Below are 144,179 nucleotides of genomic sequence, written 5' to 3' on the forward strand. Positions count from 1 at the left end.
CTAAATTACCTACGAAACTTCCCTAGATTAGGAAAATTTCCCTTACACTACTAACACTGTTTGTTTGTTTGTAGAAGCGCCACTGTCTTTGAAAAGATTTATCGGCAATTTACAAAGGTAATTTAACGTTTAAAATGTAATGATTTGATTAGTAGAAAAATGATAAAAGTAGTAAGATGAGTACAAAGGTATAGGACATATACAAAGTAATAAGTATGATAAATTAAAAAAAAAAAGTAATGTCACAATCGGGAAAAAGTCAAATCGAGAGAGAAGTACGACACAATAGGGTAAAGGTCAAAATCGGGAGAGAAGTTCGAACAGTTAAAGAGGGCTGAAGGCCAAGATGGACAGGGCAAAAGGTAGAGAAAAGTGGGAGTGTAAAATGAAGGGAAAAAAGTGTTGAAAAAAGAAGGGAATGTATTGTAATGAAACCATGAACTGAGAATTTAAAAAATCATTTTTTCATAAAAATTATAATGGCAATTTGGTAGGTGAAGATGGAACTAAGTTTTCTGTAATATTTTAACTTTTGGATACATGCATCACATTATTTTTAAAACTCACAAGGACAGTACTTGTAATCAAGAAATCGTTGGAAGCAGAAGCAAAATAGTCAAGAATCACCTGTAGTCAAATAACATTGCTTGTCAGTAGTAATTAACAATTCGAATAAAATCACAAAAAAGATGAAAGCAAACCTCAGGGTAAATTAAAATTCAAAAATACTTATTTTTACATCATTAGATAACAACAATATTTTGTCAGGAAATGTAATTAGGACTTTCCTAAGATTTTGTAAATTTTTATATTGGCTTTTGGCGAAGTAAAAAGGAAAAATAATTAAGGCAAACAAGGACAATAGTCCATATAAAATGACCAAGTTTGCAACTAAACATTCATTCTGGATTCTGCATTCTGCATTCTGGGTCCTGTATCCAGAATCGCAATGGAATGGTCTATACGAAATTACAAATGCCGCAAGAAAGACCATTGTCCGTCAAGACCAAGCGAAATATGCAATGAGGTAAAGTATGACCACAGAGAACTTTAACTGCATATTTTGCATGTGACATATTAGGAGGTCTCTGAAAGTGACAGGCAGATTTGAATGTTTAAATATTTAGCTTATTTCCGTTTGGTTAAGCATTGAGAAAAATTATAATGATCTGTTATACAATTAATCTGACATACTATGTCTGGATGTTCACTGTTAAATAATTTATATTGTTACAAAAATATCCACTATACTACCATTGTAAGTCAGTTGTTTCATTAATAAAATATTGTCAATTGTGACAATAAGAGATTGCAACCACTAGTTTAATTTCACTCTTTAATTAAGGTATAAATTTACTATTCCTTTTATAATTGATATAACAAAATTTATGATATAACAATTCAATTTTGATTTTTATTTCTTTAATATTTTAAATTTTTTGACTTACGGTACAGTATGAACGTGTAAATGGAAAAAAGAATGTAAGTGTAGTGTATATGTATAGAAAGGTCCACTCAACTCTCGTCCTCACAGATAGTGCTCTCAACGGGTCGGGTCGGGTCGGGTTGAAGACCGACCCGACCCGACCCGTGACCCGAATTGACTGACCCGACCCGATGACCCGACCCGACCCGACTGACCCGAACCGTGATTCGACCTGATTGACCCGACCCGACAACCCGACCCGATCTGACCCGACTGACCCGACCCGATAACCCGACCCGAGTGACCCGACCCGATAACCCGACCCGAGTTGACCCGATTGACCCGACCCGATAACCCGACCCGAATAACCCGACCCGACAACCCGACCCGATCTGACCCGATTGACCCGACCCGACAACCCGACCCGAATAACCCGACCCGACAACCCGACCCGACCTGACCCGACTGACCCGACCCGATAACCCGACCCGAGTGACCCGACCCGATAACCCGACCCGAGCTGACCCGACTGACCCGACCCGACAACCCGACCCGAGTTGACCTGACCCGACCCGACCCGTAACCCGACCCGAGATGACCCGATCCGAGTCGGGTCGGGTCGGGTCACGGGTCGGGTCGGGTCAACCCGATCCATTTGAGAGCACTATGGTCACAACACTGGGTGAACACCAAAATGCACTCCCATTGGGAATTGAACCCGGACCACGTGTACCGAAGTCTTACACGTTAACCACTAGCTAGATCAAGCGGGGATTTGTATATGCATCTTAATGAATATTTGGCACTTTTGAGGTTTGGTTATTTCTTTTTATAACTGATACCAATGTCCGACGTGGGTAAAATTTATTTTTATTTTTATTTTATTTTATTTATTTATTTTTATTTTATTTTTTTCTTTAGTTCTATGTGACGAAATTTTTCTTCAAGGTCAGTGTTCTCACCTGCTGGGACGGCAGGTCGTCTTCTCGGAAGGCAGTAGCAAGAGTCTATTGGCGGAGACAAAAGGAAATCATTTAACTACAATGATAAGGGTTGAGGAAACAGGAGAACACCTGTGGTTTTTTCCAACCCTTCAACTTTCATTCCAAAATAGGTTCTTATGATTTTGGGACCCGTACCACTTTGATTTTTCTTTCTCGGTAATTAAAACGTATTTTACAGTATATATAGTTGCACGTAAGAAGATACATAATATGAATTTAAAAATACAGGTTGATATTTAATTATAAAGCACTAATTTTATTTCATCACTTTCAGCCCAACAAATGAAATTCAAACAATTCGCTCCCTAGGTCTTGGTCATCAATACTGCGTCTTATTCTTTGTCTTGCAGTCAAGTCTTGGTCTTGCATTTCGTAGTCTTGGTGATCTTTCATGCTATACAAGAGCCAAGAATGCTCACCTCATCGGTACAAATGAAGACCAAGTGTGATTTTGATTATGGTATTTCATACTATACGGAAAGCTAGAAAATACGCTCATCGCTACTTGGTGATCACCAAAACAAGGCCAAGAGCAAGATTACTATGCAATTCGTCTTGCATATCCAATCTTTATCTTGTTCTTGTATCGATGTCCTTGGGCTTGGTGAAATAAAATGAAATATTCACTTTAAGAGGGGTGTAGCCAGCAGGTTCGTGTAGGAAGGGCCCGTCGTTTTTGAAGGGGCCGGCTACAATGTACAAAGCAAAAAATGTGTTGCTGCTAGTGTTTTTCAGGCCTAAAAGAAAGGAAAATTTTGGTTTCCTTCTGGAAAACTAAAAACACTATTTTATCTTATTTATTATTATTATTATTATTATTATTATTATTATTATTATTATTATTATTATTATTATTATTATTATCCATAAATTAGGTCTATATTCAAGATAGTTTTTATTATGCTTAATCAAGAACTACTGCCCGGGACCAAACGCTATACTTTTGTGCATAACTATAAAAATAACCAGAAAGTTCTGTCCCTTTTCGTGGAGGTCTGTGTTCAATTGGACCTCACACCGTGAGTTGAATGCGAGTGGAGATAAGGCGAACGTCAGTTGTTGGTGTGGGTATATCCAACATACTACCTGGTTGTGGCAATTCAGATACACAGTGAACTTGCGTAAAGACAGAGGGAACATGGGACATCCACAGAGCGTCATAAGAGCATGTATGCTGAACGAGTTCAAATGGAGGTCAAACGCCGCTGTAGCGGGACAGAAAATATGCCAGGCCTTTGTTGAGGGTGTCGTGACGACGCGGACAGTGCAGCGATGGTTTAACCAGTTTAAGAACGATGACCAAACACCTGAAAACACCACATGCCAGAAGACCAACACATGCACGTACAAAGAGGAACTGGGACTACAATTCAGTGTGTGAAGAAACCATTCGGCAGCACATCCATCAAGTTGGGAAGCACTACAAGTTGGGTCTCACATGTTTTGACTCCGGGCCAGAAGGCAACGCGGCAGTCCGAAACGTTTATTTACTGTTTCGGAGCCATTTCTGGACAGGGCGTTGACATGTGATAAAAAGTGGGTCCTATACGAAGCTCCACGGCGCCGTCATCATTGGTTAGCGTCCCATGAACCGATTTCAAAACAGCCGAAACCAGCACTGTACCAGAAGAAGGTCCTTCTGTGTGTTTGGTGCATCGTGCATCGGAAACTGCTACCAGCTGGTCAGAGTATCAATGCAACTGTGTAGTGTCAGCAGTTGAGCTGTGCTCAACAAAAACTCAAAACTCTGGAGCCATCACTTCTGAATTGCAAATGGGTCCTTGTTTACGGGACAACGCTAAGTCCCACGTGGCTAGGATGACTCAGGACACCATTCTCCGCCTTGGATGGGAAACAATATTGCAACCACTATATTCCCCGGGTATTGCACCGTCCGATTATTACCTGTTCCATTCTTTGGACAATCACCTTAGAGGCCGCCAATTCAAATCCCTAGTAAAAGTCCAAAATGCACCTGATACCTTCTTCGTTTCACGGCCCACCAACTTCTACCGCGATGAATTCCATGGCCTTCAGGAACGTTTTCAGAAGGTCGTCGATGTTGATGGGGACTATTTTTGATCTTCCAGGTTAGGTGACGTATCGATGTTCGAAGGTGGTGGGTGAAAAAGCAACAAAACTTTTCTTGGTTACCTTTTTATTTAAATTTAAGACCTTGTATACAGAACCTATGTACACAAGATTGATTTTCTTTAAATTTCACTTAATTTCTTTATAGTTTCCTGACAAAAATATTTATTTATTATTCGTGACTAAAAAAAACAATTATTTTATTACACTGAGTAGAAATAAAAGAGAGCGAATGAAATCCAAACTGAATAAAAACATTGTTTCTCACCAAATTTTCCATTCTCTGTCTTTTAAAATACTTGTTAAAGCATATAAAAATATAATGGACTTACAAATCAGTTTAGTACCTTTGTTTTATGGCTGTATTTATAATATCTTGTTAAAATGTTTGTCTTTAAACTGTCAAATATAAATCGCAGTAAATTGTGTAATCTGCTGTCACAAAAATGTATCCTATTTTTCGATCGGTATGGAAAAACAATATTTCTCCATACTATTTTACCGTATATTATTAATTGTCAATAACTTTGTTACTTTTAAATGAAGGAAGCGAGATAATTTTACTATGATGTTTTTAAAGCTGGTCATTTGGGGGGGGGCAGGAAACCATTTGGGGGGCCTGGACCCGATGGCCCCCCCTTAGCTACACCCCTGAGTTTAAGGTCCCTCGATTCTGCTTCGAGGCTAAGGGATATGGTGACCATGAGAAATGAATGAAATGGTGGAATGAAGAAAGTGGGAGGAAACAGGAGAACCCCGAGAAAACCCACTACACGGCGTTTCTCCACCACAAAGCCTACTTAACACAAGCTGGGATCGAACCATGGACACCATGCACCAGAGATGAATTCTCTACCACTGAGCTACCGCGGCCCTGCTTGGGCTTGGTCGTCCATATCCAATCTTTCTTTTGACCTTGCTTAAACAACTTCTAGTTTTGTTCTAAATCCAGACTCCATATTGGCGTAGATATTAATATTACAGTCGATTGGTAAAATCAATCTTCCACATTTAAAAATTAAAGTACATACAACTACAAAAATAAGCATTTACCATAAAAACACTAGCTGCAAGTGTTCAAAATACATTTATGGCTTCTATAAAATCAATTGAAAATTGCTATTTTTAATTACGCAGGTAGTGTAAAACAGCAGTTTTCGACTCCAGCCGAGTTTAAGCTCAACCTAAACTTAGTTGACCAAAGTGAACTGACCCGACTGACCCGACCCGACAACCCGACCCGACTGACCCGACAACCCGACCCGACTGACCCGACCCGATAACCCGACCCGAGTGACCCGACCCGATAACCCGACCCGAGTTGACCCGATTGACCCGACCCGACAACCCGACCCGAATAACCCGACCCGACAACCCGACCCGACCTGACCCGATTGACCCGACCCGACAACCCGACCCGAATAACCCGACCCGACAACCCGACCCGACCTGACCCGACTGACCCGACCCGACAACCCGACCCGAATAACCCGACCCGATAACCCGACCCGAGCTGACCCGACTGACCCGACCCGACAACCCGACCCGAGTGACCCGACCCGATAACCCGACCCGAGCTGACCCGACTGACCCGACCCGACAACCCGACCCGAGTGACCCGACCCGATAACCCGACCCGAGCTGACCCGACTGACCCGACCCGACAACCCGACCCGAGCTGACCTGACCCGACCCGACCCGTAACCCGACCCGAGTTGACCCGACCCGACTCGGGTCGGGTCGGGTCACGGGTCGGGTCGGGTCAACCCGACCCGTTTGAGAGCACTACTCACAGACCACACAAAACACGATGCACTCGCCGTAACGGCCACTGACGAACTCCTACTAACACTGTTTCGAACGCACACTTGAGAAAATGTGAAACAGCAGAAGTGCACTAACAATGTTGCCAAACTTAGAAGACATGGCAAACGAGCAACCCCCCCCCCCAGAAAAAAGAAAGAAAAAGAAAAAACTTAAAGAACTATAACATGAACCCTAACAATTGTTCGAATTAAATGGAATCAATAATAATAGAAAAAATATGAAACAATAACAACAAAATATAAAACAAAAATATAAAACAATAACAACAAAAATTACAAGACAGAGCCGGATTAAGGGGAGGCCTTAAGGAGGACGGATTAAGGGGAGGCGGATGGACAGGGGCCTCCACTCTGATCAAAATCTCAACTGGCAACTTAAAAAGAAACATGAAGATACAATCATTATCGTAAAATAAAATATGACCAAAAATATGAAACATATTCCGTTTACTCTCCTACTATATTTTCACTGAAATGTATTAAGGTGAAGTTAGCATGGGCCACATATTTTTTTCTAGACCCGCGCCTCCAGATGGGTTAATTCATCTCTGCAACAAGAATAAATAAAATGAAACTTAAGCTACAATCGGACAACACTGTGCCCTTAGGAAATGTTCTCACAAGTTCAGTATAGCGCTAGAGACGATACTGGCAAAACTTCATGAGTGAGGGCTGAAGACCGAGACACATCCTCGCGTTCTATTGGATTGTGAAATTGGTAAATATAGGTCAAGCTTCACGAGTCCTGGCAATCACTATATCATCAAATTTGTAGCTTGTGTGTTTCTAATTCCATGTAACTCATGATATATCTATAAATATTTAGAAGATGCACGATAAAAGATATAACTTTGAATGTAGCTTACAAAACTAGGCTATCTAAAATTTGCTTACGTATTTAATTACAGTACAAACCTTCCTCCCTCCCCCCTGCTGGAATCGGATGTTTTCGATATAGTACACTTCTACTTTTTTTTTGTACAAATTGATTAAAGAAAACTAAAATGTCATCTTACATAAAAATAAAACCTGATCAAAACAAACACTTACTACTGTACTACTGGTACTAATCTGAGTTCCAAATTTCGGAAACATATCATTGCCTTCACCAGATAATGTGTCTGATCAAAGCAATAATATGTTGCTGAAACTGTAACTCAGATTAGTAGTAGTAAGTGTTTAATTTTAATTTAAAAAAAGTTATACATGATTCTACAGCCAAAAATTAGCACGGCTCAGATCAATTTGTTTAACCAAGTGTTACATGATGAGAGATATGGTCCCGGAGTCCGTCGTTCGATTCTGGTGGATGTCACTTAGGTATGTTTAGCATTCTTTTAGGTACAGGTGTCCGTAAAGCAGCGCAACACAAAGTTTGATTGCGTATATCTTTTGAACCAAGAATGATAAAGACCTGAGACTTGAAACAAATATAAGCGTGTACTATGTAGATATTTATGAGATCATGACCAATGTTAGAATTTGCTACGTTTTTGTGTAGTAACGAAAGAAAGTACCCAAAGTGTAAGTAAAAAATATGCAAAATGAAGATAAATCAACATTCAGCTGGAGAAAACTGATTTCCTGCGGGTGAATCCCTGTGTATATGTGCAGTATGCATCAATATTAATCTATTGGTGCAAAAATGCGGCAAAATTGATGCCATTTGTCATGTAAAAAGGTTATTTAACGCAAGTCCGTATTTTTTTTTTTTTTGACAGAAACGCGGCCCCTGCCAACACTGTTTTTATCCTATCTTCCAAGTGGGTAATTTTTTATCGCAAATTTTTGCATAAAAACTCAGGTTATCAATTACGTATGTGCGAATTCTCATTGCTTATCATTAATTACCCTAAAACACGCCTGTTGCAATAACAGTGGAGAAGCTGTGTTACTTTGTTATTTTGGTTACTGATATTTGATAGTAGCACATCAATGGAGTCTATTCGAATACACTCTTACGTGAAGGCATGGAAATTCTAGTTACACGTTGGTTATGAATATTGCAGTTTCCCCAACATTACTCATACCCGAAATTTAAAAATAGTTGTTGCATCCGCTTCTGTTTGTGCAGGCTTATTCACATCACCACCTATCTTCATCATCATGATGCCCTTCTGAATTCGCTTTCGAAATCATATTAACAATACTCATCGCGTGACAGAATTATACAGGAAGATATGTACTTCTGTTGTATCCTCTTTTGCGTTGACTTACAATGCAACGAACTATGTAAATTATTAATGCTGTTTCCGATTTCAACACGTAGATGTAACAACGTTCATCAGCGAGACGTGTCTAACACTGAGTTCGTATTACTCTGTACGAATATACAATTGGTTCCTCAGTCTACGATTGTACCGTAAGTATGCACATCTTTTTGCTGAATCAAATAGACTCTCCACAATAGAAAAGATAATGAATATTTCTTTGCTATAGATTTAAATTTACACAGACTAGTATCGATTATATAAATCATGACAGTTTGAGCATATGAACAGAGCCTGTTCTACCATATGTGCAAATGTGTTTGCACGGTGCTGCAAAATCGGTCATAACTATATTATCTAAAATAAATATTTCTTGTTGGAAACAGACTTCATGATTATGATTAAATTTACTAAGCTACCCTCCTATTTGAATACTAGGTTCATAAACCATGTTTATAGATCGCGTTAGTTTAAGGTTACAGAGACAGTACTAAAGCAAATGGTCAAACAAATCCCAGAATGAACAGCTTAATTGTTGTCCAATACAAGAACTCAATTCTAGCAAACACCTCTTCCATTTAGTTATATGAAAATTTTGATGAGACAACTAGTCTTGTGTTTGTCACAAACAAGTTCTTACCATTGAAGGTAGAAACATTTTTTTAATAGAAGTAGAAGAAAAATCAAGAAATTAAGATAAAAGAGTTAGTTATACTGTAATTGAAAACTGATATATTGAGATTGAAGCTCGATATTGAATTCTATAAAAAGGATTACTGTGTTTCTCTGCAGGTGTGTTTCCTTTAGCTTTTACTAACATAATAGATTATTGTTTAAAGAAAGAAGAAAAACAGACACAACGAGATTGTATTTATAGTGATTAAACCTTTCTGAGTGCGAGTTGTCCTTTCCATCCAATTCGTTGTTTTTGATGTTGTAACATGCTTAAAAGCATGGCTTTTATTTCTTTTTTCCGGAGAAGGGGCGGCGGCAAATAATGCCACTGCACGGGGCGGCAAATTGAGTTCGGCCGGCCCTGTATATGAAGTCACAACGGTATAGATTCAGGTAATTCTGTACTCTGAGATGATATAAGCAATGGATATTCAACTGGGAGGAAATTAGGAAATCGTACAACCCCTAAAGAAAATTGAAAGGAAGAAAATGTAATATAGGTTTCAAACTTGAATTGGCAAAACATGTAATTGAGGAAGAAGATTATAACTGTTTAGTGACAATGAAATTTCTAGTTTTATATCGCACGATAATGCTCTTCAGTCTAAAGAAGGCGAATGGTTAATGAGAAATAATGATTAAGAGTCTGACATACTGAAAATAATACAAAATTTACCATTTTTCTTTTGCTTGTTTTTCATAAATGAAAGGTGATAATGAAATGCAACTTACCACAATCATAGATAATGTTATTCTACAACAGAAAATATGTACCTTAAAAATTTTCAGTGTTGCTATTCATAGAAATTAGTGTTGCCTGAATAACAACTTACCCAAAATCTAAGTTAAGGCAGCCACTAGATGAACGAAGTCAACCGCATTTGATTACGTATCATGTTATCTTGAAATTCTGTGAACTACTTTTTAAATAATACTTGTATGTAGTTTGTAATAAACAAAACTATTTTAACATACAGTTATTAAGATTAAATAATAATGTTATTTAAAAAGTAGTTCACAGGATACCAAAACAACTTGGAATGAAAATGTACGAGGAAAACCTATATACACAATGTCGGCTACAACAAAATTACATGGCCGGGGATTGAACCAAGGATCTTGCCACAAGAGATGAACGATTTAAGATTGAGCTACTGTGTTACTGAGAATTGTTTATTGTACCAAAAGGAAAAAAAAAAAGTTCTTACTAATACTCATCAAAAGTTTTCATGAAGTATAATAGTATACGAGGCTGGAAACATATGGTAGATATACCACGAAAAAAAAAATGAAAGACAATTTGAACTTAGTTTGGATATTCACGCGGTACAACGTAAAAACAATGAGAAAATTTTGCAAAGTACTAAAGAAAAGTACAATACTAAGGATATTTACGGTAGGTAAAGAAACAAGTTACGAAACTTCAAGAATACATTATTACCAATAGATGTGTAATAGAGGGTTAAGTTGAAAGGGAGAAATTCACTGCAATTGATGGACTATATTTAAAAGAATAATCTTAATAAAGAATAGATTTTTGTCCTCTCTAAAGATTCTGACTTCCTGGTACTCTATTTATATCGAAAGAATGTTAATACACGTGTAAAAGTAGCAAACAGCCTATGAGATGGCACAATTGTTACATAGTTCTTGTATATAGTATAAGATATCCCTAGAACTTGTTCTCAAACGATATCTCTATTCCAGCGCTTAATTTCCTGTTTGCCATACACTTGTTTGAACTACCGTATTTCCGCTATACTGGTTTCGTGATCCCATCTAATGATGTAAACGATGTGAATAAAAAACGGAAAATTTTAGATAAAATCTGGTTTTACCGTGTTTTCCAGTCAGGAAAAAACTGGATAATGTGAAGAAAAATTTTAAGTTCAATTTTTTTAAAGTTTTTTATTACAGTCGTAAAACTAAATTTGAGTAGTAAATATGATTCAATAACCTGCTCCTGTTTTATTCAGGTGTATATGCCTCCACACATTACTGGCAGGCGCTATACTGAGCCCCCATGTTCCTCCAAACATATATACATGCCACATACATGCAAACATACTCACAGAAAGCCAACTTCTTTTTTGAGTATGTTTGCTTGTATGTGTGTTTGGAGGAAGATGGGGGCTAAGTATACTAAGTCTATGGCCTATGCGCTTTCTAAATGTACTGGTGAGGTTTGAGAAAAACCTTCGGGTCTCATCCTAACAAAGGAAAAATCCCAACCTACACCTCCTCGCGGGATAAAGCGGGCAACGTCTTATATGGGTAACGTAGGTGGTGACCGACCGACCCCGGGGATAAGGAGTCAGCACCTACCACGTGCCAAACGCCTTCTCGGAGGGCTGAAGAGCGGTTGGAAATCAGGGCACCTTCTTGTTCTTAGGAGGGGAAACTATACTAAAAGGAGGATGAACCACTAGGTGGTCAATGGCATGGAGATGTGGAAAGGAAATGAGAATACTACCACACTATCTTTTTCCCAGGAGGGACGAAAGAGGAGAATAAACAAATATGATGGCAACATGATGGTTCATCCTGAAGTGAAACATTCTGGATGAAAAATAGTCCCTCGTTTGGATCTCCGGGTGGGGACTACTCTGGGAACAATCATCAGAGAAGAAAATAATAATAATATTAACTTTCATTTCAGCGTGAGAACCTGGAACGTATGAACTCTACGACGTGCGGGTAAACTTGAAAATTTGAAAGTGGAAATGAATAAATATAAAATGAACATAGTGGGCTCGAGTGAAGTAAGATGGCCAGGAAATGATGAGATAGTATCGGGAAATTACAGAATATACTATTCGAGTGGTAATAAGGCGAGAATGGTGTCAAGATAGCAATGAAGAGTGATGTAGCAAGAAGCGTAATCAAAGTGGAATGCTGCAATGACCGCTTGATGTTTGTAAAACTATGTGCAAAACGAGTGGATATTGTGATAATACAAGTGTATCTGCCAACAACCAACAATGATGACAATGAAGTAGAAGTAATGTATGATGAGATTAGTGACATACTGCTTCAGGAAGAAAGAGGTAATACCCACACCATAGTAATGGGAGACTTCAACAGGGTAGTAGGAGAAGGAGCTGTGAATAAGGTAATGGGACCATTTGGACTAGTTAGAAGAAACGAATGAGGTGAAATGCTTATAGATTTCTGTAGGCAACAAACGCTACCAAATCAATCACATTCTTGTGAAGCAACGTTTCAGAAATAGTGTACGAGACGTGCTACTGACAGGAGCGGACATTGATTCGGATCACAATCTACTGGTGGCGGAAGTGCAAACCTGGTTAAAATCGATCAAGAAAAACAGGAGGAAAAGTCGAAAATGGAACTTAGAGCGACTAAGAAATATAAATGATGATGTGAAAGAAGAGATTAAAGAAAAATTCTGTGCAATGGGCGATATGATCGACAATATAGAAAATAGTTGGGGAAATGTTAAACAGATTCTACTTGACACACTCCACAATAACATTGGCAGGATGGAAAGAGTACCGAGAAAATCATGGATAACTAAAACGATGTTTAAAAAGATGGAAGAACGCACAAGGGCGAAAAACACGGACATCAAGATATACAGAAGGTTGAGTAATAAATTGAGGAGAGAAACGGACAAAATCAAAGAAAAGTACATGGAGCAGACATGTGAAGAAATAATAGAACTTCAACGGCGCGGCAAATATGATTTGCTGTATCAGAAAGCACAAGAATTAGGAGAGAAAGCTAACAAATGTATACGAACGTTTGATATTGAAGATCAACAAGGTAATGTAATCACTGACCTTCAAAGAATCCTTAGAATTTGGGGGGAATACATAAAAGATCTGTATGATCAGAAGAACCACCCCAAAGATATTGCGATCAAAGCAGAGGAAGAGGTGGATGATGATGAAAAAGGACCCAGAATATTGAAAAGTGAAGAAGTGCAAGCAATCAAAGACATGCGAAGGAGAAAGGCCATTGAAGACGACGACATACCAGTAGATTTGCTCAAGGGATTAGGCGACAATTCAATTGAAGTGCTGACTTCACTTATTAATAAGATCTACCTGCGTGGACAAGGGCCCAAGTATTTTCTTGTTACAATGATTACATTGCTCAAGAAAAAAGAAGCAAAGAAGTGCAACAATCACAGAACCATTAGCCTGATTTCCCACACTGGAAAGAATATTGCACGCATACTTAACAGGCGGCTGGTAAGTAAGATAGATAAGAGGTTAGAAAATCAATTTGGATTCCGGAAAGGAGAAAGCACCAGAGATCCAAAGATGCTACTGGATTGATGAGAATTATATCAGAAAGAATTCTTGAAGTAAAGGAAGAGTTGTGTTTCTGCTTCATTGACTGGCGAAAAGTTTTCGAAGGGGTCAGTTGGATGAAACTTCTGAAAATAATTAAAGAAATCGGAGTTAACTGTAGAGATCAACTACTCATTCAAAACCTGTATATAGAACAACGACTAAAGTTGCGATTGAATGAAGTAGAAACCAATAGTGTGGAGATTGGAAGAGGAGTCAGAAACGGATGTCGTATGTCTTCCCAATTATTCAAGATTTATCGTGAATGTTTAATGAAGGGGGCATTAATGGGAATTGGAGATTTCAAGATTGGAGGACAGATCATTTACAAGATCAGGTATGCAGATGAAACGGTTATAATAGCTAAAACCGAAGGAGGACTACAGGAGATGATTGACAAAATAGTTGACACTGGAAAACTGTATGGAATGGAAATTAACATCGAAAAGTCGAAAGTCATGAGAATATCCTGTGGAAACACGCTCGGCTAGATTAGAGTAGAACAAAAAAACTTGAAGAGGTCGATAATTTCAAGTATCTGGGAAGTATTTTGACGAGAGACTCTTACTGCACCAAAGAGATCAAATCAAGAATGGCCATAGCTAAAGAAGCATTCAACAAGAAAAGATCACTTTTAACTAACAGGCTCAATATTGGACTTAAGAAGAAGTTAGTCAAGTGTTATATATGGAGCATTGGACTGTATGGTTTAGAAAGTTGAACATTACGAAAGTAAGAGAAGAAATACTTAGAGAGCTTTGAAATGTGGTATTGGAGGAAGATGGAGAAGACGAAACAGGCAGACAGAGAGTAACAAACGAAGATGTTTTAAAACGGATAGGAGAGAAGAGAACACTTCTAGTCACCATTCTTCATAGGAAGTCCAATCGGATTGGACATATCTTGCGCAGAAACTGCCTTTTTTACACCGCCATAGAAGGAAAGATGGAAGGAAAGCGTGGAAAAGGAACAACACAGCTGATCGAAAATTTAAAAAATTGAAGAAACTATTGGGAGTTGGAAGAGGAAGCTGAAGATCGAGAAACGTGGAAAATACATTTCCAGGCCCAAATCTAAAATTGAAAAAAATCCTCGTTAGTCCCAGGACCTGCCAAAAGGCAGAGCACTATAATAATAATAATAATAATAATAATAATAATAATAATAATAATAATAATAATAATAATAATAATAATAATAACACTGGTCGGCATGAAAATCCTCCCACGAGGGTGAAAGGGTGTACCGGATAGATTTCGAGACGTTGATTACGAATATCTCATCGAGAAAGTTCCAGCATGTAAGGTGTTTTTGGCGGGGTGCAGTTTCCATAATTGACAGAAAAATCGTATTTTTCGTATTTAATATGTGTTTTCCGTGTTTGGAGTGCATAATTCTGAATTTTTATCTTAACGCAAGAACTGTTATTAGGCTATATCCCGGGAACATTCTTTTCTCTAGCTCACAAGCCCCCGGAAACATACCCCCTCCCCTTGGGTTGCAAAGATTTATTGTCGTTCTACACGGCATACACTAAAACCTAGGCGTTATTGACGGAGAAGGTTTCGTAATCAACTTGCGATCATTCGTCGGCTCCCTTTTGTCTAGACGACATAGATTGTTGAAAAAAAGGCGCCAAGACGTACACCACGTTGTCGCGTGAAACAAATATTTGAGTTTCGAGTTGATCTTCGTGTTAGAAGGTGGTGTTACGTTATGTCTGTGTATACCGTAGGTGAAAAATATTTCTGCGTGAAATATTGACGTTTGTGTTAAACGAACATGCCGAGAACTTGCAACAATTCGACAGATTCATTCTACTACATATATGGGGAAGTGATTTTCAAGGGACAAAGTAGCCATTGTCACCGTTCCTGAAGACAGCCTACCATCTGTACTTCGGGTGTAAAATCGGCGACCAGGATCGCGTTTTGGCTCCGAAACAAAGTTGTATCTCGTGTGCGCGTTGGTTGAAAGGTACACATAAATCGATGCCGTTCGCCGTCCTATGGTTTGGCGCGAGCCCCGTGATCATGTTTCAGACTGTTACTTCTGCCTGACTAATATAAAAGTTTTCTCAAAAAACATGAAGCATAAAGTTCAGTATCCTAACTTGAATTCCGCTAGGAGACCTGTGAAACATGATGTTTGTCTGCCTGTACCCGTACCACAAGACTCATACACCCTGTGCAGTGTTTCATCCGATGAAGAACCTGTTGCTTGTGAGGATGTTGCACAATCTTCGAGTACACAGTCAGATCCCAATTACGCTCCAGTGCCTGACACTAATGAACCACATGTGATAAGTCAGGAAGAGCTGAATGATCTGATCAGAGACTTAAAGCTTCCCAAGTCTAAGGCCCTGTTGTTTGCATCACGACTTCAACAATGGAATCTACTAAACCAAGATGTGAATATATCGATGCATAGGAAAAGAGAGGTGAGCCTAGTTCCTAATTTTACAAAGAATGGTGATTTGGTGTATTGCAGTGACATTCCATCGCTTATGGAACAACTGAAGTTGAACTACAACACTGAAGATTGTAGGCTATTCGTAGATTCCTCTAGGATAAGTCTCAAGGCAGTGTTACTACACAATGGCAATGAAAAGCCAGCCATCCCTATTGCTCATGCTGTAGATATGAAAGAAACATACGAGAACATGCGAAACCTGTTGCACAAAATAAAGTACGAACAGTTCAGTGGTCTGTATGCGCTGACCTTAAGGTTATTGCCATCCTGACCGGTTTACAAGGAGATTACACAAAGCACTGCTGCTTCTTGTGTCATAGTCGAGCCAAAGATCAGTACACCATCACAAAATGGCCGCCAAGGAAGCAACTGGTCGCAGGGGAGACGATCGTGGCTAATGAACGTCTTGTGGATCCGGAGAAAATATTCTTACCACCCCTTCATATCATTATCGTACATCTAAATATTTATAGATATAAGTTACATGGAATTAGAAACACACAAGCTACAAATTTGATGATATAGTGATCGCCAGGACTCGTGAAGCTTGCTCTATATTTACCAATTTCACAATCCAATAGAACGCGAGGATGTGTCTCGGTCTTCAACCCCCAGCCATGAAATTTTGACAGTTTCGTCTCTAGCGCTATACTGACCTTGGGAGAACATTTCCTAAGGGCACAGTGTTGTCCGATTGTAGCTTAAGTTTCGTTTTATTTATTCTTGTTGCAGAGATGAATTAACCTATCTGGAGGCCCGGGTCTAGAAAAAATAAACGGTGCGCAGTTCCTGGACGGAGGTAGTTCTGTAATGGATAGACTGGAGAAGCCCGCACCAAAAATTGTGATTTTTGGTTCCACCTTTTCTTGGAAGGACCTTTGAACATAATATAGTAGATTTCTCCGTGATAAAAGCACTGGCAGGCTAATGATGTCAGAGGAAACGGGGAATTTCTGCTGCCTATTTTTACTTCATTGTTGTTTTATGATGAAATAACACGTATATGTAACTCTGTGTGTGTTTGTAAGATTACATGATGGATTTTCCGATATGGAAATGAATATATGTCTTCCTCTCAACCATTTCCTCCTCCTCTTTCTCCTTTCCCATCCTATTTCATTTTCATTCACCATTTTTCTTTACTTCCTCTTTTTGGAAGATGTACTGAAATATATCACAAACGTTTGTGTAGTCCGGGTATGATTTTCAGGGAGTTATGACATCTCAGGTAAAGGGCGAACAAACATGTTGCTTCAATGCGACTCACGTAATTCAAGTGATTGTTTTGTGACGTTTTTACTCTGACAATCAAGTGTTATAAGCAGAATGCGTAAGTGTTATAAGCAGGATGCGTATTTGTGAGGTTTTATAAAGCATTGTTCATTGAACATTTGAGTACTCTCACATAGAGCCAGTCTTGTGGGCACCAAACTTGCAAAGAAGGATTTTTTCAGAGAATTTTCCGTAATTTCATATGTTACCATTATAAAATTTATCTTAGCTTCAAATTTATTTATATAATTTCCATATAAGAAATTGTGATGGTCAGCATAATGTCCGTTCGTTTTCTCTGGGTACCCCCGTTTCCTCCCACTTTCTCATTCCATAAGCTCTTTCATCATCAGTCATTTGTCTTAATTATCTGCCTCCTTTAGCATAAAGAACATAACGTGAGACATTAAACTCAAAGATTTCATTTCATTTCATTTTCCATATAAGAAATAATAGAGACCCAATCCTTATCTATCTTTCATCTATATATATAAAAGAGAACGCACAAAATCCTTTGTCCGCTCATCACGCTAATACGGCTGAACCGATTTCTTTCATTTTTGGGGGGTTGTTAGGATTTGGACCCTAGATGGTTTTTATCATATCACTTTAATTTTCAATTACCAGTGTCTTGAGATAATTGACCAATCAGGTGTTAATACGTACAAAAAATCCTTTGTCCGCTCATCACGGTAATACGGCTGAACCGATTTCTTTCATTTTTGGGGGGTTGTTAGGATGTGGACCCTAGATGGTTTTTATCATATCACTTTAATTTTCAATTACCAGTGTCTTGAGATAATTGACCATTCAGGTGTCCATACGTACAAATCCTTTGTTATTAGTTCATCATAGGTATAAAAATAAACGTATTTATATGCAACCCGCATGACCCTGTGACTCGGCGGGTTAACATAACTGACAGGCGCTATAAATCACTTGAAAGCGAAAAAGTAAAAATTATCTAAGTAACAAAGTTTATTGCGTTCCGGGATGACCGCAGCGAAGCGGGGCGGGTTGGGGTGACCGCAGCGAAGCGGGGCGGGTTAACATAAATGACAGGCGATATAATGTTAACATTAGTGCAATCTTCTATGGTTTTTATCATATCACTTGAAAGCGAAAAAGTAAAAATTATCTAAGTAACAAAGTTTATTGCGTTCCGGGGTGACCGCAGCGAAGCGGGGTGAACGCTGCTAGTTAGTTTTCTAAAATTGAATCACTCATTTGAGCATATCTCATTATGCACTAATAGATATTATTTTAAATTTTGCCAATTCAAAGTATAAGAACCATGATAGTGATTTCTTTTAAAGTCATCCTTTTAAAACTAGATTCTTTCTCGAAGAAGAAAAATGTTCGATTCCCGGCGGGAGCTCATGTGGTTCGGATTCCACGTTAATCAGTAGGTCCACGTCTCATATAGCCTCGCTGCTGAACGGGACGTTAAACTCAAAATCAACTCAACTCAACTCAAGAAAAATGTTTCACATGTTACTGCTTTTTTCATTAACACATAAAATAGAAATTTTATGTATTTTATGTAACGTTCATTTTATACTGCGAATGTCTAGAAGCCTGGAAATAAAGGAAATTGAGTTTTTACTGCTAAAAATACAAAATTGAACGAAAATACAAACGCAAACTATATAACCTTAAGAATGACTTCTAGGTAAGCTCTAATAAGAATCCATTTGTTTCCAAGGTTTCTCCAATATGTTGTTCAATGTACTATTATGTGGTAGGTGTAAGTTCTTCTGGGTTATGTGCATGACAACAAATGTGCACTGATTTTCATAAGAATAATAGGATTGCCTCTCACACAGTGTAACCCTAGCATATTTGTAGAACCATGACTATTTCGATGTCGTTATTCTGTGATTCACACCATACGCAAGAAGCGATCTTAAGTCGACGATCTTAGTATGCTGCACGATATGTTGAAATTGAGGAAGAAGAGCACTGGTGTTCATCGTATCATTCACTTGCACGAATTCCGATAATTCCATTGGAAAAGAAGGCAGAGAGATTTTGCTATTACCTCATGCTCCTTTTGAACCTTGGACATAAACTGAACACATTTGGTATATGATAGCTTTTGTTTCAGAGAACAGAAATATGTCATTCATTTTTCTTCTTATATGTATATATACAGAGTGTTTCAAAACAACACCGAAAATGTTTGGGAGGTGACTCCTGACACCAAGATAAGACGAAAAGTATAGATCAACCTGGGTGCACAAATTCTTCCTTTCGGAGTTATAAACTGCCGAAAACATGGAAAAATGAACTTTAAAGTTCTGTACCTCCAAAACTATGGGATGTACCATAGTCGGTTCAAGACTTCATTGAGGAATTAATATGTGCGCTATCCGAAAATACATGTTTCAGAATCCTGCGTTACTCACGCAACAATTTTTAGAGAGGGAGTTTGGCTTAGGGCATATAATTTGAAGTACTCACCAACTACTTCTGCAAAAAATGTTGCAGAAGTATCGCAGGATTCTGAAACATGAATATTTGGATAGAGCATATGCTAGTTCTTAAGTGAAGTCTTGACCCGACTAGGGTAGGTTCCATAGTATTGGGGCTATGGACCTTTAAACTTAATTTTTTCATGTTTTCGGCAGCCTATAACTCCGAAAGAAAGCATTTGTGCATCCAGGTTGGTCTATACTTTTTGTCTTATCTTGGTGTCAGGAATCACCTCCCAAACGTAGTCGGTGTTGGTTTGAAACATCCTGTATATATGTTGATGAGGGCACTATATATCGTATCAAATATTTTTTTTAAAAAAAGTTCAACCAAATAAGTTGGATCTAGGATAAATCTTCAGCTGCTTTACATGGTTGTGAAACGTATATGTTGTACAAGATTTTGGTTACTGAATTATGGACCATCAAATTTAGGGTTTTGACTTACTCATATTTTCTTTAAAACCAGAAAGAAAGAAACTGAAATCAGAACTCATGTAATCCTGATTAAACTTGACATGGTTTCAAACTTTGAGGTGCTATATACGTTTCTGAAGTATTAAGGTATATAGACTTTTGGTTTAAGAGATACGGGAGATCAAATTTGGGGTTTTACATTTACGAAAAGAAAAGAAAAGAAAAGAAAAATAGAATTCAACCGAACTTTCCAATTTGGGACAATCTTAACGTTCCTGTGCAGTTTGAACTGCTGAACAAGTGTACGAAATATTAATGGTGTGCAGGCTTTTGGTTTCTGATTTATACGCTATCTAATGTGAGGTATGGTCATTTAATGTGAGGAAATGACAACCTTTCCCCGCAATTGTGAATCTTACACTTGTCAATATATTTACTTTCTTCATTAATCCATAAAATATTTAAAAATAATAGTACTTTCTCTTGGAAAAGGTTAATCTGGATGTAACGTTCTTGAGAAACATGTTTTGGATTTTGATTGGTACTTTGATGTCAGTTGCTGTTATAGCAGCATGTCTCCAATACATTGGAATGAAAGGATATCCACCAGGTATGTACTAGCTGAATTACACTGTATGCCTGTAGATTTATCTTACTCTAGATTACAGTCTAAGTTTAAAGTAAATTTAAAATAACTGAATTCCATTATTCTTTTTCCCTGTCTGAAGTCATTCCTGAATGAACTTCATTAAGGTATGACATAGGAAAATTACTCTTTCTTTCATTCGAAAAGATCAATTCATTCCTATTTCATGGGAAGTATTAAGCAATTAAAAGAAAAACTTGGAACAATTATAGTTTATGACACACACGATTAAATTTTTCACAGACAAATCATAGTAATTGGAACATCCTAAAAGAATAGAAAATAAAATATTAACTAGTACAAGTATATACAAGGTGTGACTCAAAAGTCTTGAGTCAATTGTAATAAAACACACATAAATTCTGATATGGACATAATTAAGTTGTACTATTCAAAATACATTCCTCTTTGATCGACACGCTTGTTTACACGTTCCTCCAAATTCTTCATAGCCTGTAGAAAAGTAGTTTCTGGGATGCTGCGAAGTTCATTTTTCACAGCGCTCTAAATGTCTTTCAGTGATTGAACATGGCGTCCTTTAAAGGTAATTTTTTCTTCAGAAGGAGTGAATAGGGTGGGTCATGAAGAGTGGAAACATCGTTCTTCACTAGAAACTTTGTTACGATAACAGTGTTATGAGATGCGGTGTTATCATGAAGAATGAACCACTCATCCGCTTCAAATTTGGCCGCTCTCATTTATCGAATTCCCTTTAGTAGTCGATCCAAAGCACCCAGGGTAAAAATCTACATTCAGTGTCTGACCTGAAAGGATCAACTTTATAAATTACATCATTAACGTCGAAAAATATAAGCAACATCGTCGACACATGCGACTTTTGAAATCGGAGTTTCTTTGGTTAAGTAGTCATTGGACTACGTAGTGCAGATGTTTGGCGCCAGATGGCATGCATAGTATTTTTTAAAAAAACAAGTCGTACAAAGGAATTTTGTAATATTGCAAAATCTGCTTTTCCACAGATCATGAAGAAGTTGGGGAACATGTTCACTAGTGCATTGCTCAAAGAGGAATGCATTTACAAGAATAACAATAAATATGTCCGTAACAGAATTTATTTGTTTTATTACGGCTGTCTCAAGACTTTTTAGTCGCACCTTGTATTCCCCAAATACATATCCTCCTAAAGATAGATTCATTACAAAAGTTTAAACGAGAAACAGAAGTGAAATATACCTAACCTAACAGTAAGTGCAACATTGAAAGAAAATTTACTACAAATCAGTTTACTTCTGCAGGGTGTGTGTACTATACTATACTATGCGTAATCCATCTTAAGAAAAATTTAGGTTCAATAAGAACAAAATTATTTGCTAAGTGAATACACTACTGAACTGACGAGAAAGGAAAAACGACAAATTCATCGTCCCGTGTTTATAATAACATGAAAAAAGAAAATAAATTCTTACATGAATTGTGTCTTTGCTTTTGCATTTTGATAAACATATCATGTTAAGTAATAAACAAAATCCTATCTTTTGCTAACCTTAAATGTATTCAATTCTGAGTTTTATCACAATTATTTTTTTTTAAAGAAGAGTGTTATCGAAAGTGAGATCTAACTCCAAATCTGCATTTGTTAATAGCACTAAAAAGAAGAAAAAAAAAGCATGATTAAGGTCTCCAAATTTGACCAATAAATTTATTCTTACATATGTTGGGTACTTTTATTTAATCCAATATAACTTTTTTATGTTTCAATATAATATCCTTTATAAATAAAGATTTCTTTTGAGAAAGATCAGAAGGTATGAGGGCGTTTTTATTCAACTTCCGTTCAGAGGTAAAAGCGAAGGGGAACGTGAAGGTACGCCGTCCTCCCACCTCCAAAAGTTATGTACGGAGTCCCCCAGTTCCTAAAAAAATTACAATGGGCAAAGATAGGCAGGGGGACGGCGTGACGTCATGCTGCTACCAACGTCCCCCTACTCTTTCGGTTCACTTTTACCCCTCCTTCCGTTAGGCTACCCGAGGAGAACCACATGAAATGGCTACATCAAATATGTCCATTTGAGATCGCACATTCCCAATACCAGAAGACACACTCTGTCATTCAATCATTTTGGAGTAGCGAGTGTCTAAACATCTCAAGATGAATCGAAGCGCCCGCCAAGTGTGAAGTATGCAATGTAATTCAATTTCTCCAGGCAAAAGGCCATAATTCACCATCGAATGATAAACAATTCTAACGGAAACTATTTAAATGAGTGGTATGTGTACAAATGCTACAGAGACAGAGAATTTAAAAAAAAAAAAGACTCCACCAACGTACAGGATGAGAGTATCCAAGGTGGAAATCTGTGGCGGAAGACGACCTTGAATAACGCGTAAATCATGTAGTTTGCGATATGATTTCAGAACTGTCTAATCTAGGGAATTTCAGAGAACTTAGAACCACCTGGAGAAAGGAAATTACATTACGTAGTTTAAACTTGGTGCGCGTTTCGATTCAAGTCATATGCTTAGACGTTCGGTACTCAATAACGATTGAAGGGCATTGTCTGCGTTTTGGTATGTGAGAACAGATTTAGCTTATCCCTGTTTCGCCATGTCACGTTGTTTTACCTTAGGTTGATTAACGCAGGTTGGGAAAACCCTCCCTCTGCCTGGAGTGTACTTAAGGAGTGGAGTGTGTAAATGTACTTTACAAAAATAAATGAATAAAGAATTATTTATTTCAACGAAATATCAACAAAAACTTACAATTAAATATTACTTTAATATAATGTATGCGAATTATTTTGCAATATTTACAGATTAGAAACAGGTGAAGTGATTATTATCGAATTATAAAGGAACATTAGAACCAAAAGAACTTGAAAAGAGCGATAGGAACCATACGTGGAATAACTTATTAATTGAATCAAATACTTAAGTAAAATTACAGAACTCGATTTTTTAAACACATTTCTACACCTTTCGTAGCCTATAATCAACTTGATATATCAGTGAAACTTTTATTATTATTATTATTATTATTATTATTATTATTATTATTATTATTATTATTATTATTATTATTATTATTATTATTATTATTAATTTTATTATTATTACCGTGATTACTCGCGTAATAGTCGCACTTTCTGTACCAAGTTTTAAATGAAAAATCCAACTGCGATTATTACACGAGGAAAGCTGCTATTCAATTATCATTACGATCAAAACAAGTTTGAATTTTGATACATACAGCATTATGTCAACATAAAAAAATAAAATACAGCATACGCAGAATGGAGGGTGGAAGTAGGTTATCTGATCTCTGTTGACAGATGAGTCATGATGTTACGAGTCAGTAAACACGAAAAATTCTTTTGCTCAGACTTGCGCAAGATAAGTAATTTCGAAGAAAGTCTCGTTCACAAACTCTCGTAGATTGCCACTTTTATGCGGGGAAATATTTTTGGCGAATGCTTTTACTTCAAACTTAAGGTGCGACTATCATGTGAGGGCGACTATTACGCAAGTATACCCGGTATTATTTATAATTACAATTTTATTAATTTCATATAAGGTTGCACATAGATGTTATCAAAATGAACTACGTGTAGAAGCATGGCAGTACGCCATTCCCAAGGACCTCTACGAAAACTCGTTCATATGCCCAGCATGAAATTACTGTATTTTAACTGCGATCGGAAATTCCAAATCTGTATTAAATACATACAGCTCATTTAATCTTGAAAAACGTGCATGTCCAACATAAGATGGAACAATTTATGCCTGCTTAATCTAATTACTTAACTAATCAAAACCAAGTAAAACCCAATTACAGCTATCGGTTCTGTTACCGTTAACAACCCTAGTTACGAACAATATATTCAAAAATGTAGTAGAAAATTCTGCTGATAAAATTTCTGAATGTCAGTACTCATGGCAACACAAAATATAACAAAATAATTAGTCTAGAATCCCATCAGGCAGACCATCCCATCAGAATACCATGATCTAGAATTCAATCTAGAATCCCATACTCTTTTACCTAATTTTTTTCGCGTATTGACCATTAGTGGATGTAGAAGGGTTGTTAGGAAGGAGCGTATCATCCCGTGGATAATGACCGTATCTTCGAATTACGACCTTTTTACATCCCAGTAGTTGTGCTATATTACATAACACAGTATCATATTATGTTATAATTTTCCCTTAAATAATATAACAAATAATTTGTGTTGTTAGCTTTTACAAATAATATGTGCGTAAAGAGGTGTATATACAGGGTGTCTCAGAAGTCCCCTAACATAGGGTAACTCTGTTATTATCAGAGTTACCACAAAATATAAGAGCTGTCTTCAAATATTATGTTTTCAATGTAAAGTGAAGGAATTTTTTAAATCAAACGAGCCGACGGCATATAATTATACTTTTTATATGCCCAATGTTAAATGAAAATGCAACGTTGCCATTTACCTGGACCCACAACATAAGTGAATGAAATGATTGTCTTATAATAACGTGTAAATGGGTAGTCCCCATTTCAAACATTCCCCATTCACCATACTCTTACAAAACTTTTCCATCTCCTGTGCAACTGTGCAATCCCCCTGCGATTCAAATTTGATGAAGTTCATTTCTTGAAATCACTCCTCGAACTCCATTTATAACTACGAACACATTTACAACTGCACATAGTACGCGATAGAACATAACCAATTTTTTCTTTGAAGATCAAGATCTAATCGTTTACTTGTCCCTACCATAAATTCTTCTTTCTAACCTGATTCCGGCGTTGCCGCCTCAACTCAAGTAGAACTGTATTCAGCTCTCAGTATGGCTAACCCCATTACGATACCCCATCATAGTAGCATCGTACAACTTTTGTTCCGTCTGGCATCCGTAGCTTTTACACTAATATAGGCTAGTATTAGCGTCATTGAAGAAGTTACATTTCGGTTGTTAGGCTTTGCAATCAGCCCACGTCATTTGACAATATATGAAAGCTATTTTATTCTACTTTGTTCAGCTTAAAACACAAATTACTTTGGTGTAAATTATGATGGGAAATTTGTAAATGTTACCGAGTAGAACAAAACTTCTATACTCCCATTCCAAGCCTTTGCATTATGTTTTCTCCATAAGTGACGTAAAGGCAATGCTCTAAATAGAAAAGGGGAGTATGCGGGGTACACTTTCTTAGATCTTCCACTTCGAGCAATGAGTAAAGGAATAGCAACGAAGTTTTAAAACCGAGATCATCCTATCTTGAATATTTTCAGTGCTTAACTGAAAGTTGTTGTATTGCGTCGTTGGTCAGGCACAGCCCCTCATGGACCGTAGCTCCAGGGAGTCAATTTAGTATTTCTCTACATTTCCTAGCTAATTTCCTCACTATTTCAATATGCATTTATTATTTTATTACTAACGTCCTAGCTACACTGGAATATCACTCCCCGTGAGATCAACGAATTTAAGCAGTGCCGGGTCTCGTCAGAGGATAGATAGATGTGACCATTCGTACTCACCAGATAGTGTTGGCGTTGGATATTTGTTAAGATACTTGAAAGAAAAAGTAGCGAACTGCAATCTAGGAAGCCAGCATTAAAGGCGAGGGTAGCCGATCTGCTGACATCACCCCACAGGAATGAGTGACGTAAGTCAAGGCCTCCTAAGGGCTGTTGCACCAGGAATTTACTTATTATTATTATTATTATTATTATTATTATTATTATTATTGCTAATAATGATAATATTTGCAGTAGGCTTAATAAAGATTCTGCCTGTTTGTTTGCTATGTTCGTAACTACATTATTTCTCACTTTATGATATATTTAGGGAGGTCAATAATTGGTCAGTTTCTTTCTAATGTTATTCATCACGTGTATAAAAACTGGACAAAATACAAATTAGGATACTACACATAAGAAATTATTAATGATAGCTTTATTACTCAGATATTAACCTGCATATATTAATAAATATTAGGATCTTTGTACTTAATAGAATGCTTTTTAACCATTTCTTTTTTTTTTTTTTTTTGAAAAAAGTTTTAAATTGTCATTATAGACCAGGGGTTTTCAAACATTTTGCAGTTGAGGCTTCCCTCAACCACCAAAATCTGAACGCGCCTCTCCTGCCAAAAATGAAATGTGTCACCAACACAAATATTTGTGTCTATATAAAAAGACTATCACTATGATGAACTATGTTTCATTTGTTAATCACTAATGGAAATATTCCATTAATACAGATGATATACGTTGTACCCCCGGAACGTGGGTTCATGTAGGTTAGCTGTGAATATACTGAATAAGGAGTTGCGGACAGACGACAAGGAGTGGTCCTCCGGCTTGGGGGTTTGGGTAAGGCTAACAACTACATCCTGTAAAAAAAAGGCACTTGTTCAGAAATATTCACAGAAGCCTCGGACAAGGACTGACAACTTGGCACGACCTCAGAAAAAAATGGACATGAGATTTGGAACATGGAATATTAGAAGTCTTTATAGGGCAGGCACGTTAAAATCCGTAACGAGTGAGTTAGGAAAACACAGGATGGACCTAGTAGGAGTTCAGGAAGTTAGGTGGGAAGGAAATGGAGCTGTGAATTCCTGAAATTTTACGTTCTTTAACGGGGAAGGAAATAAAACCACCACCAATTAGGAACAGAGTTTTTCGTTCACAAACGAATATCAGCAATTAAGCGAGTTGAATTTGTTACTTACAGACTTTCTTTTATTACTCGTAAGGGTCGGTGGTGTGATATAATTGTTTTAAATGTACTGTACATGGCCCAACAGAAGATAAGGATGACGATATAAAAGACAGTTTTTACGAAGAAGTGGAACAGATATTAGACCAACTCCCGCGATTTCATATGAAAATTCTATTGGGGGATTTCAATGCTAAGGTAGGACGAGAGGATATTTTCAAACTGATTATAGGGAACGAAAGTCTGTACAAGGAAAGTAATGAAAACGGTGTTAGACTCGTGAACTTGGCAACATCCAAAAACCCTATCGTGAAGAGTATAATATTCGCACGTCGCGACGTTCATAAATACACTTGGACCTCACCAAACGGAAAAAATACATAATCAAATTGATCATGTTTTAGTAGATAGAAGACAATCTAGCATAATTGATGTCTGGTCGTTTAGAGGGGCTGACTGTGACACTGATCACTACCTGGTAGCAGCGATAATACGGGAGAGATTATCGTTGAATAAAGGTAATATTCAATGTCTGAAAACGGAGAGATTTAATTTAAAGAAATTACAATAGAGCCAGGTAAAAGAGGAATACCAGATTGAAGTTTCGAATAGCCTTAGAAGATTCGGAGTGTACTAGTGTTGAGGATACTTGCACTGAAATTAGAGATAACATTAAAATTTCAGCAAAAGAAAAATCGGGACAAGCGGAAATACGTAGGAGCAAACCATGGTTTGACCAGGAATGCATTAAACTAGCAGAGAAGAGAAAACAGGCAAAATTACGCTGACTACAAAATCCGAATGAATAACTACACAAAATTTCGTAGACATTAAGCGGGAAACTTCCAAAACTTTTAGAACAAAGAAACGCGATTTTTTGAAACCTAAATTAAGGAACTTGAAGATAATAGTAAAAATAAAAACATTCGGTACATGTATAAGGGGATTAAAGAATTTAAGAAAGGCTATCAACCTAGTGCTTATATATTAAAGAAAAATGACGGAACAGTTCTCACTCATACGGATAGCATCTTAAATAGATGGAAATATTTTTTGACGATTTGCTTAACACTGAGCCAAAAACTAATGTGCGTGGAGAAAGGGAGAACACGAACCCAATCGAATAGAAGTAGAAATCGCTATAAAGAAATTAAAGAAAAATTCTCCGAGTGTAGACGAAATTCCGGTGAGTTAATTTTAGCTGAAGGCGAAAAATTGTGGAAAAAGATACACAAACTCATTCTTCTTATCTGGAACAAGAAAGAATTACCACAAGAGTGGAAAGAATCAATCATTGTTCCAACTCACAAGAAAGGTGACAAAACTGACTGTAGTAATTATCGAGGCATTTCTCTTCTGTCAACATCCTATAAAATCGTTTCAAACTTCTATTAGCAAGATTGACCCCATATGCAGATGAAATTATTGGACATTTTTAGTGCGGATTTAGGCGAAATCGATCAACTATTGACCAAATATTTACCATTCGCCAAATACTCGAAAAAAAAGTGGGAATACAATACCCCGGTACATCAACTATTTATTGATTTTAGAAAGGCTTACGACTCGGATAGGAGAGAAACATTGTATACACAACTCCAAAAGTGCATTACCACCTGCAATTCTCCTTTTCCTGCAATAGCAGGCAACCCAAAATGCTCGGCGCTTCTGTTGGTTGCGAATTCGAAAGGCGTTGGACCAAACCTCAATTTTGTAACAAATATATCAATGTGGCAAACTGCAAATAAGAGAATAAAACAAATTGTTAAGAATGACAACTTTATTATTGTGACTGAGTTGGATGACATCAAAAGTTAGAAAATGATGTTACTTAAGCAGTTCAAACAAGATGAATGGCAAGAAACAGATATCAGAGAAAACCATTTCCATCTTTCCATCCGGAAGAAGAATTTCATAAAAAAGAAAAAATACATAATGTAAAGGTTTAATATAAAAGACAATCCTAAAATTTTCAAAGCTGACACCCGAAAGGCAAGAACAACTGAAACGAAATGAGTGAAATTGTGCACAGATATTGCAGACGTAAAATGAAGGAATACGGGTTTCGTATTTTAATGAAAAAACGGTTGGGTGGGGCATGGGCCCCTCCAAACATTTGATCACGAAACATCAAAAGTACTGGTAACAGGATGTCAGATGTGTGTAAAGAACATAAAGAATTGCAACGAAACTTTACGTATGGACAATACGTAAAAACAAACGAATATTTTTTTATTTTCTGCGGAATAACGGTTTTAGGGGGGAAAAGCCAGAACCCAAAATTTTGAAAGTTGACTCCCAAAAAGGCAAAAAGAAGTGAACCGAAGTAAACGATATTGTGGACAGAAATTGTAGACGTATAATGACAAAAAAGGGTTTTGAATTTTCCTTGAAAAAACGGTTGGGTGGGGAAGGAACCCCTCAAACTTTGATCACAAAATATCAAAAGTGCTAGTAACAGCATGTCAGATATTTGTAAAGGATATGGAGAATTGCAACATAATTTTGTGTATGGACAATACGCAAAAATAAGCGACACGGGTTTTTTATGTTCTGCGGAAAATACATTTTAGGGGGCAAGATCCCCAACACAAAATTTTGAAAGATGACACCCGAAAGGCAAAAACAAGTTAACCAAAGTGAATGAAGTTGTGCACAGATATTGTAGAAGTAAAATGACAAAAAACGGCTTCCGTATACTCCTGCAAAAAAGGGTTGGGTGGGGCAAAGACCCCTCCAAACCTTTGATCACGAAATATCGAAAGTACCAGTAACAGCACGTCAGATGTGTGTGTGTAAAGGACATGAAGAATTGCAACATAATATAGTATATCGACAAGACGCTAAATATAAACGCATACATTTTTTTTATTTTCTGCGGAGAAACGGTTTTTAGGTTGCAAAAAAATCATCCCAAAATTTTCAAATGTGTTGCTGAATGCTAAGAGAAAGTGAACCAAAATGTATGTAACTTTGCACAGACATTGTAGACGTGAAAAGATTATATGGGTTTCGTATTATCCTTCAGAAAACGATTGGGTGGGGCACCGAACCATCCAAACCTTTGATCAGAAAAAATCAAAAGTGCTAGTAACAGTTTTTCAGATGTGTGTTAAGGACATGAAGAATTTCAACATTGTGTATAGACAATACGCAAAAAGGAAACATATACTGTTTTTTATTTTCTGCGGAAAATTTGTTTTAGCGGCAAACCTCCCACGAAAAATTTTCAAAATTTGACACCCGAAAAGCAAAAAGAATGAACCAAAGTAAATGAAGTTGTGCACAGATTTTGTAGACATAAAATGAGGGAATACGGGTTAAGTATATTCGTGGAAAAAAGGGTTGTTTGGGGCACCGACCTCTCCAAACCTTTGATCACGAAATATCGAAAGTGCTAGTAACAGTATGTCAGATGTGTGTAAATGACATGAAGAATTGCAAGATAACTTTGTGTATGGACAATACGCCAAAAATAAACGAATACCGTTGCTTTTATTTTCTGCGGAAAAACGGTTTTAGGGGGCTAAAGAGCCCACCCCAAAATTTTTAAATTTGACTCCCGAAAGGTAAGAAGAAGTGAACCAAAATGAATTAAATTTTGCAGATATTGCAGATATAAACTGAGGGAATACGAGTTTCGTATTTTCCTGTAAGAAACGGTTAGGTGGGGCACGGACCCCTTCAAACCTTTGATCATGAAATATCAAAAGTCCTAGTAACAGTATGTCAGATGTAAAGGACATGAAGGATTTGAACGAAAGATTTTGTATGAACAATACGCAAAAAATAAACGAATACGCGTTTTGTTATTTTCTGTGGATAAATGGTTTTAGGGGGCAAAAGCTCCCACTCAAAAATTTGAAAGTTGACGCAAGAAAGACAAGAAGAAATGGACCGAAATGAATGAAATGTGCACAAGTATTGTAAAGGTAAGATGAGAGAATCTGTGTTTCGTATTCTTCCTGAAAGAAAAACTGTTGAGTGGACCGAGGCTCTGAGGGGCGAGAGGTATGGACCAAACCGAATGAAATTGTATGTAGATATTGGGTGTGTAAACTATGGCCCTTCGTATTTCACATGTGTCGTGTCTCCATCCGATTTCTTTAAATTTTTCAGATCAACTACAAGCCCAAACAGTATAGCGTTTTTAATAAAATTTCAGGAGGAACTTTTACCGTTATAATGTTTTTCTCATTAACAAAAATACGTGTCGATTTATTTCCAGATTGCTCTTGATCTGCCAAATTTGAAGCAAAACGAATAGGGAAACTTGAGAAACACTAAAGGGCCTATTTCACATAGGGTGTATATAATATCTAAACACAATTTCATTTGCTTCGCTCCACTCCTTCCTGCGCTATTACGGAAATATCTACTTTTTTCAGATGGGGCCTAGGCCCCAACAATGTTTTTCCACTGAAGGTGAAACACGTTTCATTTATTGTTTTGGAATATGCGAAGTTTCGTTGCAATTCGAAATATTTTTTAAGAACGTCTGACATATGCTTATTTGCAATTTTGATATTTAGTAATCAACGGTGTAGATGGTCCGTGCCTCACTCAACCGCTTTTTTACAGGTTAATACGAAACCCAATTATCTCATCTTACATCTACAATATCTGTGCGCAATGTAGTTCAATTCGGTGCAGCTTTGCTTGCCTTTTAGGCCTCAGATTTAAAAAATTTTGGGTGTGGCTTTTGCCCCCTTAAAACGGTTTCTCCGCAGAATAAGAAAACATATTCGTTTCTTTTGCGTATTGTCCCTATACAATGTTTTATTTTAATTCTTCATTTTTTTCAAGTACTTGTGACATACTGTTATTAGCACTTTTGATATTTTACGAACAAAGTTTTGGAGGGGTTTGTGTATAATATAAACTGTTTTTTTAGGACATTAAAAAACCTGTATTCCCTAATTTTATGTCTACAGTATCAATGAACAATTTTATTCACTTCAGTTAACTTCCTCTGGCCATTCGACCTCAATTTTCAAAATTTTGGGTGGGAGCTTTTCCCCCTAATACCTTTTAACGCAGAAAATAGAAAACCCGTATTCGTAAATTTTTTCATACTGTCCCTACACAATGTGTTGTTTCAATTTTTTATGTCCTTCAACCACTTCTGACATACTGTGATTAGCACTTTCGATATTTCACGATCAAATATTTGGAGGGGTCGGTGCCCCAAACAACCCTTTTTCCACGAATATACTAAACCCGTATTCCTTCGTTTTATGTCTATAATATCTCTCAACTTCATTCACTTTGGTTCATTTCTTTCTGCCTTTGGGCGTCATCACTCAAAATTTTAGGTAGGGGCTTTTGCTCCCGAAAACAGTTTTTTTTAGAAAATAGAAAGCAGTATATGTTTATTTTTTGCGTATTATCCATACACAAAGTTTCGTTGCAAGTTTTCATGTGCTTGACACAAATCTGACATACTGTTACTAGCTCTTTCGATATTTTGTGATCAAAGGTTTGGAGGGGTCTTTGCCCCACCCAACCCTTTTTTGCAGGAGTATACGAAAGCCGTTTTTTGTCATTTTACTTCTACAATATCTGTGCACAATTTAATTCACTTTGGTTAACTTGTTTTTGCCTTTCGGGTGTCATCTTTCAAAATTTTGTGTTGGGGATCTTTCCCCTAAAATGTTTTTTCCGCAGAACATAAAAAACCCATGTTCGTTTATTTTTGCGTATTATCCATACACAAAATTATGTTGCAATTCTCCATATCCTTTACAAACATATGACATACTGTTACTAGCACATTTGTTATTTTGTGATCAAAGTTTGCAGGGGTTCGTCCCACACCCAACCCTTTTTTCAAGGAAAATTCAAAACCCTTTTTTGTCATTTTATGTCTACAATTTCTGTCAACAATATCGTTTACTTCGGTTCACTTCTTTTTGCCTTTTGGGAGTCAACTTCCAAAATTTTGGGTTGGGGCTTTTCCCCCCTAAAACCGTTATTCCGCAGAAAATAAAAAAAACGTATTCGTTTGATTTTTCGTATTGTCCATACGTAAAGTTTCGCTGCAATTCTTTATGTTCTTTACACACATCTGACATCCTGTTACCAGCACTTTTGAGTTTCGTGATCAAATGTTTGGAGGAGCCCATGCCCCACCCAACCGTTTTTCAATTAAAATACGAAACCCGTATTCCTTCATTTTACGTCTGCAATATCTGTGCACAATTTCACTCATTTCGTTTCAGTTGTCCTGGCCTTTCGGGTGTCAGCTTTGAAAATTTTGGGATTGTCTTTTATATTAAACCTTTACATTATGTATTTTTTTCTTTTTTATGAAATTCTTCTTCCGGATGGAAAGATGGAAATGGTTTTCTCTGATAACTGTTTCTTGCCATTCATCTTGTTTGAACTGCTTAAGTAAGATCATATTCTAACTTTTGATGTCATCCAACTCCGTCACAATAATAAAGTTGTCATTTTTAACAATTTGTTTTATTCTCTTATTTGCAGTTTGCCACATTGATATATTTGTAACAAAATTGAGGTTTGGTCCAACGCCTTTCGAATTCGCAACCAACCGAAGCGCCGAGTATTTTGGGTTGCCTGCTATTGCAGGAAAAGGAGAATTGCAGGTGGTAATGCACTTTTGGAGTCGTGTATACAACGTTCTTACAGAATTTGGAATATCGACAAAGCTAATTAGATAATTAAGGTATGTTTAAATGAACTCCAAAGTAAAGTCCGAGTAGGAAAATTTTTGTTCACGAGCTTTCACGTGGAGAATGGCCTGAAACAAGGAGATGCGTTGTCACCATTATTATTAAACTTTGTCATAAAATACGCTATAAGGAAAATCAAGGATAGGAACCAGGGCCTAGAATTGTATGGTGTGTTCACGAAGTTATGGCATATGCTGATGATGTAAACTTAATAGGGGATGATATGAGAATAATGGAAAGAAATGGGGGGGGGGCGAGGTCTTATTAAACACTTGCAGGGACATGGGTTTAGTAGTAAACGCAGAGAAAACTAAATACATGGAAGTGCGTCGGGACCGTAATACGGCAAATTATGGATGCGATAAAATATTAAATAATATTTTTGATAAAGTGGGTACTTTCAAATATCTAGGATAAATATTAAAATAGGAAAATCATATTCGCGAAGAAATTAAATGTCGACTAAAAGCAGGGAATTCGTGTTATTATTCGGTTCAAAATCTCTTGTCGTTGCGAATTCTGTCGAGGAATTTGAAGCTTAAAATATATAAAACGATAATCATGCGTGTTGTTCTGTATGGTTGCGAAACATGGTCGCTTACTCTGAGGAAGGAACATAGACTGAAATTATTTGGGAACAAGATCCTGAGACGAATATTCGGACCCAAGAGAAACGGGAACGAGGAATGGCGGGAACTTCATAACGAGGAACTATATAATTTATACGGTTTACCGAACATTGTTAGGGTCATCAAGTCTAGGAGGCTTAGGTGGGTTGGTCATATAGCTAGGATGGAAGAAAGTAGAAACACTTTCAAAGTCTGGACTGGAAGACCAATCAAAAACGACCATTAGGAAGATCTAGACACAGATCGGAGTACAATATTAAGATGGATCTTGTAGAAATAGGAATCCAAAGTAAAAATTGGATTCAGTTGGATAAGGATAGAAATCAGTGGAGAGCTTTTGTGAACGCGCCATTGAACCTCCGGGTTCCATAGGCCATAGAGTTAGTTAGATCTACATTGTGTACACACTGGCTACACCTTTTAATGTTATTAGTCGGTGTTAATAATATAAATTGTGGTAAGTCAAAAATTTATGTTAAAATTGAAAAATACGAGCAAAGAAGGAATTTAAATAATAAAAACTGACACTTTTAAATATTGAGCAAAATCAATGGGATGTATGAGCTTGTTCTGAGTCACACGTTTTATTAAATCTTGACACATATTTCGAAATGGCAAGACGCAAGATGGCTTCGACTAATGAAAATAAAAGAAATAAAACTATTTATGAATGGCGGTAGTACTTTAGAAAAGTTTATAACTCAAGAATCGTCCCAAAAATAATAATAGAAAATTAAGAGAAAGAAAGATTCAGTTCTAATGGCGTCGTGCCATATTCCAGAGACATTTAAGAAGACATGCTATTCTAGATCGATAAAGTAAAAGATCGTTAGTGTCCATCTAACAAGCACTATACACGTTTAAGCCAAAGGTGAAAAGGTCGTCCCTGATCGTATGTGGAACAGAGGTCACTCAAAGGCTTAGTCCCAGGGCTGTAGTCGAGGGTACACGGCGGTACACGCCGTATACCCTCTGCTTAATCTTAGTCATGAAAGTGTACCTTCTGCTTCAAAGTGTATAGTTTCGTTTTTATTTATTTATTTAATCGAGCCATGACTCCAACGATAAAGTGACTATATAACCATTTTCCTCTTATATTCTTAGCAAATGTTAAATATATGAGTCACGAAAAAGAAATCGGCTCGATTTTTTCTGTTCCTTCTCGGAGTGAGTTGGTTCCTTCTCCATACCTACATCCATTTATGTTATTAATGCTATGATTTAGGTAAGGAGTGTCATCAAGAAAATAGCATGAAATGCTTTTAGACTATAAAACAGTAATTTATTCTTTATAATATTAATACATACGATTTACACTTGTTCATTGAAAACGGTCTTCATGTCTCTTATGACAATGATAGACAATCATAAATCAGCGTATACCCTCTGAAAATTTTAGGACTGCAGCACTGCTTAGTCCACTATGTATTACTAAAGAAGAAAGGTGCAGACTTAAGTATGTGTGTTGCATTAGAAATATGTTCCTTTGTAGGATCTTTTTTAAAAGTCCTCGCACCTCTCTGACAACCTTCCGCGCCTTCCAAGGGAGGCGCGCCACACAGTTTGACAACCCCTGTTATAGACAGATGGCATGTCTATTAATAATATTAAGTTACCCCAGAATACATAACTGGTATAGGCTAGTTATTAGCTAAACTAATTAAACTAATGTTAAGGTAATTATGAAAGTTTTGTTTTCATGGATATATAATGATCAGATATAATAATCAAGTATTCCAGTTAGAAATTTAACATACTTTTAATATGATGTTTTGAAGAATGGAGTTCGGAATATGCATTTAGTATATGAATTTCCCGCTTCTTCAAAGACTACAGATAAGCACAGATGTCAATTTGGGCATGTCATCTCGTAGGAACATCAGGAACCCCTGAGGCGTGTCCCTACTTTGGTTCTCTAATCTGTGGAACCGTAAGTTCGTTGGTCGGCTTAAAAAATAGTGAATGCAAAGAATTAGTCTTAATTATGATTTTAACCTATAAATTAGTGATTGAATTTTTCGGATAAAGAAGTATCCGTCCGATGCCCGTTGCATTTGGTTTACTCGACGTAAGACCTGATAAACCCGTTTGACCCGTTTGACCCGATAGATTCGTTACGAGTTCGTACATGATGACTAGAACAATTTGTATTACGATAATAAAGTGAAACAACATACCATTTACAATAACGAAAGACTAAGCGTGTTTTCGTAAAAAAGGGGTTATCAGGCGATACCTATTCATAGAATCAAACGGGCCAACTCGATGCATTCAGGTCAATCGGGCCAACCTGATTCATACAGGCCAATCGATCAAACCCGATTTATACGGGTAAAAATACAATATCGGTCCAGGATCGATTCTCTTTTCCGAGCATTACCGAAAATGCACAGTAGCCCGAAACGGCTCGGACGTAAAAACTAGTTATATTATTATTATTATTATTATTATTATTATTATTATTATTATTATTATTATTATTATTATTATTATATTAATAAAAGAGAAGATTACTTCGTTGAATGACCTGTGGTTATTCTTGTTTTATTTATCTGCTTATTGGATTGCAGCTCTGAGTACTATGGTGGGACAGTACTCCGCGTAATTATTTTTTAACACGCTAGGTATCCGACCTTGTAAAGGTTTTGATTGATTGATTGTGAGTTTTACGTCCCGTTCAGCAGCGAGGCTATATGAGACGTGGACCTACTGATTAACGTGGAATCCGAACCACATGAGCTCCCACCGGGAATCGAACCCGGGTCTCCCAGACCTTGTAAAGGTGTGTGGCACAGGAAGAATGGAAAGAATTTATATGCAAACATATGTAAATTCCTTTCCTAACACCTTTACCTTTAGGAATGTATGGTAAAGATGGGGCAAACGGACATGCTAAGCAGTTTTCTGTTGCTTGTATGAATACGAATGACCGAAGAGAACTCAATATATTTCTTACAAACCAGTATGCTTTGTACAAAGTAAAAGTATAACAAAGAAATCAGTTTGTCAATTAGTCAAGGATATATTGAACAATTAGTATACAAGGGTGCAAGATGTCCATATGCCCCATGGGGTGGGGCAGAAGGACAAAAATAGTGGGGCAAACGGACAGTTACAGTTACAGTTTATAAATCACTAACACTGTTACAATGAATGCGTACAAAGTATTCATCACGACCATTTGGATCGCATTTCACATGGAACCAGAAAAAACAACCTGTACACATTACCCAGTCTTCTCCCTCGAGATATCGTTTCCACGAGTTAAACTTCTAGCTGTAGCATAGGAAAATGATTGCGCTACAAGCGCACTAAGTGTCTTGTGACGTTGTATGAAACTATGCTCCGAATCTTTACCATCCATTTTTGCATCATTATTGAATATGTGTTTGTATTTGTTCTCAACAGCAAAGTTGTACGCCAACTTTCGTAATTCGCGTAGAGTTAGCCCAAATCCCATTTCGTCCAAGGCAAGTAGATAGATGCTTTTCTAATTCATTTTCTGCTGTGCTGAGAATGTTGTATGATTTCCAAACTTTCGGATTATGTGCGATGACATAACGCTCGTCGTAGTGTATTACGAGGGACATTGAAAGCTGTCGCTGCAGTTGACAAAGGCATCTTGTCTTCACGTACGGCTCTAACAGCAGCGGCTATGGACTCATTTTCCTATTTGCATCTGTGTGTTGTACGAGATCGATAACGTACCATCTTTGGAAGAAATGGTAGTACTAGTAAGAAACCTCTTAAGTAATATACATACACAGAAATATTGTTTTTCTATTTCATACTAACCATTTAGGTCACTGTCCGTTTGCCCCGCTAATTGCGTATCCGTCTGCCCCGCACACACATTGGTTTCAAATATTTCTGACCCTACTCAATAGATGGCACGCAACATCCATTTACTCTAGTGGTGCGTGTGACTATCCATCTATTGTCTGCTGCTCCTCCCGCGAATGTTTTGCAACTTTCCTTCCTTGTCAAATATTTAATTTCTGAAGTCGAGTTTTTAGAAATCACGTTTTGGGACACTTGCCTCCGTGTAATTGTGCCAATTTCTTTGCAATAGTGCTGTACACATACGATATTCAGTGAATCCTACTCCTGCGATGTGAAGCACGAACTATAACCAAACACCACACACGACTCAACTCACTGTTGCCAGGTTAGCATATTTCCTATTACTATATTTCTTAACTCCTGTCCGTCTGCCCCCACCGTCCATCTGCCCCGTCCTTACCATATATATATATATATATATATATATATATATATATATATATATATATTTAAAATAAATAATATTTACGTTTAAATTTTAAAAAAAACGAAATTTTGAAAATTAGCCGGTAGAGCAAAAAAAAAAAAAAACTTTACTTTTTACATTCCTGGAAGCGTGAGCTCCATGTTTAAAGTTTGGTACCCCTTTTAGACTTTCTTTGACACATGGACTTATGACTTATATTTGTCACCTTTATGTATCAAAGAATATATGCTTTTGTGTGATTACCATAAGATTTTGAAATATTTGGCATCGATGAACCTAGACTCCATCAACCTGAAAAAGAACAGATAAGTAAATTTGATACTCACCAATACTGATGAAACAAATGGCTAAAAGACAACTCCATATCTACTAAAATGATGAGGTATTTATTTTAAAACACTACCACTTGCACACTATCCGATATATATAGAACTGGTCGGCTATATATGAGATATTTATAAAAAAAAGGATTTTTAAAAGTTTTTTTAAAGCGAGATTTATATATATATATATAGTTCAACGCTGTAAGATTTTACCTAGATTTTACTGTAGATTTTGAATACTTATAAGAATGTTACTTTACTTTTTCATTTTGTGATAAACTGCACCAAGTCACTGTTCCTTGTGGTTGCAAATAACGATGATTTTACCGAAGTTTTCATATGAAGATCCTCAATAGTAGCATTCAGGCTAACAAGTCCTTCTTGCCTGTTTTACTTTAATGTTACAATAGTGAACCGAAGCATCTCCAAAGTTCTTACATCGTGTATCTGTTTGGCACTGAGGAGATTGAAGAAACTAAAAAAAAACTTTCTTTTAAAAAAAATTTAAAAACGGAGTTAAAACTTGCTCTTGGATACCAACATCAATATAGATGCACATTTAATGTTTAGTTCGCAGTAATGTTTTTTTTTTTTTTTTTTTTTTTTTGTCTCACATTATTTTATTAGGAAACTAACAAAAATGAAAAACAATTTTTTTCCCTGTAATTCTGAATTGAGCAACCATTATTAGTAAAGACACTGTTTAAGTTAACACACAAAACACTTTTCCTCTAGAGAGCGTCGAAAACGAACTGTGTTGTTTGAAATGCGGAAAATTGACCATCACTTTCCCTTTGCTTTTCGCTGTTACTTGCTTTTTTTTTACCCTCGTTCTCTTCTTTGGAATGTCCAGACTCCCTTTAAGGTTGGTGGCCTTTTAACTCTTCCTTTTTGTCCATTTTTATTTACAAAGTTAAGGGGATCGTTTTGCTGAGGGTTCTCTTGCTTTTTATAACAAGCAAGTGGTTTAAAATTGGAAAGTTCACAATTTTAACTAATATAAGAAAATGTTTTTTAAAATACACAAAATATAAGAAAAAGAAATGAAATATTTAAATTTTACGTCCCATGGACTACACAAAGTATAAATACGAATAGTTATATATACACAATTATTTTCTTGAGATGTGGAGTTGTATTAAAAAAAAATGAGTTGTGTGGCAGTTTCCAGTCATCCGCTCTCAAGCAGGCTGACGGATTAAACCAACCAATACCAGAGATATAGTTTTCGTTAAGCGACTAAAAGAAGTTTTAAAACAAATACGAGGGGCGTGTAGGAAATGGAATAAATATATACCTCGCGGTACTTTCCAAAAACAGAGTTACTTTTATTACTGTATGATCCTTTTATAGACACATATTTTCCAAAAAAATTAAATATTTAAATATCAATATGTTTATTAGAAATTAACATATTGATATGCAAATAATATTAAAACGATATAATTTAAATATAAAATAATTTGCATACGCAGTGCAAAAATGCCTTCCACAGTACGGAGAATAGATCGTCTTCTCTGTTTACCCTGGCGACAGGGAAGAGCGGCTAAGTTTTAATAAAGCCACATTGCCACGTTAAATGAATCTTGTAGCTGTCATAAAAAAGACATTGCAACCCGATCTTTCTACTGACTCTAAACATGTTACAACTTCTTGAAGGCAAGAAAGGTTTCTCCACACATGCAGCACTGCACTCTAGTGGACAAACATTGAACCTCCTCATTAAAAACGTGTATTTAGGTACACTTCCCCTCCCTGTCCAAACGAATCCGTTGTTTCGGAAGCGGCGAAACATTTTTTTCTTTTATGTCAGCGGGAGGGCGATAGCAGCTAGCAAGCAAGACGTTCCAGAAAGTTACGCATCGTTCAACTCTTTGCAAGATGGAGAAAATGTTTTATGACCCTTTCAAGACCATGTGTACACGGTGAAATATGGTAGGGTTTCAAGATTTTTTTTATGACAGCTATAAGTTCTTCTAACGTGGCAATGTGGCTTAATACCGGCAACATCCAACAGATTTACAAACCGAATGTGGCCACTAATAACCTTTTGATAGTTTTATTGCTGATAAGAAAACTTGGCTTAGCTTTGGAAACAACTATACTACTATTTATCATACAGTCACAAAATTTATCCTATCACTTCCCTATTTTCAATTTAGAAGAACTTGTAGCTGTCATAAAATAAATCTTGAAACCCTACTATATTTCACCGTGTACACAGTCTTAAAAGGGTCATAAAACATTTTTTCCATTTTGCAAGGAGTTGAACGATGCGCAACTACCTGGGACGTCTTGCTTGCTACCTGCTATCGCCCTCCCGCTGACATAAAAGAAAAAACAGTTTCGCCGCTTCCGAAACAACGGATTCTTTTGAACAGGGAGGGGAAGTGCGCCTAAATACACGTTTTTAATGAGGAGGTTCACCGTTTGTCCGCTAGAGTGCAGTGCTGCATGTGTGGAGAAATCTTTCTTGCCTTCAAGAAGTTGTAACATGTAAAGAGAGTAAATAGAAAGATTGGGTGAAAGGTTTTTTTTTTTTTTTTTTTTATGACAGCTACAAGATTCATTGAACGTGGCAATGTGGCTTAACACTTTGTTCGACGGAAGGTTGTATAACTAATAGAATACTATCTTTTTCGATTAAAATACCGTATATCGTATTTAATATTTTATTACGTAAATTGACAAGAGCAACGGAAGTGGGTACTATCCCTTTGTACTCTTAAACAATGAAGATGTAAGAAGAGATTTGATTTCTTGCTTATGAACATCTTAAAGTTTTGTCTGGAAAATTGTGTAATCAGATTATTTAATAACAAATTTACAAAATAAATAAATAGAAGGAATGGTATTAGTAATGAATAATGAGACCTGTTTTGCAAAAGTTGTATTGAATAACTTAATTTTTAATTTCACACATACTATTAAATGTATGTTATTACTCTTAGAAAATGAAAGACAGTAAATACATATGCTACATCATTTAAATAAATATTTGATTTTGCAGCTTCCCGAGACATGTTCGTTGCCATTAGGTGCAGTTTTCACTTTTTTGGAATACATCAGCACTCAACAATACTTAGTATCATTCCACTCTCCAGTTATATAAAATAATCCTAAAACCTAGAATTATGTTGAATTCACTAAGTTTAATAGTATATACACTCGTACACCCCTAAACACACCACTTCACTCGTATATTACAGTGCAAAACAATGGAAAAGGTAGAAGTTGTTTCTTATTACTAAGGCTCGGATTTTTATGTAAAAACATATTTTTTTTTCAAACACGTACATGCCCAAAACAAAGTTTATTATCCCGATTAAGAGTCTGCAAGTGTAAATTACAAATTTTATTTCACATAAAAATATACATATTTTCCGAAAAAAGTTATGTAAATAAATATTTAGAACATTTTTGTTATAAATACATAGTTTTAATAATTTTCCGTTATTTTATTCTAAATTTCACAACGATTTTTTTTTCGCTTGAAAGAAATTAACAGGGAAAAGGATAGGCTACATAAATCTATCCTTCGTATTTACAAGCAATTTCCCATCTGTAGAAACAGCGTCGTCATAAAATCTGCTTATCAGCGCTGGGGTAACTTGTGCCAAACAAATAGTTTGTAAAGGAGCGCTTTGTACTTTGAAGCTAAAGCTGAAGGAAGTATGAGTGACCGTAGGTAAAGGGGATGTAATCGTAGGCACAGCACTGCTAGCCTTTAAAGAACTTTCAGTTACGAATCACGTGACAATTGCCAGGCTGTTCGATGAATCTTTGCACATTTTTGTGGCCGAATGGTGTGAAATACGACAATGTTTTGCCTTTTCTGACTGATAGTGCTCCTTGTATGAGGAAAGCTGATGAAGCTCTTTCCATTTGCTACCCTAACATGATTCACGTGACATGTGTCGTACAGGCCCTACATCGATTGTGTGAAAAAATTCCAACCCTTTATTCTAAAGTGGACAATTTATTGTGTCAAATGGGAAAACATTTTCGTAAAACCGCGAAACTAGAATTGAGCTTTTCAAAGAAACAAATCCCGATGTTTCACTTCCTCCAATACAAGTAATGACGCGGTGGGATATCTGGCTTAATTCAGTACTATATTACGCGGATCATTTTCAAGCATATAAATCTGTAGTAATTAAACTAAACCCAGACGATGGTTAATCCTTTTTAGTAAGTAACAGTGGCTTGAAATGTGACTTGGCTTTCATATTTCCCAATTTCTCCTTCTTGACTCACTCTATAAAGAAATTAGAAACTACGGGAGATACAGTATATTCAGTACTTCGGGTAAAGAACTAGAGTGCGTTGAAAGAAAGCTGAATGTTCTTTCTGGTTCGAAAGATGAAGTTGTAAGGAAAAGAATTTAAGGATTTATTTGAGAAAAATATTGGCTATAAACCTCTATGTATAATATCTGAAGTATGGGAAGGCCAAAACATAAGTGAATTTATTGGTGTGAATATTCGTGATATGCCCCTTTCCAAATACACTAGGTTAACATCGTATGATGTAGAACGTTCCTTTTCTCAATATAAGGCATTATTTTGTGACAATAGTCATGGCTGTACGATGGACAATTTGGAAAAGACGTTAGCTATTCACTGCAATGCCCATGGAATTTCAGCATCTGATGACTAGAAGCAATGTCCCTACATATTACTCTCTTTTTAATCAATATTCCTTAAAATACATTTTAGGAACAGTCAATTTTTGTGCAATTAAAGAATAACGTGTGAAAGACATTTTTTTTTTTTTGCGGAATGTTTTTTCAATTAGTTTCGAAGCGGCTGAATAACATATCGAGCCCTTGTAAGAAAACAATTAAAGTATGCTCGAATTGTTGCGCTCCAATAAATTTATTTTAGGGCCATTTTTTGTGGTAATTAAAACGCAATCCCTATAGCTTTCTTAACTCTACGGGAAGACAATCAATACGTACTCACGTAACGGCAAATATTAGTTTATATGGCACCATTTTTTTCTATGAACCAGTAACACAAATAAAAACTTTACATTTCCAAATGAAACTATATGCATTAATGATTTACTTCAAAAAGTGGGGGTAACTGCCCCCTTTGAACCCCGAACCGCCACCCACGAATGGGGGCATGTTTGAAATGAGGGCTGGCCATTGACACGTTAGCGTAAAAGGCAACTTCATTCATTTATGTTGCGGGTCCAGGTAAATGGCAATGTTGCATTTTCTTTTAACATTGGGCGCATAAAGAGTGTACAGCCTAAACGACTAGTCCGATTTATAAAATTCCTTCAACTTCAGATTGAAAACATCATATTGTAGGCGGTTTTCCCTCTTACATTTTGTTCTGTGATAATAACAGAGTTACCCTATGTCAGGGGACTTTTGAGACACCCTGTATATATATATATATATATATATATATATATATATATATATATATATATATATATATATATATATATCACCGTTTGGAAAATGTAAATATAGCATAGTATATATTGCGAAAACTTAAATAGTTTGTTAGGGAAGGGCATGTTCTTTTATTTCTGAAAATTGAAAGTACGTTTCAGAACATTTAGTTAACCTAAAGTTCATTTTCGATTTTAGGTATTACTTACTAGATGATTCTTAAGACTATCTCGTCAAGGATAGGTATCATGAAAGTAACATCTCGTGTTGAAAAATATAACTTTTTATAAAAATAGATCTCTTTCGTATTGTGTATTGTCACAAAATGTGTCTCGTCTCGCCTTGTGAATATCACTAATTCTGAGCCCCATTCCACTGCATTTACACTTTGTTTGGAAACTTAACAGAAATCGCTTCTGCATCTATTTTAGGTTTCATTTCTGAATTTAAAAGGAGTGATTTGAGAGCCAGCACCAAATGATCAGCGAAATGTATCAGAGATTTTATCCCTAGTAGCAGAGACAACTTGCAAACCGCTTGCCGTAAGCTTAAATTGCAAGTCGGACAAGCTTGCGTCCAGCTTGATTGGAAAACGTGTAAGCATGTTGTAAGCTGGATTCCAGTAACAAAGTTACATGAGGGCAACCTTGCATTCAGTGTTACATTTAAGCTTGACGCAAGCGTTTTACAAGTCAAATGAAGTCAATAGCCAATGAACGACCAGTGATGCTATGACGCTCTGCGCTGAATCTAAAGCATCACTTGCAAGTACAACAAAAGGCAGATTGTTTGAAAGCATACGTTTGAAGTGCAAGCGTAGAAAGCTAAAAGCCAAGCACGAGCCAACTGGCCGTAAGCTTTCTTGCTACTAGGAATGACATCTGATGCAAGAAAAAAGAAAGCCAAGATAGGATGAAATAATCAGTATTAAATATACAAAATTCAAACATCAAACAAAATTACTTTACGTGAGAAATATAACATGTCATTATCATCCACAGTGGCGGCGATTGGACGTTAAAAGTAGGGAGAGAGCAAGACATGATCTGAATATTTGTATATCAATATTAGTTTCCCTGGTTGCTTCTAACACTTTTTTTAAAGAAAGATTGTGTAACTAATACGATACTATCTTTTTCAGTTAAAGTACCGTATATCGTATTTCATATTTTATTAAGTAAATTGACAAGAGCAACGCAAGTATAGGTACTAGCCCTTTGTAATCTTAAACAACGAAACTGTAAGAAGAGATTTGATTCCTTACTCATGAACATCTTAAAATTCTGTCTGGAAAATTTTATGATCAGATTATTTAATAACAAATTTGCGAAACAAATACAGTACATAGAAAGGATAATATTAAATCATAGTAATGAATAATGAGGCCTGTTTTGTAGAAGTTATATTGAAACTGTGGATTAATGAACAACTTATATTTTTAATTCCACACATACCATTAAATGTTCTTACTCTTAGAAAATGAACGACAGCAAATACTACAAGCATATGCTACGACACTTAAAGAAATATTTACTTTTACTACTTCCCGAAACGTGCTCTTTCCATTAGGTACAGTTTTTACTTTCTTGGAACGCATCAAAACACAACAATACTTAGAATCACTCCACACTCCAGTTATACAAAATAATCTCAAAACCTAGAATGATGTTGAATTCACTAAATTTAATTACATATACAATGGCACACTCCTAAACACACCACTTCGCTCGCATATTACACTACAAAACAATGGAAAAGGTAGAGGTTCTTATTACTCTCTTTTTAATTAATATTTCTTACTGAGATCTTTCGTGGAGAAGCGGTTAGTGTACGCGCCTTTGGCGCGGGAAACCCAGGTTCTATTCCGGCGGGAGCTCATGTGGTTCGGATTCCGCGTTGATCAGTAGGCTCACGTCTCATATAGCTTCGCTGCTGAACGGGATGTTAAACTCAAAGAAATCAAATCAAATCAAAATATTCCTTACTATTAGAAATAAGAAAAGGCATTTTAGGAACTCAATTATTGGGCAATTAATAACTTTTTTTTTTTTTTTTTTTTTTTTTTTTTTTGCGAAATGTTATATTAATAAGTTTCAAAGCGGCTAACTAACATATCGAGCTCTTGTATGTAGAAATGAAAGTACGCTGGAATTGTTGGGCTCCAATAGGTTAATTTTTGGGTCATTTTTCGTGGCAATTAAAATGCAATTCCTGTAGCTCGCTTAACTCCACGGGAAGACAACCAATACGTACTCACGGAAAATCAAATATTATATGGTACCATTTTTTTCCCCATGAACCACTAATAAATACAAAAAATTTATATTTGCAAATGAAACTATGTACATTAATGGGTCATTACAAAAAGTAGGGGGGGGGGGCAACTGCCCCCTTTGCCCCCCTAATCGCCGCCCATCATCATCCAACAAAATAGTGATACTAAAACTAAGCCCGCGGGCCGGGTGCACCCTTTTAAAGGTTCTATCCAGCCAGCGACATGATTCCTAATATGACGAGTGGAAAGAAGAATAAGATTACCTTGAAGGAGTTGTATTATAAACAGACTAACGTGAACATTTAGCTTCAATTCTGAGAATCAGTGCATGCCAGTTGCAACAGATTTTGAGAAACTTCAATTATTTATAGGGCTTAGTATTACAAGAATTTTGTAACATGTACTATTATTGTTTCTTGTAAATTATATTTGCCCACCTAATATTTTCGTTTTTCTTTGGCCTAGTCCTAAAAAAAAGTTTGTCCACCACTGCAATACAACTTTCTGAAGGAAGGAGTAATGACATTTTGAGAGACCAGCTCTCTTTGACCCCTCCTAGTTGTACTTATCACAGTATGCCTTATAAAACACGTAACAATAGTGTATATTATGTGTACTGATTTGTTTATAAGTTTCACTTATTACATTACTAATTTTCCTATTATTTTTTTAAAGGACCACCGCTAATTCCCTTACTTGGAAACTGTTTATCATTTTATACTGAAGATGGGTTTGGAGCTTGGAATAAAGTATTGTCTCGTCTTGCTGAGAAATACGGTCACCTCTTTACTTTTGTAATAGCACACAAGAAGATGGTCATGGTAAATGGTGAGAAGTATGTAACGGAGATATTAAACAGAAAAGAAACTAGCGCACGACCTAATATTTTTGAAGCCGCATATCGAGGTGAAGGAGGTAGGTGTTATATTAAATCATGACAGAAATGACTTGATGTATGAGGGACTCTAAAATTGAAGAACAGTGGCATACACAGAAGAGGGAGGTTAGGTTTGTGGTTTAAGTTCCCTCCTTGAACAACACATATGCAAAAACACACTCTGGTAGACAGTAACGGTATTCAATTATGTCTTGTAGATGGGAACCAAGGGAAGATGTGTGTTGCCATCTAGCGGTGCGATTTATTGTATAACTTCTAACACTCGTTTCAGGAGTCGAGAGAGCGATATGGGAGCCATCATAAGTCACCGTTACCCATAAAAAATAAAGAAAAATAACGGATTAGCCCCACAAAACGAAATCAGCCGAAATAATCTTAAAAAAAAATATGCTTTAGTTCAAAAGTTATCGTGACGTAGTACTAACAGTACAATCTTTGTAAGTCCCATTGTGTGATCCTAATAAACATTTACGATATTATATTACTATATATTAATATTGATATTTTACAATCTTTGTCAGAAAATTTCCAGGACAAAGATCGTAAAAATAGAAAATTGCACTTACCAAGTAATGATCTTAGCTCCTATCAAAGTAATCCCCTTGGCTATCTATACACAATTGCCAACATTTCTGAAGGTCTTGGAAGCAAGCAGGGAAATCTTCAACAGCGATGCTTATAAGCTCATTATCGCAGCCCGTTACATGTCTGCGATATCTTGATGAAGCTTTCCTTACAGTTGCGTTTTCGCTCACGGAGAAAAGAAAAAATCAGAAGGTAAAAGGTCGGACGAATGTGGCGATGTGGGATGGTAATAACAGAAAGTGTGGCGAGATACTTGTTAACAGATAAAGCAGTATGTGGTCTTGAATTGTCATACGGTAGGAATTAGTCCTGAGAATGCCACAAATTAGGGCGGCGATCTCGAATTGCTTGTCGCAAAGGTTTCAAGACTTCGATGTAAAGAGTTTGGTTCATTGTTTGACCTGGAGAAATGTACTGATGGTGAACTAATCCTTTACTATCAAAGAATACCATCAACATTGTCATTGTTCTCGAAGGTTGTCGTTGGATTTTTTTCGAGGATGGTGATCCATGACTCCGGCATCAACATTTTGACGCTTCGTGTGAGGGTCATACTGGTAGCACCAGCTTTCATCATCTACAAATGCGGGATAAGTCTAGCTATATCCATTAGTTCAGCAGAAATTCTTCGTCTTTCCTCTTTCTGTTCGTCTTTTAGTGCGTGAGGGACGATATCACGCTTGACGATTCAAAGTAGTTCTTCCGATATCGTATGCACAGTTACACGACTGCCTTCTTGCAATAACTACCTTACACGCTGGACATTTGCACCGGTGTGTACTGTAGACAGGCGATCAGCTTAGGGATCGTCTTGCACTGTATATCTGCCTTCACGAAAACTTTTGTGCCACTCGAAGACACGTTTTCTTGAAAGTGCCTGGCCTGAATATGCTTGCTTAATCATGTCTCACGTTTCACTAGGGATTTTCCCGAGCTTAACACGAAATTTAATGTTCATTCTTTGCTCACAATCAGCATCCATTGTGACACCTTCACTAATTTGAAGTGTTTTACTAAGCACTGCCCTGCCACCTAGTGAGTTTGCGTAGAAACATGGTCAAGTTCGTGTCTAGTAAGAACATATACCAGGTAAAATAATAATAATAATAATAATAATAATAATAATAATAATAATAATAATAATAATAATAATAATAATAATAAACATTTGTTCGTTTTTAGTATTGCAAACACAGAAATAATGAAATATCCTGGAACTTTTCTGGCAAAGGTCGCATAATATATTAATATAGTTATATGATTATATATTATTAATATGATTAACTAACTAACTCTATGGCCTATGGAACCCGGACGTTCAATGCCGCGTTCACAAAAGCTCTCCACTGACTTCTATCCTTAGCTAACTGCATCCAGTTTCTACTTTGTATTTCCATCTCTCCGAGATCCATCTTAATATTGTCCTCTCATCTGCGCCTAGGTCTTCCTAATGGTCGTTTTCCGATTGGTCTTCCAGTCAAGACTTTGAAAGCGTTTCTACTTTCTTCCATTCTAGCTACCTGACCCGCCCACGTAAGCCTCCTAGACTTGACGACCCTAACAATGTTGGGTAAACCGTACAAATTATGTAGTTCCTCGTTGTGAAGTTTCCGCCATTCCCCATTCCCCATTCCCGTTCCTCTTGGGTCCGAATATTCGTCTCAGGATCTTGTTCTCAAATAATTTCTGTCTATGTTCTTCCCTCAGAGTAAGCGACCATGTTTCGCAACCATACAGAGGAACAGGCATGATTATCGTTTTGTATATTTTAAGCTTCAGATTCCTCGATAGAATTCGGTACGACAAGAGATTTTGAGCCGAATAGTAACACGAATTCCCTGCTTTTAGTCGACATTTAATTTCTTCGTGAATATGATTTTCCTCTGTTAATATTGATCCTAGATATTTGAAAGTATCCACTTTATCAAAAGTATTATTTAATATTTTGACGCATCCATAATTTGCCGTATTACGGTCCCGACGCACTTCCAAGTATTTAGTTTTCTCTGCATTTACTTCTAAACCCATGTCTCTGCAAGCGTTTAATAAGATCTCTGCATTTCTTTCTATTGTTCTCCTAACATCCCCTATTAAATTTACATCATTAGCATATGCCATAACCTGGTGAATACCGTTCAACTCTAGGCCCTGGTAGCTATCTTTGATTTTCCTTGTAGCGTATTCCAGAACAAAGTTAAATAATAATGGCGACAACGCATCTCCCTGTTTCATGCCATTTTCGACTTGAAAGCTCCTGGACAAAAATTTTCCTACCCGGACTTTATTTTGGGATTCATTTAAACATATCTTAATTAATCTAATCAGCTTTCTCGGTATTCCAAGATCTGTAAGAACGTTGTATAATGTTTCTCTCCTAACCGAGTCGTAAGCCTTTCTAAAAGCAATAAATAGTTGATGTGCCGGGGTATTACCGGTATATTCCCACTTTTTTTCGACTATTTGGCGAATGGTAAATATTTGGTCGATAGTTGATCGATTTCGTCTAAATTCGCACTGATAATCTCCAATAATTTCATCTGCGTATGGGGTCAATCTTGGTAATAGAATATTTGAAAGGATTTTATAGGATGTTGACAGAAGAGAAATATATTTATATAACTACAAGGCTACTATTTCCTCATAAACCATTTTACACACTGCATATCTGATATTACGTTTTATTGTAGTGTGTGACACATTAAACTTTTCCACTCTTTAAAAAGTACACAAGATTGATCCTTTATAATATATATATATATATATATATATATATATATATATATATTCTTCGTTGCTATGACAACTAGAAAAGAAATTACATCTATATCTTTTCTTTTTTTCATAATCTTCTTCCTTTCTAGAGCACCTTTTGCATAATTTAAAAGTACTTCTGCCCACAAATACAAATAAAGATAAAATAAGGAGTGATGAAATACAAGTATTGTTATAATGTGTCTTCGTAAAACAACATATCGCAGAATGTTTTAACAGAACTCTTAAACAAAACATGTGAAAAAAACTTAGTACTCAAGGAAATTATAAATGGACAGATATATTACAAGAATTGTTTAATGAGTGTAATAATAAAGTACGTAGAACAATAGGTATAAAGCCTGTAGAAGTTAATAAGAAAAAAAATTCTTTTTAAGTTTGTTCTGTAATGCTCTTGGAGCATTCTTAACTGATTCTAATTAAATATTATATTTTACAGGTGTTATTCTTATAAACGGACCGGTGTTTGTGAGAAACCAAAAAATAACAATGAAGATCCTTCGAAGTTTAGGATTTGGCAAGGATATAGTGAAGACTCACATTGTAAAGGAAACACAAATTCTCATCTCCTATTTCCATAAACTCTCGAAAGAAATGAATGACGAAGGTGTTTCTACAGACTATATATTCTACCCGGCGATGATAAATGCCTTGTGGATTTTAATTGCAGGACATAGATTTGATTACGACGATCCCGTTTTTCACCAAATGCATAAATTACTCATTGGACTTCAAGAAAGATTTTCGAAATCAGCGTTTGCCATTATCTATTTTCCATGGCTACGACTGATATGTCCAGAATTTATTGGACACAACACCATTGTAAGGGGAAGAGATTTATTCAATTATACTTTCCAGGTAATATAATATATGCTATAGCATAGTTATTTAAAAGTAAGTGAAAAGTAGTTTGTTCTCCATCTCTTCATTATTTACATAGTCTGTAATGCTTAATTAATATTGCCAGCTGTCTTACGCGTTAAGCTGACGATTGTCATTGAGGATGCGAGTCCTTCTCGAAAGAGCATATTTTCTTTCTGGCTGTTTTCTAAGTTTCAGTCAAGGTATATAAAATAAGTTTCAGTATTTGCGTGTGTTCTTATTAAGAACCCGTATATGGAGTTATAAAGAGTGCAGCCTTAGTAACCATGTCCTCTATTACATTGAAAAATAGTTAGAAGATGAGTAAATTGTATTAAACAATAAATTATTTGCACTAGGTAAAAACGTGGTCATGACATAGCATAATCAAGATGGTGCCTGTTAGAAACCCGAATTCGCCCGTACTAATCAAAATTGTCATAAAGTACAACCAATATAGAAAAACAGCGAAATCAGGGATGTCTACACACTAAAAATTGAATCCAACACAAAATAAAGCGAAAAACAACACTCATATTAAATGGAAACGTGGACTGATACATGAGCTCGAGATAAGACTGTATACCCTGACACCATCTTGCCCAAACTCAATTATAAGACTATAGCAATAACTGAAAAATTAAGTCGATTTTTTTTAAAGTAATAGCTAGTTCGATCTCACGGCATGGATTTTGTGATGGTGAGCATCGTGTCTGTGATTTTGCTCGAGGTTCTCGCTTTTTCTCCCACACTATCATTCTATCAATTCTTTCTGTCACTGTCATTAGTCTTCCTATCCTTATAATCATAGGACGTTAAATTAGAAATATTGTTTCACTATCACACTGTTTGTACTACTGCACTATTTTCTAAATAAAATTTGCTTCATTTCATCTATATATTAAAATTCTGGGTTTATATGTTTGTTTCCAAAGTAAACTTTATATTTTGTCTCCAATCCTTTCGACAATGAGATCTCGAAAACCACAAGTGCTGGAAACATGCCGTTTTCACTGGTTGATTCTAAATTTTGTGTACATTATTCAGTTCTAACTGAATATTTAAATAAAACATGGTTGTTATTTCTTTCTTTATTTTTTTAGGGGTACACTGGAAGTGTTGAATTTTTTTAAAAAATGTAAAGTATCATATCCTACGAGTTATATATTCCAACACCACATAGTTGTATACGGAAGTAGTATATTTTCCAGGGATTTGTTTCATGCCCAAATGATAATGAAAAACGAAGGATAACCATTTATGCAGTCTAAGATGAATTTTTATTGTTTGGAGTGTTTTACTTAATGAACACTATATATGTCACTGACATTATAATTAATTGTGTACGTAATGTATTTGCTTATTACATACTGCATGCAAGAAGAAAGAAAACACTGATCATGCATGAATTAGAAACTCCAACCGAACGAGCAACCGGAAGTAGGCTCAATCTTACAAAGGTGTGAGATATTGAAAAAAATAATCGAAAAAACGCCTCCCCTTTATGGTACCCCTTGCCGATTTTTGTCAAGACGTCTTTCACTTGTGTCTCTAAAGGCACATGTACAGATGTTGTGAGGAATGACAAGGAGATTCATGCTCATATATGAGTGATGCGCTGTGTAGAGAGTGCAGGTTCAGCTAGCAATTATTAAACAGTAATATAGCGTGAAGTTTCAAAATGCGTGCAGTTGACTGTTTACTAAACATATCTATGTATACATTCAAAGTGTGGAAATTTATGATGTCCAACCGTGATAACGGAGAAATCAAAAGGAAGAGAGAAACGAAACTTTGCACGAAGCAACTGTAAGGAATGGGACACCTTCGCACGGGTTAGATAGTAGCATCCATTGATAAAGTTCGCAACAGTGCTGAAAATGTCGCATTTGTTGAAAACATTTAAAATGTTTCTTGTTTTCCTCCTCTTTTATAGCATTACAGCAACAGCTTTTGGTAGCTACAATTAAAACAAATTCTCGCAATTACATGATTTAAACAATGTTGTTAACAGCAGCAATGTTAAAATCATATGTCTGAAAGAATTAGAGATATCGAACTGCTGTAAACGGGAAAACGATTTATTTGTGAATTAGAAACTTTGGACGCAGAAGACGATATGTGTCTTCAACTGACTTCACGGATTCCGGACACTGATAAATTTTGTCACAAACAATAAGCAGGCACATTGTTCATATTAACTTCACGTTGTCATGTAACGCTGTAGCATTTTTGAAATATTTTATTTTTATAGTTACGTCTTTTTGTATATTTCAGTAATAAATAATACTGCATCCAGTTCTTTTTATTATTACTGCTCATAAATAAATGAACATAAAATGCATTCTTATTTTATCCATTAATAGTTTTACTCATAATAGGCATAATAGATTTTACAAATTCAGAACATAGGTAGTACTAAACATTCTTGGGCACTCCACAAGAAACTTTTAGTTCAGAAAGGCTGAGAAAGTTTGGAAACCGCTGGTATAGAGAAATCGCAGCGAAAATAATTTTATGTTTCATCATGATAACTACCTACCTGTACGTATGTCTGAAATGCTACGATTCGTTGAAAGGTATAATTGTTTTCCCTCTATCTCTTTCAGCCGTTATTGGAGGAACACAAAAAGAATTTTGATAAAACAAATGTTAAAGACGTAATTGATGGATTTTTGTTGCACAATGAAGAGAATAAAGATGCTCAATTGTCAGGTAAATTCAAATGCACTTTCAATTGTATATTATACGTGATTTTCAAGGAGATATTTAGAATTAAGTAAATAAAACTTTTGGGACCTTGTTCATAGTCATAATTACTTCTGATTAGTGTCACACTATAGGCTTCACTAATGATTGAACTATGTGGTAGTCAAACCCTCAGTATGATGCTAATCACACACACACACACAAACAAACAGAATTAGAGCCTTGATGTTTTGCCCGTGATTTATTAGATATACAAATTGCGCTATGCATAAGTATCGGTAGTCTTGAAAACGTTCACGTTCGTCCGTCCGTCTGTCTGTCTGGCAACAGTTTATCAGAGCAAAAACGGTAAGATAGATTGACAAATGTTATTTGAGAATGGGTTCAAGAAAAGATTCCATCTCTTCCATGACTTGAAGTGGTAGCAATTATAATGAACACCTTCCCCTGTTTCTTTACACACTGCTATTTCTTTTATTCACACTTGATTTTAAGTTGTTGCTGTGATTTCTTTATTCTTATCCGATGTCCGCAATTCGTCAAATCTATCAAAAATTCAAGTTTATCTGAATTACGCTTACAGGATTATCCCATGGTATTCGTAGTAATGCTGTACTTCTGTTGGGTCCTATCAGGTAATAATATCTAGTAATGATTTCTTGTAGTTGAAGTAAATGTCTTCTTTGCATCTTCTTACCTGTGACGAAGGAAGTAATGAAATAATAAATACTAGTAAATGTAGGTTTTGTGAGGAATATAGTAACGTATGTCTAAAATGGGTCACAAAACAAAGTATTTAATTGAAGTAGCTTGTTACAATAATGTTAAATAAGTTAATTTGGATAGAAGATAAATAAATAGATAAACAATTAAAGCTTAAATAATATTATACGTAACAACCGTAAGATTCAAAGAAAGCAATTTATAAATATGTACATTCGGAAGTTACTAAGACATTAATGATTTATAACTTACCTACAATATAACCTGCCTAAGCTACTCAATTGGATGGGCGAACCCCATCTTAATCTAATCCTTTAGCTTTATCTAAAGAAGTCAAAGCAGATACTTACTTTGTTAACTCTCCAGTGAAGACGATATTCAGTAGTCATCAGTCATCTTGCATCTGTTACTCCTTTTTTTTCAAGACACGTTATCATATAATAGATAATGTATAATCGTTAATCTTTATGATATAACTAACCAACTCTGTGGTCTATGGAACCCGGAGGTTCAATGCTGCATTCACAAAAGTTCTCCATTAAATTTATCCTTAGCCAACTGGATCCAGTTTTTTATTTTGTATTCCTATTTCTATGAGATCCATCTTAATATTGTCCTTTCATCTGCGCCTAGGTCTTCCTAATGGTAATTTTCCGATTGGATTTCCAGTTAAAACTTTAAAAACTTTAAAACTTTATTTTCTTCCATTCTGGCAACATGACCTGCCCACTTGAGTCTCTTAGATTTGATGACCCGAACAACGTTTGATAAACAGTATAAATTATGTATAGACGTGTACAAATTATTAGACTAAAGGTCGATTTTTCAGGATTTTCGATGATTTTTTTTCCCATTCGTATTGTGTACAGTTAATATTTTTTAAAGCTGAAGTATGTTCTGGACTTGTATGTGTACCTTGACAATAGAAAGTAATGATTCTTTTTATTCTTTACTGGTAACAGTGTTAAGAAACTGGCAATACTAGTAAATAACTGCATCATTGTATACTTATATTAGCACATGAACTAGAGTTGGTGTTTTCTATATACGTCGTATTAAATTTGCTTTACATGTTATTGTGTTTTTAGTATTTCAAATAATATTTTAATGTGTACAAAAATGGAAGTATTATACTTCTCCTTGTCGTGAAATCATAGCATGGGAAAGACTAAGGCAAAACTAATGTAAAAGGTGATGAAAATTTTGCCTTCCTGAAGAGTTGCTTTCCAGTCGGCAAAGTGCCACTTTTCGACAGCGGCGAGAGGTCGGATGCCGCCTGTGGGAGAATCGAGAAGCCGACATCGAAAATAGGTCCTTTCGAGCAGTTGGCAAAAAGCCGAAAAGGCGCATAAAATGCGCCGGCGCAGCATTCGGAAAGTTGCCTTGCCGAGCAGTCGGCAAACAGCCGTAAAAGCTCAGTAAATGCGCCGGCAGCGCCGTCGAAAAGAGGCCGGCATAAGGGGTCGGTAGACGGTCGGAGAGAGACCTTTCGGACTGTTTTGCTGACTCTGGCGGTGGGCAATAGTCGGCAAAGGGCATTTTTTTTTTTACGATTTTCGACCGCTTGCCGCCTCGCCAAAAGGTCGGCAACTTTGAACAAGTAGATATTCGTGCCACCGCGGACGAGTGCCGGCTGCCTACCGGCGGTCTGCCACCGTCGACGGCGGCAATCTTGTTATGCTCCAGCATCACAGTTACACTGTTGTTAATGTTTTTCATTATGTTCTTTAATTATATATTTATTCCATGTTTCAATTTATTTGTTCTTTTATCCATGAATCATCAGTTCACCAATTTAAATCTTAATGTTGAGAAACACTAATAATGTAATCAACATATTATCTATCTGTACCGAATAAAAAAAAAACTCTAATGTAAAATACTACAGGAACGTGATTGTTGGTCTATATCGTATTGAGAAAACAGAAGAAAATCGATTTATAGATTTAATACTTCTGAATTAAGATGCAATGGATGTTACAATTTAAATAGGGAATAACTTGATGTTTGTATGCTATTAGTTGTACTTATGACTCGGTAAAGTTATTTTGGAGAAAACAGTACTTAGTGGCAATTCAAAGGTAATATCAAATTTAATTTATATGTTATTTGAAATTATTTTCTTCTGTGATATGAAGATGCATAAAGTGTCAAGCTAAACGAGTTTGTGGGAGGTTTTGCTTTCCTTTTTCCTATGCTGTTGCATAGCTATCTCACTAATTACATCTAAAATGAATAAGTATTAAATTGAAATCTTTCTCAATAATCAAAAATTACCAGTACTTATCTATAAAGGAATTCTAAAAAAGTAATATGTTTTATTCGTATTCTAACTATTTAATCTTGAAACAAATTCATGTTATTCTGTACATCATGGTAAAACACGAGTCAGCGAAGATAGTAAGACTAACTCTGGACACTTTAATTGGTTATTGTAGCAGAAGAGCCTTTACAATTCCATTGTATCAGTGGCGGCTCGTACTGTCATTAACAAAGCGTGCTACAATATATATATATATATACGTGTATTTACCCACTGAAGGCGGAAGTTGATATCCATCCTTCGATTCTTAATGCTGGCAAACTTTTCTATCACCCTCAAGTTGAAATCTAGCATGTTGTTGATCAAACCTTTTTTTATTGAGAGCATGGCAAGGGCAGTTAACCTTCCTGACCTACGGAAATTCCTCACCAATGTCTTAATTCTCTTTAGAGACGAAAAGGGTCTCTCAGGCTCTGCTGTGGACATTGGTATAATCACTATTATTTGCAAAAGGGTTGCTATTTCGCTAAAATTGTCCGGAAGATAAGCTGACAGAACCAAAAGCTCAGTGCGAAGTCACTGCTTACCTAACATTGGATAGCTTTCAACCGCAGTGTCCAAGGTATGTTCCGGAAAAATCACTAACATTTGCAGAATCCAGAAGTTTGGCGGCATCCAAATGGTTTGTTTTCTGAAATCGATTTCGCGCATCCGCAGAAATGCGATCACATACTTCTTTGGCATTGGGTACTCTGCAAGATATAATCTGCCCACATTTGTTTTCACCAACTGTTGGAAGAAACGTATCATTTGTCCTAATATTGTATGTGTTAGTAGTAGACCCCCCGTTATGCGCGAATCGACCTTTGTGACGTCATAGGTCAAAGGTCAATGACCTTGGCCCGGGGTCAATGACCTAGGGGTACCTTGGACCACCCTCCTTAAATTTTGGAAATTGCCAAATCTAAAAATTTGGTATGGTAGGTTTAGGACCAGGGTATGTATTTCTATCAGTATTGGGGGTCTATGTTGTTCCCTTTCATGGGTAAAAAATTGCCAAAAATTCAAATTTTGGAGGCTTTTGATCTAATTTATCGCCTTTGATGAGGTGTTATTACCCTATATGGTTATATGGGCGTATACAGGGGTCCATTACCTTTTATAAGACATGAGTATATTAATGCACCAAAGGAAAATTTTGGAAGGGGTACCTTGGCCCACCCCTTAAATTTTGGAAATTGCCCAATTTAAACATTTGGTATAATAGTACAGAACACTAACATGTATTATGATAAATTTGGGTGGTCCACCTCTTCCCCTTTCAGGGGTACAAAATTGCCAAAATATAAACATAAGCAATACGTTGTACCACGTGTTTGGTCTTTTGGCCCAATTTATTCTCTTGGATGAGGTCGTATTACCTTATATGGTTTTATGGTTATGTATAGGGGTCTATTCCCTATCATAAGACATAGGTATATTGGTGCATTCCTTGAAAAATTTGGGAGGGGTACCTTGGCCCACCCCTTCATTTTTAGAAATTGTCCAATTTAAACATTTGGTATAATAGTATAGAACCCTAGTATTATCACTATAAATTTCGGTGGTCCACCTCGTTCCCTTTCATGGGTACAAAATTACCAAATTTTAGTACAACCACGTGTTTGGTCTTTTGACCTAATTTATCGCCTTTGATAAAGTGTTATTATCCTATATGGTTATATGGGCGTATACAGGGATTCATTACCTTTCATAAAACATGGGTATATTAATGCACTCCTTGAAAAATTTGGGAGGGGTACCTTGGCCCACCCCTTAAATTTTGGAAATTGCCCAATTTAAACATTTGGTATAATAGTATACGACCCTAATATATATTACTATAACCTCGTTCCCTTTTCGGGGTACAAAATTGCCAAAATATAAACGTAAGCAATACGTTGTACCACGTGCTTCGTTTTTTATCAAATTTATTCCATTGGATGAGGTCCTATTACCTTATATGGTTATATTGTCATGTATATATTGGTCCATTTCCTATTATAAGACATGGGTACATTGATGCACCCCGGAAGGGGATTCGGTATCATAGTATTTGCCTCAACATAAATTTGGGTGGTCCATCTTGTTCCCTTTCATGGGTAAAAATTGCTAAAATATAAACATAAGCAATATGTTGTACCATGTGTTTGGTTTTTGGCTCAATTTCTCCCCTTTGATGAGGTTCTATTACCTTATATGGTTATATGGTCATGTATATGGGTTCATTTCCTATCATAAGACATGGGTACATTGACGCAGCCTTTAAAATTTGGGAGGGGTATCTTGGCTCATCCACTCGGTTTTAGAAATTGTTTAATATAAGCATTTGATATCATAGTACAGGACTTCAATATGTACCACTATAAATTTGGATGGTCCACATCGTTCCCTTTCATGGGTAAAGAACTACCAAAAATCAAATTTCGGAGGTTATTGACCCCTTTGGTATGTATTTAGCACGTTATATGGGTATGTACAGAGGTTTATTACTTTTATATGATTATGTTCCCTTTTAAATTTGGGAATTATCAAATAACAAAATTCGGTAAACGTTTTCTAGGACACATTGTAGATGTTGGTGTTCCTCTTATGACCAAATATTCAAAATTTAAAGGTTATTGACCATCTTTATTATTAAATGAGTACAGGATTTATTACTTTTTCGTAAGACACAGGTGTATTTGTGTACCAATCTTAAATTTTGGGAGGGGGTACATTTCTTATTGTCATATCAATAATTGGTAATTGTTCTTAAAATTGGATAGTATCTCATTCATTGGGTAAATCATTGTCAAATATGAGTATGATCACGTGATCAGTTATTGACCTATGATGGTATTAGGAGTCCAGGACATTGGTACATTGAAACTTTGTAGAATAATTTGAGAATTGTCAAATGAAATTATGTCATTGGTTTTGATTATTCCCGCCAAATATAAACGTAAGCAAGACGTTGTACCACGTGATTGTCCTTGATGAGGTAGTGTACAGGGATTCATTTCCTTTGTTGTGGTACTTCTTAAGTTTGAATACACACTTCTAGAAAACAGTTGGTTCTACTCAGGTAAACAATTGACGGACATTATTGACCTTATTGAACACATAATGATATGATTAACTCTAAGACTTAGGTATATCAAGAGAAGTATTCTTTAAATTTGGGAATGGTTATTAAAAGAATTTTAACATAATTCGCGAAATTTGAAACAATACATTGAACTTTAGTCACAGCTCATAGTCTAAGATCATTGGTGGTGATTGATTTGACCTTGAGCTTTAGAGACCTGATAGCTAACCTTATTGAATCTTATGACTCATAGACGAAAGGCAATACATGCTACAACAGTTTAAAATTTAATCATAAGGTGATGTAATCTGACACTAGCAAAGTTATCGTTAATGCAATTTGATTGGCTGATCACTATCTTTCCTGCAATCTGATTGGTTGATCACAATCTTTCGTGCAATCTGTTTGGTTGATGATTTTCAAAACCGTTTATTTGTTAATCGAATAGTTAAAAAACCGGATAAAGTTTGACGGTTAATCGTGAAACGTAAAATTTTTAGTTTGAAATTTTTTTGTTTGAAACTTTTTGTTTGAAAATTCTTGCTTTCAAATTTTTGTTTGAATTTTTTGTTTCAGAATTTTGTTTGAAATTTTTTTGACAACCTTTGTTTAAAAATTTTTTGTTTAAAAATTTTTCGTTTGAAATTTAAAAATTTTTTTTCGTTTCAAAATTTTGTTTATAATTTTTTGTTTGAAATTTTTCGTTTCCAAATTTTGTTTGAAAATTTTTTCAAAATTTTGTTTGAAATTTTTTTCGTTTCAAAATTTTGTTTGAATTTTTTTGTTTGAAATTTTTTTTTGATTTTTTTCGTTTCCAAGTTTTTTCGTTTCAAAAATTTTTTTCAAAATTTTTTTCAAAGATTTTTGTTTGAAATTTTTGTTTGTAAACTTTTTTTGAAATTATTGTTTGGAAAATTTTGGTTTGATATTTTTTAAGTTTGTGCACTCATTAGTAAAGAACCGGAACTGTTTAGAACAAAAACCTTTGACAACATTGTTTTTTCATGATGCAATAGTACACGTCACAACATGGGGTTGTACTTGAAATGAAAAAACACAAATCATTGAAATGGATCATTTTATTACATTGGACTGGTTAATTACATACATCCATACCAGATATAGAATCTGGATATTGTCGATACAATGTATTTTGAACTTCTTGCACTAGTTTGTCTTTAGCATATAATTTTAATTCCAGTTGAAATCTTTTAAGGTCTATTGCAATATCAATTGGTTTAAACTCAATGTCCATTTGATCACAAATAAACTGTTTATCAATACAGGTATGCACCCACGAACGATGTTGACAACCATCACAACATCTAGATACATGTTGTACAATATGCATAACACATTTTTCAAAATAGTACTTTTTCAGGAATATACTTGTTTTGTTGCACACTTCCACTGCATGTTTTACACACTGGAATACGTTGATGAATTTGTTCCATTCCGTTTGCGTTAGATACACCATGTTGCGAGGGACATGCAATGTACTCTTTTTACGTAACAGCACCATCTTCTCTTCAAGGACTGTACGTAGCACCACTTCATGATTTGAGCCTAATGATTTGACTATGGTCACATATAGCTCATCATGAAAATAATCATTCATTTGGTCGATTCTTCATAATATTTGCCATTCTTCACAGGTCAGTTGTACACCAAATTGTTCTGCTTTGCTCAATCGAATCACAGGTTCAAATGTTCTAGCGCTGATACCAATCATCACATGTTTTGTTTGAAATATATTTGTTGGATAATAGGTTGCGAAGAGGAATTCTTTATCATTAGAAGTACACATCTTTCCTGCTGAAACGCACTTGCTCAAATGATTTCATGGGCTGACACTGTATTTGCTCATTTCATAGTTATTGCTGACGTCATTGGAAAGGAATGTGCTGAAGTTTGAATTCATGATTTCATCACAGTTGCTGACGTCATGCTGACTAACCAAATTCATAGATCGCATTCTGCATACAGCTACGTCTGACGTCAAAGGAATGTGCTAACGTTTGAATTCATAATTTCATCACAATTGCTGACGAAACCGGCTGTGTACTAAATTCAAGTTGATGACTTCGACCCCACCCTTTGTAACATAAATATACAGATCCAGTATTTAAGAAACGCAGCAGTTCTTCTTGTTTTGATGCTTCCATGGGTAAATATCTTGCTGGTAAAATTATATTCTTATCATTTTCAAGCTTCACTACGATTCTTAATACAAACTTTATAGGATTTTTTGGCTAGCTAAGATTCTATAAGGTACATTCTGTTGTAAATCAGTAATCTTGGTAAATGATTTCATCAGATCACGTGTTTAGAAACTGCAGCCAAGTAGCCATGATGACACTATCATGAATACTAACTCGAACGATACTTATATATGATGCAAAACTGATGACGTTGCATTATCATGTTCTGACGTGTACTATTGCATCATGAAAAAACAATGTTGTCAAAGGTTTTTGTTCTAAACAATTCCGGTTCTTTACTAATGAGTGCACAAACTTAAAAAATGTCAAACCGAAATTTTCCAAACAATAATTTCAAACAAAAAAGTTTACAAACAAAAATTTCGAACAAAAATCTTTGAAAAAAATTTTGAAAAAAATTTTTGAAACGAAAAAACTTGGAAACGAAAAAAATTCAAACAAAAAATTTAAAACGAAAAAATTCAAACAAAATTTTGAAACGAAAAAATTTCAAACAAAATTTTGAAAAAAAAATTAAACAAAAAATTTGGAAACGAAAAATTTCAAACAAAAATTTCAAACAAAAAATTTTAAACAAAATTTTGAAATGAAAAAAAATTCAAACGAAAAATTTTTAAACAAAAAATTTTTAAACAAAAGTTGTCAAAAAAATTCAAATAAAATTCTGAAAAAAAATTCAAACAAAAATTTGAAAGCAAGAATTTTCAAACAAAAAATTCAAACAAAAAATTTTACGTTTCACGATTAACCGTCAAACTTTATCCGGTTTTTTTAACTATTCGATTAACAAATAAACGGTTTTGGAAATCATCAACCAATCACATTGCACGAAAGATAGTGATCAACCAATCAGATTGCAGGAAAGATAGTGATCAGCCAATCAAATTGCATTAACGATAACTTTGCTAGTGTCAGATTACATCACCTTATGATTAAATTTTAAACTGTTGTAGCATGTATTGCCTTTCGTCTATGAGTCATAAGATTCAATAAGGTTAGCTATCAGGTCTCTAAAGCTCAAGGTCAAATCAATCACCACCAATGATCTTAGACTATGAGCTGTGACTAAAGTTCAATGTATTGTTTCAAATTTCGCGAATTATGTTAAAATTCTTTTAATAACCATTCCCAAATTTAAAGAATACTTTAAAGAAGAAGAAGGTCAATAACTGATCACGTGATCATACTCATATTTGACAATGATTTACCCAATGAATGAGATACTATCCAATTTTAAGAACAATTACCAATTATTGATATGACAATAAGAAATGTACCCCCTCCCAAAATTTAAGATTGGTACACAAATACACCTGTGTCTTACGAAAAAGTAATAAATCCTGTACTCATTTAATAATAAAGATGGTCAATAACCTTTAAATTTTGAATATTTGGTCATAAGAGGAACACCAACATCTACAATGTGTCCTAGAAAACGTTTACCGAATTTTGTTATTTGATAATTCCCAAATTTAAAAGGGAACATAATCATATAAAAGTAATAAACCTCTGTACATACCCATATAACGTGCTAAATACATACCAAAGGGGTCAATAACCTCCGAAATTTGATTTTTGGTAGTTCTTTACCCATGAAAGGGAACGATGTGGACCATCCAAATTTATAGTGGTACATATTGAAGTCCTGTACTATGATACCAAATGCTTATATTAAACAATTTCTAAAACCGAGTGGATGAGCCAAGATACCCCTCCCAAATTTTAAAGGGTGCGTCAATGTACCCATGTCTTATGATAGGAAATGAACCCATATACATGACCATATAACCATATAAAGTAATAGAACCTCATCAAAGGGGAGAAATTGAGCCAAAAACCAAACACATGGTACAACATATTGCTTATGTTTATATTTCAGCAATTTTTACCCATGAAAGGGAACAAGATGGACCACCCAAATTTATGTTGAGGCAAGTACTATGATACCGAATCCCCTTCCGGGGTGCATCAATGTACCCATGTCTTATAATAGGAAATGGACCAATATATACATGACTATATAACCATATAAGGTAATTGGACCTCATCCAAGGGGATAAATTGAGCCAAAACCAAACACGTGGTTGTACTAAAATTTGGTAATTTCGTACCCATGAAAGGAAACGAGGTGAACCACCCAAATTTATACTAATCTATATTAGGGTCCTGTACTATAATACCAAACATGTAAAAGGGGCAATTTCCAAAATTAAAGGAGTGGGCCAAAGTACCCCACCCAAAAAATTTAAACGGATGCACAAATGTATCTACGTCTTATGATAGAAAATGAATCCCCATATGTGACCATATAACGATATAAGTTAATAGGACCTCATCCAATGAAATAAATTAGATAAAAAACGAAACACGTGGTGCAACGTATTGCTTACGTTTATATTTTGGCAATTTTGTACCCCGAAAAGGGAACGAGGTTATAGTAATATATATTAGGGTCGTATACTATTATACCAAATGTTTAACTTGGGCAATTTCCAAAATTTAAGGGGTGGGCCAAGGTACCCCTCCCAAATTTTTCAAGGGGTGCATTAATATACCCATGTTTTATGAAAGGTATTGAACCCCTGTATACGCCCATATAACCATATAGGATAATAACACTTTATCAAAGGCGATAAATTAGGTCAAAAGACCAAACACGTGGTTGTACTAAAATTTGGTAATTTTGTACCCATGAAAGGGAACGAGGTGGACCACCGAAATTTATAGTGATAATACTAGGGTTCTATACTATTATACCAAATGTTTAAATTGGACAATTTCTAAAAATGAAGGGGTGGGCCAAGGTACCCCTCCCAAATTTTTCAAGGAATGCACCAATATACCTATGTCTTATGATAGGGAATAGACCCCTATACATAACCATATAAGCATAAAAGGTAATACGACCTCATCCAAGAGGATAAATTGGGCCAAAAGATCAAACACGTGGTACAACGTATTGCTTACGTTTATATTTTGGCAATTTGTACCCCTGAAAGGGGAAGAGGTGGACCACCCAAATTTATCATAATACATGTTAGGGTTCTTTACTATTATACCAAATGTTTAAATTGGGCAATTTCCAAAATTTAAGGTGTGGGCCAAGGTACCCCTTCCAAAATTTTCCTTTGGTGCATTAATATACCCATGTCTTATAAAAGGTAATGAATCCCTGTATACTCCCATATAACCATATAAGGTAATAACACCTCATCAAAGGCGATAAATTAGATCAAAATCCTCCAAAATTTGAATTTTTGGCAATTTTTTACCCACGAAAGGGAACAACATAGACCCCCAATACTGATAGAGATACATACCCTGGTCATAGGCTACCATACCAAATTTTTAGATTTGGCAATTTCCAAAATTTAAGGGGGGTGGTCCTAGGTACCCCTGCTAAAATTTAGGGGGTGGGCCATGGTACCCCTCCCAAATTTTTCAAGGGGTGCACCAATATACCGATGTCTTATGAAAGGTAATAGACTCCTGTATACCCTCATATAAACATATAAGATAATAGAACCTCATCCAAGGGGATAACTTAGGTCAAAACCAAACACGTGGTACTACGTATTGCTTACGTTTATATTTTGGCAATTTGGTACCCCTAAAAGGGAACGAGGTGGACCATCCAAATTTATCATAATACATATTAGGGTCCTATACTATCATACCCAATTTTTAAATTGGGCAATTTCCAAAATTTAAGGGGTGGGCCTAGGTACCCCTCCCAAATTTTTCAAGGGGTGCATTAATATACCCATGTCTTATTAAAGGTAATGCACATCTGTATACGCCCATATAACCATATAGGGTAATAACACCTCATCAAAGGGGATAAATTAGGTCAAAAACCTCCAAAATTTGAATTTTTGGCAATTTTTTACCCACGAAAGGGAACAACATAGACCCCCAATACTGATAGAGATACATACCCTGGTCATAGGCTACCATACCAAATATTTAAATTTGACAATTTCCAAAATTTAAGGGGGTGGTCCTAGGTACTCCTGTCTAAATTTAGGGGGTGGGCCATGGCACCCCTGCCAAAATTTAGAGGGGGTTGTTCTAGGTACCCCTAGGTCATTGACCTCGGGCCAAGGTCACTGACCTTTGACCTATGACGTCACAAAGTTCGATTCGCGCATAACGGGGGGCCTACTACTGTGTCATTCCGAATTTTCTCAATGGCTTCAATGAATTCTTTAAGCGCTGTTTGTACTTAATGGTAGGCCTGCACTGAATTTGATTATAGAAAATATTCACATGCGGCATTATTTTGTGAAAGAATCCTAACCAAAACATGAATTCCCTGTGTTGGATTTCTCTAGTTCTGAAAAGCACTCTTGCGAAACATTTAAATTTTCATAGACGGAATTGACGATTCGTGACTTGAAATTCCATCGAGTAGCTGACCCTCTCGGAATACGTCGTACAGCCACTTTTTCTAAAACAGATACATGCTGTGTGGAGAAGGAAAAATGTGGAAAATCCTGAAAGACTACAGGAAAAAACCCTTGTCGATTGATTTTGAGATGCAGTTCTTTCCATTATGAAATTTAATTGCTTAACAATGGACGTAGTATGCCAAAGGAAAGTGTTCTTTAATTTTAGGTTGTACGCCATTAATTGATCCCTTATTACCTATGCCCCATTAAATATATGTGCTATAAAATAGCTACGATCTGAATCTGTGTCAAAAATGTTCAGTTCATTTAATATACACTCCCGGCAATTCTGGGCTCCCGGACCTTTAGGATTAAAGAAAATAAAAAAGAGGAGAAAAGATAGAACCGAGCGGTGAGCGCCGCCAGTAAGCAGAAGAAGAAAGCGAGAAAGAGGAATACTTAGCGCTTGCGCAGAATGTTTTCGAGCTCAGCCTAACTCAGCACGGTGGAAGCTATTCTGGGTGTAAAAAAAGGAAAGTGGACAAGGCATATTGGGATCTTTGCTCCATGCTAGAGATATATTTGTTGAGTAGGCTTGTATAGTTCAAGCGAGCTCCATTCAGTTCAGCCCGCTCGATTCGTTGGTACAACTTTCACACTGCTGAAGGCGCTGACAATCGCGCTCCACGCTCGAAAAAGATCGTCATGGGAAAGTTCTGTATTTTGTTAATTAACGAACATTTTAAACAAATGAATAGATGAAAATTTTTTGAACTAAAATTAGTCTAACATAAATACACAAACATAGGAAGCGTGCTGTAGCCCGGTAGTCTTACGTCAGAAACCGCTACTGCATTGTATTAAATAAAATCATGTCCCACATAATCCTTTCTCGAGCCTTCACTTCAAACCTCTTTCTTACAGTAATAATAGCTTCTGTCCGTAACTACAGGAAAAGAGTATGCGTGATTACTAAATAAAAGTAGAAACTGCATTGATAACTATACAGTTAATATGTTATGTATATTGAATACATATTTTGAATTAATGCGTATGGCAAATTGTTCAAATAATTAATTTATTATTATTTAAATGATTTTATTTTACTTACGCACTCACCTGTTACGAAGATGTCAGAACTAATTGTATGCAGAGGGATATGTATGTTTGGCTTCTTAAGGACACAATGTGTGACTCACGTAGTTATTTACAGATATTCTGCTCTTCAATACAACTATGATAACTGTAGCAAACTAACATCTTTATCTTCGCATGCCATTTGCCCACAGTAGTCTTTTTCAACATTGAATCTTACTTCATTACCAAAGAATACGAATACTAACTGTTCTAAAATTAAGCTAAATTATAAAATGTATACATAAACCAAATAATGATAAATTGCATTCTGCACTATCAAAATGAATTTAACCTAATTACGACTGTGGAAAGCTTTATTACAAAATTTCTGAACTTAACCTAACTTTGATGCATAACGCCAAAATTCAAACTGAACCATGAATGCTTTCGATATATGGATTCGTAAAAGACAATTAAATACCTATCTTTTCTTATCTCTGTATTTCATCTGCTACGTTCAGGTGTAATGTCACTTTGCTGAAAATGTTTATCGCCTATGATGTTTCAATATTTAATGATATTTTGCTATTGTTATTAATTATGTAATATCCATTGTACTCCAGCGTTAGCTTTGAAGATGAACTTCCATAAAGGTATTATCCATTATAACTAGTTTTTTATAACCACTATTTACTTTCTGAAATAATTTAAGAGTGTCATAATGGCTTCTTTGCATTTGGAGTTTAAATAATTCATCCAATCGCTCATCCACGTATTTGAAGACATGGTGTTAAATCTGTCCCGTGCAGTGTGATTTTGGAACTTAAGCGGTACCACACCTACTTTGCACCTAACCGGAATCAGCGTTATTTTCCGCGGTTTTCTAGACGCGGTGGCGACCTAGAAATGATACAAGGCTTTAACAATTTTCCGTTGTGATGCTGCCGTCAAAGATCTGAAGGAAATCTGGTGTATGTGATTTCTTAGAGAAGACGGGAGTGCTACAATCTCTCTTTGTCGACCGCAACTTCCTGATGGGTCAAATTAGTATCTATACGAAATTTCGTTCAATTTGGACGTGTGAGGTTGGGACGGTTTCCTTGTGAGTAAATGTGGTAATTAGAATTGTGTTTTCCTTTAATACTTTTAGAAGATTAAAAGATCGAATATATTTCAATCAAAAATTTTCTGGTACGCCTTATATCCGGAGAACTACATATAGTGTAGCCAAACCCATACTATCACTTAACTTAGTATGAAGTGCTTATTCCGTAGAAAATATGAAAACTCGATTTAGGGACCGTTCAAAAATTTTGTGGCTTCTGACAACAATTTGTCCAAAGACTAATTGTTGACCAAGATCGCAGTCTTTTGATGCATTTTTTGGATCATTCCATTAAATTGCATCAGTGCTGATAATATAATTAGAGTTAGCTTTGTGCCGGTTCCCCAGAACGTTCTGACCGAACTCTAAGTAATGTAGTCCAGCGGCTATATGGTCGGTTTTGATGGATGATCCGAACTGGTATTGAAGTCCAAAGGAGACATTAAATCGTAGAGGATCGAATCCCGGACCATAGTAAATGCATAAGCCACCTTGGGACCGTAGGACACGAACCACTTACAGTAATAAAAGGGTTTACCCCGATAGGGAGCGAGTAGAATCGAACCCAGTACTGTTAAATATATGGCTTTCCCGATTAGGAAAACAAGGTTTGAACCCATTACAGTTATAATTCTTAACATTTTTGACCAAGATTGCAATCTTTTGATCCATTTTTTAAAATAATTCCTCAAATTCTTGTTCACTTTTTCATTTCAGATGATACTATCGGTGATATATGTTTTGATCTATTTCTTGCTGGTTCTCACACAAGCAGTGCTTCAATAAGTTTTATTATACTATATATGATTGTGTATCCTGAAGTTCAGCGCAAGGTACAGGAAGAACTTGACACTGTAGTTGGAAGAGATCGACCAATTTGTTTAGAAGATATGAACAGGTTTGAGTAGTTATATTATCATTTTGTTGATAGATATAGAGCTGCACTGTTCACATTACAACAAGTGTCTTAAAGAGGAATATTGAATAATAGTCACAAGCTATCCAAATATGTTTTGGGGTCTATAAAATAAATGTTTTCTGTTCGAACTTTAATACTACAGTCGTTTTGAACGTATCCGTGAAGCAAAAAAGTAGGGTATATGTCAGTGTTAGGATTACGTGCATCAGTTTTAGGAATATTAGAAGGCACTTACACTAGAACCGAATACGACTACGAATGCGAAAGTTTCAGCACATGAGTGAATTACGGTGTGTCCACTAATTCCGGCTTGCGAACTGTGAAGGCAGACGGAAAGTTGTAGATAGGAATGATTCCAATATGTTGAGACTAGTTATCCTGACTCTTGTGAGTAGAGCTTCGTCTGAACTTAAAGCTATGCAGTTTCTAGCGTGGAAAATCACTATACAAACATTATTTAGATAAGAAATATACAAGTAAATCAAGTACAAATACTGTATGACTTCTAGAAAAGACGAGAATTTAAAAAAACGATTATTTACTTTGTTATGTATATTTCATCAAAGTATTTCGGTCTAAATAGAAAATTACCTCAACCTGCGATCTCTACGCAGCACATAATTTGCATATGAGCATAAATCTCCTTCTCATTCCTCGCAACATGTCCCTTTACAGACACAAGTGAAAGACGTCTTGATTTAAAATAATCGGCAAGGGGTATCATAAAGGGGAGATCTTATCGATTATTTTTCTCAATATATCGCACCGTTTGCAAAATTTGAGCCAACTCCCGGTTGGAGTTTCTAATTCATGTATGACCAGTGTTTTCTTTCTTCTTACATGCTGTATGTAATAAGCAAATACATTACATATACAATTAATTATAATGTCAGTTATATATGGTGTTCGTTGGGCAAAACACTCAAAAAATAAAGATTTATCTTAGACTAGAAAAATGGTTATCCGTCGTTTCTCATTATTATTTGGCCATGAAACAAACGCCTGAGACAAATACAACCCTAATATATAACTATGTGGTGTTGGAATGTATAATGCGTAGGATATGAAGCGTTAGTTTTTTTTTTAAGTTTCAAGACTTCCAGTGTTTCCGTAAAAATGTAATAAAGAAGTAATAGCCATGTTCTTTGAATATTCAATTAGAACTGGACAATCTATGCAAAATTTGTAATTGATCATGAAAACGTCATCTTTCTAGAGCCTGTAGTTTCCGAGATCTCATTGTCGAAAAGATTGGCCACAAACATATAAACGTCCACAAACATATGGTCTAAAAGAAGTCCAAAGATGGCACCACGTTTTGCATTGATTTTGTAGAAGGTTTACTAAAATACAACGGTTTTGAAAAACAATTTTAAAACATAAACTTTATGGAAAAGATCTATTTAAAATAGTTTATTCAAAGTACACACACTTAAAATGTTTGTCTGTGTTAAACGTGAAATCACATATAACCGTAAATGAGATGTTTGAAAGCCAAAGTTATAGGTTGGAGCTCAGGCGCTTTTAATTACCGCAGCGCCTACAAAATTCAGTAAACCGACGTACAGATCCAACCTCTGCTTCTCTGCGCACATCTACCAACCACGCTTTAGAACCCAATAATCAACTTACCACTCCGATTAAACCAGATGGTATTTTCCAAACATTGCTCCGTAACCGGAACACTGTCCCGGGCTTTGATTCTGTTACCTATGTTCTTATCAGGCAAGCATCACCTGCTTTTCTACTTTTCTCAGCACCATATATACTTTCATCCTGCGCATTGGATTTTTTCCAATCGACTGGAAATACTCAAATACTCTTCTATTTGCCGAACCTAAAAGACCTCCATCTTTTCGCCCTATTTACCACACCAGCTGCCTTTGCAAAATGTTGGAACGCATTCTAGTCCGCCGCATGCACGCTCATCTTGCAACTCATAACCTACTTCCTATTCATCAAGCCGGTTTTCGCCCTCATTTTAGTACGCTGGAACAGTTATTACAACTATCTACGGCTGTTTACAATCAATACAACACAGGTTTTCTTTCTTGTCTGCTAGCCTTTGATCTAGGAAAAGCTTTTGACTGGTTTACTATACAAACTTCATAACTATTTTCTACCATCCTCATATATCAGATTCATCCATTCTTTCTTATTAGGGCGGCTAGCATATAACTCTATTAACGGAACACTTTCTCATCCAATCTTCCTCCAATCTGGTGTTCCTCAAGGCTCGTCACTGTCACCTCTACTATACCTATTGTATGTTGCCGACCTTGTTGTTCCAACATATTTCAGTTTGCTGACGACAACGCCTTTTCACGACGGCCCGCACAGTGCAATCCATCAGTAAAACCATGCAAACGGCAATTGACGCATTCGTTCACTGGTATAATATATGGCGGTTAAGTATTAATTCTACGAAAACTCAGGCTATTGTTTTCCTGCCACATAGACGTCGTTCACGAATATACAGGAATCCAAGTCGATTAAACCTCCAAGTAGATCATACACCTGTCCTGGCGTCAAATACTCTCACTTATCTTGGTGTCATATTTGACTCCAAACTTACTTGGATTCCACCCTCACTAAGATCATACGCCAAGCACAAAATCGGTTCAACTTCCTCAAGCTATTAGTTGGTACATCCTGGGAGCTGAAACCATTAACAGACCTTAATACATATAAGGCCTTAATGCGCAGTACACTAACATATGGACACACTGCCTGGACATCCGCACCGCCAAAATTCTATCAGAAATTGGTTATCCTAGAGCGTCATACTCTACGCCTAGAACATCGCATCCGCTTACCGCATCCGACACGGTTACTTTACGAGCTGATTGATTTTCCACCTTTATTGCATCATCTCGAACAACTTCGTATTCGGTACGTTTGCAAGCGAATTGACCAACAGCATCCTATGTTACTTGATATCCTACGATACGATCGGGATCACGACGCACCATCAACTTACGTCGATATTCCCCTACAGCACTTCATGTCTCCTTATCATTTGCAACTAGATGATGCTGTAGTGGATCCCGAAATCTTTCACATCTACGAACCACGTGAGCTTTCATCATTGATCTACCCATCATATGCACCGTAACTACCTATTAATATGGGCTTCCTCTGTCTTCATCAGCTCCTGAATCGCCCCAGAAACAGAAGATAACTTGCATTCGTCAGTACTAACATATTTCTGTGATGTGGCGTTCAGAGCATTGCATTTCATCTTCATCTACTTCTGTGCCCACTGCACCCTGCATTATATTCATTCCAGTTTTACATTCGTCATAACTCAGCACGGCATGCTAATAAATGTATTTTTTCTACAATATTACTGTTGCACACTTGGCCTCCCATGGTATTATGCTTTTACCTCATTATATGTTATTTCTGACTTTCAATCACCCCCTCTGTATGTAATGCACTTAATGAATGAATAAATATTAAATATATGTACACTTATTAGACCAACCACATTAAAGTTCAATCCAACTTTTATATCTGAAGCACTTACTCGAAGAAAGAGCAAAACCCTTTAACTGGAACTACGGACAAAAAAGAGAGTTTTAATTGATATTGTAGCATTTTAATAGATAGATTGATTGATGATTGAAGTCAGGGCCCCGTTGGAGATCGAACACATGTGTGGTAAACCTTTATTGCTTATATTCTCATTTTATAATATGTTACTGATACTGTATTGATTTTCATAATTATCCAGACATTACAGTGTAAAGCGATATAAATTAATTGTGTTTGACGTCTTCATGATCCCTTAGAGGAACAGAATAAGACCGTTAATCTACTGTGGAAATGATGTTTATTCACGCAGTAGAATAATGTGACAAGAAATAGAATTTACTTCCTTCTATTTAACTGATAAAGTGTCAATACGTTATTATGGATCTATCAAAAGCCTAATATACGAAGTTTCGAGCGTAAAATTTAAATTGAACCTTTAAGAGATTGACATTGGAATGCATATAATTCGCATTCACGTATCTTTGGATCCAGTGCAAGCGCTTGAGTTGCGCAGTTGTTTGCAATTGCATTTCTATTGCGAGTATGGTCTCGCTGTTAGAAGAGAATAAACAGCAATAGATATAGTCTATTATGTAAAAGTTTTTTTTTTTTTTTTTTTTTACATATAATACGTAGAATGCATAAATAGATCATGAATCTGTTGCAGCAGAATAAAAACTATTTATTGTTACTGACAAAGAACGCTACGCTCTTTCTACCATACAAAAGTAGTTTTTGTCCATTTTCTCCAAAAAGTACTCATGTTGTTTTACACATGCGCAGACCCGTATCCAAGGGGGTCTAGGGGGCCGCCGCCCCTAAATTTTTACCGGCTTTCTCTAAAATTTTCACGGTAGGCTTGCAAATGAACTATAATATGTTGATGAACTATAGTATGGTTGGATCGGGCCCTCCCCCAACTTCTACCGTCCCCCTAAATGTTTGGGCTGGTTACCTGCCTGCATGTTCGTCCTTGCACCCTTTTTCGTTAAATTCTAATGCTATTGCAGATAGTAAGGAAACTTAACACAGTTCCTTTATTTAATAAGGGAAAGATATTGTTATAGCAATAAAACAAACTCAGAGGAAGTTGGCTATACATACAACGTATTCCTTCTCTCATTGTCCATCTACTTTATATGGAGTTTAGTTTACCAAAACTCCTTTATATATTTACCATGTCCATCTCGAGGACTACTTGATTCACCATCGCTAAATTTGGTTAGAATATAGGGGATCAAAAGTTAAGTCGTGAGGGGTTTCAACGTTGATCACTGTAAAGGAAAAAACGTTAATCGATAGAGAAATTCGGTTTTCTGCAATCGATAAAGCGTCCCAAAATTACAATACTTTCTCATCTTCAACTCTCGATGAAAATTCGAAATGGTTAAAATTAACTACAATTTCCGGTTTCAATATCGATACCGGAACAATAACGATAGAATAATAACGATACCAGATGGCGAGAAGTGGTTCTAAGAATAGGTATTACGAGTTATAATAAATATGTGGTGGTATTACTACACTAAACGATCATGCATATTAAATATAAATTGAAACAGATGCAACATTCCTAATCTGGAGAGTTCATATCGAAGATGAAACGACTGAAAGGTTTGTCTGTGAAACCTCATCTTTGTATCATTATGTTAAATATCTCAATCGCGAACAATATCAGTTAATTTCTAATGCCACTACTTCTGCCGGACAAAACTTACTATTAAATATATTCTAAAGCTCACTATTAACTAATGTATGGTCGCAAAAACGTTCTCGAACCATACATTGATTTGTACCTAAGGGCCCGTAGACAGCCAAAATACATATACCGTCAATAACATTCCATATCTCATCCTAACGAGAAAAGGTGTTTGAAAGAAAAGGCCCAATTTCAAAAGTAAATCAGTTCCCAATGACAGAGTCGGAATATTGACAATGGTAGTACAATTATTTTATAAGCAGCTTTTTCTATATGCTTTTATAAGTAGCATCGTTACGAAAAGTTAGTTTCACGGCCAAGCTTAAGTGATGTCACTACTCTATGTCTTTGAACTCAACGTACGGAAAATGCATTCGTTTAGCGTTATACGCTCTACAAATGAGACCAAAAGCATAATTTTGAAGCAAGCATATAATTTTCAGGGAATGATGATTATATGCTGCGTGGTGTAGCATATGCCATATGTTTTAGTAAGGTTTCATGTTGCATTGTTAGATTCGGGTATTCCATTCAATTATTAGGTAGGTATATTCATTGATACTACCATAGATCAGAGCCCTGCATGGGCCGGGCCCGCCCGGTTCGGCCCGGCCCTGCCCGTTTCAAATAACAGACCGACCGGTCCCTAACCGGGTCGAACCGGGCCGGGCACATTCCGGGCCAGACATAAATGCTATAGGGCCGAACCGGGCACATGTATCGGCCCGTACACTCTGAAAGACGGATCGGAAAGTAATGTTGTCAGCCTTTTTTTAAATGTCCTCCACTACCCCTGCCTTTGCCGTGTTCGTACGGTCTTACTGTCAACCTATGTTAATCGTAATGTGTTTGGGAAACTGACTATTTATTCAAGACTGCAAAGTATACTACTACTATTACTACTTCTACTATTACTACTACTACTACTAGTACTACTACTACTACTACTACTACTACTACTACTAGTACTACTACTACTACTACTACTACTACTACTACTACTACTACTATTACTACTACGACCACTGGTAATACTACTACAACTGCCACGACTTCGCGTCAGAGTTCACATGTCTGGTGGTACCGAATTTACCTTCTAAGTACAGAGAAAAACGGAGAAATGCTAGTTATTATGACCGGTCTGCGTAGAATGTGAACCGATGCTTGATCTACGAGGGACAACGGTTGCTCAGTAGGAAAAGCACTCACATCTGGTGCTAGAGGTTGTCGGATCAATCCCTGCTTGTGCTATGTGAGTGTGTGTGGAAGTTTCCGGGGTGGTCCCACTTCCTCCCACTCTTTTCATTCCACCAATTCATCCCATCATCATCCATACAGCCTGAGCCGTAGTTACCTAAAGAACGTATGATAAAGTCAACCCAGATAGCACAGAAAAAGTTTTAAAAATGTTTAAAAATTTGCAAAAGCAAACTAAAAAGTTTGCAAAAAACTTGCCTTTTCAAATGAGAAAATTTGCCGAAAGTTCAATGCAAATAACGAAGTTGACGCTGGCTGAGTTTGCAGCAAAGTTGCCTGAGAAAATGAAAACATCTGCCAATACAAACGAAATGTTTGCGACTGCACAACAAGAAAGTTTGCCAGGACTTTGCTGCAAATATTTTGTGCAAATTTTCTTTGACAAAATTTCCGAAAATGAGCTGATAAATTTGGTGAAAATATTAAAAAGTTTGCAGCAACATTGCAGAAAGTGTTTTCACGATCGCAAGATCATGTTTGCTGCAAATGTATTAGGTAATGTTTGCTGCAAATTTATAAAGTGAAACCTAACTTTATGAAACATCAAAATTTTTATAATGTGGATCCGTCTTTTCTTAGTGGCAAGCATTAAACATCTTTAGCTACTTGCCAAAGATAAGAAACTTACGAACGATAAACGCACAGACAAAGGATATCGCAATTTATCTACTTACTCAACGATCATATCTCTCACACACATTCACAAAATAACGTCAGGCTGCCTGGGTCAATAAAAACATCTGATAAGAGACCAGTGAGTTTATTCTGGAGTCCTCTGGTGCATTGGTTTTTCTCGATTCTCACTTCCCGCTAGTTTTGTCACAGTTGATGTAGCGCAGTGAATTCTGGGTACGATGCGCGTGCACTCGGTAATATCATCACATATTTGCTTTCAGCAAGTTTTTCGAAACAAGTTTTTTACAGAGTTGCAAACTGTTTGCAACGGCAAACTTTCAACGCTATATTTTCAAAAAAGATGCAAGTTAATTGCAGTGGTGAATTTATTTTTACAAATCAGCGAAAATTTGCAGATCATATTGAAAGCTTTTAATAAATATTAAAAAATTTTGCCTTCGCTAACTTTCAGATTGTTTGATCCACTAAACGAAGCAAAAATTTGCCGCAAGTATTCGTGCTATCTGGGAAGTACTTGACCTACTAAGTAGAATTTGGTACGCTATCATAAGACCACGGAAGCCAAAACCGTGAACTGGCGTGCTCATAAGATCAGTGCAATTTGTAGCAATGTTCAATTAGGAAGGCAAATACCAAATGGTGTTACATATTCCTGTATTGTTTATAGTATGATACTAAAAATATAACAAAATATAATGATCAAATAAATCACCAAGACGACAGGGTCGATTAGGTGTTCCTGGAACGGTGGGTTAGTGGATGGGAACACTAGTTCGATCCCAGCTCTCGCCAAGTAAACTTTGTGGTGGACAAACACTGTGTGGCGGGGTTCTCGGCGTTCTCCCGTTTTCTCCCACTTTATTCACTCCACCATTTCATTTATTTCTCATCATCACCGCCTTCTTTAGCCTAGCCGGCATAACTGTGGAACGTTAAACTCAAAGATTTCATTTTCATTGTTTTGTTTTCGTATTACTAGTAATAACAGTAGTGATATTCGCTGTCGTATTAGTATAGTAATGAGTAGTAGCAGTAGTGATAGTAGTAACAGTAGTAGCAGTGGCAGCAATAGTGGAATTAGCACTAGCATTCGTAATCGTAATCGTAATAGTAGTATTAGCAGTAGTAGTTGTAGTATTAGTATCACATACGGTATAGCAGTTTTACGTATCTTCTCTGTTACTCGTAATGCACTAATGAGTGTAGTATAAGACTCTTACGTACATGAGCTGTATTATTGTATAATAGACAGGGTTGGACAGAGCAGCCACAGATAACAAATAGACAGACGGAACAGGGATATAGAAAACAAACCTTGGGTAGCCTTTCACACAATTTTCCCATTCGAGAAGGACAAATGGACATTGCAATGTTACTACACATTTCTCATTTTCCATTGCATTTTGAAGGATTGACTTGACTTATCAACTTAGTTGTTCTCAGGCCGGTTACGCTCTGCCTGTTTGTGCCCGGCCCGTTCTCTTCCCGGCTCGAGATTCGGGCCGAGTCGGGTCGAGCCGGGCACAGAATACAGATCCATCCGGGCCCGGCCTGGGTTTGCAGGGCTCTGCCATAAATAACCGGAAGAACGTGCGTTTGCACATCAAGATACAAGGCTCAAATAGTTTACCCGTGTGCGTGGGTTTTCTCGGGGTTCTCCCGTTTCCTCCCACTTTCTTCATTCCACCATTTCATTCATTACTCATCATCACCGTCTCCTTTAGCCTAACCGGCATAATCGTAGGACGTAAAACTCAAAAATTTCATTTTTTTTCAAATAGTTTACAAAATTACACATAGATGGCGTTAGTGTGAAAGTTAAGCGACAAGAGTTACTGATCGAGTCTATGGACTGAGAACAAGTTCTCAAAGACCTAATTGATCTAGAGCAGGGGTTTTCAACATTTAATTTCAATTGAAATTAACATTATTTGGTTAGTTTAGCTATTCTGGTTCTCTAATTTTAGGTTACCATACACAATGGCAGTTCTTACTGAAATTCGTAGGAAGCAAACTACGATTTCTCTAGTTCCTCGTATTGCTTGTGAAGATTTTAAGATCGACCAATACTTTTTCAAAAAGGTAAGTGTCATCTTTCCCTTGTATTTTATATAAAATATAAATTTGATTAGAAATAAAATTACTAAGTTTTCTTTACATTTTGACAACATTTTTAGTTCAACATAAATTAAAAATTCAAATTTGTGATAATTTTAAGCTATTTCATTAACCATACTGTGCTGATGTCATTCTAGTATCATAATGAACAGTTTAATGAAAGTATAATTCATTATCAGTTTCACTTCAATAAGTAGAATGGTTCTCGTACAATATAAATATTTAGGTTTACGAATTATATAGTTTTTCTATACTTTTTTTTCGGAAACTAAGAATGAACTTTTCATAGAGAAAATCGTGCAATAAAGCTCTCTCCCAAAATTAACTATTACTTCTTGATTGTTTCCGAGTATTATTACAGTAATGACTGTGGCTGAAAGTAATCTAACGTCACGATCTCAGGAACGCCAGTTAAGCTCCTCCTTGCATTCCGCCTTCCAAGTAGTTGTTTCGGAACCAACTAATTAGAAAGTCTGATATGATCGTTTAAAGAAAACGGGTCTTCATGAAGTAGCCATTTATTAAAAGAATAAACTTAACATTGTAATGCCAAAGTTTAGCGTTTAGTAACTGAAAGATGGTCTAGTGGTTTATGGGAGGAGAATACGTAATAAGATTATCCTACTCTTCTCCGAGATTACAACACTTAATACAACCATGCATAGATTTCATTAGAAATGATAGTTTACTTAAAACAATTTAAATGAAAAAGTAGTACAATTTCCGAAGAAAATTTAAACTGGGCAAACCATTGTTTTCATAGTTTTCATCTTGCGTATGTTTGAGCGTATCGAATCTACGACTAACGTAACTGCATTTCTGCATTATCTGTTCTTTCCAAATATACTTATATAAACATTTCGGAAGCTTTTGGTGTTTGTTTAATGTCAGTTTCTTTTCTGGAAACATGGAAGCTCTTATTAAATTGCTAGATTGAGGAGGAGTCATTCAGTTGCAGTGATTTCAGGAAGGCAAGTGAGTTTAAACTCGATTATGATATTTCCCCTGTTATAAGCTCAAAGTACCACACTTCAATCTTACGTATTACCAAGCAAAGAGTGGGGTTTCCAGTTATCAATTTATCAATGTCTAAAACTGCTTTAAGTATGTTACATAGTTAACAAACAAATAATATTAAATCTACCTTATGTCATCCATGGCGGCGTCTAGTTTTAAAAGAGAACATTTTGCACCCTCTATTGATTCAGCTACATATCTGCGTAATACATAAAGTCATTTCAGATTCATGACAACGAATTCAAGTAAGCAGCAAGCGTGAGCACAGCCAGGAAGTCAATCCAAGTAGTTCGAAAGTGTTGTGTGTTGGCTTGAAGGAAGTATAACTATTATGTCTGTAAATAATCATATGGATCCAAATATTAGGACATTTGAAGAACTCTATATGGATTCTTTCGGGCATTCGTTATCGTCTTAGCCAAATAAATAAATTGTACGTATATGATAAAAGGATTCCGTATGCCAAGGATAGGGATATACATTGTGTTGAATTGCAACAAAACGGACAAACCTGCTTTTACAACCTCTAATATTGTGTGTCCTAGATATCGGAAGCCGGGTGTATCTCCAATGTTGTGCAAACAGTGCGTTCCTTGGTGTAGCACGCGAACCAAACATTTGAAGAAACGATAAGAGGCAGGTGCAACTTTCCGCCAGCCGTAGATTACATACTTGCGCAAGATTTATATCTGGTAAAGAACTATAAAACGGAGTTAGTATACTCCATTCCTTACATATCATAGACACAAATATAAACAGTCGAAAGTAGTATGAACGCGTTGCTCAGAGAATAATTGAAAGTTTGTAATGACTTTGGACTTGGCATGTGTTTATCTATCGGAACGTGATAAACAACAGGAGACCATCTTCTATCGACTATATGAACACAGACATCGTTCAGACTGGATACATGAATATGTGGAAAGGTTTTCATGACCATTGTCGATCTCGGTAGTTATTATTATAATGGAAACTTGTGCCACGCAGAATGAATAGAAAAGCTAAAAGCAATACACCTTATTACCAGAGAAACATTTTGGAGCCACTGTGCCACCATGATACTTCATCCCTATGTGATAGGGATATACACGTCTCCCATTATCATTCATTAACACAAGGCGTCCAGTAATACGGCGAATAAACGGTGACTTGCATGGAGCAGATTTCACATTTTACAGACTTCCCTATAAAATCCCCTCATTCACCCATGCATGTTTATAAGTTCCAGTTGTTCAAACCAGTTTCTGGCGTCGACAGCCGCTCAAATTAGACGATCCTTGAAAGTTTATATAGAACAGATCTGATGTTACTGTGCTTCAACGCAACCTACAGCAGATATTCAGACCCAGTTTGGTAGCTAACAAACGGAGAATCTTGCACATTGATCATAACCGGTAGTGACACCGCGTTATATCTTAAACTGCTTAGGATACTAAATTCGTTACCATAAACCTAGAAACATATATCGGTAGTGAACTTTTTTTTACTAGTGGCATGGTTGTTAATTGTTTAAACATGTTCTTTCATTATTACGTCAATTCTTGACTTTCATAAGTTTGATATTTTCCATAGTGCAGCTATTTCACAACCATATAAATATAGGATAGCTGTAATGATTTGCGAATATGTAAACGTACAGTTTTCTTTTCCACAGGTTATGATTTGTTGACAAGAATTTTCCTGGATACTGAAAGAGGTGACAGTTCCTTAATACTTTTTTCTTTTCTTTCGTGATAGGGAACTATTTTTATCGTAAATATTCAGGATGTTCACATGGATCCTGCCGTATGGGAAAATCCTAATGAATTCAAACCAGAACGTTTTCTTAATAGGAATACTGAAGATACCAATCTTGAAGATAAGCTTTTGACTTTTGGTGGAGGTAACTAGTCACTCATTTCTATTTATAAAGTAGAACATGACTTCAGTTGCACGAGTATTGTTTCACACCTAATATGTTACTTTATGGAATGTATTTTGCTTTAGTGTGACCTAACATATGTGTCCTGCTTTGTTCGTATATGGGTGTGTAGTCTTAACGAGACACAAATTTAGGTTTTGCAAAAGGATTGCAAGTGCAAATGCTAAAAAATTTTCGCTGGATATCAAGTATTAATAACAGTTTGAGTGTCGAAGTGGTAATCACCTATCACCCAGTTTAATTTGTGCTGTCTGGTCCCCAGGTTGTTTAGCTTCAGTGTGTAGTGCAGTTGAGTCGTCCAGATCCAAGACGGCTCTTGTCCATTTACAGAATATCCCAGAGAACCGAGAAAAACTGTAGGATCGATACGTTTTGTAGAACTCGAAATATTTGAGGATGTTCAGGTTATTTACCTGAACACACTGAAATATTCCCAGTTCTACAAAACGTGTACATCCTACATTTTTTTAAAAAAAAGTTTTCTAGGATTTTCTGTAAATGGACAAGAACCGTTTTGTAATTGTTATCATTGACTCAGTTATCCTCTAAATTTATACAGACTAGAATATTAGTAACCAATCAAGACTATGGTTACCAGAAGTATCTCTCTAACCATTAGATTAGTCATGGATTCTTTATTTGCTCATAAAAACTCATAATCGGGAGGCAGAACATGTGGTTATTAGGTTTCGTTCAACCTGAGAGAGTAAAAGCACCCGGTGGTCCTAAATCATCAGGTCCACTATCCTGATCATTTCTAGACCGCCGGTCGCCTGATACGTGCGAAAGTTCCTCCCCCTCTACTGAAGCTAAAAAAAAATGAGCGTTTCAAATAAAAGGCCATATCTCCGAAACTAATTAAAATATTAATGAATTTCTTTTTCCGGTTTTATTTGTAAAGTATGCTTTACGATTTGATCTATTTACGCTTTGGATAGGCCCAACGGTGTTTCGGGAAATTCAGCATAAACTTTAAAAACTGACATATTTTGTCCTTAATATTTTCTATTTTTCTCTGAGTCTCCTCAATGAGTTGAGATATAGAAAGAACGTCCCTAATTAAATTTGTAGAGCATTAAATTATATTTCCAACTGTACCAATATTGTTAGGTTTACTTCCAGAAGTAGCCCTACAGCGAGGTAAGTTTGAAGACAAGTGCTCTTTGATTCGAATGCTGATGCTTCGAGTGGCACCACTGAATTTCAGCTCACGTCAGTCAATGAAGGTTTTGTTTCCGTGATAAAAGCTGATTCTTTTCCAATATTTGAAGAACAGTTCTCATTCTTCTTCCTTGAGCTCTCATGCACTGTCCTGATCATTTCTAGATCTCCGGTCACTTGATACGATAGTGTGTTAAGGATTACAAAATTTGGAGATAAGTAGAGATGTATTTTATAGTGTTAAAATCCATTTACAATTGATATTCAGGATGATTCCGATTTTTGAACTCTATTTGTGTGCGACATTTCCACCATCGTTGAAAATAACTTATTATTTCTTTAACAAAAATGATTATCTTACCATAATGAAAAAACATAAAATTTAAATAATGTAAGAACATACGTAAGTGAGTCCTTTTGTAGTCCTTAAATGAGGGCAAACACCACTTATATGTGATATACAGGGTAACTGACAACATCGTTGTACACCTGAAGGGTATTTCTAAAATGAAGAATGGGCCTGTATTTTCTCATTGATCACTTTAAAAATGTTTTTGCCGGAACCTCAATAACTATATTTGTATGTAATTTATAAGAATATTACATCGAACTCATTAAATACTTACTAATTACTGAAAACAAGCAGAACTATGATACTATTCTATATTATGAGATCAAATCCGAGCAAAATGTTTGCAAAATTATATATTTCTTTTGTCTTTTGAATCCTCATCAGATGCATCATTTTCTGTTACATAAGTGTTTATAAATGAGTTATAACACTTGTTACCATTACAGCTACAGGTTTCCATGCACTTTACTGAAGCCCACCGTGTACAAGCAAAAAAGGGCCTACACCGTGTACAAACAAAATTTTACAGATAATTTGCATTAATCCTTAGCAATTCATGAAAATGGTTACGCAAGAAAAGCATAAAAAGATTTTCTTAATTTAAATTTCATATATTAGTATGTAAGTACTGTATTTTGCGCTGTGTGTATATAGCCTTTTTCTAAAACTCCTTGACCACCCATATTTTTTCTAAATGACATACTCTTGCAACCACATGCAATAAATTTGAATTTTTTTATTCCCAATTTGTTCCTGAATTTCTGAACATGAGTTGAGCTAGTTTCTATCTGCAAATATAAGAATCAAGCATACAAAAAAAAAAAAAAAAAACTAGTTGGATGGGCCATTGTAAAAAAAATCCGACATTAAATATCAAAAATCGTTGAATCAAAGTATAGCTGAGTTTTACGGAATCTAGATACATCATGGATAAAACTCACACTACCAAATAAAAATGAACGCTGACTAGAAATTTTCTCGAGAATGTCGAAAATGAACTAAAAAAAGTGCCTAAATTCTCAATGAAGAAAAAACATCGCATTTGAAAAATAGTTTGAGCTAAATTAAATGGATTGAAAAACCTATTAAATTGTAATCATACAAGGAAAGAACATTGAAAAATGTTGTAAAAAATTGTTGACCAAATTTTATATAAAATGTAGCCTATGTAAAAGGTGAATATTAAATCTTTTACGATGTACAGTGGAACGAACATATGAAAAATGTACAAAAGAGTTTGGAAATGTTATCCTAGCCTATGTAAACTCCAAGTTAACATTTAAAAACCTCATAAATGTAATTTAGACCTTATAATTATCTTAGGCTGGACCACTTAAACAAACATAGGAGAAAGGTACAGGCCAAAAAGAACTGTTGATATATAGGCATGAGTTTAACAAACGTTAAGAATAGTCCTACAAACACCTAGGCCTACCAAGAGAAGAGGAGTCATATTTAATTTTTCTGTTTTGGTTTCAAAAGTCCTTTTTCACTTTGCTATAAACACAACGAATTTTTTGGAGTTATCCTCTGGAATTCTGGAATGGCCCATTTCCATCCAGTTTGATAGGTCCATAAAACACAAATTTGGATGTCACTGTTTGAATGTCATCATAGGCAGGCCAATTGAAACCATTTAGTTCTTTTTTCAAAAATTTAACCTTATACCGTCCTTCATCTGGAAAAGCAATAACAATCCCAAGATACCAGTTAAGATCGTAGTGCACGGCGTAATACATTTCTAAGCAAGATTCTGTTCTGGTTGGATCAATCTCTCCTGCCAAACTTTCACCAGTTGATGATGAAATTAGTTGATCGAAAGCATATTCTCCCTGTCACTATCTATGCACAGACTCTGACTGAATTGCCAGAGTAGGAATGTTCCTATTTACTTTCTATATACAAAAACTAGCACATTATACTGTCACATGTGCTAAATAAACATAAAGTTGAACTGGGGTAATAAGAGATAACTGTCTCTTATTTACTGGAGTAATAAGAGATAACTGTCTCTTACATTACTCCTTCACAATTTCTAAAAGCCTTCAATTGACCTGAAATGCAATGTTTCAGCATTTTTGAAAATTTTATATCAATCTTCATAATCTTAGTCACAAAGTTACATAGTAGCAGTCATTTCCATATTTGTAACTCACTTCTCACAATAAAATTTTATTTTAAACAGTCACAAACTTCTGTGGTAAGTTCAATTTGAAGATATTTTTTTTATAGCGTGACAACGATATAAAAGCTCATATTAGTTCATAAGTGCAAGTGGGGTAGACAAGTAAAGGTATTGACGTTGCCAATACTTATTTATTTTATAATTTTGATTTCATATTTTGGGTATTTTTTGGCCGTGTCTCTTATTACTCCGCCCTCCCCTACTATTTGTTTTAGTGACCCCCGAAATTTTGAAAAGTTGTTAAAATAAAACTTAAATTACGTTTTCAGTCCCCCATCACCAAACACTGATGGTCCCCAGATCCCCCGAAAATTTTGAAGTAGTTAAAAGAAACTCTAAAATTGCGTTTTAGTTTCCTCATTGCTGAAAACTTTCCAGTGGAGGATTCCAGGACCCATCCCGATATGAAATTCTGGCTACGCCACTGTGCATGTATTAAATATAGTGAATATGTAAAAATATAGTACTATAAAATCTTATATTAATCTATTAAATATAACAGAGTATCAGCAAGCCAATCTAACAAGTTTTTACATGTATTTCGAAGAATTGATCACTTTTCGAAAATGTAGGTGATGTAACTGATCTCCTTACCGCACCCTGCGGGCGGCCATGCATACGTCAATAATTATACTTTAAAACATGTTTTAAAAATTTAGCAAAAGCTACCAACAATCTTTATATTGTGGAAAATATAAGAGAATGACGTCTTAAATGCGTCATAATAACTATAAATACCATAGCTTCTTTGTCAATTTGGCCTTACACGAATTGACTTTCGAAAGTTATTGTGCAATTTAAGGTTAAAATAATAGGCTCTATATACTTGCACTGTGTGTTAATATGACTGAATAAAACATAACACTTGGGCATAATTTCTTATGAAAAGTTTATACTGTATGTGTAAGACATAATGAAATCCACATTGATATGAATTCGTTGGTTCAAAGATTTTTTAACAGCTGTAGTTTTTTTGGAAAGCATTCAAGTCAGGAAAACCTAATGTACGCTAGTGAGAGCATCATAGGTAGCTACTTATGGAAGGTATAATCTGCGTGAAATCGTTATCGACTTCTGACAAAATTAAATGGTGATGAGACGAACACCAATCGATGGAAAATAGATGACATATTTTCCATTGGATTATTCGAGTTAGAAGACAAAACCTTCATAAGCAGCCACCTATTCAGTACGCACTAGCATACATTCAGTTTTCCTGACTTCATTTTAAAAAAAATACTTCCATGGGATTTTTCGCAGGAGAAGGCAAAGTTGTCCTCTGGTTTTGTATTTTTAATATATCTATAATAAGAGAAAGAATATGCAAAGAAGTCGCACTGAGGCTGATTTATTTTATTCCATTTCGGTATTTACGGTAGTATCACATGATAGTCAGAAAGTACGCCAGGAACTTTTACTTAGTTGAGTCCAAAATAAAAGAGGGAGTACACACAGAATAATGATATACATTTTTACACAAACTCAAAGAAAACAATATTTTTACGCCCAAGAGTGTGTGTAAGGAAATTTGGGGGTGTGTTTGGGGTGTTGGGGTGTGCGAAATACTCCGTGGACACAACATCTACTTTTACAATAGAAGTTGTAAACGTAAACAAAAATTAATAAACTACTGCAGTATTAAATTCAGAAAATATTTGCTTATGCCCGGAAACTTAATACAAATTATTCATTTACTTGTTAGGGAGAGGCCATACCCTCCCTTGTGGAGTCCATGGATATACCGGTATTGCAATATGTTGCTGTGTGTACTTGACAACCGAGAGTAACAGAGCCATCTTAACGGTACCCTAGCCACTTGACTGGGGGTCCCGCGAGCAGAATGGCATGTATGAACTACATGTATTAGGAGCAAAATTTAGTCATAGTGACTACAGCACACTTGTTTGCTCAGCGGCCTTATATGCTGTTAAAACGGCACAGGAGAGTAGAATAGATGGCACCCTTAGGTACGGGGTCCGATTGGGAGCAATCGGTCCAATCGGCTTAAGGCCGGCCCTGCTATAAAACCTCCCTTAAGGGACACCTCTCAGTAAAGGACACTTGTATAATTCTGGCTGACATTTTTGTATCGGCGAAAATATTTGTAGGCCCAATATTTACGGGATAGAACCCTCGCTTTTACAACAATCTCAGGTACAGACATGAACAGTCTTTCTTTTCCTTCAGAGTTCTAATAGTTGTTTATAACAGACAAGATTCAGCATAGACAATATACTGTATTTACTCGCGTAATAATCGCCCTCGAATAATAGTCGCACCTTAACTTTGAAGTAAATACATTTACCAAATTTTTTTTGCCGCATAAAAGTTTTATTCTACAGGATTTTTGTCTTTGCGAACGAGACTTTCTTCGAAATTGTTTATCATGAGCGAGTCCGAGCAACAGCAACGAAGAGAAAATACCCAGTGGCAAAATAAAGCGTTCATCTCTCAAACTTTTCGCAAGTGGATAGTACAATGTTTCTTCGGTAACATTTGACACCGTGTCAAAAATCTTCAAAAACGCCGACATATCCACCGCTTTGGACGGAAGTGAAGACGATGTTCTGTAGAAGAGTTACCCAGATTCGATAAAATGCAGATATGACAGAAAGTGAAACTTCGGATGAGAGTGAATAGTGCCTTTCGCATGTATGGACAGCTCTGACACTTCTTGTGCGTGTGTGTGTTTCTTCTTCGTGGTGTTACGTAGTTGTTATTCATATGTTTTCCAATTATGTAAATATATCGTTCTTTTGTGCTAATGCCAAAAATATTTTTTTTTTGTCTTCCACGAATGGGTTAAGTTACGAGTTTAATTTTTACAAGTTTTAATATTTGACCTATGTAGGTTATATTTTATTTTTATGTTGACACAATGCTGTATGTATTAAAATTCGAAATTATTTCGATCATAGCAATAATTGAATGGCAGCTTTCCTCGTGTAATATTCGGACTTGGCTTTTCGTATTTTAAAATGATACAAAAAGTGTGACTATTACGCGAGTAAACACTGTATTCTGGAATTTGAAAATAAATTCTCTGATGCAGCACAGTATCCGAACAATTCCTCTCTGTAAAATTATTTCTCAAAGCCAACAATCTATTGAATCACCACAAAGAGCAGCTGCAAGGTAAACTTGAAAGTATTCTTTCTCTGTACACAGTAACTTGCTTCTAGTAGAATGTCAAACGAATCTGCAACGAATATAAATGTTGGTGGAGAGCCAATTGTATGGGGAAATTCTCTTCCTTCACCAATTCATTCCTCTTTACCCTTTTGTGCTTGCATTCTCCTACGAAGATAATGGTTTGGACGTCGTTTCTTTTATTCGTAGAAATAACAAATTTCGTATCACTTGACATTGTTATACGGCTGTAAAATTTCAACAGTTAGAGATGGAGTGGTATCTGTTGTAATTGTCATCGCAAAGTCTTCTAAGCCTCTTACCCGCAGAATATTAAGCCCATGACTTGAGGCTTTTGTATTGAATTTTTCGGTCTACGTACGAAGCTTTCTTCTACCCTTTCCATTGTTTCCTCTTGGGAATACAAAACACATTCTTCCGCAAAGTCTCTATCTTGCAAACTCTACTTGTAGTACTATTAGTTAAAAAAATCTGAATAAAAGAAGTTAAGAATGCAATTTCGTTAAGTCATTACCACAAGTGAATATACAGTAATTCATGGCTTTAGAATTAAAATGTGTTAAATTCGGTCAATTATTTGTAACCAAGTAAATATGACGTGGTGTTACATTAAATCCTAAAGCAACAATTAAATAAAGCATATATATATATATATATATATATATATATATATATATATATATATATATATATATATATATATATATATATACAGGGGTAGACAAAAAATCTAAAAACACTTCATACAGGACACGTAAGTTTGGCCCTCCACTGTACAACACGTGTTGCGGTTGCCGATCCTTTCTTGTTTTCAATGTGTCATGTGGACCTTCCTCTTCTGTCAGCAGTAACCAGTTTACCTGTGAGTGTCGTGGTGTGAAAGTGGTGCGGTAAAATGGGCGACCTGATAGACATCCAAAGAGTTATGATCGTTGATGCCCATCTGGTTGGAGCTTCAGTGGCAACAGTGGCGAACATTGTGGGGGTATCGAAAGGCACTGTAAACAATGTCACGAGGGCATACACAATTAATGGGCAAATGACGTATCCAAAGCACAACAGTGGTCGAAAGACAATCTGTCAGATGGGGACCGAAGGGCATTAAAACAGATTGTAGCAGCTAAAAAGAAGATCACTGCAATGAAAATTAAGTCTGAACTCAATTCCGGCCTACAGAACCTGGTTTCATCGCAAACAGAGAGACGGGAACTTCATAAAATGAAAATTCATGGCAGGGCCGCTATCGCCAAGTCCCTGGTCACAGCAGTAAATGCGAAGAGGCGTATCCAGTGGTGGAAGGACCACAAGGCATGGACTCATGAGCAGTGAAAACACGTAATGTGGTCCGATGAATCGACCTTCACTTTCTTTCCAACAACCAGTCGTGTTTACGTATGGAGAGCACCTCACAGGCCTATGATACAGACTGTCTGCTCCCAACTGTAAAGCATGGGGGTGGTTCTGTTACAGTATGGGCAGTGATATCGTGGTTTCCTGTACGTCCCATCATAGCCCTAGATGGAATGATGAATGCTAAGGCGTATGAGGCCATTTAGGGTTACCAGGTTCTACCCATGGCCCAAATATTGTTCCCTGATGGTGATGGCATCTACCAAGATGATTTGACCCCCTGTCACGCTGCAAAAACGGTGAAATCATGGTTTGAGGAGCATGACTAGGAACTATTACACTGTCCCCTGGGTCCCAGAATCACCAGATCTGATCATCATTGAGTTATTGTGGTCTAAGTTAGAAAGGTGTGTTCAGTCTCGTTGCCCTCCACCAGCATCCCTTAAGGAACTGTAGCATGTTTTGGACAAACAATGGTACAAAATTCCACACACCACGATTCAGGAGTTGTATACGTCCATTCCACGTCGGATCCAAGTTGTTTTGGACGCAAAGGGAGGCCCCACAACATACTAGGTATGATTTTCAACTTTTGCAAACGTTTCAGATTTTCTTGTCCAACCCCTGTATATAGTGTGTACCAATATATAGGCGTATGATTAAAATATCTATTCATGGCGAGAGAGATAGATGTGAAAACAGTAAAAAGTTGTATTTATCTTCCGCATGAGTTCACTAATTCGAAAAAGAAATATATTTCTTTGGAATAAATTATTTAGAACAATGGCGACTCTCAGGCAAGATTCGGCTATCGAATGAAAGTGAAAATGTGTACGACTCGACTTTTACCTTCTTAACAGCGCGTGACATGAAGAGTGTTCCTTGCCATATTAATGTATGTGAATTTACACTTGACTTCTGACTGGGAACCTTTTAGTTAAAAGACGACTCTGCAGGGTAAGGTTTGATTATATCAGCCTTACTTTACAAAAATGCACGTTTGTTCAAGTTACTTTCAGAAATTTGTCCCTCAGGCGCTGATTACCCTATACAGATGAAACGAGAAACAGGGACAGGGTTAGGACAGGATAAATAATCAGCAAATATATGAAACGCACATTCAGTGAACTGCCCCTTCTGGAAGGAAAATGCAAAGAAGCTTTAGAAATAGATCTAGTATTTTTTTTATTATTTTATTCTGACCCGGGCTACATTACAAATGATGCTCACTTATTTAGAAAATTCAGATTTTCTGATTGATCTCTTCTACAGATTTATCTTATAGAATATATATATACATAAGGTATAAGAATAATAGGAATATATATATATATATATATAAAACTCAGATATGAGGGTATTATATTTGAGTTATAATAATGCACTTTTCATATATATTTTCCAGGTCGTAGGAAGTGTCCAGGAGAAAACATGTCAAGATCTAGTTTATTCCTCGCTTTTACAAATCTCTTGCAACGGTTTACATTCAGCATTCCACCATCACGTGAAACACCTTCGCTCGAACCAGTAATTGGAACTGTAGCGCATCCACAACCTTATGATCTATTGATCAGAGAAAGATAACTGACTTTTAAGTAGATAGCTTGGATATGGTGTTTATTGTCTTCTGAGTGGTCTGGTAACTTCTAGAATTTTTATTTTCAGAGCACATGAGACTGACGAAAAGTAAGTTCCTTTATCAAATTAAAAGAAAATAATCAGAAAGTGGAATAGAAGAAAACATTATATTGTTCATTGAAATGTAACCCTTAGACACATGTTACAAACTTACTTTCTGAATGTGCTTTGCAAGAGTAAGCATTGTGACAAGATATTGTTAGGTGTAGCCTAAATAGAAATGCGGATACAAATAATAGATACCTCGTGATATACTTCCGGATAGATACAAATGATGATAAATCTTTTTAAAGTTGGATTTCTTTTTAGACTATTAAACTTAATATAGAGCATTTGTCCTCTTTGCTATTTAGTACGCACATGTATACAGACATTAGATTTGATTTTAGCAATTACATTGTAGGTAGTCAACAGTTAACTAGCATATAACATCACGTGATGCAAGATTTTCACTCTTATAAAGGAAAGTAATATTACTTACTGTTAGTTCATAGTCATAAGTAATATGCTACTACTTATAGGTTTCTTGCTGTAAACTTTCCACGCAGCAGGGTTTCTTTTAATACCATCTATCAATATAGCGTATTTCTCCTCTCGTTTTCCCCTATCATACCTTGTATCATGTCCCTCATGATATAGTTTCTTCTTAGACAATGTCCGATCAATTTCTCTGACTCCTTTCAATTATATCTAACATTATCCCCTTGCGTACCAATGATATCCATGTAGATGTCATGAAAACGTATCCAAAGGGATCGTATTAATCGTGGAGATGATGAAATTTTCTAGTAGTTGCAAGGCAAGACTTAGTTCTACTCTTTTCCATTAGGTGACAGCACCTTACTGCCAGAAATAAAAAAAGCGCGTTGTCACAGTAGATCGCAGGCCTAAGGGAGCATTCAATTACAATACATATGTGTTTGTTTTGACAATAAACAATTAGCAACTTCGAGAACAGAGAATGAAAAAACTTTGTCTTTGATCTCCGGTCAGTGTTGCCGACCTGAAGCAGCATAAAATCCCTTCATTGCATCATAATTTCAATTTTCCAGTTCAAATTTTCCAGAATGCAAACAGTTGTTTTTATCAGTAATGTGAATGTTCTCCTCATGCGCGCACAAGATCTTTGTCCTGTATAACGTCTAGCCAGTTCCTTAACAGCAAATGAAAACTATTATTACAATACCCATATAGGAAAATGACACCTTAAAATCTTTACTCCTTCACTGTTCCTAATACTATCTCATTTCCTTTATGTTCACCAAAGCTAATTTTTTGTAGCATAGGAATTTTAAGAATAACTTAATACTGTTACATGTGTTAGTATTACAATAAACCTACCTCTAAACATTCAACTGGTTCGTAATCTTCTCTCACTTTTTAACGTACAATTAAAAAAAACATAAATATTTTCTAATAGGTGTCACTTCAAATCAAGAAATCATTATTTTAGGGACAGTGTTAGTTATGAAAATTTTCACTATTTCAGATTGCTAAAATTATGACCAACTCAAAGTAAATTCAACTGTACAAAAAGGGGAGAGTTTATATGAGAAATATTTGTTTTACCGATTCAAAAGAAAGAGCAAACAAAAATATTTAAAAAAGCTAATTATACCAAATAGTAGGTAAATTAATTTAATTTGTAATTTAGGGGTAACAGTAGATTCAATGTTTGATAATTATAAAATGTGAGAAAATAGAAAAATCAGTACTTCAAAATTCAGAATTAATTATTCTTGAAAATTATAAGGTGAGTGGACGAATAAACACTATAATGTATTACTTCTACTTAATAAAGATATCCAAAAATTCCTTTCAGAGTATTATTTCAGATACATTTTACAAATGTATATTCTGATCATGATATTTCTTATACTACTAACTAATGAAAATCCTTTCTTAAATTATGTGAATAATTTGAGTATATAAAGTTCATTTACATAAACTATCAAGATTTTATTGTTAGTTCGTATTCATATATAATTTTGAGATACTGTGTTCATGTTTGTTCACAATACTATGCTTTTTCTCGTTGTCGTGGGCGGTCCGACCAGTGCCTGTGAATGCTTTGACTGTTGAGAGTCTTAGCGGGCCTATAAAATTAACCATGTACTAAAACAACAGGCATATTATTAGAATTATGTAAATATGATTATTTCATGTTGATAAAATTTAATGATGTTTCCTCACGTGATTCCATATATGGAGAATTATGAATACTGTTTGGTGTTGAAATGTATTAAGAGCAAAGGGATCCCAAATTGAAAGTTGATGAGATAACTTAAGGAAACATACATCGATATTAATGTGACTTTGTGTTTCTCCTTTGTAACTGAGAAACCATGTGTATTGCTAGAGATTGAAATTGGTTGTCCATTAAGAGGGGATTTATTCATTTAGGAAATTGCACTCAGCGAGGGAAATTATGTAAAGGTTGTGCAGTGTTGAATAAACTAATGTATATCATTATTGGTTAAACAATTATGTGTTACTTGAGTTTTATCAGGTTTGGGATAAGCAGGAAATAAATTTGCACTTAAAATTTTGCACGAGACATAACAATAAGATGAGTCAGTATAACGGGTCCAACCTAGATGGGAACATATTACAATGTCATTTTTGGTTGTCGGCAAAAAGAAGAACTTATTAGCTCTAGATAACGTCAATCAAACTCAATATATTCCAGACTCATTGCTAATCTTGTATCAATAGAAGCGTTCAGTGTGAATGGTGTCTGACTCGAGCAATTTCCACACACTTGTAGATTATAACGCAATTTGTAAACTTGAAGATAGTTTACACTGTGTTTTGCACTGTGACGAATCACTTGGCCTTACATAATACAATATTTTCTAATGGTGTTTATTTCTGAGCCGTATTCTATGATAAAATGAAAGTTTAAGTTGTTATGTTTACAATTGTAAACTTTTAATTTAAGTTTTGGATCCAAGCAGTTTGAACGTTAACGAAAATACAACTATCTACATATTATGAGATATTTTCAAGATGATCAAGTGAGAAACATCATAATTTTCGATCTTCATCGTGTGGGGTGTCAATACAAAAGTTTGCAGTCAATAAATATAATACGTGTCATGTAGAAAGCAGCAGAGTACAGATGCCCTTATTTCGGGAGTTTAAGTTTAAAATTACCTCTGTAGTTACAGGCCTTTTTGCTTCAAGGTTTACAATTATTTGTATTAATTGTACTTGTATCTTGTGTAGTTTAAATGAACTAAAAAAGTATATAAAATGCTATATTTTACAAATCAAAACAAGTTTTATTGATTCGTTTCAGGAAAATATGATAGAGAATTCTTTACTTAAATTCAAAATAAAATAAGTGCAACTTGTAAAAAAAAGTTATATTTTATTCTCAATTCTAGTTCATGTCCTGATTCATAATAATCAGAAATTAAATTTTAAACATTTTTAGTTTAATGTGACTAATAATACATTGATTACTCTTCTGAAATTTGTTATTGATGATACGATGACAAATAATCATTTACAAAGACAGTAACAAAAGCATTTTCATTTCAAAATGAACTCTATGACTGATTGTTTATATTAATACATGTCACTTTCAATGTCACTTTCAACACTCGATGACAAGTTGCCTATATTACAATTCGCATAATCATTGACATGTACTTTGATAGGTATGTGAGAAGTATCTGACAACTACCAGGTGGCTTTTCAATTTCTCATTGAAAAAGAAGCAATTTGAACATAATTTCATTGTTGCTAATATTGCAATAAATAAACAAGACACTTAACAAACTCCGCAGGTTGGAGAAAACGAAGATTTTTTTATATTAGAAAACAAGAGTAGTTCGAGTGGATAATCATCATTCTAATTGATTTTTAGGCCGGAGTGACTTCACGATTACAAAAGTTAATGAAGACATTGTTTCTTTTTTCACACACACACATGAACAAAAAAAACTTAATGCATATGGAGAAACGACGGTTGAATATGCAGGATTAGTCTGATGCAATAATTCCGAATTTGACGTCAAACTGAGTGAGCCTGTATTAGTGTGTTTTCTTCAAAAACGAGCCGTAAATTCTAGTGAATGATTAGGAAAGATCTGAAAAATTAAAGGTATTAAAGATAAAACATTTTATATAAAAAACTGGAAACTTCTTTTGTGGAGCTAACTCCTCCATACTTAGTTTCAACAATTCTTTAATAATAGAATATCCAATGGAGTCCCTAAAACTTGGCACTCTATAACTCAGCAATCCCGATATCTTGGCCACACCCTGGCAGGACGATAAAACCCCGTGTACAGACCCGTTCAAGGTCATTACTGTTTATTTTTCTGAGGTCTGTTTTGTAAGGTAAATTACTGTACAGTGTGTATATTCATTAATTTTCCTTTTCATGTATAGTAAAGGTTTTATGCCTTCATAAAGTATGTACTTTTCCTTTGTTTATGGGTAATTGGGCAATTTATTCTCTGTTGTATTCTCAAGCAACCAATACATTTAAGTACAGTATTGTATTTTTTTTTGACAAGGAACGGACATGAACGTGTCATCCGGACATCCGAATTAAACCTAGTTCATTCGATAAACATAAAAGATATGTTCATGAACAAAAAATTAGGCGCCACGGACAACGAAGTAAGTCCCTGTGGCCCATTAACCCCGGTAATATAAAGAAAATCGTAGACTCGCAGTGATGTAGCTATTACATCAACACTGTTCATTGAAAAGTCATGGTTTATAGTTTATTGTCATCAGGATGGAGAAAGCTTTCCAGAGGTGCTATGTATTGGGGTCCATAACGGACTTGAACAGGGAAAATTGGAAGAATATTAGCAAAATTCCCTTCCATCAACTTTGGTCCACTCTGGAGTAGCCCCAGGTTAAAGCACCCAATTCACATGTATCTCGAAAAATAATCTAGGGGATAAGGAATAGCTGTACCAAATTCTGTATTGATAGACATAATAGGTATGAGGGAAAACCGTGTATTGGTTTTAGTGAACCAAACTCCTTCAAAATCAAACGAAGGACGAGGAGAATTCAAATATATAACATTTGCAACACATCACTGATAGAAAAACAAATTACTATATTTTTTATTGTTATAAATTATCGATGTATCTCTTTATCCACGGGGATGTTTAATGGTCTGATTTTATTCCTACAGGCTTGTTGAAATGTACCTTTCTTAGTTAATGATATTTCATCTATATACATATATACAAAACTGCAAACATGACAAACAAGAACACCTTACTTAATCCTTAGTCCTTGAAGTGGTGAACATCCACAATATACTCAACATAAAATGTAAAGTAAATGATACTGACAACGGAGATAACCGTACATGAATGTAGCATACCAAAAGATTTTCCACTGACTATTCAAAAGCAAGAACACTGAAACAATAACAAAAAAATTAATCTAAGATTCTTCCTCACTGTGTTTTAACATTTAATATCCTTACTCCGTTGAAAAATATTAAAGAAATATAAGATTTTAAGTAAACCAATGCAGGTAACGACCATAAACTCATGAAGGAGTCTGTTGCTCTTGGCTTCAGCGAGTAGTTTAAAATAATAAACAAAGGACTAATACAAAGTGGACTATACGGCCCTGTTCTGTACTAAGTGAAGGACTTTAAAATGACTAAACAAGAAGAAGGCTTATTGAAGTGTCTATATCCGGAATGTGTTCTAAGTATGGTTCACGGACATATCCGGGGTTTTCTCATATTTCATAATCTCTCTTGAATTTACTATGTATTCTTTTATTTACTTTAAGATCAAACATTAATAGTTCTTTATCCAGAACAGAATGAGAAAAGACAAGAATGAGACTTCAAAATGCACATATTTGTTCTAGAGATCAAGGATATAATGGCTAAGTCTAATTAAAAAACATATTAACACACGTGCTCAGAAAACTAATACTTTCGACATTATAAGTAGTTTAAAACAGGGTGTCCGGCTTAGACCTTTGACATTACCTTTAGATCCATTCAATTTGAAATGAAATTCTTTTTTGTATGCGACTGGCAACTGTGACCATTTGCGAGAATCGTCAGTACTTTGGCTTTGCATGACATGCATGGACATGTAACGCATAAATTTTAATATGGCAAAGTGGACGGTTCAGCATAATGTGTTCTACGTTCTTTAACTGACAGAAAACAAATCTGCAAAGCTTGTTCAACGAGCTTTTCGGCCCGAATGGAATCTTCAATGTTACAATAATACTATTTCCTACATGAGTATTGTTAAATGAGATAAACATCTAAGATAAACTAAAAGCCTTGTATGGATGCGAGGGAAGCACTCGAAGTGAAGGGTATCAGTGGAAAACGTTGAAGTGATTCGCATTACCTTCACAAGAACTCTAAGAAAATCAATCAGACGTGCAAATTTTGAAGAAGACAGACAGACAGTTATAACTAAAGAAGAGTGTGAGCCTAAGAAAATTATTATTAATAATTAAAGTTGTATACTATTCTTTGACTTTCATCTGATATCGGACTTCCGAAGATATATTTGAATATGAATTAACTGACCGCGCACAATGACGGTGACTCCCAGTTATGACGTCTTCCAGTTTTATTTAAAGTAGAAAAATGAAGAGAGGAAAATATAAAGTTAAGGAGAAAGTAGAAGAGGGAGAACAAGCAGAAGGGTAGGAAGAAGAAAAGAGGATTAGAATGATCTTCTTAAGGAAATATGCTGTCTGAAAATAGTAGAGGGCGAAATGAAATCAATACGGGAAAGGGATATTGGACTGTAAATGGTAAAGATTGAAGAAGGTAAAAAGATGAGGAGAAGAAGATGTAGAGAAGAAGGAGAATATTGGATAATCGTTGAAATATAGTTACGAAGCTAAACGAGCATTACATATATATTGTATTCCCGTTAGATTTCTTGAGAATGAAGGTTAATCTTGTTACTGTGAAAGACATTTTGATCCATACAACTCTGACCTGAAACCAAGTAAATACACTAGTCGGAGTTACTCAAACCCAGCCAAGACGGTGAAAAAAGTTAAATTTGTTTACTATAATCATTGTTTCTGGTCAAAGTGTATTCATTTATTAACTTAATGCTTCTTTCTCAACAGTTATTAAATGATTTTTAAATTTACGAAGAAAAAATATCAAAAATAAAACATTGCATTATTGATACTTTGAAGTTCTCGAAGTTTCTCAGACTAGATGATTACTTTCACTAGTCTTTTTCCATTCTTCTTGCTCGCTTCGTAGAGCTATAGCTGATTAAACAGAAAGATTTATACCATTCATGACCTATGTCATGCATCAGAGACAACCACATTTTTCAAGAAAATACATGCAATGAAATAGTTACTAATGTTTTATCTTGTGCTGTAGGTTTCTTTACTTACAACTAAAATAATCATTCACTCATTCACACATTCATACCATATCAAACAAGATAGATACATATAAACTATGTTAATTATTGTTTCAGAAAGAAAATCACTAACCACATTTTATACACCTTTATTACATTTAGTAACGAAAGGTAAAGAAAGAAAAGGCGAGTAAATGAAATACGTCTTTACACTTACAAATATTTTAATGGACATTCAAATTAATAATTCAAGTTAAGTATTTGAATATATTTGATTCTTTAAAACGACGCGTCAGGATTTTCTATTTAATACAACTCGAGATGATCGAAACAACAATATTATAATGTAAAGCTACTGAAAGTAGCTGGAACTTCGATGTCCAATGTTTACATTAAGAAATTGAAGTCTCATTGCTGTTCACACAAACGATTATAAGACAAATTACTCAAGACGTTTATGTGACCTAATTTTTAGTGAGAAAATAAAAGAGAAGTTATCAAAACGAGTCCAATTTTCTTGTAGATTCTGTTAATTTATATGTATTATATATCGTGTCCACTTCCACTAAATTCAATGTCTATGCACGAGTTAATCTTTACTAAATTGAATTTATTCCGTGTTTTGACTATAAAATTAATCTTTTCCTTTGTCCATAATACACGTATATGTATATATATATATATTGCTATCCCAAGAGTAAAAATAGTCACACGCTGGGTACAAAAAATATCATTGTCATGTTTTAAAATTCACTTTTACTAGAACTGGTTCATTATCTAGTTTATTTTGGAATAATAATTAATTCAGACGAAGGTCATTTATCGATGTAAACGCTGAGAGTTTAGATAATAATTTCAGTTAAAGTCAAGGAACGAACTAATATACATTAAGATACGAAACTTCGAGGAAATTATCACCATTGGTAATGCTTCAAGTAGATTCCAAAAACTGTGAAACTGTGTTATCAAATATAATTCATTGCTGTTATTAAGTATTCACTATAGTTTCAGTTTACACACACAAACCATATCATATTAAGGAGATTCAGTAATCACAAAGGAGATGGCGGGATACATAAATTTTAGAAGAATTCAGGTTTTACAGTATCTTTGGATAGTTGAGGGTACATACACACTTCGCGATAACCTGCCTACCAACTACACGGAAACATCCAGTTAATGTATGTTCGTACATAAGGGTTAGACACTTGTAACCGTAGTATCATAAAATAATATAAGAACAACACTTATTCACATCGGCGGTATGCTCTAAACATTCTTATTTACATTTATCAACATTACGTAAATATGGCAGCAAAACATACTAGTCAGGTCGCAGCTAACTGGGAAAAACGACGAAAACTCATCGCTCATATAGAAACGTTGTATTATAACACTAAATTGTACTTCACTGCAGTAATACATACATATATCAAATATCCATATTTTTATATTGTAAAACTTTGTCTCATATAGGATTTGTGGGTAGAGCATTTAACAAAAAGAGCGTCCGGAATCGATCTCCCACTACCAATTTTATTATAAAAGCTTCCACTATGAAAATATTTCCACAAAATACTGTACAAATTAATCTCTCTAATATCAAAGGTTAGTTATAGTTGGTCTTTGACCGTAAGGTCGCAGACAGGATCTCCAACAGAGCCCCACAGCAGGCTAAGAGGATTGGAATTAGGTGCCCAAAGCTCCGAAGCAAGCAGTGGGTAGGTTAGATGGCCAACAGAGCCCCGAAACAGACTAAGCGGCTGAGGTTAGGATTCCCAGTCAGAGCCCCGAAGCAGGCTAAGCCAGGAGAAAGGATAGGCGTAGTCCCGTAGCAGACTAGAGGCCCTGAGGTTAGGTTACTGGGAGAGTAGCAAGCAGGCTTAAAGGCGGGGTATCTAGATATTTTGAAACATAAACAATTAATAGCTATTGGTAAACAAAATACCATTGATTTTAAGTCATATAATGCAAGATAGTATAATTTCAAGAAAAAGATTTATTATTTGTGGGTCCACAAAGAACAATTGACCAATTTTCACCTCTGAGATGATTTTATTCATAAAAGTAAAAGTGACGAGTACGGCTATTAGCGCGACCCGAAAGCTTATACGCTGAAGCAATAATGTTCCTTAGTGGAGAAAATGTAAATGATCTGAATACCATTAGTAATTTCAAAGGAAAAGAGGCATGAGAAAGTCATCCGGCGGACAATCGTCTACGACCACTACCGATCAAAGAAAAAAAAAAAACACTATGATAATGAATGTCCCTCAGTACATTACAGAGGACCGAAACCATATGAATTATTACTCTCAGTATTTCATACGAAGAAACTGAGTCTCTAGATGATATCTCAAAGTTCAAAACACATTAAAGCTAAATTGATTACATGAAACTTCAAAACGGAGGGAAGCGAGAAAGTTAAAAAAAAAAAAAAAAAAAAACTAAAGAGATAATATTGAAGAAAAGGAGAAGAAAGAAGATAGAAGCATACAAAGAAGAGGAAGACAGAAAATAGATGGAGCTAACATTCGGTATTCGTATCTAACAAAAACTTTAGAATGAGTGTCAACTTAAAGCCAAAACATTTTCTTAATATGCCGAAATGCTTATCACCTCAAAATATATCCACCACATTGTTGATCTATTCATGATTCATTGCTCTCTTTTCACTCGCGACGCTATTATCTTGTGTAAGTTGCAAAGACATATCCAAGTTCCAAAGTATAAGAGTAACCCAACATAAACACCCTTTCAATACTGACCTTCGATACAGTAAACCCCCTTTCAACCATCCGTCGCCATGTATACACATTCACACATTTACATATAAATACGTCCGTAACCAAATGGGAAAGAGGAAATAAAATGGCCTTACACTCAAATTATATAACGGTGTTTTATTATTCAACAACATTTACAATACTCATATATATAATCATTTATTTATTCATTCATATTTTCTTATTCATTTATTCATTCATCTTTATATAATAGGGATACTTCTCCAAGACACCAAAACACTTGCAATGAACAGGACTGCATCAAGTATTGACGTCCTATTCATTTATATACGCCACTGTAAATGAGTATTTTCTACTCAAAGCTACTTCTTATAATCTGTATTCGTCAACCATACAAAGGATAGTCGAATAGAGATTATAAACTCAGGTAAAAAGTTGTTAAACACTGGTTACCTCTAATAAAGATTCGATATTACATTACTTTTGTTGTTACTACACTGACATTACTACATATTTACACCTCGTAATTTGTTATATCATATGTACGAATAAAAGGTTTCTCACTATTTATTTGCTTACGCTTAAGTTATTCAATCTGCAAAACTTCTACATTGACTCGCGAATCACAAATTCCTACATATAAGAATGTTAACCAACATTGATGGCTAAACTATCAACAAACACTCGCTCATATTTGAACTACTACTAACGATAATTCAGTATTCATGTAGCTATACTCATATATTAGCGCGGTAATCACATTATTTTATATATTTCGAAGATTAATCACTAACATATATGCGTACAACGACCGAGTTCAGGGATTGTAAATAATCACTAACATTTTGGTACTAAGATTACTTTGTAACAGCTGGTTCCGGTTAAGAGCCACAGCAAAGTTTAAATTTCAGTATTATTCAGTTACTAGCAGAATATTCTCATTCTTCGCATTGATGCTCTATCTGGAAGTCAACGCCTGTGGGAATATCATCATTCATTTCAGCGACCGCGAAAACTATGGATTTGACGTTAGTATCGGTCATTTCTACTACTTTGACATGTCCCAGTAAACGCTCCCCTGAGACCCCCCTGGTTCGAATTAGAAAACGCTTTACCTTAGTCTGGGGCCTGAACTAAGGTATCCATGACCAAAATTTGGTAACTATCAGTCAATTTGTGTGGTTCCCAGGCCGGTCCCGGTAAACGCCTCCCCCCTGAGACCTCCTGGTTCGAAATTTGAAAGAATCGCTTCGTCTTGATCTGGGACCTGGGTCAAGGTAGCCGTAACCAAACTTTGGAGATTCTCGGTCCACTTGTCTGGTCCCCAGGCCGCACACAGACTTGATTAGATTTGGAGTCAAACCAGAATGAAATTTTTAGCATATCTGCTTAGAATTTTAATCTCACGAATTTACTACCTACCGTAGCTGTACCAGTAATATAATTGAATAATCTTTTAAAATATGCGATTTTAAACTTTAGCCATCTCGCTATTTTCACTATTTGGTATTAACAAAAGACTTACGATGTGCGCGACCGTAGCCTAGCGCTAGGAGTCGCTATCGAACAAAAATAAACTTGCACTTGAAACGCGAATGAGATAAATATCGGTATTGTGCATTTGTATTACTGAATAAATGAATTTTTCTAACTAAAATGATTGGGTAAATATTTCACTAGATATAAAAAGGAACTGTTCGAACTCATGTACTACTACTATATCACACGCAGAGATGAAATTTTGATATCGCAAAACAAATTATTATCATAGCATTAATCATAAATATTTCCACTCACACATACCACTCTCACTAAATAAACACTCCATGTACTAACTACACATATGGTTACATGTTATACAAATATCAAGAACTAGAAACCTACTCATTTGTATTAACTATGTATGGAAAATTCAGGAAAAAAATTGACATCACTTAATTTGGCTCTAGTGGGAAAGGGAGGAGCAAAAAAACTAATCAGTCTTTGCACTGGAAGTTCTACATCTTTGGTACTAAATTAAATTAAACCACAAGAGGATTGGTAAGGTCCCTTTCTGAAGTAAGATGAATTAAGCCTTCAATTTCTTTCTTCAACCCATTTTACTTAGGTGAGCAAATAAACAAGCCGAAATAGGAAAGCCAAAGTGGGCAGGAGTTACCCACAATAAATTTACTCCTGCATTTTTGAAATTAAATTAAAACAAACGAAAATAATATATACCGCCATGTCATGAAGTAAAATATAAAGATACTACACTAAAACCTAAACTACCCAATGGACAGGTTATCGACTTACTAGACTGCAAAAGGTAAGGGACTATGTTGAGGGGAAAATGAATCTTCAAATTTATGTTTAGCTGATCATTAAAACTGAAATCAAATTCAATTTCCACTTAACACCTGTCCCGTGATGATCGTCTTCCTATACATGGCTACTGCTGACCGGACTTTCGTATTTCATATTTCTCCTGCCTTATTTACGATGTTTTTCCACTAATCCTGTCCTATTGTGGCTCGAAAGCAGTTTTTGTAACATATTTTGGATGAATGTTCCTTTCTAAACAGTAGTTCCTTCAATTTTCGCAAAAATTTCACAGCTTAACTTTAAGACATGTTGACACGTAGAATGATCTTGTAACAAAGGCTGTGTAAAAATGCACCAAACCACTGAAGTCTGATGAAATTACCAATCACTTCACAGGGTTTTCGCTCGGCGTTACAAAATCGAATAAAAAAGTGTTAAAACCGGATAAACTGGTTCTGAACAGAATATGAATATCTCATCGGGCTGAGGGGGTCTTAATTGTGCTATCTGACTTGGGATTGGCAAATATTTAGAAGAAATTTTATACAATTCCTGAAATGTGAACTGGCTTCAAATAATAATGTATACTTTATAACTGCACAAATGAGATGCCCATATATGGGAATGAGTTATAAAGAAATGATGAATAAATAAAAAGAAATTATTTCCTACAAACCTACACACCTTATAATCCTAAAACTTCCAAATTGTTATTATTTAGATCGAAAGGTGAATTTTATATTTGGGTTAAAGCAAATTTATACAGTGCGTTTCAAAAGTTATCGGTATAGGGATCAAAAAGAAAAGTTCATGACGGTAGATACAGTGTAACCGGTTGGTTACAGTGTGCACAAAGTGTTTCATCTACTGGCGTTTAAGATACACACAAAGGAATTCATACTAATGGTAAACTTAAAAATCAGACTTTTTCAGGGAAAATTTTAACCGAAATTGACAACAACGATGCTTTTCTGATGAAGCTATATCGCACACGTATGGCAAAATCAACAAACGTAATTGTCATATTTGAGGAATGGTAATCTTCATGAGTTTTGTGAAATTATGAAAGTCTTTCCAAAAGTTAATGTATGGTGTGGATTAGTTAAACATAAGATAATACACCCGTCCTCTTTCGCTGAAAAAACAGTGACATGAACGAATTATTTAGACATGCTATAGCATTATGATGTGCCTCAAATGTCCCCAAAAGTCATTTTCCGACAAGACGAAGTCCCGGCACATTGTACGCTAATTTTTGATGAGCATGTACCTAGAAAATGGATCGGAAAAGGATCTGAGCCAATTATTTGGCTTCAGCGCTCACCTTATCTTCCCATTAGGCTTTTTCTTCCGAGGTTTATCAAGGAACAAGTCTACAGTATCCCTGTCGACAACTTGGAACACCTGTGCAACAGAAATCGCCATGTCATTAACAACGTGACCCATCATATTGTAGTAAATTACTAGAAGGAAATCGGTTCGACATCTGCAGAGACACCAGGGAGCTCCTATCGAGATTGTGTGAAGTGCTTGTGCTGGGACAAAAAGATGCATGAGTTTTTCTCCCAAAAAGTGCATTTTGGTAATAACATTTTGTTTCTATGAAATATTATGCTCTTTCGTAATGTTAAATATCTAAGCCAGTCACCTTAGACCTAGAGCTCGTTTCCATAAGAATATTTGGTGTGTAGTTGTTATTTAAATAGTGTAGTGTGAGCTAAAAGACAATAAAAGAAATCTATATGTAAGTATAAAGTAAATTTTATTCTGTGAATGTACTGTAGGTATTCTTCTATTAGACAAACAGTGTCTAGTTTCTAGACAACATAATGTACAGATTTAATTTAAACAAATACCATTAACTGTAGCTCACTGAATATACTGTAAAACTTGTCTGTTAAAGTTATGAAGGTTTTTAAAATTATTATTGTATGTTTACTATAAATTGATTATGTGAAATAAACTTTGACAATAAGAATTTGAGTTATTTGTCCTTAACAATTTTCAACCATTTATACTTAAGTAGTTACTACTCAAAAATCCTTTTCCTTTGCTTGCGAAATAACTATAGCGTGATTTCAATGTATTCTATACTGTATCCTAATATATCGATTTGTACTTTCATAATATAGATGACAAAACAAAGTGGCTAAAGATCCTCATCCTTTTACTTTGCGTAGTACACTTTCAAAGTTTTAGATTGGAAAAATGTTTCAAGCTTGGATGTTCGAGTAGTCCTTCTACGCTCTAAATGTATCTTTTCTCTTCTTGTTACTTTTTGTTTGTTTTAAATTTCTCTATTCTTTGATTTCTTCATACTTTTCCGTCTACGATTCTTCCATTTCCGTATCGTTTAGTGTAGAATGACTATCTTCTTCTCTGACTTCTAGTTTATTCTTTTAATCACGTAAGTATCACTGTTGTAAGTACTTTCGAAACTATCCTCTAAGTTTAGTATTAAGTTTGATTACGTCTATTTTATGGGTAAAGTTTAGCACCTAAATTATGCTTCAAAAACTTGAAAACAACGCGATATTTACTATGCAAAGTGAGTATAGAGTTAATGTTGATATTCCCATGAGGAAGGGTAGTATTTTGCCAATAATATCTTTCATCTATACAGGATAGGCAAGTATAAATAGGTAAGTATAAAGCAAGAAATACTTGATTACTAGAAAGTTTTGTCCGTTTTCTCTTAAAACCAAAGGACAGTTGTCACCTTCAGGACTAACTTTGTTACTTTAATTATACTTGGAATATTTATAACAAAGAGATATAGTGGACGTGGAGACAATCATTCCTTTCTTTGCCCAGTTGTGGAGTAAAACGCACAAATGCTAGACAAAATTACTCTACTCATACTTCATATAACATTACATGTAAATATGAAGTGTCAAACTATTTTTACTCTGTGGATGCTGTACAGAGAAACTCGAACAATTTGATTTTATCATAGTACAGAATTTCATGAAACATTCGAAATTATTTTTATCAAATCATCAAATATACCTAGGCCCTAACCTGATCACATTTTTTTAAAAAAAATATTCGAGTATTCATGAGTTTGAATAGTTCAAACTCATTTGAAAATCATTTGAATTATAAGCATTAAATACTCAGTATTGAGTCTTCACGATATGCAATACACGAACACCACGGTGACTTACGCTAAACTCAGAACTTTCGAGTCAAAGCCAATCTAACTGACATTGAGAGAGGGAGGAAAACGTTTTCCTGAGCATTTGGACATAAAGGAACAACATTTGGGGTCTGAGACCTTACTAATACACAGAATAAGAATATATTGTTCATGGCAGAAATTTCGGAACATCTCAGTCTGAATGACGAGAGAATGAGGTGTTGAAATTTAATGCATTTTTATCTTAATCGTTTGTCTATAAAATATTAAAACGAATTTCCCACTTGCATGAGCGTTACTGCTGGGAGTATATGAATTACTGTTTCGTGCATGGGCGTCTTTGGCATGTTAAAATTGGGGGACGGGAACTACATACAATGCTGGTAGACCTCAACTAAATTTACGTCAAAATTATGAGTAAATAAGGATTTACTTGAGCTAACGGGATCCACATACTACTCTACTTCAATCAGTATTTGTTGTTAATTTATTTCCACTGTGTTCCAAGGTCGTAACTTAAAATGCTTGTTTTTCATAGACTTGAAAATATTTTAACTAGGACTTGGAAGTTGAAGACCTAAAAATTGTCTAAAAAGGGCCTATAAAAAGGCCTAAAAATATCTAAAAAGAAAAGGACCTAAAAACGGGAAAAAAGGACGTAAAAATAAGACCCAATTTAAGTAGAATTACATATTTAATGGATATAATGCTCAAGAAATACAAGCTTCTGGTAGCTTAACAGTCTGTCCGTCTTCCACAAACTGAAGTACTAACTAAAATAAGAAAACTTCCCCATCCTCACTCCCCCTTGCTGGAGGATATTCTTACGCCTCCTTATCTGACTTGTGATTGTTGTAGATCTGGTCTTATCAGTTCAGTCGTTGAAGAATGTCTTATCTTTTGAATTTTCTTTACTAAAGAAAAGATGTTTAAGAGGTGGTGGTGATTCGAGTTAATGACCAGTAAATTTGTCAAAAGAGGAAAGGCCAAAAAAAAAAAAAACGTTAAGACCTATTAAAAGCTTAAAAAAGACCAATAAACGAAAAAACACACACAAAAAAAGCAAAAAATAGACAAAATTAACCATTTTCTGGCTTTCAATGACCCAAAATGAACATATATTATGTTAAGCCTCGTCTTCGGGCATTCGTAAAAAAGAGGATTTTTCCTCAACTTCCGGGCCCTAATTATAACGAAAGAAATAATTACCATTTTTGTTTACGTTTTTGAAAGAAAAAAATTTAAAGAGCAAATAGTTGAAAAATAAGTAAGAGTAAAGATATACCGAAGATACCTCGCGATCGAGGTCGAGGTTTAAATCACGGTCGCTACCTCGATGTCTAAGTTAAGATGGATGAAGGGCGCACATAACGAAGAGGTCGCATCCTCTCTCTAAGTTCTCAGTTTGAGGAGCAATAGTACTGTGACGCATGTGAATTTATTTCATCAGTACATAAAAATCACTGCAAAACAATATTTTGAAATTGAAAGGACCAAACAGTTTATAAATAGGGATGGACACGAGACGAGACATGAGAAATGCCAAAGTCTCGTCTCTTGTTTCGCACAAATACTTGAGTCTCGTCTCTTGTCCATCCCTATAAATCAAAGTCCTTTACCTTTTTAAATTTTCTGTGCAGAAATGTCCTCTTCCAGCACCCAGGCGAGAAATCATTTTCCAGTAAAATACAAAACAGGCATGTCTACAGGTTTCGAGGTGGAGGGGGTATTAACTTCAATAAATGAAGTTTCGTCACTGCAATTGCACTATTCGACGTTGCCTTCCTATGGATACGTGTCTGTCTTTACAGGTATTTCTTTACCTTATAATAGTAACGAATTTAAAAGATTTTTTTATTAATCTCGGAATTGGGGGGAGTTTTCAAGCATAGACATGATTAACATTACCTTGTAACCGCCACTGTAATAATAAGCTACAGTATAATTCTCAAACAAATATGAATAATGTATCTGACATTCCCATTTAAGTTGCTATTTTCTTCCATTCACTATTTATAAAGGTAATCATGAAAGTTCTGTCACTTTTTGTGGAAGTCTGTGTTCAATTGGCCCTCACACCATGAGTTGAATGCGAATGGAGATAAGGCAAAGCTCAGTTGTTGGTGTGGGTATATTCTGCATACTACCTGGTTGTGGCAGTTCAGTTACACCGTGAACAAGCGTAAGGACAGAATGAACCTGGGTTCTCTACAGTGCGTCACAAGGACGTGTATGCTGTACGAGTTGAAACTGGGGTCAAACGCCGCTGCAGAGGAGCGGAAAATATGCCGGACCTTTGGTGAGGGTGTCGTGACTAGGCAGACAGTGAAGCGGTGGTTAACAAATTTAAGGACGGTAACGAAACACATGAAGACGCACCACGTGCCGGAAACCAGCACATGTCCAAAATGAAGCTCTTCAGGCAGCAATTGAGGTGAACAGTGGCTAGATATGTGAGAAACTGGGACTACAATTCAGTGTGAGTAAAGAAACCATTCGGAAGCACCTCCATCAACTTGGGAAGCACTACAAGTTGGGTCGATGAGTCCCACATGATTTGATTCCGGACCAAAAGGCAATGTGAAAAGACACCTGTGTTTCTTTGCTGTCTCGTCTCATAAAGGAGACATTTATGGACATGGCGTTGACATGTGATGAGGAATATTGGTTAGTATCCCATGAACCGGTACCAAAACAGCCGAAACCAGAAGAAGGTCCTCCTGTGTGCTTGGTGGGCTGTTCGAGGCATCGTGCATTGGGAACTCCTACCAGCTGGTCAGAGCATCAATGCAACTGTGTACTGTCAGTAGTTGAGCCGTGTTCAAGAAAAACTCAAAACTCTGTAGCCAGCACTTTTAAATCACAAAGGGCCCTCCTGTTACAGGACAACGCTAAGCCCCTAGGATGACGCGGGACACCATTCTACGTCTTGGATGGGAAACACTATTGCATCCGCCATACTGCCTGACATTGCACCGACCGATTATCACCTTTTCCATTCCTTGGACAATCGCCTTGGACAGCGCCTTAACTTATATTTTTTTCTGGGAGGGCAAGCGTTAATACGCGTATTTAGGCACCCTTGAAAAGTTGTTTTTTTCTGATTTTTGGGCCCCTCTTTCCATTTTTCTCTTACTCTTTATGGCCCCCCGGGGCGTGTGAGCCCTCCCACACGGCAAGGTGTGCGAGATCATTAGTTACGCCCCTGGGCCCGTTTCGCATATGACAAATTAATTTATGGGACAAATCTCAAAACCATATGAATCAGTATTATTTCTAGGGCCCCTAATAGTAGACATTTTTTGCTGAAATGGGCCCACGACTCATTTTTGTTTTATTGACCTTTTGTGTGCTGTTTTGTTCTGTAATGTACCGAACCTGTTTGTAGCTTCATTTATAATTTCATGTTCGTATCGTGTATGGAGTAAAAATTTTGTCTTAAAATGGGAACCCCTCAAACGGTAGGGAGCTTCCCTGGGGGAAGTTGCCCCCTGCCCCATAATTTAGGCCCTGAATTAGAGGACGTCAGTTCAAATAGCTAGTAGAGATGAAAAAGATACTCGATACCTTCTTTGCTTGACCCACCAAATTCTGCCGCGATGGAATCTGTGGCCTTCCAGAACGTTGGCAGAAGGTCGTCGATGATGATAGGAACTATTTTGATCTTTAAGGTACGTCATAGGTCATCAATGCTCAAAGATGGTGGGTGTAAAAGCGACAGAACTTTCTTGTTACCTTTATAAAACCTATATTATGATGTTGTTTGTGTCTCTTATCTCATATCGCTGCAGTATTTCTCATTAGTTCTACTAATATGTCTTTCATAGTCAAATTTAAAAAGCAGCAAAACTTCTTGTGCATAGATACACAACAATCATCTGCAGACAAAATTCTGAACAAATGAAGATTTTGTTCCGTGCAGCGCTTCAGGCAGAACCAATGAGAACACGAGCCACAGCGATGCTTCCACTGAACTTCGAAGTGAAAACAAACTCAGTTGTTTATCATCGTGACCACTAATTCACCATCGCGATCGACCTCTAGGTTGCGATGTAGCGTACATCTCAAGCATGCGCTTATCCACTTGAATCTATGTATTTGTGCCATTATCGAGGTAGCGACCGCGACTTAAACCTCGGCCTCGATCGCGAGGTATCTTCGGTATGTCTTTACCCCAAATTACCAGAATGTCCCATGTGGGTCCTATTTAACAAATGGGAACACGTTGGAGTTTCCTTTTCGCGTGCAAGTTTACATACGATCACAGGTTCTTCACTACGTTCAAAACAAAAACTATTTGATCATTGAACATCACAATACCACTTGTCTTGCCACTGTAGTCTCTCCCGGTACCACCGAAGATGTTCTTGGTGATGAACAGCTGTCAGGAGTATTCGTGCGAAATGAGCGCAAGACAGTAAATTAATCTTCAACAGTTGATTGCTTAGTGCTCATGTGATCACATGGGAATCAAGACAGCTATTATTGTATTGTCGGTAGTCTTGTCAGGGCTACCCAAATGATCCTTCTTTCACTATGAGAACCCTCTGTTTCTGATCGTGTCTACTATCGATGGATCATTGTTCGTCATGACATGCTAATGGCAGTTCAACACAACGTTAATCCATTCTCTCATAGTAGCAGTATACGGCTACGAATATATAATAGGCCTTCGCTGGCGTCATTCAAGAATTGCAGACACACAATGCGATCACATTTAATTACGCTCGTTGTTAACACTTGTCCTCTATAGACACTACAAACATTCTGCTGCTTGCTGCTTACGGTGATCGATGTACGTATTTCGCTCGAATCGGGATTTGTATACGGAACGAAGTAAAATGCGCTATAAAAAGTAAAGGAATTTGGCTACGGGCATATAATTTGAAGTACTCACCAACTACCTCTATAAAAATTGTTGCGGAAGTACCGGAGGATTCTGAAACTTGGGTATTTGGATAGGGCACATACTAGTAGTTTCTAAGTGAAGTTTTAACCCGTCTACGGTAGGTCTCATAGTTTTATAGCTATGGACCTTTAAAGATCATTTTTTCATGTTTTCGGCAGCCAATACCTCCGAAAAGAATCATTTGTGCACCCAGGTTGATCTATAATTTTTGTATTATCTTGGTGTCAGGAATCACCTCCCAAACTAGTACACAAAATACTTACTGAAAATTGTCTACAACATTGAATATTAAAGAAAAATACCCATCTTTTTACATTAAATTAAACAAAGTTCTAACTCATTAAGTAAGTCAAATACATTGTTGTCCATAATTAAATTAATCTGTTGTCTGTTTGGAACTGACCTAGTCAAAGTAATGATATTGTTTGGCAATGTGTTATCCATACAAGGAGGCCAACGTTGACCATCTAAATTTACAAAAGTATACACCCAAGTCCAAGAGAACAATTACTCATTTTATTTTTATACAATTCCTGGGCTAAATGTACTCCCACTCGAAATTATTTTAGAAAAGTGTCTCAAGGTGCTCATACCCAATAAAACAAAATGAGATCATTATTCGCTTATATAAATATATGTGACAGTGACACCACATCTAGAAAGATAAATTAGGTCACAAAACTATCAAGTTTAAATTTCTGTCAACTTTTTACTCATAGAACTCATAGAAGGAAACAATATAAATCATCAGAATATTCAGAAGAACCTTAGTCCTAGAGACCAAATGTTAAGTTTTCGTTTTCACAGTTTCCAAAAGTTAAGAGTGACCCCCTCCCAAAATTTCAAAGAAGTATATGATGGTACCTATGTAATATTCAAGAGAAGTAACCAATGTATTCATCCATATGCCCATATGTTGCGAAAAACCTAATATTAGAGGACTTTGAAGCATTACATTCATAATCCTGCCTTTACTAATTTAAATTTCCCGCATGTATTCGGAATTGTACATTGGGCAGGCATCACTGCTTTTCTAGCCTTCTCGGTTGCTTGATGTTCCCACCTTTTGAACATATGTGTAATATAGTTGTTCTTCACCGTCCTCCAGCAGGCAGTGGCTACGTCATTTGAACTCGGAAAAAGTATCGTGGTAGCCGATCCCATCTGAACACACAATCCCTGTTTGAGTTGAAGCCACGATAGATAGAGGCTCTGATTGCAGTACAAGGAGGCAGCACCAGGGTCGTAACTTTTGGGGGGCTGGAAGCAACTGCATGTCCAGGGAAGCTCCACGCCGTTTGAGGGGGGAGATTTAAAGACAAAATTTTCTTACAACATATACGATATGAACATGAAATTATAAATGAAGCATCAAATAGGTTCACTACATTGCATAAGCAAAACAGCACACAAAAGGTAAATAACACAAAAATGAGTTGTGGACCCATTTCAGTTAAAAAAAAAAAATGTCTACTGTTAGGGGTCCTAGAAATAATATTTATTCGTATGGCTTTGAAATTTGTCAATATTGTCCCCTTAATTAATTTGTCATGTATGGAACGGTCCCAGGGGCGTAACTAACAGCCCCGCAGACCTTATCATACGGGAGGGCTCACAGGCTCCGGAAGGCCATAAAGAGTAAGAGAAAGATGGAAAGACGGGGGCCCAAGAATTAGAAAAAAAAATTCTAGGGGGCCCAAATAGGCATATTAATGCTTGCCTCCCAGAAAAATCTAAGTTACGGCGCTGGGCAGCACGTAATATTTATCCAAGTAAAAATTACGTATTGCTCCGTCCTTAAATAGTGATTACTCTTATATAGTTACGTATCGAATCTGCGAAACATGTTTCATGCCATTCACAGGTGTCTTTCTTGGTATTACAATTTTCACACGTAGCAGTGTATGCGTACAATCAGCATTCTGTTTTGTATCAATAGTGTTTTCTTTAACCAGACTTATATAAACGTCATGTCATGCTGATCGATAAAACATTTTAATGACACTACAACAATAATCTTCGATTACAAGGATCGGTAAGTACACTAATGGAAGAAACTTGTAAGGCTCAGAACGTAATATATCTTACGTAATTTATCTAACGTAAGTAGAGCTTTTACGTTCATACAATAGTATAAAGTATCGACAACTCCATTAAGAATGCCCGTTAAGACAAAAAGACACAATAGTGATCATATTTCTTAATCACCACCAGCCTTTATATCAAATTCGTAACAAAAGTAGTTTAATGGAAAATGCATTACACTTTTACAATAATTGCATTCTCGTTAGCTAATAGTGTTTTGTTCCCAATTTAGCTGCAAAGTTATTACCATGACATAATTACTATACCTTCATACATGGGCTTTTATCCAAAGTGAGTTGGTGAGTGACAAATTACGCTATGAGGTAGAACACACTTAACGATAGGCGCAAAAAGCCACAGGTACGTACTGCGAGAAAATAACTATGGTAATCTGATTTCAGTCATGTGTATTTAATATCTACTGGCACATCACATCCTGTAAATTGGGAAACTTTGAAGTTTGTCCGCTCAGATCTGATTTTATGTATTACTTTTAATTATCTATTGTAGCATATATTACAATGTTTTGATTAACAGATTTCTAACACTACTATTATAACTTAATAATAATAATAATAATAATAATAATAATAATAATAATAATAATAATAATAATAATAATAATAATAATAATAATAATATATTGGATCTAATGAAACATTCTCAGAAAGCACAACACATCAAAGGTCACATGTTTAACCTCACAAAATCAACATGGATGCAGTAAACAACCTGGAGTACCAGACACTGAAGTGACAATGTATTGATGAACAGGGCCACACAAAATTAGCATCGAAAAGAAACGTATCTTCTCATGCCTGCTATAACTCTATTAGGTTGGCTCCAGTACTTTGGCTGCTTTTCCAACGGCCTGAACAGATGGAATCCAACTTGCTCTTAGCACTTCAACCAGAAGAATACGTTTGATAAGCATGTAAAGTACAAAAATAGGCTTTTGCTGTGAAGTTGGTGCATGAAGAAATTCCTAGATTTTAAAATGAATCTGTATCGCTTCGAGCGCATTCTCTAATAAGTGCTATACAGGATGATTCAAAACAACACCTAAAATGTTTGGGAGGTGATTCCTGACACCAAGATAAAACAAACAGTATAGACCAACCTGGGTGTACAAATGCTTCCTTTGTTATAGATTGACGAAACATGAAAAAAAAAAATAAACTTAAAGGCCCATAACTCCAAAACTTTCGGACCTACTGTAGTCGGGTCAAGACTTCACTTAGAAACTAATATGTGCCGTATCCAAATATCCAAGTTTTAGAATCCTGAGGTATTTCCGCAACAATTTTTATAGGGGTAGTTGGTGAGTACTTCCAATTATATGCTCGTAGCCCAACTCCCTCTATAAAAATTGTTGCGTGAATGCCGCAGCATTCTGAAACTTGGATATTTGGATAGGCACATACTAGTTCCTAAGGGAAGTCGACCCGACTATGGTAGGTCCCATAGTTTTGGAGCCATGGGCCTTTAAAGTTCATTTCTTCATGCTTTCGGCAGCCTATAACTCCGAAAGGAAGCATTTGTGGGCCCAGGTTGGTTTATACTTCTTGTCTTATCTTTGTGTCAGGAATCACCTCCTAAACGTTGTTGGTGCTGTTTTGAAACACCCTGTATATCAATGATATTATAGTTTATTGTGTGTGTATAGTGTATTATTTCACTACATATTGTAGAGAAAACCGGAGTATTCGCTAACACTGGGTTAATGCTGAACACCCACTTTTACGTCCAAGATGTGAACACGCGATAAGTATACGTATAAATGTATCAATCCACATATGAAATTGAATAACAGCAATGTAATAGTATATATAGCATAATTAACTCCTGGTGAAACATAAGTCCGTAAATATCGTTACATTCTACAATATTCTGGGTGAAGAAAAAACTCGAATTGAGGGTTATAATGAGTCTTTATCTCATATATAAAGCATTTTAATTAATTCTACGAGTCCTCTGTCGTACCTTTAAACAATCTATAATATCACACATATTCTTAAAGCGCCCTTTCTGGTGTCCATGCATTTAACTCCATTTTATTTTAAGATTCACACATGGGGTTATATTTATTAATCGTAACCGACAAATATTCGGTTCGTAGCAGTATTTGTCGACACACTTCTTCCATATCTGGGATTAAAAGAGCAAAGTTTTGTCACTAATATCATGGTGACTATGTTACTTATTCGGTCATTCCACTTATTCTACTGACTATTTTTCCGTCAATATTACCTTAGATTCACACAATGTATAAAGAAACGAGAATTTTCCAAGTCTAGAAAGATCTTCATTTGTATTGAGAGCACGACTACTGAGGTGGAAAACACTGATCAAATTTGAGGATTCGTATGAAAGGGAACGAATCAAAATGTAATTCTACAGGAGGATTCCAGTTTACTATCTTGAAGGTAGATTTAATACTACAGTAGGATTACGATGACCTGCCTTAATCCCATGCTATATGCAATTAGTGTATTACAAAGGATTTTAGCTGTTACATATGTTACTTAATAATATTACAAAGATTAGAGAGAATATCTAACATGCTGTGGTATTTTCTAACATTTACATTTTACATTTATCGGATATTTCGGAACTATGACAACCAAGAACCGTTCGGGGTAGGTACCAAGACCCATTACATATATTTGTTTACTCAATTCACCATTATACTTTTATTTAAATATCTTATCTATTTACACACGTATTTATATCTCAATATACATATACTCAATAATTATTTAAACTTTCAAATTAATAACTCCGACAAATTAAATTTTTAGGTTGCAACACTTCAAATAAGAAAATCCGAATATATCACAAATTTAACTAAGTGACCTCACGTAATGATAAAATTAATATTCTCAAGCATTATATTTAGACTAGTAGAAATTTAATTCGCATGGCAGGCACGTAGACACAGAATATGTATAAATATATGATTCTTAAATGTTAATACTACTTTTGAGCCCAAAGAACTACAACAACATTCAGATTTATGGTTACCAATGGGAACAAAATTAGAAATAACTGATAATTTAGCGGAGAATTCCAAATGTATAATGATAAAAAAAATGTAAAATTTAATCGTATGCTGAACTATCGCTCGCTATTGCAGTCAAAAATGATGGAAAAGGTTTTTTTAATATTCAACACCAACGAATACCTCCACAAACCGTGTCTTGCTACATCTCAGTTGATGATTCAGCTTCAAAGGATATATGTTAAATGGTTGACATTTCTCAAGTTCAAAACTTGGGGGTAGAAGGTTAAAGAATTAAGAAAAATTGAAGACAATAGAAGGATAGATAGAGAAGAGAAAGAAAAAGCAGCGCGACAAAAGAATAAGCTAGGACACTAAAAGTACAAAGATAAGTAGTCGAATTTCGACATACAACAATTCACAGCCAAATATACTTTCATATGCCGAAAAACGTGGCCTTCTAAAATGTGTGTCCCAACAGGGTCTCTGAGTGCCTAAGTACAAGTCCGTGCCTTCTAGGCAACTATCTCACAAGGAATAGGCCCTGTGGAATGATTTACTATTAACCGTTTCCGGTACCGATTCACTCAGATTACAGCCGGTCCAGCCGGAAGGTCAGTGTGGTCTCTTAATTTAAAATTTCTGAAAAAAGTTATCCGACCCTCAGAAACTGAGAAAAGTTCCAAGTAAAGTATGGAAAACTAGACTAAAGTCAAATAAACTGAAGAAATGCTAACAGGGATTTGCCAAAATTAAAAAAAAAAAATAAAATAAATTTTGTAATAGTAAGTTGTCTGCCAAATCTTATTGGGTGCCAACTTTGAGGCGTCAACTAATTTCAAGACTATATCTACTGGAAGTAGAAGAAATGAAAATCCATGGAGATTGGGGATTTTGGACTCTCTGGTATAACGAGAGTCTACTGTAATACATTTTCTATATTATTCAAACCTATCCACTCTGTCACCTCTGCGAACAGCAATGAACGTGACACCTTAATCAGGTGACGTAGAAAAAAATTTCAGAGGTGCCGAGTAGTATCGAAAATGTAAACTGATTGCGTATATTTAAAGTGTACCAATTCAGCACACAGCTATTCTGTTCTGTGATTAACTGGAAAATATTCAGAATAATTTGGTATATGACCACTATTTGTATCGTCAGGCCGCATGATCAATTACAAGGCCACAAAGTGAAAATGCAATCCATCATTTTTCAATGACACACTCTCCTTACACAATATTCTAACGTAATGGTTAGTGTACTAATATAAAATATATGCATATATTATATAAATACAATCAATACCTTGTAGTAAAATTTACAACTGGGCATGCATATGCATGGGTGTCCTATTATTTAATGATTCTCACTACATTATATATATAATTATTATCACTTCTCACTTATATATTTATTCATTTTCCTATAACGTCGATTTATTTTCAGACACCCTATACTCTAACATCACGCCCAAGACTGTACAAAGCAGTCTCATTATATATAAAAATTAATAATTATTATAGTACACTAATCAATACGCGTAAGCTTGTATGAACTGACATTATATTCTTTCAAAGCAAATTACAGTATATTTCACTTTATGGCTTCGAATTATTTTGTAAGCAACGGAAATTCAATAGTATTAACTACATGCAATTATATTTTCAGAAAATGTCAACAATGCAATCGTTCACAGAAAGCAACGGAAAGAGAATTTGAAACTGCAGCCTGACAACAAAATAAAGCCATATAGACAAACTTCAGTTTAAGGAAAAAAGCAAAGTTTACTATTATTAATAATTAGATTAGTGGACTATATAAATGATTGTGCTTTTCAGAGATACCGAATTTTAATGCAATTTGTCTACATATTTATTCATATGAATTAATATTTAGGTATCAATAATTGCAAAAGAAGGGTAATTTCCATGTTGACCAGATCGTTAAGTTTTGGAGTAACAACAACCTAGTGGCAAATAGTTCTCACCCGACACGAGATGGCATTGATAGTACAATAACTAACTTTGTACTATAAAATAAACTTTGTACTCTGTCGTCGTTAAATATAAGCAATCTACTATGTAATTATGGTACAGGATTACTATGAATTTGTGTGGCGGATTAATTTGTCCATTTAAACTGATCACAAAAGATTACTAATTGTACAAACTCTGTCCGTAAAAAAAATAAATCATACTTTCACTCACAGATCACTTCTATAGTAAGTGCTAAACTATACATACATACATACTATATCCCACATGAACTAAGAAAACAAATATTACTACACATATTAAATCATATTATCACACCAGTCGACTATACATATATCAAACAAGTCACTAAATTTCACCCTCTGAAACCGGTTCTATGAACTATGAAAAGGAGAACGAATAATCAGAGCCCAATGGCCCTCCTACTAATTAAATCATGGTTTTCTAATTGCAGAATTATTGTCAATGCCCCAGAAGGGATATAATGAAACTACTAATGGTAAGGGTCCCTTTCCTGAAGGGAAAGAACCCTTTTTGATTCTTTATTTAGCCCGTAATGTATTAGAAGGTGTGATCAACTCAGGAATAAGAGACAGAGTCCCTGTTCTAACTTACACTGACATTATAGTAATAAATTCGACCACGAAGAACTACACCTACCACCATGTTACAAAAAATGTCACATTTACTACATAGGCCCTATACAGACAAAAGCTACATTAGGACAGGCCTATCGCAGCCTAACAGGAAAATTTTGAAGATAACGGGAGTTATAAAGGGAAACTCTAATCTTCAAACTGTTTTTTTTTTAAATCACATACTACGATGAATCCTGTCCATCACTATTATCATTTACGAACATGGCGCCGCTTGGGTTGAAGTCCATATCTCACTGTTTGTTGACTGTTTTAAAATGAAAATTCAATAATTTTGGGACTAACGGATTTATTTCTTAATTGAAACTGGTTTTACCTTATACTACTGAAGTTTTGTCAAAAAGTCCATATATATATATATATCTGCAGCAAACTGATGTGGTGTTGCCTGATTCGTTTCCAGGTAGAGAATGACAAGAAACGCGCCTTGATACTAGAGCGTCGGAAATAGTTCCAATCAGAACAAAAAAATTTTGGCGGCGGAAAATGTAAAGCGAATAGAAAATATTAAAACCTGGATGAAACCGGATTTGTGGGAAGGAAGGGCATCTTAGAAGGACAAAGAGGGTCTAAATTATTTTGCCAAATATCAGATTGGTGGATAATTTCAGGAATTTCTGTCAAATTTAGGGCCCATGTTTTCGTATAGCGTTAAAGTGTGTAATTTCAATACTCATCCATTTGAAATGCCCATATACAGGATTTACAATAAAATAATGTATAAATAAAGATATTATTCCCCAAAATATAATAATTCCAAATCTTCTATATTGATTTTGGTTTAAGTAAAAAACAAATGAATTTACTACATGGACCAAAAATTATGTGCGGGGAAAAAAAATACAGTACGCGGTACGTTCGAAAAGTATTGGATCCCTCTAAACAAAAATTTCATTATCTTGATTCTAATGGCACATTACAACAATACAAAGAAGGAAATTTCACACTTATATGATAGAAAGGTACATTATTTATTGACAAAAGAAATTTTGTTTGTTTCTAATTAAACATAAATGTATAATAAACAAAACATGGAACATGTACGAAAACTAGACATTAAGCAATTTGTCTTCTAAACTGGATCATGTCCTGCTAAGGGGATCATAACCCAATTCGAACAGCAAGTAACACGAAAGATCTAAATGAATAATAAATGAAAACCAAGGGTAATAACTACCGCAATCTATAATGTTATCATTTCCTAGTATTCACAATCATTTCTTGTGTTTCTGAAACAAAGCACAGTCCAGAAAGCAATGTCTTTTTCCTCTAAGTCCATCACAGTCTTCATGAAACCGCGTGTTACACGAGCTGCATTGGATTATTTCTTCTTAAGTTTTCTTAAGCAAAGCACTTTCCACAAAATAATGTCTTTTTTCCTCGGGCACCAACACTGTCTCCCTCAGGCACCACTTCTAACCATGGGTCTTCCTAGCCCGTACCTAGAACTATCAGTGTGGGGAAGAGGGAGATATGAAATTAAATACGTTATCCATTTGTTGTCCAGCATGTTGTGCGCAAGTGTTTTTGTGTAGTAAAATTGACCCACGTTTAAATTAGGAAGAGAAGGTGATTTTGCTACTAAAAATAACAATAAGTCCCGACGTATTTATTTACAAATCCATACAATTGAGCAAAATTATAGATATATATATATATACAATTTTGCTCAATTGTATGGATTTGTAATTAAATACGTATACGTATAATATATATAAGGAAAATATATATATAATATATTTTTGTTTCACAAGAGAAACAAATGCTTCCTACTGATCCATATTATGGGATCTTTCTATAAACGATCCTGTTTACAAGACAATTTATGATCTGGTTCACAAGACATAACCTCTCGCATAACGTTCAGCTGTTAGCAGCTAACGAGAAAGGCAGGGCTTCACTGAATTGAATCAATTGTTCCACAGTGGTTATCATAATGAACAACAAAACTATTGTTCAATTTGAGCTAAAAATACTTACCACAGAACCTTAAGTTTTTCTTCTACTGCCCTTTCGGAAGCAACTTTTGTTCTAACTTTCTTTCCGATTCTCTATGCGACAGACGCCACTACATACATACTGCCAACGGAGGTATTCACTCAAGTGACCTTGAACGCTTCGATGTGGCTATAGAGCGTCTCACCCTTAGATTGCGGTACAGGAGTAAATGGTAATGCTTTTTCTTATACTCATTATTGCCAAATTTAGCCTTGAATTTTAGAAATAGTTTTATTTACTAAATATGGATAGATTTTTGTAGAACATTGTATTCTCTATCAAATAATGTGTTTTTCTCATGTCAAGAAGAATTCTCAAGTATTGAAATAAATTGCAATAGTGAAATCTTTCTAATGGTAAATTCTAACGTCACGTTAAACATATCACGTCATAAGTTCGGAACCATAAGAGATACAATGTTGAAACTTATACAGCTATTAACACCATATTTGGTGCCAATGTTGGAAAAGTTGGCATTCAGAAAAGCTTCTTGAATTTTGAAATAAAAAATAGAATGTAAGAGAAGGTGCATATGCTATTGCAATGCAATATCTAAAAAGTTGACTAATGAGAAACTTTCTTATTTTTCAGCTTAGATGGGGGTGTAAAGCGAGAAAAATACTGAGAAAGGATTGAAGTTACTTTAAAACAAATTGCAGGTCGATATCTTTCTTTATTTAGCTTTTATGACTTGTAGTGTTAAGAGTCAATTTTCCAAAGCGTGCGCATCTGACCAGAAGAAAGGCAGTGACAAATCTTGTCAATGCTATTTTCCTTATAATGTTTGTTTTAAAGTTACTGATGTAAAGTGTTGTGCTATAGGGATGAGTATTCACACTTGATGCTATGCGAGCACGAATCTACTGCTTAACGGAAGCATGATCGTAAAATCGAATCCTGGACCACACACACGAGAAACATTGCGTTAACTCCACTCAATCTTTGTTTCACTTACTTCGCTCGTTTTTCTTGAGTTACACACACACACACACACACACACACACACACACACACACATATATATATATATATATATATATATATATATATATATATATATATATATATATATATATATATATATATATATATATATATGTATAGGTAAGACTGACATTCAGACATCGGGAGCGTATAGTTCGTATTTTCTCTCTTCCAAGAAAAACTAATTTCAACCGCGGATGAATAGTAAGTATAGTAACAGAATAGTAATTCAGTTAGCAATAACATAAATCACAAAATGCAGTTGGTACTCAAACAAACAAATTGTTTCTTCAGAAGATCGATATCTATGGAAGGGGAAAAAGCAGACCAATATCTGTTAATAATAAAATTCCTCACTCCTCGTGATAAGTTATTTGTTTTTGTAATTGATTCATTTACAGTTCGTATGTGGTCCCGAAAGTTGTTTGGAATGCTGACAATTTTGGTAATAAAAGTTGGTTTCCTTTGTAATTCCACTTCTCTTATTTACTTTGAATATGCGAATGAAGATGGAAAAACTGTTCATAACAAATAACTTCATGAGCTCACAAAGCAGAATGAAAAGGCTCTTTGTTCTTTTCCCCGATGTTTCTTTAGAAAGCATGAAAGAAACAAAATTAATTTTCGGAGGGTTTGATAATTCTGTTTAGTTATGTTTCCTCGTCCAACGATCTGTACCTTGTTGGCTGTCACTATACGTGATTTAAAGTCGCGACTTGTGCGTATGATAAGAACAGATATAATAGGGTTTCTTTTCATTCTTCTGTTTCCAGACTGACGTTTTGTGTCTGAGGTGTCAGAAGTGAGTATAGAAACCAAGGAGGTTCAGTGTCTATTCAGCATTACATTTTGTCATCATCATCATCATCATAGGTATTCTGCCATTTTTGGCAGGTCACTTGCTGCCACTGAGAAGCTTCCATGATCCACGGTCTTACGTTAACCTCTTCGTCTTCACGTCTGATTTTTCTATTTTGATATCGTCCAGTAATTGTAGTTTCCTTTGTCCCCTCCCACCTTTTACCTGTCGCCACACCCTCTAGCACGATCCTCATGATACAGTTCCTTCATAGCCAATGTCCCAATCAGTTTCTCTTCGTTTTCTTAATTATATCTAAAATTGTTCTTTTGACCGCCACCATTTCTAACACTCTCTTATTCGTTTTTCATTCGACCCAGCTAATTATCTTCATTCTCCTCCACACTCACATTGAGAAAGCTTCCAATCGTTTTAAATCATTTTTTGAATAATGACCATGTTTCTGACCCTTACAGTGCAATACTCCACACGAAACATTTTATGAGTCTTTTTCTCAACTCTTTATTCAAGGTCGCACAAAACAGACTTTCTTTCCTCCTAAAGGTTTCTTTCCCTATTCCAATCCTTGCTTTTAATTCACGTTTACATTTCGGGAATATTCCACACATGCTTTTCGGGTTTTCAACTACAGATTGAATACATGGAAGGGATTTCACCTTTAAGCGGAAGCAGCGGAAGTGATTAAAAGGTATTTAGCATGCGTTCTTTTCTTCTTTTTTTTTAAATTTTAAATTTACAAATCTTTCGTTAATATTCACAAATGCATTTATAATTTCTATTATAGTGCGATGTTCCATTTAGACCTCCTGGTATTTGTTAAATATCATACTGTTGTTCCGCGGGGAAAATCAGATTTAAACCATCGAAAGTGTGGAGCAGCCGCCTTCACAATATACTTTACAATGTAATTTTTGTTTCACAAACGAAATTAGTTTTGCGGATATTTTGCGTACACAAACAAATGAGCGTTTTAGTACGTTATATTTTCTCGTCACATATTACGATCACCCCTACTCCAACACTCTTATCCAGGTTCAGTAGCAGTATCTTACCCATTGCTATTTCTTAGCTTGCCGCACAATCGGTACAGGAAATTTCTGTGTGAAACAGTTTAGCCTGCCATTTATTTCAATCATATGTTGTCTATTTGTTTCATATATTCTCTCGATTTCTTATTGCTTCCATTAAAATTTTATTGCAACGATTTATAAACCATCATAAAAGGAAACCTCCTACCTAACACACAATTATTAGACTGTTGTTTCGTACCCTCCAATTCGACGTTCCAAATGAATTTGCGCAAATGGAATGACAAAAGCGATGAAAATATATGAATTTGAGAAAGGCTTTATTTGCAGTCAGGCACTCTTTCAGTCTTTCTTGTTCTTTCTTTATAAGAAAACATACGGCGAAAGAAATGTGGCAACAGCGCGCTCCATTTACTCTGTACTGGAATCTAAGAGTGAGACGCGCTATAGATATGGGAACACAGAAGTAACAATTGTCACACATCTCGTTTTTCTTACCTTGATCCTCTTTGAAAGCCGATCCGGTTTTGAGGACTTGACTATAGTTTGCTATATTTATTATTTTAGGTCATTAGTAGCCTATTTCATTATTCTATAGTTAGTAACCCTATTTTAGATATCTGATCCTTCATCATAGGCTGCTATTTTTTCTGTGTGGTTCACAGAGTGTTTTACAAATTTATTTAGCGTAGTACCGTCCATTAGCAGTTAGCCAATTTTGTTCAACCTATTAACCGCATTTGAACATTGGACTAATAAAGAATATGTCCTTGGGAGCAAAACATTAATATGCGTATATCTGTGATTTCTATAATTCCGAATAATGTTTCCATTTCATAATTATTTTACTTAATGCACCGTTATTTGTGAATTTGTTTCTTAAGATTACATTTTGTTTAGCCTAGTACCTATTAGCTTTCATTTGTAATAGTTTCAAAGGTGATGAGGTCTGGTCATGTTTCTCATTAACTTGAATTATGTTTGTAATTATAATTGTTATTAAAGATTTAAATACTAAATTATGGTATATTTTTAATGTATTTTAATGCATTTTGCTTCTTTCGTAAAGGAAAATTTAAAGAAGCAGTATGTTAGGGATTACCCCCACCGCTAGCGCAATCCCGAACATAGGTATATTTTTAAATTATCTCACCGATTTCTTGAAATATGGTACTTTTGACCTTCTTCTGCACTTTAGTAAACAGGAAAACTCCAAGTTTTATATATATACAAGAAATCTTGATTTTATCTCTAAAAACAAAAGAGTTATTCAAAGCTTAAGTGTTCGTGAATACCCCGGTCTCCCTTATGCCAAAGAATGGAAAGAACACTAATTATCCATGAGTTAGAAAATGGTTAAATTTAACAGAAAACATCAATTCTTGAACAATCGAAGGAAATAAGTTTTTAAATATTTGTCTCCTTTCATGGAGATACTCCTAATTTCCATCATTTTTGTTATTCGAACATCTCTTTCTCACTGCACAGATTTTGCTTACCATATTGAGTATGGACTGAAATTGAAGCCTATTAAAAAGTAAGTACCAACGGGAACTCGAATCCGACCGCTTTGACGATAAAATTTCAATGCGTTAACCACTTCCGTACACCGATTGCTTATTTGATATTGCACAAAAACTGTTAGATAATTAAAACCTGTTCATGTTAATTTAGACGAGTAACCAAGGCTTGGTGATAAGATTATCAATAGTTGTAATTCTATTATTGCATTATTAATATTAACGATCATTCCAATTCTGTAGTTTCACAGACTCAACCTGTTTTACATAGGTTATTGTAACGTAAAAGAAACTGCGACCTGTGCGAAAAACAGGTTTATACATTGCGCCGCATACTTCTAATTATACGCCGCATACTCAGGCATATCTCATTGTAAACTAATTCTAGTTTGAAAAAGAAAACAATTATACACAAGACAAATTTGAAGGAGCGTACGAAACAGTAAAGAGCTTTGAGTGAATAAGAGTAAATTTTTAATAATGTGTAGTGTGTTAAAATCCTGGAGTAGGTGATTCTTTTTCTCCTAGCCTACCTGAAGACTATGAACATTTCTGGTGAATAGCTTTATGTCAATTCTTTTCTTTCAAAATTCCATTAGGAAACAATATTGTATGAATTGTAAATGTAAAATGAGATAGCTGAAAATAGGGCATTAAGTATGTCCATTGTTCTATTGATAGTCTTTCTACCGCAGGAGACTAGGGTTCAGTTCCCGGTAGGAGCTCATGTCGTTCGGATCCCACGTTGAGTTGTGGTTAACGTCTCGAATAGGCCTGCTGGTGAAAAGACGCTAAACTCTAATTAACTCTAATTCTCTAAGTCGTAACTCAAAATCATCCCACAGTGTTTTCTTAACAAATAGAATAGTTCGTTTGTTTCTTGATTTTGAAATAGTAAAATTACAACTTTTGAAGAAATGGAGTAAAGAAGAAACGTGTACGTTCCTCTTATTCTCGGTAGGAACTCATGTGGTTCGGATCCCACATTGACTCGTGGGTAACGTCTCGAATAGGCCTGCTGCTGAAAAGGCGCTAAACGCTAATTAACTCTAATTCTCCAAGCCGTAACATAAAATCATTCCACAGTGTTTTCTTAACAAATAGAATAGTTCATATGTTTCTTGATTTTAAAATAGTAAAATTACAACTTTTGAAGAAATGAAGTAAAGAAGAAACGTGTACGTTTTTCTTATTATAATTACCGTGTGCAATACCAATTTCCGCGAAAGAAAGGCATTTGACTCAAATTAAAACTCGAATACTGTTTCGTATTGTACTTCAAAAGTCCACCCCTATATAAAAATAGTGCTGGAAATGAACAATGAATCCCAATTAATTAATCCAACCAACTTAGCGCAGTAATAAACATGGTACAGTGCACCGTAGAAAAATAAGAGTAACATCTAGTGTTAGTAAGGTATAATTTAGTAATATCATGTTATCTAAAATGTATTGAGCATTTGGAAGTCAAAATTGAGAAGGCCTTTATTGTCATTCAAGAATAACGCTATGAAATCATATATTCACCATTTTACCTGCCAGCGTAAGGAAAAATAACATTTTCCTCTTTAACTAATAATATTCTTGTATTTCTCTTTACAGCCTTCTCCATACTGCATAAAATGAGTAATGTTCAACTCGTTCGTAGAGTGTTGTTTATATTTCATCTTATTGTACAAAGCACAGAATCAAATGAACACAATCCCTTGTTACTACGAGAAATAACGCCACAAGAAACAAAGACTCATTTCCTCAACATTGGTTTGCAAATAGTGATGAAATATTTTAACGATAGTAACTCAATTCTAGTATTTGGAGATACAACTAGTGCAATACACCAACATTCAAACACATTCTTCATGAGTGTTTTGAATTATCCACTAATTCTTTATAATAACAAATTGCCTTCAGTAGTTTTTAATAGTTGTAGCTTCACAACAGATATGTACATATTTATCGTTGCCAATCTAGAAATATTGCCGAAAGCAATTGGCATCTTTAAAACACTTCCAAACTGGAATCCTCGTGGTAGATTTATTGTGCTTTATTGGGATACATCTTTCTCATCTGAGATACTAAAAAATACATTTGAATTTCTATTTCATGAACATGTACTAAATGTGATTGTTGTGTCAAGTCATATTCACAGCCCAACTGAAATTGATAATGTTTCCGTTGTGTACATATATAATCCTTTCACAAGAAATGCCAATCAAACCTCGATCCAGAAATACATTCTAGGTGGAGAAAACTGTGACTTAGACAATATAATGTTCTTCCCTGATAAATCAAGAAACATGGAGAGACATGTTATCAGAGCTTCAACATTTCATTTCCCACCGCATGTTGATTTACTTTCATATGCAGGTGAAGAAGGAAATCAACTAGCAGGAATAGAAGGTAAAATTATCAGCAATGTGGCTGCATATATGAACTTTTCCCTTGTAGCAAAACCTCCAAAGGACAACGAAAAATGGGGACGAAGACTAGAAAATGGAACTTATCTTGGAATAATAGGTGACTTGGTATATAATCGAGCTGATATTGGATTTGCAAATTGTTTTGCTATTCCAAAATATCTTAGCGATCTAGATACTTCGTTTGCTATTGGTGTACAACATATGATCCTAGCTGTACCTAAAGCTTTGCCTATACCTCCTTGGATGAATGTAATTATGCCGTTTGATTACATATTATGGACATATGTACTATTAATTATAACAATTGTTCCCATCCTTATAATAAGCATCGAGAAATGTTCAATAAGATACAGTAAAAAAGGAAGTTTCCTTGACAGTGAAAATCCTTGGCTCTATATTTGGTCCTCTATGTTAGGTATATCAGTGAATAGACTTCCAACATCCTGTGCTCAAAGAATATTTTATACATGTTTTCTGTTTTACTCGTTAGTGATTTGTTCAGCGTATGTTGGATCTGTTACAAGTTTTCTTACTGTTCCATCATACTACGACGATATAAATACACTTAAGGACTTAATTCACTCAAAACTCTCCTTTGGAGGCCCTCCTGCTATTATGGAGTTCTTTGAAAGTGTCTCTGATGAAACAGAAAAGGTTATGTTTACAAAGTGGTATAACACTATAGACATTGTAGAGTCTTTGAAAAGAGTTGCGGTGAAGCGAGAATTTGCTTTCAGTTTAGATAGAAAATCTATGCAGTTTTTAATTTATGTAGAATTTCAAGAGTTTGGTAGTGAAATACATATCATGGAAGAATCTATTCAAACGTTCTATGCTATAATGTATCTCCAGAAAGGCTCATATCTTGAACCAAGACTCAGTGTAATTATTCAAAGATTATTAGAAGGCGGCATCATACAAAAGTGGCGAGAGGATGCAGTGGCTAATATTCGCTCAAAAGAGACTGAATTTAGATTAGTTGAGCTATCTCTATCTCATGTTTCAGGCATATTCGTTGTTTATGTGCTTTTCACATCTTTGTCTGCTTTAGTATTGGTAGTAGAATGCATATATTTTAAAATTGTGAACAAAGTCTCTGAAAACTGTAAGTGAACAAGATGCTTTTTCTATTAATACAAAGATCATACATTTTTAGCTAGTATTCTATAATGTTCTCAAGAGATGTAAAAATATTACTAATTTAGATTGAATTCTTCGTATCTTTAGTAAATGTCAATTTAAAAGATTCGTAATTCAGCTATAAGACATCAAATGGGACAGATTTTAAAATAAACAGTAAACATTGCCATTTCCACAATTTGATCGTGCTGAAGAACAACATTATGTGAGTCGTATTTTATTAGCGTATTGAAAATAACATTTGATTGTGAAACAGAACATTTTGTCAATGATTTGATTTAAACTTCCAAAAATGTATGATATAACATGAAACTGACAATAAACAACTATTGCGACGGAGACACGGATTCGATTCCTAGTAGGATCTCACATAATTCGGATCCCACGTTGAGCTATAGGTCCACAGTTTACATAGCCTCGCTGTTCAAAGGCATGCTAAAGTCAAAGCAACAACAACAACAAAAAAGAACGTAAATAAATAAACTATTAATATTATTACAAATTAGGAGTGTTGCTGAATGATATTAAAAGAATAGCATATACATAAAAAGAAAGCATGTGACATATAATAGAATTCGGAATCCTTTACTATTACAAGCTGTTACAAGTGGTAGAAAATAAAATTTGGTACTTCATACAGGACAAAGAGAATGAGAGAGAAGAAGTGATCCTCAACATTATAAAGAAACTCATACTTCAACAACTCAATTTGTTGCTGTATTCCCACAGACAAGTTAGCGGAGATCAGACGCAAGAAATATCTGAAGAGAATAATAGGATTACCGAACTCCAGGAGTATAGCCCATGACATATTGACGTAGGGCCTTGACAGTGTAAGTGGATACAGATCAAGTCAGTGGCGGTTAATGTTAGTGTTGCAGCGTTGCGCAACGACCAAAGTATTTCAAGAAAAAAATATTATTAGCAATAGTAGTAAAGAACAGAAAAATACTTTCTAATACTCCCATATATACTTTAAATAACATTTTTTTTACTTCTGTAACTGTCCGTTTCGTTAATCCGTTTTAAAAAGCGAAAAATATTCCGTCACAGAGTCTCTAATTTATATTGTGTTGCAGCGAACATACAACGACCAGATTCCTTCAGCGCGGGAATTGGAGTAAATGTTAAGTCTCCTTTCCCATATCTCAGAAGTTAAAGGGACTGGTCGTTGCAGTGCTTCTGCAACACAGCACGGTTTCCATTGAATGAGAAGGTTTTACGCGCTAAATAAACTTTCTGAATTTTATTTCACTTGCAATTAACAAATGGAATTTGTTTTTATGCATTCATATTTTTAAATTACGGTATTTATACTGAAGCAAATCAATATAATGACAAAAAAGTGGTAGCAGAATTACAAAATAAGAAAGAAAATATGTAGTAGAGCAGAAATCAAATGAAAGTAGACCCGCATTTACAAGTTAATTCTTAGCTTATATAAATAATGAAGGTATCTTCTACAGTAATTTGTGAACCAAATATTAGTAAGTCAATTTGCAGAATCCCCCCCCCCCTCTGTGGATAGTATTTTAGTATATACATATTTCTTTTATAAAATAAGTATATTTTATACTTTGATAAAACTGTATGGTCGGGAACGCCACATTGAATTTGGAACTAGTTAGCAATGCTCAGAGGCGTAGCCACGAGGCTGGTCCACCGGGTCCGAACCTCCCCAAAATTTAGAAACTCGACTAGCATTTGTAGAATTTCTTAACAGAAAAATGTTTAACAGAGAAATGATTGATGTAAGCTAAATATTTTATTTTACGCCTCATCATGTACTCTTTCTTTTCTTATAGAAATAATCGTTCTATCATTTTTTCTAAAAATATAGGTGACAGTAATTAACAATTACGTATCTTTTTGGGTACAGTATAAGACAGGTTCGTTATTACGTAGACGTATTGGACCTTCCTCAAATAGTTTGGACCCCTCCCAGCTAACATGTTGTTCCTATATCTGGTGGGTTTCAAGGCTGCTTTCCAGAACATATGACATTGATAAACATTGTTTCCCCTCATGTGGAAGTATATTGTGTTCATCGTGCATTGCGTAACAACCAAGACGGATGATTTGGAATGTAGTTTTTTTTTCTTTTATGCACATGTGTGTGTGTGTGTGTGTGTGTGTTTTGATGTATGAATAGGGTTGCCAACTCTGCAAAATAAAAAACCGGCACTTCCTCAAAATTCTCTATGATATATGTCTCAGTGTGAAGTATCTCTGTTCGGACCTATCCATGGAAAGGAAATGTACTATCGTGAACAAAAGTGCATTAACACATATATTCTGTATGTCCTTAGAACATTCACTTAATAAGCTTAATAGATACATTGTGCTATAATTGATCAATCGGCATTGATCAATTTCTTGTATTTACCAGTAACTACCATTTCTTTAAAATTATCGAAACACATAAACAAAAGTATAACAATCTTTACAATTTTGGATTTGTAAAATGAAATTCACTCTTTAAACATATTGGGCCTTATGCAGAGTTGTTCTGACACGTGATTAGTGCCATACTAAAGAGTTCGACTAACATATGTTTCCTGCAGTAGACGGACCTTAAGTATGACGCTAATCTAAAGTGAAAACGACTCTGCATAAGGCGGATAGTCTCCACTTCAATTATAGGAAATTGCTTTAAGAAGTCCTTTTCCACTCTTAATAAATGTATAAAATTCCGTGAAAGTAAATTTCAAATTTTCCCTGATACAGTCCCTGTCATACCTCTAAAATTTTCTAAACAGGTGAACAAAATATATTAATCGTTGATAGATGGTGAAAGGTAACAGTTTTGAGTTTACAGAATGACAGCTACTTTTCAATATCTATACTTCGAACTAGATACAAATTTGAAAAAAAAACCGGTTATAAACGGGCTGATGAGAAGTTTGTACCCGTTACCGGCTTTAATCAAAATAACAGCAATTTTTCCTGCCCTGCCAATGAAAAGCCGGCCAGTTGACAGCCCTATGTATGAATATGTGACATTCGCAATTCATATACCAGTATCTCTTTTGTATCAGCTGTTTTGGTTATTAGTTATTAGATTTAATTTTATTGTGTGTGCTTCAATTCTGTACATAACAAGGGCGCCCATCAGGGGGGCAAGGTGGGGCGCTCGCCCCCATAGAGTAAATTGTACTTCGGAAGATCGAAAACCCAATAGATATGTTAGAATAGTTACCGCAAAATTTGAGACTACATTTGAAATGTGGCTTATACTTGCCCCCCATTGAAAACCACAACATGGGCACCCTTGGTACATAACTTACAGATTCTGAATGAATTGCATACCATGACTTCTGTAAATAACTTACAAAAAAAATTGCCCAACTGAGGAAAAACTTACAATTAAGGCTTAGACAAAACAAGCAAAGTGCAATTCAGGAGAGTGTTCGAAAAAAAAAAAGGTTTAAATTTACAGGACATCTTATGGCAGTAATATTGTATGCACTAGATACATTTCCTCAATTTATTTTAAATGTTCCTAGACAAATTATGAATAAAGCGTGTTCAATGTACATTTTTTATAACATTAATCTCTGTTACGAACTCTCTTCAGTCTACTCTGAAGAAGAATTCGGATCACGGTCAGGGACTGAGTTTGCTAGAATGAATTGTTCACAATAATCTAGAAAAAATATTTAGTAAATCTACAAAGCTTCTGAAATTAATAGTAACTGTACCTATGGCGTCAGTAAAAGAAGTTGTTTTTTTTTTTCACATCAATAAGAATTGACACTTTCAAGAAATTGAATGTCCCAAGAAAGGTTATCACCATTGGTTATGCTTTCCATCAAAAGAGACTTGACAATAAGAATACTAGAGTTCAACCAGCATGTATTAGGCAGATTTGTTCCAATCAAAGAAAGAAGAATGAACTTACTAATTAATTAAGGTGATTAATCGGATAAAATGTTCTGCATTTTTTATTTTTAGAAACAGAATTTTATTTAACATGTCACATAGCATTTACATCTAAAATTATGCTGATTAGTCAATGAGTCAACTTTATATCTTCTGTCTCTGATCGTTCGTACTGCAACACCCGAAACCACAATCCACGGCCGCCACTGGATCAATTGTAAACAAATCAAGTGAATAAGCTGGGTTCGCTATGTCTTGCCCTCCAGAAAACCACTACATTTGCCAATGCCAAAGTCAGTGCACTTAACTTACGATAACGACATATTCTACACTACGACCACTAGCTATTGATAATACAAAGGAAGGTCTTATCTGCAACACGTCAGTACAATGAGAGTTCAAAATTACTTTCAGTAATGTGCGTGCATGACATTAGTGAACCATGTTCAGATACAGCTGGTCCCACATAATAGAGATATATTTTATCTCTTTCCTTCAGTGCAAATTCTTTTCTGGAGAACTTGTTCATGTGGTCGTAAGTTCTTCAGAGAACGGATGTCGCATACTCAGGAAGTTTCAAGTGGTCCCACGAATAAGTAATCGGAGACGAATCTAATGAACGACATGGCTATAGGACAGGACAAATACAGTCAGTCCATCTCCTTGCAAATGAACGAATAACGGTGGTTTAATCTTGTTGGAACCATCTACTAGTATAATCTTTTACAAGCCAATAGTATTTATTGTTAGGAATGTCAGAGCACAGTGGCTGTGAGACGAGATGGAAGCAAAAGCAGGCATTTACACGACCGTCGATGATGCAAGTTTAGACGTTTACTGTGAACTGATAGTGGGATCCAGATTTACAAGTGTTCCAAACCTTCCATTCTAACATGAATGTTAGGAGATGTTTCGAAATCGCAACTCAACCCCAGATATTGATGTTTCACAGATATCGACTAACTATGCTTGTAGAAACAGGTCGTTTAAAATACTGATTGAGTTTCCAGCGAGTTGTGGGACTTTAGTTCTATGGTTCTTCGTGACGATCAATATTTTTTCTATTGTTTCAATCCCTCTTACTTAGGCTTGGTTTTCGTTATATGTTCATCTTCGGTTCTCATGTCTTCCCACAATTTACAGTATGTGTATCACTAGCAACTTCGAGACTGCTGCTCTGGAATCATGTAGCACAGGCAGTGTTAAATAACAATTGTTTCAACTCATCTCACATTCTGAATTTGCTTTGTTTGAAAATCATACAATTCTCTCATTTTGTACCTTTTGCGGCACATTGTTCACTAATCATTGTCACTTAATTTAGGACTAATACAAGTTGGTTGTAGAAGAGAGTGTTCAGGTTACTAATTCACACATATTACACGTTACAATATATGGATATTATTATTTTGGATCTCTCAGATCTCAGGACACCGGACAGTTTTACTACTAACTAGTAAGGAACAGTAAAACCTTTTCTCTACAGTCTTCAAACACAATTCTGGATGAGGTAAACGATTTGATGCCATTATTTGTGTAGTCGTACCTAGAGCTTTGTAAAGCTGCCCCCCCGTTTAGAGAGTAGAATTGTCACAAAGTTTGTGCAATTATTTATAATTTTGGATTAAAATAAATACCTCAAGTGCGCTCAGAAAATTCAAGCTTATTTGAATAGCTTCCGTTTATGGACAATAATACAAAGATTTTTCAGAGATGTGAGTATTATGATATTTTAAATAAGATTGCACATTGTTTTAAGCAAAGTATGTGAGACTCACGACGTCCACTGACATTAAGAGTGGTGGTTTGTTATAAAGAAGGAATATGAGCGAAATGTTTGGTATATTACTTTTAAGACGTGCCACTTACGGTTTGACTGAAACATGGTTTTAAGAAAAACAATTCTGGTTGGATGTCAAGAATAGTATTTCAAATGTTTTCTTGATGAGTGAAAAAAAAAAAATAAAAATGAATGAACTTTTTTAGACGACGATTCTGACAGATTGAACATTTCGTCTATGTTAACGATTCTGAATTATCTCTTATTAAGGAAAGGAAAAAGGGTTTTAACATTGTATTTATTAATAGAAACCATTAAGTCATTACATGCACTTCGAAAAGTAAGTTCTCAAAATGTATAGTGGTCGCTTACACACTCTACTTCTATAAATGTTATTATTACGTCTGCATTATATTATGCCAACAAACCTATACTGATTATATTGAAAAATTATTAAAATTATCACCCAACCCGCATGCATCTGTAATAATTTTCAACCAACCACTAATTCACTACATACCTAATGTACATTAGGCTAGATCGAAGAAAGCGATTTCTCAAATATCTTATTCAAATAATGCGGAAAAGTTGTGTATTGGTATGCTAATAAAAGGCAAAAGTATTTAAGAAATACATCAAACTTTTTGCTCACTTACTTATTTACTGCATATACAAAAACATAATTGTTAACTAGCAGAGTGTGTGTTTATTGTTATTTCTCTCCTACTAATAGTGACAGTCATACTTCTAATACTGACATACAGTTATGGTCAAAAGTCTGAGAACACTATTGACTATTCAGAACTTTCCAAATAAAAGATATTGTGTTCATTGAGTCCATGTTCACGTTTATTGGACTTGTTTTTGAAAATAAATAACGTTGTTGGTATAAGGATACAATAATTTGAGGTCTTGTTGCATTGAGAAAAACTGTTTGGCAATAAACAGGTCTCTAATGAACAGACATATAAAGTCACGCTTTATTTGATGATGCATCGTTTCAACGACACGTAGTGGTGTGTATATGAACCCTTGACAGTAGCTGCCTACTTTGAACAGTTGTGTGTGTGTGTGCTATTTCATCGTGGCGTAATATGGGCAAAATTTGATGCAAATCTGTGACATGTGCTCTTACTGTTTTCATTCGCGGGAACCAGTTCAATAGTGTAAAGAACATGGAAATGCTCTAAAATTTGAAATAGGAACAGTTAACTAACAGTCGAAGCAGTGTTCAAGTGGTAATTTTGAGTGAAAGAATCATTCTCTGCGAAAAAATCACTCGACGATCGGGCGGACTCTTGAAAGATAGTCACAAAGTGGTGTGTAAATATTACATGGAAACGAACTGATCATCCAAACATAACAATTTCTCGTAAGGATAAGTTCACTGAAAAAAAAAGCAAACGTAATAGACGTTAAACCCTTCGAAAATATCAATAGAATTATGGAAAACCTATTTACAATCGGTATCAAGAAGGGTGGTGGTCCAGCGACTTCAGATCTAGGAACTTTTGGGGAGGAATGCAGTCAAGAAATCATTCCTTCAAGCAGAAAACATTACAAAAAGTTATTTTTGCTGCCCCCAAATAAAATAAAATAAAATAAAAACATGAACGATGAACAATGGAAGATGGCACTCTGCATTGAGAAAAAACGAAGTCTAGATTTAAGGAGAAAACGAGGATAATATGCTTTCTGTTGGCAACACCATGACAAGAGGGTGCTGTCAATCGTAATACTGGGTAAAGCACTCTTATGTCCTGTGATGACGTACGTCAGTAAATGAGAGCGGTGCTTATTGTTTTCACAGGTGCTCTCACTTACTGACGTACGTCACCACGTGAAATAAGGACGTTTCACGCAGTATTACAATTGACACCACCGTCTCGTCATGGTGTTGCCAACAGAAAGCATGTTATTCTCGTTTTCGCTTTAAATCTACTTTTTTTTTTTTTTTTTTTTTTACAGTATGGACCGAGGATACTAAATTCCAACTTTTTGTCTTAAAAATATTAGAATTTTGTGCGTCGTCGTCCCGACTGTGTAATACCTACAGCAAGGCACGAAACAAGGCAGCGTCATTGTTTGGAATTGCTTTAAAGACTACGAAGTTGATAATTTAATTCGAATTAATGGAATAATGGACAAAAACATGTTTCACAATGTTTAAGTAAGGTATGATGTTCCATCAGGAATACGAATTTGGAGCAATAAGTTTGTACTAACACATAGGATTACCATCCCAAACATTCCAAGCTATACAGTAATTACCATATACAATGCAGAGAAGACGCTTATATCACCAAGAAATGAAGTAGTCGCCACAGTCATCGGATTTGTTATCCATCGACCTCTTGATAAACTTGAGAGTACCGTCCGTAAATAGATGAAAACGAATAATGATAAGGTCTTTGAAAGACTCTTCAGAACTACTGGTTTCGCAAAAGTTGAATAAATAAATAAATATATCAAATAAATGTCTGGCATTTGTCAAGATCTTACCAAGAATAAGGGTTGCCATTTCAAAGAACGAAAACATATTTAAATAAATTTGTATCAGCGGAAACAGGACCATATGTTTTAATTTGTCATGACATGTGGATACATGACATTTTGTTCTTTTCTGGAAAATTCTGAAAAATCGATTTGCAGCAGTCTGTGTATACTCAGACATTTGACAATTACTGTATATATTCCTGATAATGGCACACATACTTCTAATAGTGACGTATATTCCTAATAGTGTGATACATTTCTAGTAGCGACACATATATTTCTAATAGTAATACACTTCTAAAAGTCATACACATACTTCTAATAATAACACATATACCTAATAGTGATACATACTACTAATAGTGGCATATATAAATTCCTAATAGGGCTGTACAGAGTACTTGTAATAATACCTTTTAGCTACATGGTTAGTACTTCTTCAGCACTGGAGACCCTGGTTCGAATTCCAATGGAAGCTCATGAGGTTCAAGCCCACTTGATATTCGATATGGTTTCTGTAGTGAAAAGGAAAGGACGTTTAAACTTTCTACCAACTAAAATTAATAAATAGACTATGATAAACGTATTAATCGTGTGCCAAAAAAGTGAAGACTTGGTAAATTTTGTGAAATGCAAATAGTTGTGTTTTATGCATAGTCTTTGAATTAAAGTAACGTAGAAGTATCTACATTGTAATCTGTTTCCGGATGGTACAAGTAAAAAGTTTCAGAAATGAATAATGTTTTCTTATCGTTAATATTATTTTTTCACGCACGTCCTTGAAAGTATTGTGGAAAATTCCTTTTTAACAACAAAAATATTGTTTCAAGAGTGCCGGAAAAAGCACGCAATGTCCATAACTTTTGATCGTATTACAATGGTGAACTGTATCTAGCTTTGAAACCGTGGTGGAAACAACAGCGAATTCCCATACCCATCTACTTTCAGGAGGAACTACAACTATAAAAGAAAGAAATACTATGCCATGTCTTTTTCATGGGGCGACGTCAAACTGTGACAATTGGGAGTAACATCCCAACATTACAATTCACTAGAAATTGCCAACATTGAAAGGAGAGCCATTTGGCATTAAATACAAATTCAATGCTTTTTTCATCCGTATACGAGTTTCCTCCAGCTCCAATCATTTCTAAAGTTAGATTTCTCGTAGCTATGGATAGCATACGTGCCATTGGAGCGGGAGTCCCCGGTTCGATTCCCGACGGTAGCTCATGAGGTTCGGATTTCACGTTAAGCTTTAGACCCCATGTATCCTATATAGCCTCGCTGCTAAAAGAGACGCTGAAATCAAATCAAAATTTTCCAAAATTCTTATTATCTTAGATTGAAGCACATAATTTTTATTCAAACATAGTTATCATCATACCGCTGATTACAACTGCAGCACCAAATGCAAGTTAATGCGATGTATTATTAACTACTTGGTTGTATTGTTTGTGAGATATTTAAATTATTAAGCAGATAAATGATAATTACTTTCTAGATTAATTCTGAGGACAAAAATTCAATTTTCAGTCAGCTTGTATCTGTATCTGGTTCATATATTTTACATTTATAAAACTATTAATAGTGACCTCTAACTGTCGTGTTTCTATATAGGAAAGAAACCACGTACTGCAATTCCAAGTGTTAGCTCTTTCTGCTATTATCAATATTTATTTAAATGCTACCATCCAGCGACTTTTTTTTTTAATTAGAGGATTTGATGATAACTAAATTACGAAATCGATTAGCGTAGGCTTCTGTGCACGATAAGGTTAGTATGAAAATCACAGTGTTACTCTTTCGCTGTCACAAATTATTTCCTATTGTACACATTTAAAAAAAATGGTGGTGCTATTTCAACACAATTTCAGCGAAGTCAATGATACCAGCGCGAATACAACTTTTGCCTGTTATTTTAGCACCAAGAGCTTGGTACTTTGGTTAGCACAGTCCTTGTGTTAATTAAAAAAAAGAAGAAGAAAGAAAGAAAGAAAGAAAATACATAAGACAAACCTGATGATGTTCAAGACGGGGCTCCGAGTTCCCTTTAAACGCTGTTAGTAAACGAAAGGGCTGCAGTTTCTATGTACACATTAACGTACGTCTATTTACCACCTGCTCACCTGCTAACAGTCTTGCCACAGTCCTAGCTCTAGAGTGGGCTAGAAAATAGTACCAAATTGAAACAAAAAGGACTGAGTTCATTATTTTATACCAATGTAATATATGGATCTATAACACGAAAGTAAACGACAAAAAGTTCCAGAACACTCCGCCCCCCTCTTCCAAGAGTCAAAATCAAGGAAGTGCTCTTTTTTTAAAACATCCAAATAGGAGGACCCCGACCAACAGTGGAAGAAAATTAACTTTTTTTCGCAAGTAGGATGTATAACAGAGGCCACCAATTAAAAGGGAAAACAGTTAAGTTCTTCAGTATGTATTGTAAAGAAACCAAACGCGCCTCTATTTCAAAGTGACAAATAAACCAAAAAGGTATTATGGCCACACATGAAAAAAAATATATAAAACGAGGAAAAAATAGCCATTTAGCTTCATTTGTTTCCCGGCATAGATCTAATTACGAATTTTCCACTCAAAGTTCGTAGCGTTATGCGGTGCAACGTCACAGAATGAATGTTCAATAGCATTTTTTTAGAGTCCAACACACAGTGCCAATAACGTGAGATGTAGGAAAAGTCTTACTGACGATTTTGAAAATGTGACAAGTATTTGTTAAATGGTGCTGAATTGGGTAGAATTGTACCAACTTTTTCACAAAAGGCTGAAAATGCCAACGTGGTACCAACGGGCCGATGAACAACAAAAAGGCTGAATTTGGTACAATTGTACCAAGTGTGGCAACACTGCCTGCTAATGCTGTAGTGCGTTTGGTTTGCCACACCCCTTTACAACATGCCAACATCGCGTCACAAGTTTAATTTCATTTGCTTAAACCAGACTCCACTAAATTTGTACCACGCTTTTATTTGACACAGAGACGTATCACAAAACTAGCTTGATGAACCTAGCTACGCTGAAATAGCACCAACACATCGGTGATTTTTCTAAATATCATATACGTATGTTGTTAGTAATACCGCAGCTAGTATGCAGAACAAAATCCATTAACATACAATATCAATAACTGTATTACTCACCAGTGGTCAGAAAAACCTTTCATTTGAGAACAGGGACTTAACAATGCTACTACTATCACTTCAAAATCCTATATACATGACAGATATACCATTCCTGTAGCCATTAACGAAGATATATATATATATATATATCCGGGGTAATTTAACTAGAAGGTCTGATAGATTTCGACAGTGTGAGTCACACCAGCAGTATAACTAGTGATGTAATTGAGGAACCTGCCCGTTGAGTGACTGAGTGGCTATGAAAATTTACGTCCACCATGACGATGAAGATGCGAAAGTTGTTGGTGTATTCAAAGAAACTGACAGGAATATCATTACCAGGATGGGTATACAGGGTTTCTTCGCTCATATACAGTTCCTTTAGTATCAGTGTATGACAAGAATTTTCGCAACATTTTCTAACGTTGGAGAATGATTAGGTATTAGAATGAAAGAAGAGTAAAAAAATCCATTCCCTATTGGTTCCTCTAGCTGGTTCGGTGCTGTCTGACTTGTTGAAAAATTAAACTTATATCGTTTTGCTGCAGAATTCATTCCATGGTTGCTAATGAATGAACAAAAAGAAACTCACTTAGAAATCTATGAAAATCTTTTAAATCGAACAAACGAAGACGATATTTTTTTGAAAAGCATCGTAACAGATGATGAAACTTGAGTCTATGTCTATTATGTTGAAACAAAGCCACAGTTATCCAAATCGGTGGTAAAATATTCGCAGAAACCCAAAATAGCACATCAAAGTCGTACCACAGTTAAAGACATGTTTATTGTTTTCATTGGTTTATGTGTACGTGTTCAAACCAACAACAAATAGTATTGTTTAGAAATGATGAGGGGTTTGAGAGAAGCTATGAGGAAGAAGAGATCGTAAGCTTAGAAAAATGAATATGGATATTGCACCATGACAATGCTTCTAGTTATTCTGCGCTCCTCATTAGGGAGTAATTGTAGAAGAATGATACGACTGTTGCATCTCAATCACCTTACACAGCTGATTTGCCACCGACAGATCGTTCTATTTTTAAATTGAAAACTATCCTTAAAGATTACAGTTACTAATCCATAGAACAGATAGAAATAAATAAACAATAATTGCTACGAGAGCACAGCATTGGAAACGATGTATAATTAATGGAAGGAACTATTTTGAAGGAGATAAATTTGAATAACTTCCATAAACGGTAAGTCCCATTATATTTGGAAAGTTCAGTCTCTTCCTGGACAGACTTTGTATGCATATGATAGTAGCAATAGTTACTTCTTGAAAATTTAAAGTAATGCATTTCGAAAGTATCATGTATAACTATCTGAAAAAAAAAACAGTAAAACTATGTTAAATATGTCAATCAAATGGGTTTTATGTTAAACACTATTTTATTTACTTATTTATATTTTTTACTCAAAATGTTTCGGCGATATATCACAACCTTCATCAGATATGAGTAATGTACAGTATCTGATCAAGTCAATGATATGTTGCCGAAAAACACCAGTAACAGTAAGTGTTTGTTTCGGTCAGATTTTTTATTTTGATTTTAGCCTTACGAAGTTCGAAAGCTAGAATGCGTGGCATTGAGATAAATTTGTTTAACAACTTTGAAAATCTTTTAGGTAGCACAGTACTAACTAAAATATCTTACTGAAAATGTGCAAAAGAATTTCTACTTTCTAATCCCACGTTTATGTCATTTATGCTAAAGGAGACAGATGTTTAATGGAAGTGATTCTTCAAGTAAATTTTCAGTGCTCTCCCACTGAGAATCGAACGGGGAAATCATGTGCACCAGAGGCGGCTTTGAATTTTAATTTTGGGTAGGTTCGCTCCCTCGCTTATTCATACATATACACATTAATGACAGTAGAAAATTACTTTTGCAGCAGTGATTGATGATTTTTGCTAAATAATTATCTACCATTAATATAAATAATGGAAAATAAATTTACTCTTTATTGTATCTTTTAGTGTTTATATATATATATATTTCAAAATTTT

At 35.5% G+C, this 144,179-nt stretch overlaps 1 protein-coding gene across 1 annotated transcript; it reads left to right on the plus strand.

Moving 5' to 3' along the window:
* Positions 1-12,086: 12,086 nt before the first annotated feature.
* On the plus strand, positions 12,087-94,162 carry LOC145660898 (methyl farnesoate epoxidase-like). Its single transcript, XM_081726329.1, has 9 exons — positions 12,087-12,344; positions 20,679-20,796; positions 47,776-48,015; positions 51,795-52,213; positions 54,826-54,931; positions 70,533-70,713; positions 79,831-79,945; positions 82,736-82,880; positions 92,523-94,162. The coding sequence occupies exons 1-9, from the start codon at positions 12,087-12,089 to the stop codon at positions 92,699-92,701; spliced, it is 1,761 nt and encodes a 586-aa protein (XP_081582455.1). The 3' UTR covers positions 92,702-94,162.
* Positions 94,163-144,179: the final 50,017 nt, after the last annotated feature.

This window comes from Thermobia domestica, chromosome 9 (genome assembly GCF_964235325.1).
Source record: "Thermobia domestica chromosome 9, izTheDome1.hap1.1, whole genome shotgun sequence".
Classification (NCBI taxonomy): Eukaryota; Metazoa; Arthropoda; class Insecta; order Zygentoma; family Lepismatidae; genus Thermobia; species Thermobia domestica.

Bases quoted from the DNA above. Each gene is read 5' to 3' on its own strand.
- LOC145660898 (XM_081726329.1), top strand. From the start codon at position 12,087: ATGAAGAGTGATGTAGCAAGAAGCGTAATCAAAGTGGAATGCTGCAAT. The intron at 48,016-51,794 runs GTAGGTGTTATA...TATATTTTACAG, and splicing joins CGCATATCGAGGTGAAGGAG to GTGTTATTCTTATAAACGGA. The intron at 70,714-79,830 runs GTTTGAGTAGTT...CTCTAATTTTAG, and splicing joins TGTTTAGAAGATATGAACAG to GTTACCATACACAATGGCAG.